Below are 144,179 nucleotides of genomic sequence, written 5' to 3'. Positions count from 1 at the left end.
TTACTGTACTGTGAAATGAAGTGATAAATGTTTGTCAACCAGTAAAATGTGACATTTAGTATTGGATATACCCACTTGAAATAGGTTTTGCATCAGCTTTATTCATTTCTTGCCAAACTGGCACATATTTTTGACTAAGTTCTGATTATGAAAGGAGACATATAATATTAAGCTTTATAAGGTATTGGTAAGCAGACAGCTTAAGCCTTGAAAGGCCTTGTGTGGTCCAGTAACTGAGGTGGCACGCCACTGAGAAGTCATATTTTCCATCTGCCTGATAACCAGTGTCAAAAAGAATGTAATTTTTTTTCTTGAATGTTCTCCTTTCTGTGATTCAAAATAAAAATTTTGAGGGAGAACCTCTGGTTCAAGTAATTCAAAAAAGGGTGATATGGAATGGGGAAAGGATTGGGTATTTTTTTACCCCTTTTAGATGTTAACTAAGTTGGAAATTAAAATCAGAGTGGGATATCATCACTTGATGTAATAACATATTAAGAATAAGCTTCTATTGCATGATTTCCTAGACAATGACTTACTAAAGTACTCCTCTGAGGTTACACTGAAGAGAAACTCTAGCCTTCCTTTCAGAGCTGTGAAAGCTTAATTAGTAGTTTGTGAAAGAAAATCAGAGCACTGGAAGTCCAAACCAAACAAGAGCATCACTTATATTTTCTCCAGAGGGAGATTTCCTCCCACCAAATGTTTTCTTAAAAATAAGATTTAAATGTTGCAAAATTCCTGTTCACATGACACAGAAGAGAGCTCACCTCTTGGCCTGCTCCAAATAGCCAAGTACTTCAGTAAAAAATATGCTAGAAATGCAAAGAAGGAAAAACTCCAAATAACTTTGGCTTTTTCTTAATATTTAAATTCTTGCTATAGTTCCCTATAAAACTCTTGCCATACGCAGTGACAATTTGAAAATTTGTTTCACTGTCCATGATGGATGACCATGTTTTATTTTTGTCATATTATTGTCTTTTTAGAAATAGTTTTACTATAGATTGAGTCCTTTTTACATGTAATTACTATTTGAGAAACAAAAATAAAGCCATTCAATCCTTACAAGTTTTAAAATTAAGGCAGTATCAAATAAGGTGTTCTGACTAACGGACCCAACCTTAAGGAAATAATCACACATATTTACTAAATATTTAAACTGAAGATTGGAAATCAACCTTACTCTTGTGTCTGAATCTCTTGTTACATCATGACTGCTCATTGAATATTTGATCATTGAATTCAAAAAGAGTATTACGTTAGGCACTATTACATTGAAGGTATTGTAATTTTAGGGGATTTTTCATGAGGAAGCTGAGCTGCGTATTCAAATCTTACCCATCTCTCTTTTTGAAGACTGATTGTTAGGTTGACACAACGAACACTTTCAAATATCTTCTTTAAAAGGATTAATTTCACTATTAAAGGGATTAAAATGTGACATGCTAAGAATTTTTTTTGTCTTATGCAAAGGAAAACAGATGAGGTAGTAAGAGGTAGATGAGATATCTGGGGAGTTGATTCAATTTTTTGTTGCTCATCCATATTTAATGCCATTTCATTCTATAGTCTGATATCATTGTTTTAATATCTGCAAAGATGTGTTTGAAAGGACATTTATAGTGTTTGCCACAACTATGGCAGAGATCCATTTCAATTTATGTTTTGTTTTTTTCTCAGGTCCTATGCAGTGCAAATCAGCTTGATATAAGTCTCCTTACTCAATGCACGTGCACTATTCAAATTCACATCTTTTTATGAAAGTAAACTGAAGTAAACTTAGAGATTGTCAGGGCTGAAATCATTAAAATATAATTTTCCTTATTGCTTTGTACATATTTTAATTTAATCTTTCAATTCTAGCCTTTAACATGTAATATGACATCTGATCCTCACAGGATAATGCCTAAATGAGGAAATATATTGGAGACTCAGTTGAATCCTTAAGGGGAGACTACTCGGCTCTTAATATGTGAGGATCCTCATCGTGGTGGGAGTGAGAGCAGGCAAGTCTTTTGCTACTCCTAAAATAACTGCTAAGCTGACATGGAAATATAAGAGCAATTATGTTGTCTTTTACAAGATTTTCCTTTCTTTGCATCTCAGGAGAAATCTTGAATGGGCAACAGCAGCCAGCTTCCAGTTTCTTTTCAGACCTGTCCAACAATTCAAAGAAGCCAAACACAGCAGGGGGAATCTGTTTCAATACATTTAGTTCTTCTGAGTGGAAACAATAAGAATAAATAATGATCATCATGTAATATAATGTAGCAAAATGATTACTTCACACTAAAAAGTAATTTTTTAGAATCTTTTGTAATTTGCTTTAAGAAAATATTGCTTAACTCTCCTTTTCTTTTTTTTTTTTTTTTGAAAGTACACTAAGTACATAGCTGTATATTTTATGGACAGCATTTTCAATCTTTTCCAGGTGAATCTAGGCATGCATGCTTTCTCAGTCCTCTAATAATCTGTGACCTTTCCTTTTCCTCATGCCAAAGCTTAGTTTTTCTAGGCCACTTAACCTGGAAAAATAAAATCCTATACTGGGCTGCCTCCACTGGGCCAAAACATTATAGCTACAATATAGTTCTGTATTTTTTCAGTCCTGTACCTTGTAAAAGATGTGGAAAAACATGTTTACATCACTGTCTTGACATCATTTCGCAAATGCTGTTTTGAATTTTCTCGTTTCCCCTTCAGTCTTGTAAGTCTGAAAATCTCCTCCATTCTTTTTACTCTGGTCTACTCTTGCTTTTAGGTACAGAATGAGTCTTTCTGCCAAAGGAGTATGCAGCGTGTTTTCAGGTGTCTGGCCAAAGAAAGTGCTCATTGATCCAGGCTTAAAAGAAGTGGCAATGCAGCATCTCAGAGGTGTAGTTGTCATGCCAGTAAATGGAAGAATTCTTAAAGCATTTGGTTTCAGTTCCTTTTCCTAGGAGTAAGGCTTCAGCGCCTTCTTCTTGTAGCAGACTCTGATATTTTCTGTGTGTAAATTAAAAAGAGATGAGGAAATTGCACAGCAAATAATCACAGAATCAGACAATGCAAACATGTTTGTGCATTGCAAGTGTCTGAAGACTGTATTTAGAGGATTTAATCCCATGGCAAAAGTTTGACCTCATCTATCACATCTTGACCAAGCAGAAAATCAGAGCCCTGGCAAAGAAGTGAAATGGCTTCACATGTAAAATTTAATTTTTAAAAAAAAAAAAAAAAGTGAGTCTGAGAAAGCAGGGTCTGGCAGCACTCCTGGCTTTCCCCTTCTGGGAAAAAAGGTCAGCATGCAGTCAGCACATACAGCTCCACGCAGCACACAGAAGTCCTTGGTCAATCATTTTAGAGAAAGTCACTGAAATCAATAGTTAAAGTCCTGTTGCTTTCAGTAGGGCAGGATTCTACCTAGCAAGTCTGAAACTAGAGAACACAAATGACTCCCTTCAGCAAGAGTATGTGAGCTAGTAAGGCTGACAACAGAGGCAGCAGAGTAACATTCTCATTGCAAAGGAGACAAGAGAGCTTCCATTTTTCCAGTTTCATGACCATTCACATATGACTGAACTGTATGGTTGTGCTCTGTATTTTGATGTGTGCTGACACACTCTAAAAATACGCATAATCCAATCATTCCAGCCAAAGATGGCTTCAGCAACTCAGATCACTGCTTTCTTTTCTGCGTGTTCCTCACACCAACTGCAGACAGTAAAACAGAGATTCAACATTCTGTAAAATCCTTGTTGTGACATTGCCTTACTGCTGTAGGCAGTTAGCAGTCCTTAAATGTAATTAGATATTATTCTTCCTTTGGGTTTTCAGCATGAATTTTGTTACCTCTTAAAAAAAAGAATCACTTTCAGTCCCGTATCCATGCAAACCTTGGGCACAGTCTTTTCTCTTCTTTGGCCATGTCTCCTGCAGAGCTCTTGCAATGTTAACTCATACCTTTTTGATAAAAAACTATTAAAGATGTTATATTGCTCCCCCTCAGGAGCAGGTACTTTTTCAAATAATTTATTGGCAATATTTGCCAACTTGTTGAATACTTTACGCTGAAGTCCTGATGTCTGTGGTATACTTCACCCTGCTGCAATGCAACTTACATCAAACTGCTCAGGGTCTACTGTAGATACCAATGCTCTCACCTGACCACTCCTCACGAGGTAAACTGTTCTCCCCTGCAGGTAGAAATATTACTACTCCACTTCTGGATCTTAGCTGATCTCTTTGGAATACTTCTACTAAATTCCTCTACCCTATTGCATTAGAACTCACTGCTCTTTAACAAGCATGTTCTGCTGCTTGTGCTTTTCTACTCCTTTTATATTTTGCATTTTTATGTTTGTTAAATTCATAGTGTCACTTTCAAGCACACGATTATACATATATTCATCCATTCTCCATATGTTTTATAACATGAAGGAGAGTATAATCTAGAGAATAATGTAAACCTGACCTTTTCATGGTAAGTTTTCTAGTATGGTAACCAGCTAAGGTGAATGAGAACCTGCATAAGGGTTTGTAAATAAAGGAGAGTAGTGGAAAGAAGCATGAGATGTGTAGCTGTCACGTAGTCTATGGTTGGCAATGTTTGTGTTAGTGACTGGCCATATGGTTCTGTGAAGGCATATTATTGTTCCTCTGTTTTGGCAGAGAGGTTATGGGATTGTGAAGAGAAGGAGAGTAAGAGGCAGAAAAAGTCTACAAAGAAATTTCCTGCTGAACAGCAATGAATTTAGCAGAAACTATCAGATAAAGATCATGGCTGAAATATTGAATCTGCTGTTTGCATCCATAGTTATCATGCTGGCAGATGCAATGATAAAGATTATATGGCAGTGAAAAGAAAAAGCCACCTAAATATGTCTACTTTTCTAAGGACTGAAATAAAGCTGTGGTCTTTAAATATTTTTAAATTGGTAAAAAAAGTTATAGAAATCCGAACAAAGGAACATATAGAAAAGCTAAATGTTACTTTAATGTGTTCTCTGAAACTGTTTTAATAGTGATGATGTAGTAATTTTTTTTCCTATTTAAGTAAAATTGTTTGTACACTACTGGAAGTCAAGTGTATGCCAAACCATGTGATAATTAGTATATTCTCTTCTGTAGTGTACCAGCTAATTTGGGGGTTTTATCTTTATTAGCACTTATAAAGGAGCTAGTGAAATGTTTATGTCTCTGAGATGGACTTCCCTGGTTGTGGTTAATAGTTTGTGTTAAAATTCCTCCAGAACTTAGGCATCAAGTTTAGGGTAGTCATCAAGTTTTCATTTATACTGGTTGGGGAGAAATTTCTACCTGCTAATAGTTTAGTATACAAGTTGTCTGATCAAATACGCATTTCTTTCTTATGGTGTGAAGAGTTGCATACTAAACTTAAGCAAGAGTGCTGTCTAGATTTTTATTGACTATATAGAAAAACTTTATCACCTAGCTCTGATTTAAATTTCTGTATTGTACATAGGTAACATTAAGTAAGATTTAAATAACTAATTTCCAGATTGATAGAGTTACATAAAATTAATTACAGCTGGTATATTATCCAGATAGATGGATAAAACTGGTCAAAAAGCTTCACATTTTCCAATCTAAATGATTATCTGTGATCAATTTCCCAACTCTTATTTCTGCTGCTCCTCTGGAAAATATGCAAACAAAATACTAAAATAATCCAAAATCAAGACTATGTGTCTTATATTCCTTCCAGAAACATTTTTGCAGAGCAAGTGTTAATGACATCTCCAACTGCATGAGTCCGTCTACATTATTATTATTATTAATTTTTTTAAATGTGGCATTTAATGAAACAAGACTCCTGAAAAGGTCTGTATGGGTTTTTTTCCTGCTAGAAACATAATCAGCAGAGCAAAGTTTCTTGCTGTGAAGTCTACACAATAATGTTTACTGCAGCTTTGATTTCTGGATGAAGTACACAATAAGCAATATACCCTCAAAATGCTCAAGATAAAATAAAACATGACTTGTTAACTAATATGATAGAGAATTTCCTATTGACCTGTATTACTTTATCTTTAAAGATCATTACCCAATGGAGCAGTCTTTTTATCTAACACATTAGTAGCCATTTGTTTGCTAAATGAGTTTGGAGATCTACTTAGACATAATTTAAATACCTTTAAAACTCCATTGGATATGTTTATCGTCAAAATTTAAATAATATTCTCTTAGTTCTTCTCCACTGCTTTAGAAATTGCAAATGCACAAATGTCTGGCCAGTACCTGTGGTTGTCAGCCTTCTAAGGCAAAAATTTGACACCAACATGGTCCATTGACCACATTATACACCAGTAAGTCTCCACTGAAATGGCTACAAAAAAAGAAATTAGGAGAGGTAAGTAGCAAGGACCATTCTGTGTTGTGTTGGAGTTCATAGACCCAAAAAGTATCAAGAAATCACAGGATTTTTTAAGACTTCTGTCATATCTACATAAAAGCTGAAATTTCTAAGACAAAATACCATCATCAAAGGGAAATAAAGATTTTATCTCATGCTTAACCTTATTAAATAATAGTCTTAGAACTTTTTATAGTGAAGAGTTGTTCAGTACAGATGTTTAACCAAAGTTTTTACAACACACTTCACAGCTCAGGAACTGTTGACAACTCTGTTGGAAACTAGAGAAATTGCGCTCTTTTGAGGAATAGAAACAGGCTTGGTTTGGTTTGGTTTGTTTTTAATTAATAAAAGCCATCATCACCAAAAATAAAAGTCTGGGAAACTGAAACACAAGCAAACCCTCAAAAATGTAAACAAAATTACCTATCATGTCTACTTGCATTAAATGATATATAAGTCAGAAGTTAGATAAGTTTTATATCTTGGGTATCTTTCGGATAAGCCTTACAATTCATAACAATCTACATTTGCAGGTACAAGGAAAGATGCAAATAAAATGGGTTGCTAAAATACATAAATTAACATCATGTAAAAAGTAAAATAAACAACAGTGTGTAATAATTCCAACAAAATACCATTGCTGGAAATTGTCCATCTAAACTCAATTTTCTAGGAAAAATATTAAAGGTTTTCCTTCTTTTCAAACACCTCATTCTTTTCAAGATTACTGAATTTCTATATATTAAAATAATCCAATTATTCTTTAATATAAGCACTGATAAATGTTATTCTACACTTCATATTTGCAGTAAAGACAAGCTGATTCACTGAACATTCAAGAAGTGAATAGTTAGTCGTTTTGTATATTATTAAATATTTCTACAATAAAAAAGAGTTTATACCTGATTAAAATAGAGACATATTTGCCACAGGAAAAAATTAATTTAAAGGACTTTGCTTTTTGATCACTTTAATAACTAGTTTCTGTTTTCCAAAATATTATTTTTTTGTCTAGAATAAAGGTAAAAGCATATTTCTAAGGGTTAATATTTTATTTCTGGAAAGTACTAAGAAATAAAAGAATTTCGCTAATCAGATCAGAAATTCTTTAACTCTCTGACTAAAATTAGGGAAAATGCATTTTCTAGAAAACCTTTGTAGTGTTGGTTCACTCAGCTATAAAATAAGTCAAAACTAGGAAGATAATTTATCATTTCAAATACATTCCTGTTCTCTGAATAAAAAAATCATTTGCAGAAAGATGCTCTATACCTAAGTAATTTCTACCTGTCTCTTTCACTCTCTCTCTTCATACATATATATATATGTGTGTATATATATATATGTATATGCACAAACACATGTATGCAGTTAAGGTACTGTGAGATAAAAACTTCTGGTTTTCAGGAAATATCTTTTTCTTTTTCTTCTGATCAGTAGTTGTTATAAATTAGAACTATTTACCATCTCTGCAGTATTTGTTGTGAAGTGTATATTCTGAATATATCTGTATGTGCTGAAACCAGGGACAGCTGAAGAATGAGATGAGTATCTACTAACCAAGTCCAGTAAAGTCAGATCATTTGTGTAATAGCTCCTGCTAGTGTGTAAAAAAAAGACAAAATTCACCTCCATTCTACCCTATTTGCATAGTTCGTCACTAACCACACTTTCAACCAACTTGACCTTTCCCTTGCTTTTATAAGGAATTACACAGACAAATGTCACCAAAGAAAAATACACTTTTAGTCAAAATATAACAGATAGCATGCCATGCACTTCTGTAAATGCCTAGCACATATGACTACCTGAAGAATTTTTAAAATTAATGTCTTGCCATGAAGAGAACAGTGTTGGTTGAATTAATCACTGGGAAATGCTCCTACTCCACATTGCCTCTCTCACCTGGACAGTTACAATTGCAGCACGTAGCTCCCCCTCTGCCTGTGTCAGTTCCAAAATCTCCTCACCCTGGCATGAAACATAAATCACATATTGAAATGAGCAGACCTTTCTGACTCTATTCTAGTCATTTATAGTTACACTAGGCTGCATTATACCATGTGCCCTTTATGTGGCCCATGGGACGATTTCTCTGCCAAGAATTCTACCTTTCAGACCAATAAAATGCAGGGCAGTATAGCAGCCTGGACCGAAAAGAAGGGTTTCATTATTTTTTTATTTTATTAAACAGTTTATCACAGCATACTGAGGCATTTATTCTTCTGCCTAAGGATACACAGTCTACTTGAGTTAAAATGTTTGTCTAGAGATGTTATATATGCTAATATACACTGATGTGATTTCATATACTTTTCTAGAAATCAGAAGCTCAAGATCAGCAGTGAACTGAGAGAAAGCATATGCATATTCTTGAAGGAAATTAGTAGATGAATATGTCTACTGAAAAATGACTGAAAGTGTTACAGAAAATGACTCAAACATAAATGTGAAAAACGCATTTGTCAGACATAGACATTTGCAACTCCCTGTAAAACTGGATGAAAATGCCTGACTTAGGAGAAAAAAAGTAGAAGCAGGATATTGTTCTTAATTGACTTATTGTGGCAAAGTTTTAAAGTTAACATTCATGTGATATTGTGATCTGCTGAGGTTTTGTGTTGATATAAGCCAGATGGACTGAATTAATTGATAGGTAAATAGATAGGACGTGTTTGACCAAGTAATATTAATGCACTCTGAACTTAAAATAAGAAATAAAAGGAAACTAAATTAAAAGCAGATCCAAGGGAAACTGATGAGAATATTCCCATTAGCTTTAAGGGGATTAACTTTATCAAATACCTGTTAACTTCATTATATTAAATGTGAAATATCGTATCTGTTATGTATAAAGGTAAAACAATATTAGGACACTTTTAAATTATACCATACTAGGTCATGGTACTGCTGTGGTTCCCACCAGTTAACCATTAACTTCAACGGGAGCTGAGTGAGTACATAATATGTGTCATGCAGAGAAAGCTTTAAAAAAAGCAATGTAACAGAAAGAAAATAGAAGATCACTAAACTATGAGAACTGTGCTATATTTACTTGAATCTGTTACTCTTACATAACTAAAACAAAACTCTCACACACTAGTGATTTAGTTATCAGGAGGGTTTGATTCAGTTTCTTGTTGTTTCAGTTTTGTTTTGGGTTTTTCAATTTCATAGAAGGATGAATATGACATAACATCAAGCAGGTAGCTTTTCATTAATTAAAGTACTTAACAGTCTCTTTGTCTCCGTTTCCTTCTTCCCTTCATCCTCCTATCTTCTTATAAACTTTGCTATTGCAATTTAATATTTCTGTGCCTAAAAAGTGACTTTGAATTGACTTTGCTTCCAGCATTTTACTGGATGTGGCTGAAATGGAGTCAACTTTTTTCTTAGCATCCCAATGGGGGCTTCTCTGGGATGGTGCTGTGTTTTGAATCGGTGCCCAAAATGGCATTGATAACACAGCAATATTTTGACTATCACAGAAACACAGACTGGCTGAGGTTGGCAGGGATCTCTGAAGGTCATCCAGTCCAACCACCTACTCAAGAAGGACCACCTACAGCCAGCTGCCCACGACCATGTCCAAACATCTTCTGAATATCTCCACGGTTGGAAACTCCACAATGTCCTTGGGCAACCTGTAACAGTCCCCCATCACTCACAAGTAACAAAGTGTTTACTTCATCAGTGGAAACCTGTTTTCCAGTTTGTGACCACTGCCTCTTGCCCTGTCACTGGGCACCACTGAAAAGAGCCTGGTAAGATCCCTCTGAGCCTTCTCTGCCCAAGCTGAACAATCCCAGCTCTCTCAGACTTTGCTTATAGCAGAAATGTTCCAGTCCCTCAGTCATCATAGTGACCTTTTACTGGACTCTCTACAGTGTGCCCATGTCTATATTGTCCTGGGGGCCCCAGAACTTGACACAGTGCTCCAGGTGTGGCCTTACCTGTGCTGAGAAGGTACTCTTGATTGAGTAGTGTTATTGCTGACCAGTGCTTGCATAGGCTCATGACTTCCTTATTTTCTCACTGCCCTCTCAAAAAATAGATTGGGGTGGGAAAGAAGTTGCGAGGGAACACAGCCAGGATAGAGGATACAAATTGTCTAAAGGGTTATTCCATATCATATGGCATCATGTTCAGGGCTAAAAAATTAGGTGGGAGTGGGGGATATCTTCCAAAATAGCAGTTGCTGTGAGAGTGACTGGGTATCAGTCTGTGGGAGGTGGTGAGTGATTGTCTCTGCCTCACTTGTGTTTTATAATCTCTTTGCTTCACCTATTAAACTGTCTTTATCTCAACCCAAGAGTTTACTCACTTTTGCTCTTGTGATTCTCACCGAAAGAATACAGCAGGTAGCTGTATTCTTTCAGTGAGTTCTTCAGCCTACATTGGGAAGGGCCTTAGCTGCTACCATGTCATATCTAGAATGGCAATTAATATTAATTTTTATTACTGTAATTAGTACTTCCTTTGGAGGAAGCAGTTTCAAACTTAATGTTTTACCAGGCAAAGAGTTAAATTAATCATGCTTTCTGTCTTTCCTGTTTAAATTAGAGTAAAACTAGTCAAGTGGGACCCCTCAGAAAGGGATACTAAAGGGCCTCTAATGTTTATTGCTCCCATTGAAATGAACTGAATTAAAGCATCCTAATGTTTATTGCTCCCTTTGAAATGAACACAATTAACAGAGACACCTGATGGTGTTATCATGCCATGTTCACCTAGCCCAGACATGTTACCTAGTGCTAAACTGAATAATTTTGAACAGAAGCACACATTTCTTGCTGAAACTAATGCAAAAATCCTCTTACTTGCCTTTCCTATATCCAGACAAATAATTTAACCATATTCCATACATGTGCATGCTTTTCATCTTCAGAATCTAACACACACTTTGTTGTATTATTGTTCTAATGAGAATGAATTAAAACCCAGCAGAGACATGACCCAGAGCCTTTCACTTCCTCTTAACTGTCAGTTTGACTTTCTGTAACACTGTGATCAACTGAATCCTAAGTGGGAGTTGACACTGGCTCAACTTTCTGCAAATGCAGGTAAAATGAAATGTGAACTGCCTGAAATTCAAGGATGATGTTACCTGGTTCTGCACCATTACACATAATAGGTATCTTCAGCTTTGTATAGCTGCAATTTCATTTCTTTAATAGTGTGGACTTAGATAAGAATCATGTTGTGGACCTTATTTTTTTGTTGTTTTGGGTGAGGGTTTTTTCTCCTCTCCTTTCTGGTATCACCACTAACTTCTCACACAACACAAAGTTCATTTCTGAAAAAAATCCTGTCATTGGTCTTTAATGGCAGGTTAATGGGCTGTGAAATTTCAAATTTTCAAGACTGACGTTGTTATGAGAAGTGTTCCTTATATCTTTTTTGAGGATAGTAAAGATCTCTTCCTTTAAAATACCTTAATACTTAGCACAGGAGAGGAATTGTATCACAAATCATATCTAACAATGAGATTTTCCTTACTTTCTTCTGATATCAACAGCATTTTGGAAGAACTGCTGTCTCAGGTAGGATTTGCTATTCCTCTGTGAATCAATAAAACTTTCTGCAATAGACTAGAGGATGTGCCTGCTGTGAACTTACTGAGATGAAAGGATTCACATACAACAAATCATCTGGAAGTTGATATTATAAGCCACTGTCATCTGCTGCATGATTTCTTTCATTATTTGACATACTTCCTCCATATTTGCCATTCTGGCCTGGACTTTTCATTATGCATCTTCCAGATGCATGATACGTGTGTTTATGGGTAGTACATATACACATACACATTACATACATACATATATACACAAACATATATGCACATACATACATGGAATGCATGGAATGCCCATAGAAATATAAAGAGAAATTATAGGAGAGAAAATAAGAAAGGCTGTGTATTAGCAAGGCATTTCCCCTGATTTTAAAGACATACAGATCATGGTCATTTATAACGATGTGACACTGCGTGCAGAGAACTTCAGTAGCATTTTACTGAATCATAGAATGACTTCACCAAAATAAATTATCTATAGACTTTGTAGAATTTTAATGTCATTTCTTTAGGAAATATTAAAACAGCAGTTTAGGAAAAAAGTACAGAAATAGTTTGCATATCTAATTAATATCTACGTGTTCAATTCTTAATCTTGGGAAATATTGTTTACATTTTCTTCTGAAACTTGTCAAGGTAACATTATTCTGTCTCTTCAGTGTTATTTTTTACCAGTGTAATATCAAGGCAATCTATTCAAATTAGATTAATTTCTAAACATATGCATGTCAGTATAGCTTTCCAAAACACATTTCACTCAGACTAAATTTCACTTTTTTCTTTTACATAATATCTCTGTTTCAAATGGGTCTGAAAGACTTCAAAGAAAACATGACAATATTTGAAACCAAAGCAACAACTGTAAAAATTAAAAAAATGAAAATAATATTTATCAAGGGCCCCCCTCACCACCCCCTATGCCTTCCTGAACCAAAACCAGAAGGTCACTATTTCAGGGGAATAATAAAAATGCTCTTGAAAGAGAGAATTCCTTTTAAAGGTTATTGGACTATTAAATATCACCAGTTCATTCCCCAAACCTGTTCAACACAGTCAGTGATGCTGGGCATGTCCAAAAGGCAAGGCTCTTGCCTTTCCCTACACAGTTCACTCTTCTGTTCATACAGAGCACGTCCCTACCTACTTCCCTGTCCCCATACTCTAAAGAGCCTGCAATGCTTAGCTGGGAATGCAGTATTTCTCAAATTCTCCAGTAGACATTTAGTCCAGTTCCAAGTCTGACTGTATGTGTCCAGATTCAAGATTCAAGCCGTGCAGACAGTTACAGTGTCACTGCCAGTGGTTATGCTTTAAGGGACATAGAAATGCTATGCTAGCACCAGTCAGAGAGGATAAGCTCAGAATGATAAAACAAATTCAGAATCTTTTGCCCTGGTTTTCTAATTTTGAATCTTTAAGGTACACTCAGGTCTTCTGGTCTTCAGGCTCTACTCTGCAGCCTCAAGGTCAGGAAGATTTTTTAAGGAGTTCTGACCTAAGCAGTTGTCTACAAGAGGAAATTGTTATACCAAATGCCAAAAAACTTATGACACAGTGAGAATTGCCAGCTTACCTTTGAATTATAAGTAGTTTTCACACTATTTGTAAATAAATTTCAAGCAACCATTTCTAGTTTTTTCTGATCAGATACTGTTTCTTGTAAAGGTGTGATATATGAATAGAAATTATTTAGCAAAATAATTAAAGGACAAATATTCATTGTCTTTAGAGAAAAATAACCTGAGTTCTATTTCAACTTCAAATATATTCATCACTTTTTGAAGTGCTAATTAGACATACATATCATATTTTATTTTGCAAAACTGTTTACTAAAAATAGCATATGTTTATTAGTGGTATCCTTATTCAGCACTCATATTACAAGTATTGTTAGGGTATGGTAAAATTTTGAAGACCGTTTATTCTTTAATATGCTTATACATTATTTACCTTTACATTTTGGAAATGTTAGAACTTCACCAAGTTACACATGAGAGATGAGATAGGCTCTCTAGGCTTGCTTAGAAGTCATGAATTCACTGTTATTCACCTTCATTAGGTGCAGGATGGAAAAAACCCTGAAATGTGTCAATATTTATACATCTATATTTAGATATTCTCGCATTTCCTGTATGAGAAATCTATTCAAGAGACAGAAATGAAAGTGTTGACATTATTCTGTTGGAAAGTTTTCTGCTGACATTAATTAAGATTTCTTAAACTCATGAACTTTGATAGCATTAAGTACTTAATTTGATATTTTCACTGAAGAGGTTTTAGAGTAGGCAAATATGGAGACTGCTTTTACTTCAGTTTTTTGACATCTATCACTAAGAGTAAGATTTCCTAAGAAAGAACTGTCTTCTTTACTAGCATCCCTTTTTCAGCAAATATTCTTATAGTTCTTCAGATGTACTAAGTTTCTAATTATGATTCTCCTTGTAGGCCATTAAATATTCTTCCCTAAATAATCATATTCACGAGTACACTTGTCCTCTGGAAATCCTGTTCATAACATTTGCCCAAACTAATTTTAGAAGTCTAATTTAATAGGTGATTCAGAATCAAGATTAACTAAAGTGTTCTGAATTCTCTCTAGACAGCTCTTTCTCTTCAGTGATTATAGGTTTATAAGCATATGTATAATAAGGATATATAATAAGCAGACAGCCATCTGTGTGGAACATATACATACTCCCCAATATGATGAAGAACATATTACTGTTATAGTTCCCTTAAAGTTGTCAACTCAGATATTGGACAATGCTATTCTAATGTTACAGCCCATGTGAAGTGGCTATAACATGAACAAGAAATAGATATGTGTTTGTGGACAGTCATTAGGGGTGACTGACTTAGGTTATCAGCAGTGCTCACTGCTATTTTGCATAATTTATTCTTAAAAATGTAATGTGAATATATTAGATAACACTTAGAAAGTTAAGGGTTCTGAGGATCAAAAATCTAGTGAGGAAATATAACGGGAGTGTTTCACATTTGACAGAATTTTAAAAGATTAAGGTGATGCCAAAATCTTTTAATTAGCAAGTTGTTAGCTGGATAAAGAAAGAGAAAAAAATTAAATGTGGTGAGAAAGGGAGTTAGGATTTAACACACAGAAATAAATATGTCATTTTGGTTAACTAGAGCAGAGAGTTAAGGAAATGCAATCTGTGATTGTGAAAGAAGTGTAAAGAACAGCATACACAAGAAGATGATGGAAAAATTTAAAATTGGTCTACAAAGCTGACAGAGGAAGATTAAATGTATCAGTACAACAGAGAACTTCTAATGTTAGTCTAGTGGGAAATGGGGCTAAAAGACAAGTAAGCAAAGGTATGGAGAGTTGAGGGGCTAGTGACCTTGGCAAACCAAGACACAACAGCAAACACGGAGATAACAGAAACACACAGAAAAATCTAGACTTTTTGAAGATCCATTGCTGAAGACAAAGAAAAGGATGGTGAACACCTCAGGTGTCTGATAATATTAAGTTTCTGACATCAAGGAGATAATATTTTGGACAAAAAAGAAGTTAGGTGACACAGAACTGAAGGAGGCGTATGCCAAGATTTGTGCAACAAGATCAGGAAAAGAAATCTGGAAAGAAAGTACAGAATTCTAGAGAATAATGCATAAAGGAGGGGAGAACTATGAGCATGGAAGCCAGTTATGTTGGTTATGTTAAAGAATATGCGTGTTTTCCCACATTTGAACTCATGTTCATGAGTAATTTAGAGAGTAGGAAACTTAACTGAGAATCTAGTCACCAAGGAAAACATGGAGTTGAAGACTGCATGGAATGTTTGTGCTGCTAAAATAAATAAAGGATTCCAGAGAGAGATTAAGAAACACAGGTGTGGACCAATGGAGCAAAAAGTGGAAGAGTGAGAGGTGAAGAAATGGGACAATTAACTGGGAAAGATGCAGGTAGTGAGGGGGAGATGTAAAAACCATTAGTTTTATGGCAAGTATTATAAGAATAGAAAGGTTCAATGATACAGGTATTTACAAATTAATATTTGAGTTAATTTAAAATTTAAACATTAATTTTTTTTTACAAATTAATTATTAAGTTCAGATATAAGTAGACAGTGCTGAGAAAGAAAGACAGAGGGAAAGAAGTAGGGCAACCTTTCTGATGAACCAAGGGAGAAGGAGAGTGGGAAAGAGAAATTAAAAATGTAAAAGTATACATGCAGGTTTTGAATTCATGAAGAAATGGAAGGCAGAGAGAAGCCAATCACTTTAATAAGGATGAAGTTAAATGTCTAATCCAAATGACCCATGAATCCATTCACTTAATGGAAAAATGTGTCCACAATGTCTTCATTGAAGCACGTCATGAATAATCAGCATACTATCTACATGTTTCCATTAGTAAAGACTGATGTTCTACAGTGTGCTGGTGGTGTGGATCACGGATATCTTGAACAAGTAATCGTTACCACAAAAGTCGCAGCTATCAGTAAAAGAAAAATGACAGTGCTTCTTTTCTTTCCTGTATTGGTGCTAATTGTAATAATCAGTGAAAAAATTAACAGACAGTAAAGGACTTTCAGAGAAACATTCAGCTATGTTTATTTGGAGCCCTGTGTTTTCTCTTGTTTGCTCTCTAAAATTGGATGGATTGCAAGAGTAACAGGGAAACATTGGAGGAGTGATTTTATTAATCTAGTCATCTCCTCAGAGGATCAGATTAGGATGATTAATTTAGTCAGTGCAGAGAAAGTCACAACCACTGTTTTCAAAAAACATCTACAAACATAAAGTGTTGGATAGCTTATGCATTAAAAAAATGGGACTACTGATTTTACGATATATTCTATTCTGCTACAAAGTTCCATGTTTTTCACACCTATTAAGATTTACTTTATTGAATTCAGAGCACTTGATGGCCTATGGCAATTGCATTTGTTCTCTATCTCTTTAGAATTTTATAATTCTATGGAAATTAGGGGGACTTTTATAAATAACTAATAAATGGTAAGGTGGTTTCTTTTACTCAAACTGTATACTTCTAACCAGCAAGGAAATTAATGGGACTTTTTTTTAAGTCTTCTTGGGGAAGCAAATTTAAATTGGGTTAGTTCTGCAGAACTCACAACCCATCCTTAGGCCCAGGTCAGGAACCAGTGCATGGTCTCACTCTGAGGACATATGTGGGACATATATGAATCAGTGTAATTCTGGGAATATCTGTTCAGCCACATTCTCTTCCTACAGTTGAAGCATCATCAGAGGAAACCATCTATATCAAAGGAATTGCAACCAAATTGTAATAGCATATGATCTATTTCTCCCACCTCAAGCCCTGAATAACAGATGGTCCATAATATTTAGGAAATCTCCAGTGCAGTTGGGCTCCAGTAGCACACTGGGTGTCTTCATAAATGCTCTACACTTGTTTAATCCTTCATGGAAAGCAAAGTCCATGGCTCAGTTCAACTCAAGCAGTAATATTTTATTGGCATGACAAAATCTGCAAAAGTATCAGTGAAAGAGCCAACACCTTCAAGGGTCTGCACAAGGTAAAATAGACCTGTACCTAGTGTTCCAGCTCCTTTCTGTAAGTCCTAGAAGGGCAGTAGTTACTTAGCCCAGTTTAGTGGTAATAATTTGAAAATTACTTCCTTAGGAGGATGTAGCATCTCATTCTTATAAGCTACCAGATCCCAAATATAGTTCAATGGTTCTTTCTGTATACCCCAGTATCCTTAATTTTATATTCTCTATTAAAACAAAACTATACAGGGATCTTAATTATATAGAGCTTTTTCCTCATACGTATAGAGTATTTATTCATTCAACTGACAAGCAAGGATCATTAAGGAGTGAAAACCTGTTATTTATCTTGTTTTCTTCTAGTACATTAGGACAATGGAGCTACAAGAATTTGTACTAATCAAAGAACTTGGCCCATATTTTCTAAAAAGTGAAATAAAGGCCTTTCCCAGCACTGTGGATCTCAGTCTATAAAAAAAATCATAGTTAACAACCGTGAGATGTGAAAATATACCTCAGTCTTTTTGCTTGCCGTTTTTGTTTTTTCTTTTGTAGCAGAGTATTCACATATTTTGCCATAACTAAAAAAATCTACTAAAAAGAAAAGCAGAAAAAGCTATCCATAATAAAATAATCGTAGTAGTTCATGGTTGCCAAAATTATTCATATAAAAGACCAAATTTAAATATGAATGTGGGAAGTTTTCTCTAAAATGGAAAAATTTAATTATTCCAGATCTCTCCATCTTTCTTGTAAGTCACCCTTTTGAGACTCCTGGCCATTCTCAGTCTCCCGATCTTTTTCTAATGAGTCAATATCTTCTGTGAACTAGTGAGGTTTTAACAACTCCAACAGGTTCGGAACAAGCTATTCCACCTGTCTCATGGATTATACCTTTGTTAAATCATCAGAAGTTACATTCACATTTTTCACCTCTGGTTCATGTCTGATTGTTTGCCCTCTCTTCCAGCTCTTCCCCACTCAGGATCATTTAGTTCATTAGTCTTGCCTAAAGTGGAAGTACTTGCACCTGCCTTCAGTGGAGTGAAACCTGTGTGCCACAGTCACTTTGAGTTTGAAATCTGTTCCCCAATCTGCTTACAGCCAGACAGAGCCTGGTGCTCTCCACAGATGTCATTATCAAGCTCTTGATTCCATTTTCCAGGCTGTTAGTGGAAATACTGTGTTATTCAGGACCTACTGGACCTAAACAGATACATTTGCTACATCCTTCTGTTTTAAGAATGTGTCCTTGATAATCATGCTCTTAATACAGGTTTCTATTCAGTTTTCTATTTCTGTTGTCTAATCCATGTTTTCACGGTAAGTTTGTAAGTGGTCTTGTACAGCAAAGTCTTACCGAAGTCAATACATGTATATATGTGTGTGAAAATACATATATATATACATATATATTTACTGCTTCTCCTCTATCTACATGGCCTATTACCCTCTTCTGCAAGGAAAGTAGAGAGTCTTGAACATGATTTATACTTGAAAACTTGATTTTGAATGTTCTTGCTGTGTTTTCATCTAGGCACTTTTCCCTCTCCCTGTTTTCTGAAGAATTAAAATAAAGCTACCTAGGTCTTTAGTATCTTGGCCTTTCCTTGTCTCCATTTTCAAGACTGTATTTTGCCTTTTCTTTTCTTCTAGAACCTCATTGTTTGTCCATGAACTCTCAGACTGAATTTCATTGATATTAAAAAAAATGTGTTATGTTTTCAGTTGCTCCCCATATCATCACTTTTTTTCAGAAATATGTATAAGTGTGTGGAATTCCCCTCTTGTTTTGTTGTTGGTTTTTTTTTTTCTCTCTTTGGTGTCTACAGTATATTCATTCCATACAGATCAACTTCTGACTATAGCACTGTAAACAAAAATTAGGGCCACTCCTCACTACATCAAAGTTGATTCCAGTTCCACAGGACAAGACGATTGGCAAAGCTAGGATGCATACTTTAAAAATTACTCATATAGAGTCTAAAGAGAAATACTTTAATGCTACAGAAATTAAAAAAATAATAATTGCTATAGCCTGTAAAATGGTGCTTTATTAATGGCACTGGCAAATCTTCTATGAAGACTATAAAAACTTTCTAATTCTTATATACTTTATAAGTTTGCTAAAATTCAACTGTTTAAGATTAAATTTGGACAGACCTTCAAGCCTTAAATTTTGTGGTTTTTTTTTTTTCATTTTGCCCAAACCAGTCACAGTAGTCCCAGTTTTAACCTCGGAAAGTAAAATTTATTTAATCATGTGAAAATATTATAGTAACTTTTTCTTACAATAACACAATCAATTGTGAAATTTTTATGATCATGGATATATTTTTTGCCATCCATCTGAAAATATCTCCTATTTACAAATTGCTATTGTAGCATTCTCATATGATCTCTAGAAATTTCTTTGGGTTTTGGTTTTCCATTGAACTTTTTCAAACATTTCTTCTTCACTGTAACATGCACAGTACCTTAAGGACCAGTCTTTCAATCCCTGTAGGTGAGTATTTATGTCCTGTTACACCTCCTACAAATGCTTATCTGACTTGATAATTCTTTAATATCAGAGACATGTTGGAAAAGCCCCTTTTTATTCAAGGCTTCAAATAGAAAGCAGTTTTTTCCTTGCATTTTTGTTGAACATTTGAGTTGGTGCTAGGTACTGAAACAATTTTTGTTTAGCAATTCATTTTAATTGCTGTACCTTTTCTATGTATTTATACAGTGGTTCCTTAAATTCACTTCTGTTTAATCATGCTTAAAGAATTTTGTACATATTCCTTTTAGATAACATCACATTTTCAATTCATCGTACTGAAGGCATCTTCTTTAGGATGAGAAGACTCACAAGTAATAGAAGTGCTATATTTCGCTGCATCTATTCAATGACTATGAGAGAAGTCAAGGAGGTTGAATTCAGACATAAAAAAGCATAGCTCAGATATCTGTGACTAGGTGTCTCACTCCCTGAGGGGCTAGCTAGGAAAAAAAAATAAAATATGAAGATCATATTTTAATCTGATGGAGAAAGGCATATAGAAATGAGATAGTAAAAATATTTATTTGGTCTATTTAACATAAATTAAAACTTCCCTTACCATTGGCAGGCCTTACTGCCATGAAAAAAGCTTCACTTAATGTAGGGGTCAGAGAAGGAACCAGTATCAAACAGCTTTAATGATGAGACCCTTATTTTTTTTTATGTGCCACAGATTGGAGGGGTTTTGTTAGATTTCTAATAAAGCCATCATATTTATTATTAAAATTTTAAAAGCGTGTTAAGGTTAGGCAATGCTTTGAAGGAACATTAATAGTTGGGAATTCTTTGCCAGCACTTTAGAGTGCAGCCAAATGTGTTAGTGATAAAATATAGTCAGGACCCAAATGAATAAATGAATAATTGCTTTAGCAGAATAAAAGTAGTTTCTGACTCTGCAGACATTGGCTTTGATAAATACAGCTGCCACCTAGGATAAAGCTGATATTGCCTTTCAGTGTGTGCCCTTATTAAATAGAGATCTTGCTATAGGTCTTACTATAGCATGTGGGACAGAATCACTCAGGGTGCACTGGTTTTCTTTTCTTTAGAGTTGTGAGTTGGAAGCTATTTTTTTCGCAGTGACCTACTGATTTCAAATGGCTATTTGACTTATTGTTCATTAACATTTCATATCTTCATTGATAAGGGAGATAAATACCTCCCTGGGCTGGTAATTGCCTATGGAGTTTAATGCCTTCAGATGAAAGAATCCAATACACTACTGATTGAGCAGATTAGAAGCTCTTTTAAGGATTTGGGATTAGTAGGGCTCCATAAATGATCTGAACCTAAGGTCAGTTCTACAAAGGGGCTTCATGCAAGTCTTTGCAATGTAAGCCTCTGGGTTTCTGGTACTGAAGGTGGCATCCAGACTCTGCATTAGATGCTTTTGTTACTCGTGTGATGCCTGAAGAAAGTTGGTACCTTACACTAGAAATCCTAAGAACCAGAACAGTGAGGAGTTCACTAAGACCTCCTGAAAGCTGGCAAGTGCAAAAGGCTGGAAATGAGTGCTTGGTTGCACTACTCAAGGCAAAGCAGAATCTTCCTTGATGGCTCTGTTGGCCATAGCCCAAAACCTTCCCAAGCAGAATTCCTTCCTCACTACTTTTACGATTGGGAAAGTAGGGTATGACTGGTACTTTGGTACAATTGACAACTGAATAGCACCAACAAATACCCTGAACATGGGAGGTCTGAGTTTGATATCTACCTCTGCCTATGAATTTCCAAACATGCTTTCCCCATCTTCCTGTAAAGTGTTCTAGTTCCCAAGCCATTAGCCTCAAATGGTTTATGAAGGCATCACATTCTGTGTACTGTGTCCTCCTCGTACGGAGCAGAAAGACTGCAGAAGAAAAGTAAGCCACGGGAGTGGCCAGTGAACATCTCGCAGGACTGAGACAGTTGGACAATAGCTGAGCTATGACTACCTGCCAGAGTAGGTGATACAACCAGCAAATTTGGCAAACACATTAAATGTTTGGGTGTTATGGGAGAAGGTTTCAAGGACATCAGCTAACACAATAGTTCTCTCAACAAAATAGAGTGCTATCTCTTGTTTAGCAAAGAGATAGCCAACTAGTCTGCTGTGCTATTTATATACCTGTTTTCCACCTTTTTCACTCCCTTCAACACCTTACTGTTTCATTAAGCCAGTTGATTCATCATTTGAGAGTGGAAAAGTACAGCTCACTGAGCACCCAGACAGTTTAATTTAATTTTCTCAGGTTTTTAGATGGGGGCTCAATTTGTTGTGACCCCTAGAAATTGAACCCAGCCCTTGCTGTTGCTAATCAAATCCTGGCAGTCTGTTACATCAGGGAGAAGAGTTTCAAATTGTAGTAGCATTAGTTTGTAGAAAAGTTTATTTTGTTAGACCTGACATGATAATGAACCTTCTCTTTATCCATTTCAGCAGATAGAAAATTTGGTATTGGATATAAAGAGTTGTATAGTGAGGAAGGAAAAATGAGTCTACTTCCTTATTTAATTATAGCACAGTAATCTCAGTTCAAGAAGGACAAAGTATGGAAGAGCTGACTTTCAGACATTAGGGCTTTGCCTGCACTTTCTAACTTTTGTTTGTTTTATTTTTTTATGTATTGATATTTCACAAAGTCAGACACTATTTATGACATAGATGATAGTTTACTGTATAAGATTTTTTAAAATATTAGTTATTCATTTTAATGATGTAAAATGTGTAATATAACACTCATTAGTCTTCAAGCAGAAGTCTGGCAAAGTAAAAATTTTGCAGTGCCTTTCCAAATTGTTTTCTGTTCTTTCACCTTTTCTGAACTGGCAAAATGTACTTTAAGGGTTTCATTTTTCTCTGAACTATGAATCTGCTGCCCAAGGCAAGAACGAACAAATGTATGGTCAAATCCAGTATAGTAAGTCTTATTTTCTTTGATAATGGCAACTTTGATCTGCCCAAGAAACCTATTCGGGGAAATGTTCCATGAGATTCCCGCTGGTGCTTTAATTGATTAAACAAAAAACAGAAACAGAAAAATGCTTTGCACTGTCAAGATGCTCAAGAAATGGTGATAATGTGTGCTTGCAGCCCAGAAGGTGAACCATATCCTGGGCTGCCCCAAAAGAAGTGTGGCCAGCAGGTCAAAGGAAGGTGATTCTGCCCTTCTACTCTGTTCTCATGAGACCCCACCTGGAGAGCTTCATGCATGTCTGGGGTTCTCAGCACAAGAAGGACACAGATTTGTTCGAGACAGTCCAGAGAAGGGACACAAAGGTGGCAGCACCTCTCCTATGAACACAGGCTAAGAGTTGGGATCATTCAACCTGGATAAGAAAGGTTCCAGGGAGACCTTATAGTAACCTTTCAGTACCTAAATGGGACCTACAAGGTAGCTGGAGAGAGACTTGTGACAAGAGCCTGTAGTGATGGGACAAGAGGGATTCAGCTTTAAACTGAAAGAGAGTAGGTTTAGAACCTACTTTCTTTCAGTTTAGAGCAGTTCTGCTCATATATTTGTTCCCCTCACAAAAATTTCTGATAATGTAATAACTTAAAATTAAATGCAAACAATACAAATATATTCATCTACTAACAAAACATGGTTACCTCAATAAATTATCATGTGTTATAAAAAACTTTGGTTTATTAACAAATTAGCAATGCAAATACAGAATATGTCACCTTCCAAGCACATTTGAAAGGGATCATTTCCTAAGACTACTAGACATTAGTGAGAGACTTCTCTGACATTGATCCCTGATTTCATTTTTTAAAAGATGTGGTTTGGTGTATTGTTTTAAAAAATACCAATGATGAGGAAAATATCAGCAAGAAAAACCTTTATTGTTCCTAAAATTTTGTCTTTTTTTAATGACCAAAGACCATTTTTATGAGATCCATTAGCACTGAAGGCATTCTGCATACCTTTCAGAATTATACATCTGAAACCTCCAGCAGAGCAAGAACAGAATTTTAAGTTCTGAACGAAAAAACTTTCATGAATAACTATGTTTTCATTGCTTCTAATATTAAACAGAAAAAAAAACCCAGTAAACTAGTTTTGGATTAGAAAAAATATTCTACTAAACCAAAAGAAAAATGTTAATAGTAAGCAATATATTTGTTTATTTAAAATAGATAATTTTGAGCTTTTAGCTTATATGAGGGTTTTTTTCAATGTAGCAAAAGCTAAAGTAACTTAATCAAATTTTTTAACTGAAAAATTAAAGCTATTTCAGAATGCTTTAAATTAGTTTTCAGGAAGATCTTTAAAGAGCCTCAAGTGAAACAATTTTGCAACTGACAAGAAATTATTAAATATTTGAATTCCAAAAGAGGAGAAAAAAAAGAGGAATATTTACAACAGCACTTTAGAATAAAATCCAATTTTGTTGTTGTTGTTCTAAAAATGATCACACATCATCTCTTTAAAAGATTAGTGCTTTACTAATTTCTGATATAGTTCTTGTAATTATTCCATTCAGCAACATAGAAATAGTGGTGCATGTCACTCGAGATTTATCAAATGATGTGAAATGCTCAGTGACCAGTAGTGGACTTTCCTCTGTATTTACTTAATATATAACGGTTTGCTACCTGTTTACACTCTGCAAATGCACTGCAACTGCATCTCTTGAATTAATTCCTGATTAAGAAGAGAAATTAAAGGTAGATCTAGACTGTATGTGTAACCAACTGTAGCTACAGGACTGTTCCCATAATTAATGCCTCCAGATGAGGCTATCTTGCCTGAGATTTCAAAAACCTCCACAGAGTCCAAGTGTGATTAGATTGCAGAGATGAGTCAGGCTGCATGTGTTGATACTTCAGATGGATTACTGGATTTATCGGACCAGTTTAGAATAAATTGCCTGTGTAAGATCTCTGTTGTGCCTTAACGGACTTAGGCTAACATCTCAGTTTCCAACAGTGGAAACTAAGGGGCGCATTCAAAAAACCAGGTGCCAGTCCACTGGGAAGTGGCCTAAGTTGGAAATGGTCAAAAACACACACACGTGCGCACATGACTGCAACTGTCATTTCCCAGCTGAAACTGATAGCTTGCTGTGTGAGCGTTTCTCTCCTACATCGCACTCCTGGTGATGTCTGTGTTTGATTTCCTTCCAGTAAGGCAGAAGGTGAGAGACATTCACATCAGCAGGCTTCAGTGCTCACTGTAGTCTGGTGGTATCCAGCTATTTGCGGCTTCCTCTGCTTTTCCTCTCTTCCAGTTCAATGGTTAGCAACTCAGCTTGTAACATCCCTCATCTGAGAACAAACCATCTCACTTTACACTGGTGTGAATCACGTGAGAAACCTCAAACCAAACCCCACCAAGGGAGATGGTGACTTACTTTCTCCAGTGACAGGAAAGCTCACAATGGCTAGGGTCCCAGATAAACACATCATCTATTTGCTTTAGTTGGATGCTATGACAGATCTATAACAAATCTTCAGCTTGTGCTGAGAATTCCTAGCATCTTTTTAGAAGAAGAACAGAGAAAAAGGTTTCTGCTGCAGAAAAACTGCAAGTATCCTTTTTTCTACTGCAGTTTTAAAACCTCATGTCTACTTTGTAAATAAATTCTGACAAGACAGTATCTGTTATCATTTTGTTTTCCAGTCAGAAAACTGGTCTCACGTGTTAATCACATGTGTAGGACATTACATATTTATTCACTCATTTTTTGTATTTAATTTTTTTCTGATCATCTGGAAAATATATTAAAGCCATTCTATGACACCACAGTGATATATATCGTTTGTGCAACTTCATTTTTCAATCAATGACAATTAAGACTAGAACTCTGACCCTGTTTAAAATGCATAGAAATTGTGAACACCTTGTTTCTAGATTGATGCTGCACTTTAGTGTCCATGCAACATATATTCAGCAAAGTGTTTTAGTTTTCAGATCAAATTGTCTGGCTGAGATTGGAGCTCAATTGCCCTTGTGTCAAAAGACAAACATAGTACAATTTTTCACACTTCTCTAAAAGAGACTTTATGTGAATAGCAAATCAACTGCACAAAGACAATGAGCAACAGAAATTACTAGAAATTTTTAATCCAGAAATTAATTACAGCTCAGACCTTATAATGTAGAGAAACAGTTACTACTGCCATAAAGGAATGAAAAAATAATTTAACTTGCACTGGTAGAATGACTTTTTATGTTCAGAATTCCTTTATTTCTGTGTGGAATTTCAGTACAACATTTTCAACTAATAGAGTAGCCCAGCATGTATCAGCACAGGGATGCATATACCAAAAGACAGTATGCATAGACGACCAGTAATTTGATGTTAATCCTTTTGCAATCTCAAATCTGTCCTGATGCTTACACTTTTTAAACATCTCTATTTGCTAGAAAGACCTAGAAGAGTGTCTTCAGTTTTGTTTTATATTTAGTTTTTTATATAAATTTATTTGTGAAATAGCATCATGATATTGGACTGATGCTTGCACTAAAATATATATTCCACAACTCATGGACTTAAATGCTACTAGAATTACATTTAAAGAAATACTTGGGTTTTATTACACAGAAAGGACTCTGTTCCTTTCTTTCACTGACTGTGAAAATAGAAAATGTTCAGTTATTATCAGAGAACAATAACAAATAATGATTTATTAATTTGGAAATCAAAGTTATTTTAAAGGAAAAACTCAGGTCAAATCAGTCCAAATTTTCAAAGCTTCACTGACTGCAAGAATCTTGCCAGACCTCTACTAGCTATGACTCCTGAAGGAAATACACATTTTTTGAATGGATGCAGTATGAGGATGCAGCACAGAGTAATATTTACTTCTTAACTTTCCTCCCAATTTTGAGAATGACATTAATGTGATTCAAGGTTGTCTTAAACTGAGCTGTCAGATGGCTTCTTGTATTGACTTCTTAAAAGCTAAATCTGGTGGGACACAGCACTGTTTCAAACCATTCTTGCCTAACTATTATCCGCTTGGTACTTTGTCATTGGTTGGCCTTGACATTTTCATCAGGCTTCAGTAAGAAGTCTTTCAGACTACAGTTTGTATTTCTAAGATGATTTCTTAGAAGATAATACAAATCAACTATTTTGTCTTTCATGCATTCTGAAGCTGTTCTGTGAAGCAGTTTTTTTGGTATAAAAGAAATGTAGGAGGAACGGGAAGCTCCATTTGGATTGCCAGTAAAGACTCCATATGTTTTCTTGGTCCTGCAGGGGATTGACAAGATTATTTAAGAACAGATTGGTCAAACCAACGAACCATCTTCTCAGTATCCATAATATTTCTGACAGTAGCCAATAGTAGATGCTCAGGAAAGAATATTCAAAAAATTCAGGGATTTTAGTGAATGTCCTCCAGAATATTCTGCCAGCAAATCACTACTTAGAAATTTCCTCAGCTAGAGGGGAGATATTCTTCACCTCGTGAAAATATAATATAACAATCTTCCTCTCAGGCAGGGTAAATGAGGTTCCTGTTAATAAATCCCTCAGGATGAATTAGAGTGAAACAATACTGCATAACTGGGGTATATAAGAGGCAGATTTATTCTAAAAATATTTAATTGCAGCAATACCAATATTTGATTGAATCTTTACTATAGAAATATAAAAATATCACAAAGAAAATTTATAAGAAAAAGAGAGAAGGAACCAACAAGAGTAGATGCTGGAAAGATGTCACCACCCATGGATCCAGTGATGAGACTTGACTGTTGGAATTTTGATGTTAGTGGTCGGAGTAATGGTCTCAGTCTTCATCCATTGAGGGTGGGGACCCATGAAACAAGGAGTTTGTTGGGTTATATACCCTCCAGTTAACATGCAAATGCCTAGATGCCTCCCCAGGGAGGGAATTCTTATGTCTGATATAACTCTATGAGGTATCCACAGTTTTCTGATGGAGTGTTCCCAAAAAGAGTTGGGGAGTTCTTTGGGGTCTTTGGTGTTCCATAGCTCCCTCTAGGGACATGACCGTGCTTCTTGCAGCTGTGTCTTATGGTGAAAAGGGGGAAGTTGGCATCAAAAAGCATTACTCCGTTTCCATAGGATCTGCTTCTCACTAGTGGTTCCTTTAAGCTGGTTTGAAACAGCTTGTTTAAGACATCACATTCTCAAATGTCCTGGATGTAATCAACCATTGAGCAACCTAGACAATGGTTAGGTTGCCACACGTAACTTTGTTTTCTGAGGACCTTGGTTTTGAACACATAAAAGGCTTTTGTATCCGCACACCTTGTGGCAAGGAATTTTTAAGCTGAACTGCATTGTGTGTGAGGGATGAGGTATAACATCTTATTTATTTTAGACCTGGTAACCCTACTTTGTCTGGAAGGTCAGTCATCACTGCAAATATCTCTATTATATCATTCTTCTAGTTCTCTAAGATGAGTAGTCTGCATCTATTTTATCCTTTCTCTTAAGGAAACTGCTCAGTGAATTTGATTTCTTTAGTCACCTTCCATTGATTCCTCTTCATTTCTTCCATATTCCTCAGCTATAAGGGATTGGAACTACACAGTGTGTAGGATATGGGAAAACTATGGATTTATGCAATTAGATTAAATATTAAATTTAGATTAAAAATAAATATTTTATGCTTTGTTCCTTACTCCTTTTCCAGTAATTCCTAAAAATTTTTCTCTTCTGACTGCTTCTGAACAATGAGCTAGCATTTTTATAGAACAGGCTAGTTCTGAAGTTCAGGGGATATGCAGAATTTATGACTGTTTATTCCCATGTTCATTAACTTAAATGTGTTTGTACTTAATTTTATTTGATGTTTCCTGCTTACCTTCTATTACTTCTATGCTGATACCAATGATGCTTCCTTGTTCAGTCTAGTTACTTGACTTAGCTGTGCAAGGTAGTTATGCAGTTGCTAAAGAGAATGATAGTCTAAAATGAAGAATGCTGTAAAATAAAGTTGGCATCTCAGAAACATGTCTGATTTTATTAAATACACATATCTGACCTGTTGATTCTTTTACCACTCTTCCGGCTTCCTGCTTCTATTTCTTTTAAATGTCCAGAAATATCACAAGTACAAAATAAAGATATAAAAATGATATTCTGTGTTTCAAATGAATATAAGACTGGGAAGTCAGTATACTTCATAACACTACCAGTCTTGGACATTTATTCTGAAGTTTCACAGATTTACTAAGAATTTACATCTAGGTTAACTTTTCCTGCATGTGATATCTCATTTCTGTGGTTCCAAGATTATGAAATGTCAAATGCAAATGTAAAGTGGATCCACGCTGTACAAAATAGTCCCTTACTGATATTGAGCTGACTGTTCCCTTTAAATGTTAATGAAACTGCTGTAATTACCGAAATACCAAAACAGCCTAAGAGCTGGAGATCACAGCTGTAGCCCATTACTCATAAATTACTGGCACAGGCACGATCTTGGCAGAAAGAGTTGTACAAGAACTTGTTCATCATGCTTCCTTTTTAAGTAAAGGATGGAGATCAAGTACAAAGAACACAGCCACAAAACTGAGGGACTTTGTTCTACTAAAGAAGTATAAATCTTATCCCCAACCATGTTCTCTATCTTCCTGTTTGTGTGTCCTCCTCCCTGCTTCCTTTTTTAGAAAGACATGGAATCCAGATTATATTCTAAAAACTACTGAACATACGGTAAAACAGTAAAATAGAGTGAGCCTCTCTAGAATTTTTTTTAAATAAATATCCATTTATTGCATTTTAATCCGAAATTTATAATTATGCTTGCTTTTTCTCTTTTTTTCCTTTTTTCTTTCTTTTCTTTTAACAAGAAAACTGACTATATACAAAAGTAGACAGACAGGATGGGAGGAAAGTGAATTAAGTAAGGGGGAGAAGGGCAGCACTGTCGCATTTTTTGTGGGATATTTTTTCAGCCAGCTAGCCTGTGGCACAGATGCAGTGAAAAGGAAAATAGAGTACTTGAATGAGGAAGTAACCTCAAGACAAAAATGTCTAAGGGCTATGCAAGCATAACTAGGCAGTAAAGAACCAGTGATATCTATACTATAGAAGGCTGGTGACACCTTGATTCTTTGATCTGTGAACTGTGTGACAGGCTTGCAAACGGATAGTTTATTATCTGGGAGGTGAATAGCAAAGTCCTGCAGCGTTTCACAGGGTTAATATGTATAAAAGAGCCATTTAGGAATAGAGCGTGGGAGGAGTTTCCTTCAGCATGCAAGGAAGTCGTACGTGCGTCTGTGTCTATATGTGTGTCTATGCGTGTGCTTGTGTGGAGCACTGCGCAGTACCCAGCTGGTCACATCAGCTGCAACTGGAAAGATGCGCACCGAAACTGACCATGGAATTGCCAAATATTTTTTAATTCACCTTCTGATGACATTCAAGGTGGCCCAAGCCCGATCGGGACCTTGCTCTTATTTTCGCGGAGAATCGCAATTGTTACACTCCATTTAAATTCAGGAATAAGCATCTCATGACGCCATGCCCCACTGCATCGGAACTGTATGAGCAAGGCGGTCTTCCACAGAGAGGGAGAGACAGAGGGGAGAGACTTACCAGGCTGAGAAGAAAAAGAGACATTATCTGGTTTTGATGTCTGTGGGTTGATTTTTTTTTTTTTTTGGTAAGAAATCTGCAGCTTGAAGGTATTGGAGTGATATTTCTGTAAGCCTTGTTTCAACAGCAATAAATTCATCTGTATCAACAACAGAGCCAGATAATTCTGCTCTTGTTCTTGCAGGGATCTGTTGTTTCATGGATGACATAGGAATTTCCAAAGAGCAACAATCTTCTGTGTTACCTGACATTATATGAACTTAGTCATCCAAGGCAGATAACTCATCTTTGAAAGGAGCTTGCATCTCACCTAAGCGTATTTAAGTGGGTAGTCTTTCTTCAGGTGCACACACACTCGATTTCTTTTCTTTTAGTCATTTTTGAAAATATGTTTGGCATGCAATGTACTATTGATGTGTGGTTACTTTTTGTGGTTTTGGTTTGTTTGGGTTTTTTTAAGAGGTCTCTTTTTTTTGCACACAAGTAAATCTGAAACTGCAAAACAGTAATTATTGATTCTGGGATAAAAAAGTCCTTTGAAAGCATATTGGTATGTCATGAGTACAGGAGACTGCCGGCATTTTTTCATCATCATTGCTCCACTTCTGTGTAACTGTGGAACAGTCACAAGCCAGTCATAGTATTTGGAAATAAAAGCGGTAAGAACATTGCTCGATAAATGAACATTAGCATGATAAAGCATTAAGGATTTGGGGTTTTTAAAATATATATCATTTCTGAGGCAAAAAATGAAGAGTTCATTATTTTCAACAGTTACAACTGGATACAAATATGTTTTGTAAAGAACAATACATTTACAATGGAGATTGGGGAAAAAAGATCTTATACTTTCGGTGTATGAAAATAAAACTATGAAATACTCAAGCTTACATTATTGAAACTAGTTTAGTGATTAAAAACTGAAATGAGAAAAAAATTACAACAATGACTTGCTTGCCTGATATGGTAATTGGGTAATAAGATATATTTTACTGCAAATCAATTTCCTCCTTCCACTTTAGAAGTACAATATAGCTCTGGCAAAGTAGCATCTTTACGGTCCTAAGGATTGACATCACAAAGCTGTAGTCTTCTTTTGAAATCTATGGAACTGTGATAAATCTTCATGGCTCTGTATTCTAAAAGAAAAAAGGATTAAAGAAAGATTTTCAAGAGTGGTTTATTATCTCCTCTACACTATTTGGAGATGAAAGGATTGCATTATGGTGGACTAGCAGTTATCAGTTTTTCGTGGAATTAGTAATTAAATAGAATTTATAGTAATAGGAAAATAGTGTTACGGTATAAAGATTTAAACAATGAAAACCACTAGGGCTTAAAGATAGAATTTTAGGCTATGAGTACAATATGTATGTATAGAAAATCTTCCTTTAAGATATATTTTTTTTCGTAATTGTATTCTTCATCATCAACAGAGAGAACAATAGAAAAATGACCATCCTAATAGAATTATTTTTGTTTCTTGATGAATAATGTCAAATGAGTTATAAAAGACAGTAACTGTCATGCACAGATGCACACTGTGGTTTACCTGGCTGAGTTGCCATTCTCTAAGAAGGGGTCTGTGATTAGTATTGCTTTCCTTATAGCTCCAGTAGTCTTTGTTTAGAATCTCACTTAGTAAATTTTTGAAAAGTTATCTTTGGGAACAACAGTAGAAAGTAAGACCCAGCTAGGGACAGAGGCTGCTTGATGCAAAACAGTAGGTGTGCTTTGGTTTGCAAGGACTGGCGGACAAAAATCTGTGTGGTTTCTTTGATAAAATTGAGCAGGTCAGGAGTTCTTGCTTGTTCTCTCTTGCTTGTTTTTCAAGTTGCCTGGGAAATGTTTTGCACATGCAGGTTTTTGGGAACATTCTACGAGGTGATAGAAACTACACGACTTTTGAGCATGTGAATGTTGATTCCCATCATGGTATCTGGCAATGAGTTGCCCCACTTATTTGATTTCCAAGGTGCAGTTCAGCAATGTATGAGGGTTTTTTGTGTTCTTGGATCTCTAGGCTGAACACAATTTTCTTTCTCCAGGTTTACTGAAAGTAAAAATTCACAATGAGGAAATATGCTCATCATCACTATAAATATTTTAAATCTAGCTTTTCTTCATATTCTAATGTTGTTTACCTTTGTAAAAGGCTGTGTTTAATGTGTTCTTAGAGTAAAAATTTAATTAAATGCTTTGATTAAACTACTGATGTAGGAGGTTTTTATTTTGTTTTGTTTTTCTTTGTTTTATTGCTGGTTTTTTTCCAGAATTCATAATTTAACCTTATTCTTCTCGTTTTGACAAAGAGTGGATGTCAGCATCTATCATCCTCCCTCAGTGTATCCAAGACTAAAATTTCAAGCAGATACAATGAATTGTTAACAATAACCCCAAATTTTTTTTCCATAGCAGAATACACAAGCTCCATTACCTAGGGATACTTTATACCGTCAAAAGTAGGCTAAAGTTAATCTGAGTTTAGCAGGACTCGATAAAGCCACATCAGAGTTGGATGACAAATTCCTTTTATAAAGTCACTGAAAGTTAACATGAATTTTTATGAGGTTCTGTTGCTCCTACAGAAAAATAAACTTACAAATATGAAGAAGAATTTAATTACCACATGTAAATATGCATGGAGGTATAATGATTACAATGCATTGATTATACTATGTTTAGTTTAACAGTTTATTATTAATGTTACTTATAAAGAAACTTGAAAATTAAAGTACATGGCACTAAGAACACAGTTGTCGAATATTCAACTATAACAATTTTAAGATATTTTAACTAATTTTATAAACTTGCTGTCTCTTTCAGATAGGGGTCTTGTATCTGAGGGTCCTGTAACAAATCATCCTCTCACATAAGGCTATCCTTCAGTGTTATTTTCCTTCCTAAATTGGTGACATTAGCCTAAAAAAAAAAGATTTACAGGGAGTTCAAAGGATTCCAAATAGGTGTGAAGAAAATGTCTGAAGAGACTTCAAGGTCTCTGTCAGGCCATGGAAATGAACAGATATTCCTTGATCTAAAAGTAAAGTCCAAACCATCCTCATACACTCAGTATTAAGCTCTGGTTCTTTATTATGCTTGTGAACTATCCACACATAAGAGAAGGCTAAGGTTTTTATCCAGATAGTCAATTTGTTCCAGTCCACATCTTTATTTCAGCTGAAGAAACCTATTAATAGCTCAAACAGGAACTTTTCCAGTTGAAAACACATGTAACATTTTAGTAATCTAGATTTATGTCAGGTAGGTCATGAACCTTTATTGTATTCCCGTGGTAAATAACATAAACAAGCAGAAAAGCTGTTGACCACTTGTAGTGAACTGGCTCCCCTATTTCAGTTTCAAGACAGTTTAAATGAAGCAAAAAGAAAAAGCTTGCATAGAGCTGTAGAAGCCACAATAAATTGATTTTTTCCACTGCTTTTGTTACCTCATGGAATATCTACAATATGAGAGCCAAACTTAATTCCAGTTGAGATGTTTCCTTCTATTTTAAGGAGAAATTATACACTTACCACAAAATATCTCACACATATCTAAATTCTAAACAATTAACTGGGAAAACACTTTGGTTAAGTGACAAAATAAATATTTTTCTACTTCAATTTGTTGTTCATTTGTTTGCTGTAGGATTTTGCTGTCCTCCAGCTCACTGAGTGGGCAGTTTATATAGAGCATTCTTGAACAGATTGCACTTTGCAAAGGATTATCTGTTTCATACCTGAAAGTACCACACAAAGTCTTATAATTAAGAGCACAATTTGTGAAGCTAGGCCAGCAAAAAGCTTCTAAATCCCTGGCATCTTCAAGCTTGTGTGTCATACTTCCTCCAGTATCGTGGGCAATATCTCCAATCCAACTTTCCTTCTTGGACTTTCCTATATTATTTGAGGCTATCTCAGGTGTCTAGATCTTGTTTTGCAGTACAGTTATATTCTCAGGTCATATCTATATTGCAGTCAGAAATTTGACACCTCCATATATAAGCACACCTGTCATAGCATTTCTGTAGCTGACTCAAATGCCATGAGAAATGCTGCAGCATTTCAGAAGGGACTGTGCTCGTTCTTTCGAGCCACATGGTATTGAAAAGATCAGCCCCACCTTTTTTACCTACTATTTATATTTAATTTAGAATTCCTGAATTTATGCATATTTTGAACATATATGCATAGTCACATTTGCACTTTCATTATGGCTTTAACCTGAGTTAAACAATCAGTAGAAATATGCACCTCCAACTGTCAGTTCATCCTAACCTGAAATATAGGAGACAAAGTATGAAACACCATCTGCAAGAACTTTTTTCCTCCAGTGACTGTAAGGTGAAGATGATTAGCACAGATGATTAGCTTAGACCAGCTGTCTTACTTCCAGTTGGATGAAGTTAGATAAGGTGAATTTCATCCTGAATGATTAATTTACTTCTTTGCTGAACTGAGTCTTGAAGTTGATAAAGCTATTTAGAAAAACTCTGATTTCCACTGGACAAACAGGGATAGTTTTGCCTCTGTTTACAAATGCACAGAGATATGATAGAGCAAAGTGACTGTAAAATCATGGTCTCAAAAATACTCTTTTTTGGTTTTCCCTTAAGTGTTGCAACAGTGAATATGCTGTTTGTTGTGAATCCCAGTCAATGAGTCTGGCTCTCCTCCATTTAATACTGAGGAAACTCCAGACCCCAAGTCAGGACTGCAAATTCCAAGTCCAGAGAAGGCACTTGGCTTTCAGGCACCACAGCGCTGAGCAACACAATTTCACACACCTTTTCTGAAGCCAAGCCCTGCAGCAATCACACCTTTCCCCCAAGTTGCAGTTGATGTGGGATTGGATCCATCCTTGGTACACTTGATTTACTATACTTCACGAATGAGGATACCAAGTCATCACTGCTCCTAGTTTTACATTGTTTAAATGAAGATCCAGACACTGATTTCCTCTTGGCAGCAAAATCCTTCGGAAGAGCCTTCTGGATCCTGAAGCAGTTCGTCCAAGTGCTCCAACAACTGCATGTGAACATTCCTCCCACCTCTCAATGTCAGCTCTTTGGACTGCAGGTTGACTTTTAAGGAGAGACGGTTGGCACTCAGGCAAAAAGGCATCAAGTACAGATGCAGAGTGCAGAAAGACATCAAGGTTGTACAAAGAAATGTATTTGTCTGAACATATACCACCACTCCCAAGCATACATACACATGATCCAAAAACTGAACAAAAATTTGATACAACAGAGGGTTTTGTTGTAGGGTTAGCTTTTTTATTTTCCATTTTCTTTCCCCCATCCCTCCCCTCTGGGATAGTATTGCTGGTATAGGAGGGCATATCTTTTATTCTCTTTCTTTGGAGAGAAATTCCCAAAAAAATGAAAATTTTGGAGTTTTTCTAGTGTGAGATTTTATTTTATGCATTCCCATTTAAAAAATATCTGTTTATTTTTATTGTGAAAATATTACTCTGCCTTAGTAAGTCAGGTATGATAGTCATCCCCAGTTCTAAAAATTGCTTTTCACTATTTACAAAGGCTATTTTAAAAAGTGACTTGTAATTGGATTAGTGAAGAAGTTTAAGACACTAAACAAATATGTTATGTGGGAACAGAAATATTTAATCTGGAATGATTTACAGGAGACCCACATTTAATTTTTCTTCCAATGCAGTATTCCATAGTCCTAACCTTTGTACTCACGTATGTCAAAATAACAGAAGATAGTCTTTCAAATTAATAGAAAAGAACAAAAATCCAAAATCCATCTCTGAATATTCTTACATGTGCTTGCAGGCATCTTATTTGCATGCATGTTAATGCATATGTTATGTGTGTGTGTGGCAATGACTATAAATGTTTCCAGTGATGAAAATTTACAAGGAATGTGACTCATATACATGAAATGTTGATTATGTGTATCTTTGTTAGCGTCCATTTGTATAAACCTCAATGTATGAATCAAAGCTCTTTAATCTGCAAAGTTATTCCATACAACACGGATCTGTTGCCATAGCATTTATCATGCCAAGTCTAGCCCTAGTTCATTGCTGAATTAAATAATACATCTCCAAGCAGCTATATATACAGCACAAATTTTGTAATATATTCCTTGGCAGAGAATCCATGTCAATATAGCAGCCATTCTCACCCCACGAATCATGGAATATTTTTTTTAATGTCTACAGTTGTGTCTGGGATGCAGAGAGTAGTATACCTTTTGCCTCATGTATACATATTTTTTTAATTTTTGACTCCTTTTAGCTTAATTTAAAGCTTAATTGAAATGGCTTTTTCTATTGCTTCCTCATATTTTTAGTAACTAAATAATAGGCATCATTTTCCTCATTCATTTTCCTCATTCTCTTACAAAATGTCTGTTCTCTTTGAGACAAAATCTGAACAATATTTTTATAGAACCATCAAATGTTAAAGGAGGGTCAGCTCTGGGAAGTCCGGATTCAAGCTGTCATTCTGCTCAGATTTCTTATATGGACTTTGGCATGGCCATAGAGTATTTACGCATCTGTGCATGGCATTCACCTCCTGTAACTGGGCAGAGATGCAACACCACTGGTGAGAATAGAGTTAAAATCAATCCTTCCCTAGAATTCAGGCATGAAAAGGGATAGAAGAAACCGAAGCACGGTGCAGAAACAGTCAGGATGGTACTAACACAGTATCTAGGTTTTAATGGTGTATCCCTTCATGTACATTTTAAGAGAAGACTGCAAATGCTATGAAGTTTTGTATTAGAATTCAGTTCTGCAAAGTTTTGAGTCATGTTCTGTGTCATGTAAAAAAACTGGTAGTAAATTTATGTGAAGAATGACTAACATCTAGTGAGGGTTAGGCATGCTATAGGTCTGAACTATTCCATAGAATCATAGAATCAAGTAGGTTGGAAAAAACCTCCAAGATCATTGACTCCAACCTTTGACCAAACACCACCATGTCAACTAAATCATAGCACTAAGTTCCATGTGCAGTTGTTTCTTGAACAACTCCAGGAATGGTGACTCGACTACTTCCCTGGGCAGCCCATTCCAATTCTTAAACATTCTTTCATTGAAGGATGATGTTTGCTGATGTGCAGTTGAACCTCCCCTGGCACAGCTTGATGCTATTTCCTCTTGTCCTGTCACTAGTTGCCTGGCAGAAAAGACTGGCCCCTACCTTACTACAACCTCCTTCCTGGTAGTTTTAGACAGTAATAAGGCCTCTCCTGAGCCTCCTTTTCTCCAGGCTGAACAACCCCAGCTCCCTTAGCAGCTCCTTGCATTACCTACTCTCTAGATTCTTCACCAGCTTCGCTGGCCTTCTCTAGAGCTGCTCTAACCCCTCAATGTCCTTCCTGTAGTGAAGGGGGCAGAAATGGATATATTACTCAAGATGCAGCCTCACCAGTGGTGAGTACAGAGGGACAATCAGTTCCCCTGGTCCTGCTGTCCACAATATTTTTGATACAGGTCAATATGTCATTGGCTGTCTTGGCTACCTGGGCATGCTGCTGGCTCAGTCAGCACTTCCAGGTGTTTTTCTGCCAAGCAGCTTTCCAGCCATTCTTCCTCAAGACCTGTGTTACTGCATGTTGTGACCAAAGTGCAGGATCCAGCATTTCACCTTATTGAACTCGATACCATTGGCCTTGGCCCATCGATCCAGTTTGTCCAGATTCCTCTGCAGAGTTTTCCTACCCTCCAGAGAATGACTCTCCCATCCAACTTAGTGTTGCCTGCAAACTTACTGAGTACTTACTTGTACTGATTAAAGCAGAAACATACAGTGTCTGAAGCAGAAAGTGGTTCTTGGGCTTGCAGGAATGCTTCTTGCTTTCGCCTCATAAATTCTGCCACTCTGCCATGACAGGCATCTGAATAATTTCTCAGACAGCTCTAATTTTTATTACTTGTATCCGTCATTATCAACAGAAATGTAGTAAGAGACCTGTACTGGTTTTGTAACAGGTTATGAGACAGATGACACAATTTTGTTTTAAACGGGGAGTTTATCTCAATAGCTGTTTCTCCATATGAGACAAGTAACTTGCCGGAAGATGTGGTTGGGAAGGACAAGAATGCACAAAAAAATGTCTTTAAATAGCACTGCAAAAAGTACTCCTTGGACATAATAAAGGTTCATTACATAGATTAAAGGGTTGTATTATCTAGCAGCAACACGTGCTTTGTCAGAGGTTTAGAAAACTTTTTTTTGCTTGAGTCTCGTCGAATAAGATTTATGAGAGGGGAATAGCATCTTCTGATTATAGCAGATGAGACAGCAACAGATATCAGCCTAGGACATTAATTCTGACAGGTGTAGTGGCTGAGCGATACTTGGAACTGTTGCACTAAACTAGGTCGTGTTCCCAGATGTAGCCTTGTCTGACTTCAGTCAATGTATTCCAAAAAAATACACATGAATGTGCACATGTAACATGAATGTTGTGGGCAACCACAGAGTAATGGTTTTAAAGTGGACAAGAGGTAGTATAGACTTTATAGTCTACTAACTCAGTATGTTCTCCTATAAGCTGGAGCAGAGGTGCTGGAAGTCAGGAAAGTAGCAGGAATCATGAAGCAGCAATACTATTGACTTCTTACCTAATTTGTATTTTAGGGATTCATCTATATAAAGAGATTATTCTTACTACCCATAATTTCATCAGAATTACCTCAAATTCTGTTTAAATTCTCCTCTTAAAATGTGAAACTGTTGATGTATCTGTATAATTTGCTAAGAAATTTGCCTGCCTTCTTTGAAGAAACACAATCATTTGTCAAAACTTAATTCTGTATTGCTTTTATTTATCCTAGCTATTGTCTATAAATCACAGAACACTGATTTATATGAGACCAAGCTCACAGTGATATAGCCCAATAACATTAAATTAAAAAAAGGAACAGAGCATGAAAGAAATACAGTTAATTGCATCAGATTATGTCATTAGGCAAAAAAGTGCAGGTTCAAACATCTCTTTGAGCCCAGAAGAGAAGACATGAAAATACTGGCAAACTGAGAAAAATATGACAGAAATAAGATCTAAAATGATGCTGATGACACAGCTTTTTAATGAAGTTCTCTATTTCACAATGTAGATTAATTTGTATTTCTTCCTGGAGGTTCATTATAAACTTGTGTAATTCCTTCTTCCAACCTCATCCTGTCATTTAAAGACCATCTTTCCAGTAGTCCAAAGAGAACAGTCATGAAGATATAATGACAGGAACAAAGTAGTATATCTGAAATATCTGGTGCCAGTCATTTGCATTACAGCCGCACAGCGTTTAGAACACTGTAAGCATTTATTTGCAAACATTTTTGTGTGATAAATATAAACAAGAGAAATAAAGTTATTACTTAAATAAACCCTCTTGTTTTTGTTTTTTTTAACAACAAGTGAGGGGAAAAGTTGTGGTATATGTTTAAAATAAAACATTTTAATAAAACTCATCAAAGCTTCGGAGAGAATGAGAGAAAAACGTTTTGACATTAACTCTAAACTCAGAGAAAATTCTTGGTTATGACTTCTGCTTCACCTTTCAAATCACAAGGAATTAAACTTCTGTTCTTAAATACAAAATCAAAATTGAAAACATCCAATAATTGGTTCCTTAAGCTTACTAGGAAGGAGTGGGAACTGTACTGATATGTATGCTAGTTTTATTTTGACTTTTGCATATTTGGTGAATTTTGTAACATGGTAAAATAAAAAAAAAAGAGGCAATATTTTTCTCCAATAAATCTTCATTGTAACTAGCTACATAAAACAGGTGAGAAGATGGTCTTTTTGCTTACAAATGTGTTGGCAATGATGAGTAGACTCTGAATTTTCCTTATAAAGCATCATAAAGGTTTGGAATATAATGACTTTCTCTGTACTACCATAGATGAACCACAAGCTCATTTTGCCAGCCCATAAAAAATCAATATATAGCATTTGTAAGATTACCACAATTTTTAATCTATCAGTTTAAAAAAAAATCAGACTTGCATAAGCTCAGTGTTCTGCAAATAGGATTCCTATTATATAATCAGTTTTAACTCATATCACAGTTTTGATTTTGTCTTTTAAACACATCTGTATTCTTCTTATATTTTTGTCTTGAAATAGTGAGTGTTCATCATATAGCCATGGAAACAAGAATATTGTGGTCTAGAGTCTTTAATAGTAATCTTTATTAAGTTGAATTAAATTAATAGTTGTTTAACTTAAAAGATCCAAAAGCACTAAAATTCCATATACTCTGAGTCAGGAATTAATTTTTTATATTTTAAAGTGGAAGGTTTCTGAAGTGTCCTTTATGTATGTATTGAGGTTGGACATGGGGATTATACTCATATGATTTACATCTCAAGCTAAAATCAAACCCATCAATGTGAAGGTGTCAATGAGGAAATGAGCAATTAAAGTTTTAGACACATGAGGGGCTAATGGTCCAAGGTTCAGTAGCCAAGCAACAGCCATGCAGAGCAAACAACATGCCCTGTGACATTTTGTGTCCATAGGAGACATGGGCAAATGAGTCAGAATATATTTGCAGCAGGAATTATTAATTTATACCTAATGTATCAACACCACAGTTAGATTCCATCAAAAACAGTGGACAGGGTATCACATCAGATACCCATCAATGTGAGTCATAGGGGACTTTCCTTATATGGGTGTAGGATCTAGTTTGAGATGAAGTATCAACCAGAGCAGTTTTACTTATTTATCTCAAGGATAATTTCAAAATTTAAATCAATAAATAATTAAAAACCTACTTGTTTTAGTAAATGCTAAATCTTAAGTCAGTGTTTCTCACTGAGGTCCTGAGCTATTTGTCCCTTGAAAAAGAAGAGACAACTCAAGATGCAGCAATATGCTATCTATTGATAATATAGCAGTATAATTATTTGTCTTGGAAGGCAGGGATTAAGAATGAGGGAGGTAAAAAAGTATGTCAGGGTTGGCACATATAGGGAAAAATGGATTTTGAATTTTGAGCATGTGTCATTAGTGGGATTATTAAGATATTCCTGCATAACATTTTGCAATCCTTCTGCATTTACTCTGTATTTCTAAAAAGTCAAAATTACATGGTTAAATGATAATATTTGCAATTTTTTTTATTCAGCATATTTTTATAATAGACTTGTGTATGCAGACAATAGTAATGAATAGTTTCTTTTTATTTTAAAAGAAAAAATTGAACTAGACCTTGAAGGATATAGTCTTCTTTTTCTCCTTTTTTCTTTTCCTCATAGGAAAAATAAAGACCTATACTCACTTTCAAAATACATAAGAAAAATGTTATAACAGGCATTTAACTCAACCATTCTGAAGACCATTTTCCTGACATAAATGTTTCATATGCAGATAATCTTCTATTCCTACAGACTACACATAATGACTAAAATCAATTGCAGTGATTTAAACCAGCATCTGCGTTTCTCTCATCTCATAATACGTAGAGAAATACATTCTCATGTTTTGATTTACTAATCCATAGTACCTGGTTTGAATGATCCTAACAAAGTTAATAAACTGTAAAACTAAAAGTATGTTATCAAACTTTTCATCATACACAGAAAACTATTTTATTGACTTTATCAAACTATTATTTAGAGTCAAGTGTCTATTTTTAAGATATATTTTATACTTAAAAAAATCCCTGAAATACCCTAAATTATTCTTCAGAGACTGATCTTCCAGTAAGCCTCTATTCTTGGCCTAGCATGAGTGAAAAAGGTTAATTTAGAATTTCACCTTACATGGGAAGTCCTGCAGTCCCTCCTAAAACAGATGACCCCAGTCACCACTAAGCTCCCTTTACTGCCCATGATTCTGAGGCAGCACCTCTCTTTTTTTCTGCACTTTAGTTTACTACTTAGTTTTTAGTTCATTGTGTTCTTTCTTTCCTTCTCTCTCTCTCATTCACTTTCTTCTGTTTTTTCACTTTCTCTCTTACTGTCTGCCTGTTTGACCACCCATTCTGTCTCTCTCTCCCTCTCTTTTGATTTAGTCTGTTTAATCATAGCAGATTATTTATTGAAATTAGTTCCTGGTACTGATTAGTTCTAAGATACAAGGTTCTCTTTTCATATACTTAGAGGACTAAAATTACTGAAAACTTGTTACTTAGTCTGCTGAAATCTATTCTGCCATACTAAATGGAGAAGAAACTCTCCCAATATGCAACAGACACAGATTTCTGAAAGCTCTTCAACAAACAGCTTCTTCCCAGCCTGTTGGAAACAACTGAATCTCCTCAATCATAGACTCATAGAATGGTTTAGTTTGAACTGGTCATTTAAGATCACCTAGTTCCAACTCATCTGTCATGGACAGGTACACCCTCAACTAGACCACGTTGCTCAAAGCCCCATCAAATCTTGCCTTGAACACTTCCAGAGACAGGGCACCCGCAACTTCTCTGGGCAACCTCTTCCAGAGTCTCACCACCCTCACAGTAAAGAATTCCTTCCTATTATCTAGTCTAAACCTACTTTTTTTCAGTAGTTTAAAGTTCAAAGCTGTTTGGAGCTGTTCTTCCTTGTCCTATTTGCTACATGCCCTTGTAAAAGTCCCTCTACAGCTTTCTTGTAAGCCCCCTTTAGGTACTTGCTTTACCTTACCCTTTAGGAAGGCTGCAATAAGTCTAATATGTCAGTAGGGACATTATCAGATCAGCCAAGCAGCTGTAGAGATTTCCTCTTGATTGAACTATTTATTTTGTGCTCTAGTTTTCAAAAAACTAGTCAGTTTAAGCTCTGTCCTAACTCTAAGAAAACAGAATGCAAGGAATGTGTTACATCAAAGTTTGCATATAGTCTGCCTGTTCAGGTGGAAGAAACCTTTCAACAAAATAAGGCATCAAAGAAATTTACTAAGATATCTATTGCCAAACTAAATTTATATCAATGCCCACTTTGTAAGTGTAAGTCTTACTCAGTCTGATATCAGTTCTCAAGTGAGTTCTTCTACAGTATTTAATATCCTGGTCTTGCATAGCTTTACATTTATTGCTATGATAGTGTAGAAACCTGAGCCGTTATCCAGGGGACAATTAGTATAAACAGCAGCAACTAATCCATCATTTCTAACCTAACTCTCAGCAACTCCTGGCACCAATTCAATTACCTGTGGAACCAACATTTGAATCACAGTCAGGGTAACAGATAAGGATCGGTTCATTTAAAAGAAATAGGAGAGAGAAACACTAACACTCTCAATCAGCGCTGTGGAGTACATGTGCTTCAGTCATATGAGGGGGTAAAAGCAACACTGCCACAGAAATCCGTTATCTACACATCCAACCATGGAAACCATAAGCAAATCTGATCCTTATTGCAGCATCTCAACACCTGTTGTACATTTTCCTACACTGAGAGAGGTTAATTGGTTTATTCAATGTATTGAAGACAAATTAACTTTTTTTGGCTCTTTGAAGGAGTACAACAGTCTTTACTTGGTTGCCATATCTCCCTGACAACAGTAGGTTGAGAATCTGAGGAGGATCCTGTTGCAGTCATCTATAGATCTTTGCCAAGGACCCAGCCTGGTACTTTCTGATGTACCTTGCTACTTTTCATTTATCTTTATTAGGAATGGATCCTGGCAAATCTATGGACGATGAGTAAAAATTAGCTTCTCCAACAAAAGCCAGAGCAAGAAATGTGAACAAGTGGCTTTTCCAGTTAAAAGTGAGCATTGGAAAGGGAGAAAGACATGCTTAGAAGATGTGAGCTCTTCTCTGATGAGGATTCCACACACTCCCTCTCAAAGATTCTGGGCTGAATTATTTTGTGAGTGGAGCAATGACTCTTTATTTTCACACAGATGCTTATGCAATTATTTGGTTGATAGATGTTCTTCTTGCATACTTGGGAATATTTCATCTTCCTTTGGACATTAGACCAGAAATGTGCTTTTCTATTTATCATTATTATCCCTGGAATTTTGAGAATGTTGGAAAGAAATTCAGAAAATACCACCACAACAGTATGAGTTTAATATTCTCAGTGCTTAGATCTGATGAAGCTGTTATTAGAAAAGCAGTCCTCCAGGTGAATTTTGCTCACCTGCTTCTTCAGAACAATGACCAGGCAGCTTCCATTGAGAAAAAATGCTTTGGAGCCATTGATACTACTTATTTGCGAAAAACATTCACAAAAAACTAACACTAAAAAAAACCCTTGCAGTGATAGGGAGTTAATAGGTCTTTGAGATATGAGATACCCTGCATTACCCATCACCTCTGCAACCCCCACCAGCAGTTTTTGACCATGGGAATCAGTGATAGTTAGTCTGGATTACCTATGGTTGTCATTTCATTTAGTTACTTTCTGAAGCAAGCTGTCTGTGATTCCTTTTCCCTCCTGTGACAAAATTTCTGAAAAGGATTCTCACAGTTTTTCACCATTCACACAACCTTTTTTTCCCCGAAGAAAACATTTCCATTCCAACAGTGTTACTGTTGGCCCACACAAACCCTCTTTTGCTGTGGTAATGGCTGTTACGCAGACCTGAAAATTTCAGCTGCTCAAAAATCTTCTAATATTACCCTGAATTTCTATATCAACCTTTTATGTTGACCAGTTTTTGAATCCTCTCATTCAATATTTTGGTGCTCAAGACAGCTATAGTCCTGAGCTAACCATGTAACAGTCCTTTCACTCAAGATGATAGAACAGAAAAACATTCTGACCTCATAAGTAGCTTAAGCCACCAGAGAGCACATAGATTTTGGTGTGTAACTGCTTTTAATAGTACCATTCTTGTAAATAGCAATATGACTATATCTTGATTACTGTGATATCATTGTAATACACCTGAAAAAGTTTTCCGTCATACAGATATTTAGAAATCCACTGTTGAGTTGGAAGTCGTCTCTTATTCCAAGTGTTTGGATTAAAACTTTACAAATCAGTCACAATTCTATAAATGGTCTAGACTCTAGTTGCACCATTTTTGGTTCATAACTTACCTGCTAAAATTATACTTAGTTTGTGGGTGAGTATTATGGGAAAACAGTTTCAGTCTAGGAAAAAAAATCCCATATATATAAAATGGTAAATATTTTGGGTAGTGGATACAGCTGAAGTTGATACAACTAAGTCTAATGGTTACTCATTTGCACTGAGACTACTTCAAATCTACAGAACTTCAAAGTTAAAAGACCATTTTCCCCCCCATTTTGCTGTAACTACTTATCATTACTTGGTCCAAATATTTAAATGATTTCAAATCTTATGACACTGATTTTTTCTTTCCAAACTGTAAGCACAGCTATAGATTGGTAAACTGTTCAGGCTTGATTTCTGACCCAAAACCATTATCTTCAATGGCCTTTGGATCAGATCCTTAGAGATCTTCTTTTCAGTACCCTCTTACCAGTAATCTGTACTACATAATTAAGTGCAGTCTCAAAACTGGCCCCCATGTCCTCTGCTCATTATTCCTTTCAAAATTAATGTGTTTCCTTGCACAGCTACATTTTCTCTTTATCCCATTTTCTATCTAGTACCTTGTCTTATCTGTGGCTCCTTACCTAGTTAGTAATCTCTGATGTGGCACCTTGCCAAAATACAAGTGTACTGTATCTAAAAAATTTTACTTCTCTGTCATGTTAGTGTTATTTTCGAAGAGTTCTAACAGGTTATTTAAGTATGGCCTTTCTTGGCTGAAGAAATTCTGGCCATATTTAATGAACTATACTTTAACTGGTATTCTCCTACTAACCTCCATCAAGATCTTTTTTTCTCTAAAGCTCGTGTTAAAATATGTGACCTACACTTTCTTGATTTATCTCTTAAGATTCTGTCTTCTAATAATGTACTTATATTTGTCATTTCTCAGTCTTCAAAAATCTCTTTCATACCTAGTGAACCATTAAAACAGCATTTAAAGGGTTACCAGCATCATACTTTCTTCTTTCATGAAAGGCATTTTAATGTGATACATCCAAATGTGTGCATACCTTTAGTTCCTGTTGATTGTCTTACTACAGAAGAACTTGTAAAAATACTGTGTTAATAACTACACAAACATAAGTGTAGAATGAATATTTACAAATTATCTAAATGATCAAGGAAGGTTTAGGAGGAGGGCGAAAGGCCATCCAAGTCTCAAGATACATCTGTCACAGATGAGCAACAGATTTGGGGATTCTCCATTGCACGGCAATTATTTCTAACCAGGTATAACCCTCCCATTTACATATATTTTTTAAATCATTGTCACTACCTGCTTTAGTTTACCCCCTAAATAAATAAACTTTGCTTCAATAACTCTGACTTTTTCATAGATAAACCCCCAAATCTATAACTGAGTAAATATTCCGTCATTTCTTTCTCCCCATAATTTTCACTGGCAATATTTTAAAAGTTTGGACTCTTTTATATTTCTACTAGACAGGCTGCAGTAGACAGACAAAAATTCAATGCTCATTTGATTTTTTTTTTTCTTATAAAAGGAAATGTGGACTGGATAAAAGTTGGCATGAGATATTTTTACCTCTCTCATTGAACATTTTTGAGATTTCATTTTTCTGGTATACTGGCAATTATTCTCAAGCCTTATTTCAGTGACTGTTTGAGCATAGCCACAGCAGAAGAAAGTGAAAAAATCATAGGGAAAAAACTATTTTTCCAGGTCAGTACAGGTTTCACCATTGGGCTGTTCCAACAGCAATTTTTATTTCTACCTTTTTTTTTTTAAGACAAATTCCATTCCAGAGCTCACAAAACTTTAACTTTCTAAAATGTTATCTTAAAAGTAGTATAAACCTTTCTTCCTATGTTTTCTCCAAATTATTAAGAAATTGTCTGAGAAACAGAAAATATTTCTGTGGTTGAAGCAAGAAAGAAAATTCAGAAAATAATTAAATTAACTCCTTATAGAAGTTATTATGGCAAAAATCAGAAGTTTTATAGATCTTTCCACCTTTAAATAAGTTGGGGAAAACGTCATATCATCAAAGGATGATAAAATTCTACAAACTTATGAGGAAATTGGATGGGGCACATCTAATTCTACCTAGCGAAATCTGTGACCAAGCAGTGCCTGAGTATATTCAGAGTCTCCACCATCTTTAAACCTGAAATTGGTGCAGTAAGATAAAAAAAGCTAGAGTATTGGATCTGATAACTTGTTTCACTAGATGTGTTTCGAATAGGAGAAGCACTGGTAAAATCCAATCTGGCAGCTATTAAAGCCAAAGACAATAGCTAAGAAGGATTTGGGAAAACCATGGATACACGCAGTATGAAACTAGGTGGTGGGGCTGTAAAAAGGAGCAAGTGTTGAACAAAAATTATAAAACCATAAAACAGTAGTATAGAGTTTCCAGCACAGAGAATACTCAAGGATGTTTGTATAACAGGATTCTTCAAAACTGCTCTCAAAAAAGCAACAGAATCTTTATGACTCAACTGTGAGGAAATGCAAAAAGTGTTGTTAAAAAGACAAATTCTTGACAGATTATACACTAAAAGATGAGAAGGCCTTGATCAGAAAGACAGAGAAATCACAAAACAGGAAAAAAAAAATCAAGAGACTGGAAAGTCTCCTTGAACATAGACTAGATATGCACATGTGCTGTGCCCAGCTCAAAATGGAGCATTCCACAGGTCTTGACCATTATAATTTTGTTCACACTCTGTTCATGAACACTGCAGTTACTGAAACTCATATACAGGAAGGAAAATGCAATAGAACTGCCTTATTATGGTCATGAAAAGAGCTAGAATGTAGACCAATTGCAGTGCAACAGATGTTTGATTTGCATTTTTAAAGACAAACAACATAGTATCATAAGCAGGCAAAGCCATCCTGTGATTATCTCCTCAGATCAATATTTCTCATGCAGTGGAAGCAAGGTCCCTGAAGGAATCACAGTGTAGTAGCTGTTAACAACCGTTGACTATTTAAGAGAAACAGTCATCTGGAAATAATCAGCTGTAAAAGAGAGAGTAGAGAAGTCCGGCTGGTGACAGGTAGTCTTAAAAGTGGTTCCCTGGTATTATCAGAGAGGAAAGGAAATGTGACTATCTGTCCTCTTAGCAAGATATCTCGCAAAGACGATGTGAAGTAGATACTTCATTGTTTCAGTGAACAGTTTTTGACAGTCAGGATATTCCAGTTCAGCATCTTGATTTTTTTGTATGAGCTTAAAGGTATAGTAGTCATTTGATTAACTACAGACATCTCTGCCTTTGCTGCTGTCAACTGTATTTTGTATGCTCTGATATCCAGTTTTTAATGTATAAATAAGTAGACTTTGAACATCATTTGCACCCTCTGTAATGTCACTGTGCATCTTTTCTCTCTCTTCTTGGAGTTCAATAATTCAGTGTTTGACATTACAGAGATTCAGGTAAAAGCTATAAATAGTGGAAGGGTTTAGACATATTTTAGTGCTATTCTTTTCTCTGTTGTACATCTTTCAGCCTCTACTATTTAAACAGTGAGCTGTTCCCACCCTGAGAAGTGGGAAATTGTTACAAGGATGCTGTTTTTTCTAACATTTGTGGAAATCTTCTGTGGAGAAAAGAGGAAAAAATCCATTTTGTCAATGTTTCTCCACAGTTGCAACATTACTATAGTTTGTTTCATTGCCAACTGAGTTCTTGAGCTTCTCTGGTATATTTAGATGTTCTCAACTCCCTAATTTTTGAGTATGTCCAGTTTTTAAACTATTTTCCATTAGATAAGTAGTATGAATCAACCATACAGCACATTAAATAGAACAGGACAAAATAAAAGAAGATGGTTAGTAGTCTATCCTGAAAAGAAAATGTTCCTGCAAAGAAAATATACCTACAAGATTATCCCATTGTCCGTGCAAATGTAATGCCACCATCATCATCACCTAGGTATTCAGCCCAACTCAGCCTTACATGATTTCCTTAAGTCCTTCTAAATCTTTCTGGTCAAGTCAATTTTCATGGTAATAAAAATCTTTCTTTAAAGTCAGTACTTTAAGTGGTTACACCATTTATTCCATAATAAATTGTTTCTTGGAAAATGCTATTTACAAGCTGAGTTTCTATGCTCTGGGCAGACTGCCACCTCATTTTGGCTTGTTTCATAGGACTCTGCATGGAAATATGTCTATAAATTGGTATAAATCTCCTGTAAGAGTCTCCTACAGCTCTCCACCCAGAAATACAATCTATTTGCCCTCTTCAGCTTCTGAGAAACAGCACACCACTCAAATACTCGTAGAAAGTGTCCTTCATTCAGCAGAGATAATTAGTTTCAGTTACTTAAACTGAGCAACTATTTCCCTTCAAAGAGGATATTATATTTGCCTAATTGCATTTAAGTGCTAAACACTGTAAAGGATAATGTTTCCCAAGTATGGCATTTCTTTGGGTCTTTGCTAGTAGCGGGCTAGCTGCCTGTTACAAGGGTCAAATAGAAAGCTACAGTTTGAGTAAATGATTAAAATTCACAGATCACTGAGCACAGACCTATTTTTTTCCCAAATGACTGTTGGTTAATCTTTCCCATACAATTCATATCCTTATCACATGCACTAAATAAGCCTGAAAGGTAAATTGTTGGCTTTCTGTTATGTTATGAAACAATCAAGACTGAGTTGAGCTAAATGAGTAAGATACTAGTTTGTAGATTTCTATGAAAGACCTACTGAAACATCAACCCTACCAGGCTTTTTTTTCCCCTTGCATTTTCCTATCTTAGTTATAGAGCCCTTTCCACTAGGTTGTTCCAGCAAAACATTCACAGTGCAGATGCTGTGGTTTCATTCCAGTCAGAATACAGATGTGCTACACAACTTTGCCTTTAATTTTTGGCTAAACAAACAGGCAAACAAACAGTAGACGAAACTAATGGAGAGCCTAATTATAGCTATCCATTAAGCCCTAAATTTGCTTCCTTTCCATTATGCCCTAAATTTGCTTCCTTTCCAAATAGCAGGCACTGTCTTTAAATCCAAAAGGACTGATGGCAAGATACCAAGTTTAAAATTCTCCTACTGTCATAGGCTGTTTTACTAATTATCCAGATTCCAAGGCAATCATACAACTGAAATCATTCACCTCACGCCTGGAAACATAAGTCTTGTTCTTTTGATGAATATTTATAAGACAGAGTAAAGCAGTCTACTTTCTTTTCCCCTCAGGCAAGAAAATTTGGAGTTCATCAATATGTATTACCAAGGACTTTTATAAAAGGCACTTCAAAGGAAATTCATCAGGCATTCCTTTTGTCTTGATTTCTGTTAGACTGATACTTCCTTTTGACAAGTATCAATAAATTATCCTCTGATGGCTAGAAACTTGATGTCTTATTCAGAAACTTCCTCACACAGCAAAGTCTCGTCCTTAAGTTTCCAATGAAATTTTTAGCATCTAGCTTTTAATTTAAGGATAAAGGAAGACAGTGGAAGAAAATTAAGCACAAAATAATCAATGTATTTAGAAGTGGTTCTATGATATATTTTGCTTTCACAGATGACAGGAATTTGCCAGTTAAGAATTTCCATGACCTACATTCCTTTTTACTTTTTCTATTTGACTTTTGACCATATTTGGAATTCCTTAAAAGAAAAATTGAGGCTTAGTCCCCAGTGCTTAGACTGAACAATAAGCAAATTAAAACCAGATTAGTGCAGATATGTGGTGTTGAATGACAGAATGTCTCTGTCCCAGTTGGTTATTACTTTTCCTCCTTTGGACGTTGACACAAGGGCTCATATTTCTGGGAAAGGAGAGTGGGATCTTAAAGTGTAATAGAAAAAAAAAGAAAGTTTTTCTGATTAACATGCAATATAAATACTTTAATGTTGCATATTGTTCCCAATGAAAAGTAAATATCACCTTTATGATTATGTATTTATTTCTTTACTTTGCTAAATATGCATGCACAAGAAAATCTACCATGGAACGTACAAAAATGTATAAATTAGTACGTGATGATAAGGTAAGTACCAGTTTGTGCAGCAACGGGGAAAATAATGGGGATAAAAATCACAGTTTAACATTTTCCTCTTTTATTTTTTTTTTAAATAAATGGGATTATTGTAAGAATATTTTATGGATGTGTGCATGTGAATTGCAGTGTTAGCTTTAAAAGTAAGGCTGGTCTTTCCAAAAGTAAAAGTGAACTCTCCAGTCATGTTGTACTGTAAGGAGCCCAGATACCATGGTCAGGTTAGTCTCAGTTCCTTGGCAACAGAAACATCCTGAAGGGTTGGCCATTTGGGGTTTTAAAGTAAGGTACACGTAGCAAGTGTCCACTTCTTCTACCATGCCTTATGCTATACTAGTATCATTAACAAAACTATTTTGAACTATAATTTCTTGTCAGAACACAATCCACAACTGAGAGTCTAATTTCTGTGTGCACTGGGGGAAATGAGGGACAATGGTCTTTGTTCTTCTAAAACACATATTTTGTGATGAGTATTTCAAAAGGTTCTGTCTTTTTTTGAATATTTCTGGAGGAATCTGTCAAAAAATAACTCTCCTCTATGGTTTTTAGTTAGAAAAGTATAGTAAAATGAACTTGAGTACTGACAAAGATTAATTTATCATTTAGATTGAACTTATTGGATCAAGATGCAAACTGCACAGAGGCTTTCTGAACTCCTCCCCAAAACCATACCTGAAAAACCAGCCAATTTTCCCTTGACAATAAAGACTTACAATACAAAGGAGGTATACACAGCAAAAGATGAGGAAGGAAAAGCACAGAGTAGTTGTATGTGGAGATGTCCTGAAAATGAACTGACAGACTTTTCATTACTGGATTTGAGTTCTCTTTAAAATTTTCTTTTAATCTTCTCAGAGTACAGAGAGACCTTTTAGATCTACAGTAGGTAGGTAATAAGAACCGTAACCGAATACGGAAAAATAAAGTATCAGAATGTATTTGCTGTCATGAGTGATATTATATGAGGTAGAAGTAATTTCTGTGTACCTAGAAAGTAAAGTAACTTGATAGAAGAAGGTGAACTCTAATGTCTGATACTTATCAATTGCTTAGCACTTAAACCAAAATAAAAAGTAACCGGCCATGGCACATGAGCAAGGTTTACTATCCCAAATTGGCAAACTGTTGTGCTTTGAGCTCAGCTAAATTGTTTACCAAGGGAAATAGGGGAAAATTAACTTTCTCAATCTTTCTCTGAAAGAAAAAAAAAACATATTTTCCTCATAAATACATTCTTTGTGCCACATGAAGTGTTTAATGTTCAGACTTGAAAACCTGGTTATTGTGAATCTAATTAGAATAACTCACTGTCTACATTATTGTGCTTAATGTGTTGCTCTGAATAAATATTTAATATGCTACCTCAGGTGTTCCTGTCTTGGGATTTTGATATCTGTTCCCTAATTACAGCAGACCAGTCGTAATACTGAAGCTTATGTCATGGCCAGTAAAATTTCTAAGGAGAAGTTGAACATGCATTTTAAAATATTCATTCAAGGTTAAACTGTCAACACTTGTGAAAATGCAGGATGAAAGCAGGTTACTATTGCCTCATGCTACTTCTGTTAAAAAAGTTCATATTAATATATGGAAGAAACTGCCCTAGAGTTCAGTTTATGACAGGTAACATTTCTTGCAAGCCTTGATTTAGAAAAAGAAAAAAACCCCAAAACAAAAACAAGTAATGCAAGACGGGGTAATGACATATGTCTGTCAGCCTCCAGACATATTATCTCCATGAACTTATGATTCTCCTGGCCTCATGCTTTCAATTCCATACAAAGTTTTAAGGTCAGCAACAAGAAACAGCATCCTTTATTGACCCTTGAAAAAAACACATCTGAAGTCCTACATCCTGGAGCTCTCTTTCTCATGTAATTCTGTTTTACCTACTCTCTTTGACATCATGACTTTTACAATCAATTTGACATATCCATCTACAGACATCAATGCAGAAAATTTCTGTTTCCTCACGGTTCTTTGTCTACCACATAGGACGTGCTTCAGTGCCTGACTGCAGGAGTTGTACCGCTCCAGCCCGAGTAAAATTTTAAACCTATCTTGGCTGTGTCAGATATCTCTTTCTAATGAAATATTATGGACTTTAAATCCTGTGTCAGAGACCCATCTCTGAACCTTATGGGGTGGGGATTGAGCGTTAAATTCTCTTCGTATTTTCCTTTGATGTGTTTACATCTTTCTGTGTGAGTGTATTGCAACTTCTAGGCTTTGACTCAACTTCGTCATCCACCACACATATATCTGAGCTCTGGTAGATAAACACAAAAAACATGGATGCAATGATGCTCAAGAAAGCTATCTTTGTAGCCTTTTGTGAGTTTGAGCTGAGTGTTTCATAAAGATGTTTGCAACAGAAAGAAAAGGACTAAGAAGGAAGTAGCATCTATGACTAAATCAGTCCCAAGTTAAAGATGAAAACTTGTCTTATTTATTTAATTTATAAAAGTCTTGTCCTGATATTTAGGACTTTCTTCAGAGTTCACATCAGCTGGTATAAATAACTTCTTCACCAAAAAAAGGGTTGCACAAGACCTGGCCACAAGCCTTAAAACCACTTGCACATGAAAATTTTTAGAAGATATATCCATAGTGCATACAGTTACAGATTTCTTGATTTTTACACTTGACATTATACATTTAAAAGTGTGCAAGGACATGAAGGATTCTGGGGCAAACACCTTTTTGAAACTGTTATCAACATGCCTTTTTAAGATCTGCAGATAGAAAAAGCAAATACGAGTCCTGAATTCAAGTTTTACAATTAAAAAATATTTCCTAATTAGTCGTGCCCAAGCTGAATATCAAAGAAAACAAAATTAAAAATACCAGAATTTGGAAAATAATTAGGGTATAATTCTACCTTACCATCCCATAAGCTTTGTATTTTCTCTTCCTTTTTAGTTTATAGTTCAGAGCCTCTGCATCAACAGCTTGCACATCTGGAAATTAAAGAGTTGGAGGAGACAAAAATTAGTGACTGATTTCAAGAAGCATTTCCTTCCAATGGAACAGTTAAAAGTTCAAGAAATCAAAACAGAAAAAAAAAAAAATAAAAATCAAGGAGTTCGAACTACCTGGTCTAGGTAACTTATGCTGAATATGAGGGTACTTTTCCTTTGTATCAGATTTTAAAAGCTCAAGAGTGGCTGAACTGTTTTGTTTGCCAAATGAGATATTGTTTTCAGATTAAGTCAAGGGTTTTTTTATATTTGTGAAAATAATGAAATGAAAACAGATGAACTTGTGAGAGTGAGTGGCTGTAACCATTTATGACAGAGGGAGAAAGATGTTAACTTCCTCTCTTGGAAGTTATGTCTTGAAAGCTTTTTATTACTTAAATTTTATTTAATATTAATAAAATTACTTTTATTACTTAAATTTTATAGTAATTTCTGCAAAATATATGAAAGTCTTCTTCCATCAGATTATAAAAGTTTGGTCAGCTCTCTAAACCATCGGTTTGTGATGTCTATCCTCCATCAGGACTGCACTCTTTCAGTCACTAGTAATATGACGACTTAGTATTTAATTGCTAATAAATACTACTAATGGAGAGCTATTCCCTTCCCCTTTGCAAGACAGAGATACCTGCTGTGTTCTCTTTCACACAAGGATGAGTTATCTCCTCAGAAGGGGAAGAAATGCTCTCCTCTCAGAGGTCTTTCTGCTCAATGACAAAGGATTATGCATGTCAGGTTTTAGGCATGTAATTCTAAGTAATGACTGATAAATATTCAAAATACACATGCACTAAGGTAAAGAAGCAACAAAAGGGAAGGTTCAAAGAGGATGGAACCATGGTCCTTTCAGTGCTGCCCAAGTGACAGGACAAGAGGCAACAGGTACAAACTGAAACAAATTCCCTTTGAACATCAGAAAAAAAACTTTTTTAGTGTGAGGGTGACAAAACACTGGTAATGGTTTCCCAGAGAGGTTTCATCTTAAGAGATATTAAAGAAAAATGTCTAGCCACAGTCCTGGGCAACTGGGTCTAGGTGGACTCTGCTGGAGCAGCAGAGTTCAACCAGGTGATTTCCCTCCCAGCCTCAATCATTCTCTGTTTCTGTGAGTCTGTGAAGAAAAAACATATAAGAGAACAAAGAAACAAGGACAGCTTTAGAGTGGAAGGTTTTCTGTTCTGTTGTTAAATGTTTGTGAACCTGACATGGAAGGTTTTGTGTCAAATGTGTGTCAAGATCAAGAAGCACTTTTACTATATTTGATACTTCAGAGTAATTTTGTGAATAATTTTAACTTATGGGTTTGTGTATGCAAATGAAGTATCCATGTGGAAAAGGAATTGGCCTGCTCAACAGAAATAAATTATACAAGATTTCAAAAAGAGAAGAAACCCATTCTATAGGGTATTAGATGCTTTTTTTTCTAGGATCTACATATCTCAGGGAATAAGCTCCAAAACCATATTCTACTGTGCACTGTTTCAATAAATTTATTTTTTATATTACAGTTATAGGTATTGTTAGAAATCCCTAATAGCTCCTTAAGCAATGATCATCATGTGCTTTTACTTCCTCGGCAGTAGTTTCCTCTTTTAGTTGAGTTTTAGGTGCTTGGATTGCTTTTCACTCTTTTAATTCCTCCGCCCCTCCCCAGTTCACATAGACACATGTCTAGGGCATAACATCAGAAGAATAACAGTCAATGGAATATGCCTTTCATGTGCAACAAATTATGAGGTTCATGATGACCGCTTGGTTATTTAGGGACCTTATTCTGCTATATAAAGCCAGGAAAGTTTTTTTTGCCAAAGAGCTACCCTCTTTGCCCTAGCTACTGCATCAATAAAGCAGATTTGTGCATCCTGAACCTTCCTTTTTTCGTTCCAATTGGGGCTGTAGATATTTTAAATCCTGAACTGCCATGTGAGTTAGGGAGCCAAAGAGAGCAAAGATATATCAGTCATTTGTCAGGCTGCTGAAAAGACAAGTTATAGTATTCTTTACTTGTGGCAGCCGAGCTCAGCCAAGGGAAGAAATAACCCGCTCATTTTTGGAGTCTGTTAGGATTGGACAAAATTTCCCAAGGAAACAGAGATATGAGGTTTCGTTATCAGCAGTTACTGCTGCATATTTGGTGTTTGAACTTAACTCTTTAAAGGAAATCTAAGCTTATGGTCTGATATAGGATAATATAGAAAAGAGCATGTGAATAAACATTAGAAATAGAACAACACACAATTTAGCATGAGTCACCAAAACTATATGCTACTGTAATTACAGAAAGTCAAATAGGAAAATTAAAGATAAAAATATTCAGAAAACAGAAATAAACCACATTTGTCCCAAATAAGATGTTATAAATCCAGATTAATTGCAAACAAGCTTTTCAATGTCCGACAACACTCCACAGTGTTCTTCACACTGGTATGATCTTACCATGCTTGGGGTGGTCATGCTGGTACATGTGTAGTTGTATTAACTGCAAATGGGTTATATGCCATCTACAAACTGAACACAAATACAATCCACAGCAAACATTTAACTGTTCAGCAGTATACATTAAATAGGCTGATCATCTGACTACCTCCAACAGGGCAAATATCTCAAGAATCTGCCTTGGTATTGCATTTGACATTAGTACAAGGCTTGCTGATGCTCAGAGTAAGAACCTCAGCTCAATGAATGCCTCAACATAAAATAACCACTTCATAAACAATATCAATGAATCATACCATTATTAGCAGCACAGGACAAAGTGTATTATACTGCTATGCAAGCAGTGCAACATTTCTGAAAATCTGCAGAAAAGCCAAAGAAATCCTTGTTCCCTTCATGTCCATAGCCTAGTTACACTTGGTACTTAAGCAAAAAATCTTTCATGTATTTGAGCATTAAGCACCCTCCTACACCTTTTTTCTTAAAATTACTGGAAAAAAAAAAAAAAAGATAACCAGAAAGAATTCTATCTTTTTATATATAGACTAGTAAGTTTCCCAGCACAGGAAGATGGAGGTTGAATGCTCTGTGATCATCGTAGAATTACTGGTGTAAAGAGATAACATTACTGACTGTCAAGCTTTTGGGTTTTGGCTGTGACGTTTCATGTCTGTGAAAAAGACAGATGGGAGAAAGCAAGCTCCCCCATGCCCACTCTACTCCCCTCCCCATCCCCCCCCAAAAAAAGAAAAAAAGTGAACTTTTTTTAAGAGCTTTCTCCTGAGGTCATGAAGTGATGTACTATTTTAAAATTTCATTCACTGAGGATTTTTGCACTCTTAATCACATAGTCATGGCTTGTAGTATATCACCTGTCTCTGATCTGCAAATCAAAGATATGAAGCCTGTTTTATACTTGCACTTATAACCTCTTGCTTTTTTGCATATTCTGACTAGATCTACTCTTTAAAAGACTCTGGATAAGTGTTTTTAAGCAGATTACCATTGTCCAAATTTTTTAGGGAACTTCAGAATCAATTTCTTAGAATGTGCAGAAACTCTCCTTTCTCTTCTTTCATCTTACCTTCTACATATACATAACTTTTTGTGTTCATCTTGGATAGTTTTGGGCCTATTAGGTTTTCCTTTGCAGAGAAGTAATAGAGTAAAATTTATCCTGTCACAGAGTAAAATTTATTTACTTCTCAACACTTTTATCTGTTGAATCTATAATAATTAATAGTGCAGTATAAAAAAATAGATCCATTTACATGCTTGAAACTAAGAGGAAAGTAAAGTTACTGTTACCCTAAATTGTGTGGTCTTTTACTCTAGGGGAGGGTGTTGTGGTGATTTTTTTTAATTTTAACATTTCTTTATCATAGATATATCAAGTAGACACAAGGACCACTGAGCTATCTTGAAAATACAGTTAAGCTTTCTGAAAAGAAAACTGCTATGTGATACACCTGGTGTATTAATTATAGACTAGCCCAATGATTGATTACACTGTGGAGTGGGAATTGCTCTCAACACTTTCCTCTTTGAGAATAAACCACAAAGTTATCATAAGAGCACCTGCATCCTCATACAGGCATACAATGATACCATCACTGGTTTTAATCTTCCTGTAATTTTGGGAACGTGCTGTATGCTCTCCAAGGTGCAAGAAGTACATGTTGTACCCATTAACCTTTCCACACAAAGAGTGTTCATTGCATGCAGCAGTCTGACAGAGGCCCAGTCAGCTACTGGATACAACCAAGCAACAAAATGCACGTGTTTTGTACAGAATATGTTATCATCTAGCAACTTGAAAGTCATCTTCCACATGGAGAGAACTTAAAGTGAACAAATTAAAGCTCATGTAGTAAATAAATCATCATGGTAATGTCTATTTGTGTTTGCTAAAGGAATGTGAGAAGCAGGGAGAGTAAAACGTGAGGATTTTAAGGGTTGTCTCAGTGACAAACTCTATGAAGTAGGTAGATAAAAAGAAAATATCTTGTAGTGGTGAATTTTTCATTAGAAGTCAATAGATTCTGTAAAGCTGTCAAATGTTAACTAACTTACCTTCTGCTCTTTGCAAAAAGGTTAATGGATACAGCACATTTGCTACTGTGACACTGAAAACAAAGCATGACAAATGGTATGCTCTTGTATTTGTTTTGCACTCTTTTTTAAATTCTTAATTATTATTTTATTTTAGGCCTGCTATACGTAGAAGTGGCTAGAGTGTGAATAGATACTAGGGCTGCTTGAAAAGCCTTACCATGAAGCCATCACAAAGGTCAAGGAGACAGATTTTCCCAAGACTAGGTGTGCGTGTAATACCGAAGGCTCTTGTCCTCTTTCAGTTCGGTCCTTCTGAACTTGTACAGATCCTGTTGTTTCTCTTCTGCCTTGTCCAATTATACTGGGGGCTTCAGGTCAGAGACTCTCCCCAATAGTTTCATGCAGCAGGTAGTAAAATGAAGTTTTGATTTTTGTTGAGGTTTGTAGGCACAACTGTAATACAAACAATAATAATATCATGAGTGTTGTGAGAAAAGCATGTATGCATGTTTAGTGTATATAATTTTGATGTTGACAGGAAAAAGAAAATTAAAGACTTCAGCAGACATTCTTTTCCTTAATTATGTCAATTCCATTCAGTGTGTTAATCCTTTATCTGAAGTCAGGCTCAAATTTTGCTACCACACATTATGGAACCTTTTTCTGAACTCCTAAGATAGTATGCAATACAATCTTGGTCAGAAAAGAGTAGGACTTTTAACATACGGCTGCCAAATCTGTTTTTTCTACACTCTATCACTGCTATATATTTCTCCATGAATGTCACTGGACCTAGGACTTCTAAGTGAATAAATTTAAGGACTGGATATTATCTGGCATTTTTATGAGATGCATGATCTCATTTAAGAATAGGACGAATTGTTCCTACAACACATACCCAATGTGAAAGCAATGAGATTGCAATCAGACAAAGAAAAAAGTCCAAAGTGTCCAAGGAAACTGGACCAGCTAATGAGACTACTAGAAAGCTTCATAAAATTTTGTGAAAAATCACTGAAGATTGGTAGGTGGGGTCACTTGGGCATTTCTCCCTTGCCTAAATCCATGAAGAAGTACTATTAATTACAGAATTTCTCTTTCATCTGTTGCCTATTTGGGGAGTTATACACTCCGGTCAGATTGAAATATTTGGAGGTTTTTTAGGAATAGTTTGAGATAAAATTAATGACCTGTGACTTTCAGGAAATAAGACTAAATGATCTTTTTTGTCCTGAAAATAGTAAGGCTAATTGTCTTTTGCATCTTTTAAGCCTATGATTTAGGATGTAAGAAAAATCTCAAGTCAGACTCTTAATTCAAAAACAGAGAAATTGACACAGAAAAGTGAGGCTCAACCATGCAAAATCTGCTTTGGGTTGGATTTTTTTCCCCCTTTTCAAAGTACAAGAACCTTAATCAGGCACTAGGTGGCTGTTTGCATAAACCTTAGAAATCTTTACAATCAGGTTTGATTTAAAAAGATAAATCCTTGAGGCTATGCAAACTTCAAAAATATCTTACAGATAGTATCTAATGATACAATGTTCCATTAATTTAGTTGCAAGTATACATAACAGTTTTTAATAAAAACCAAGTGGGTTTAAAAATTGTGGAAAATTGAGATGGGAACCTGAATGTCATTAAATACTTTTAAGTGCTGTAAGGAATCTGAGTTTACTAAGCCATTAACAATTTTGGTTTCTGTGGGGAACAAAAGGACATTTTATATGTTCAACTAGTGAAATATACTGTAAAGTTTAAAGAAAAACAATACCAAAAGAAACTCAATGCTTTCAAGAGTTAAAATGCAGCTTTGAATCCACCTGTATATGGAGAAGATTTTAAAAAGCTTTGGCAATGCAATTGTATGTAGGAATTTCTTATTTTCTTAATTCAAGAAATAGGATTTTCTGAGACTCTGTTATTATGCTCAGTCCATTCTCTGAAGAATCCACTGATTATAGGTAGAAATAATCAAACAAAACAACCTGAGAATATTGGAGAAATTAAATAGGATCATATACTTTCAGTGGAATTTTCTAGCAGTCTTCTCCTAGGATGAAAATTGAGAGAAGATTCCTATGCTGGGCAGAAATAAAGCTGAGGGTGGAAGTCCAAGAACTAGGAAGGCAGAAAAATTGTGATGGAAAGCTTTAAAGTACTACACTGCTTGGCCATCCCTAGCAAAAACATTATTGAATTACTACTACAGAAAGGACCATTGTAATAGGTTTATGCAACACTAGCATAGGAATTATTTTCCAGAGAATCTCTAAAGTCTACCAATTCCAGACTGCTATTTCACATTGAGGAAATGAACTGCAACAAACAACTTTCAACAAGCATGCATGTGACAGCATGGAGCCCATACCACCAAGGGACAAATGTGATAGTATTTTTTTTTTTTCACTAAGATGAGAGAAATGGAGAACCCAAGCAACTGCCATAAAAGGTACATGCAAAATAGAGGTTGTAGATACTTATTTGATTGTTCATCTTTACCCAGCAGCTTTAGACACACTTAAACAGTGTTTTTCACTTGCTAAATGTAGCCTGTACATGCATTTCAGATCCCTTGGTATCCATTTTAAACAATAATGTTCATTTATAATGTGAAAGTCAGAAATTCCTCTACAGTGTACTTATGCATCCTGGGATAAGAAATAAAGAGCATTGTAGCTTTTAGAGCTAAGATAATGTCCATTTTCTCCTACTCTCCAAATTAAATAGGTTCCTATAGACATCTATTGTTCAAACATTGTAAGATTCACTCATATTGAAACTTCTTTGGCATTTCTGTGACTCCTCTCCCAGGCAACTATAAGTAAAACAAGAGGGCACAATCTTAAGCTCTGCTGGGGGAGGTTTAGGTTGGATATTAGGAAGAAATTCTTTACAGAGAGGGTAATCAGGCATTGGAATGGGCTACCCAGGGAAGTGGTGGATTCTCCATCCCTGGAGGTTTTTAAGATGAGACTGGATGTGGCACTTAGTGCCATGGTCTGGTTACCACGGCGGTAGCGGATCCAGGGTTGGACTTGATGATCTCAGAAGTCTTTCCAACCCAGCTGATTCTATGAGTCTATGATTCTATGATTCTTCCTTCTTGGTTCAACCTTCTTCCTTCCAAGTGTGTTTTCCTTGTGTCTCGCCACTGCAGCTCTGCTTTCTGAGAAATGCAGTTAGATTTTCCTCTCTTTGCCCCCTACACCCTTCCCACCTTAACCTGGCCACTCTGACAATTACCCAATCTATATGGTTGACATCTAATAATCTTCTAAGACTTCAATACAAACTGTAGCAAATAGTCTTTTTGAGTATCTGTACTCCAGGACTTTTTGTGTCTGCAGTGAGACTAAAAACAATAGTAAGTTGTTTTCTTCTTACATGATATAGTTTTTGTGCATTAGGTGCTTGCAAGTTCTTGAACAATTCTCATTAAAGGCCAGCAAATAAAAGATCAGTGGAAAGAAGTTTTGCAGAAACAGGCATTATTCCAGAAACTAGTTTGAGGCTTAGAGATATAGAGATAACATATAAAAGCTGTGACCTTCATTCTTCATCTCCTTACAATTCGATATTTATTCCTTCAATTAAAGCCTTCTGGCTAAAAAAGCTAGCAATATCAACAACAAAAAGAAAACTGGAAGAGGTGTTTTTTTTTTTAGACAACCCGTAGAACAGGTCTCAGAGTTAAATTTAGGATAACAGATTTTTTTCTTCAAAAGTAAAATTTGTTTTGTTTGATTTACCCTCAAAAGCTTTCAGCATGTACCAGCTCATGAAACCAGTTCATTAAACAGTTAAAAGCATATTAGAAAACAGTGTGACCTAAAGAATAGGAACACAAAGAGATATAACTTACAACTATTGTCCATACCTGTCTGTAGCTTGCTTCTGTCCTGTGCCTTCTAACAGACATCAAATACAGTTTCAGAAACGAATAGTCAAGTGCTTCAAATGAAGTAAATGTTACAGAAGGAGTAAGACAAGAACAAAGAGAAAACATGGGAATCCACACAGAAAAAAAAGATAGGAATGTGCCTTCATTTCAAATCAAGGTTTCCTTGTGTCTAATTTCCCTCAGTAACATTCTGTAGTTGGGGTATTTTATTATCATCATTATAATTATTACTATTGTTTCTCCTTCTAAACTGAGATTCAATCTGAAAATAGCACAAGAGAGACTTCATGTACACAGCCAAGAGAAACTGAAGGCTTGCCTCACACTAGAATATAAATCAGCATGATAAGAACTTTTTCTTTTTTATTATTTTACCTTAAGACCTTAAAACTATACATCATTTGGATAAATCAAGTAAGGCTATTATGACATTTGAGCATCATTCAAATGTATATCATTGTTCTACATCTCTACCCACTGAGTTTTTCACTTGTGCAACTTTCGGACTTATTTATAAAAGTAGTATTGACTTGAAATTGGATAATAGCTTTTTACTGCTTTTATTGAGTTGGGGAGGTTTTGTTGTTTGCTTGTTTGTTGTTTGGTTTTGCTTTTGGTTTGGTTTTTTGCTTAAGTCAGGAACAAAATCTTTTCTTTTTTTGTGTAAATGGTGAGTATAATTATCTTATGACACCAACTCCCTTTGATGAACCCTGTCCTTGATGTTATGGTAGCATGGCCTTTCTCATCTGAACAAGTAGATGAGGAAATACAGATTATGGAAGAGACTTTGTCTCAATTATGAATCAATAGTGTAGTAGATTATCTCAAGTAAATATTTCCTTTATTTTTGTACATCTCTTCTCTCTTTTTAATTTGATACCTTTGTTTCTCACTATTGCCTGTAAACTTTGCTATCAGTATGAGTAATTTCATATAAGCCCTTTTTTGATAACTGGTTAACATATTAATTTCTATCATGACTGTAGATCTAGCAACAGCAGTAATTCCTTAAAGAAAAAAAAAAAGAAAAAATAAAAAAAAAAAACTTTTTTTTGCCTAATCCAACATACTGAGTGGAAAAAATTGATTCAGTTAATATAATTGATCTATTAAACAACAAATGTACACGAATAAAACATATCCATTTTCCTGCTTGTAGACACTGATGTTTCATTGACACGGAAACTGTTGTTTTCAACAGTCTCATGACATTGTTTACAGGTGTTGCATAATGTTATTAACAAGAACAGTGTTGTTTATATATGCAGAATCACTGTGTGTAAAATAGTCACATATCTATGTGTGCTTGCTCATGCAGTATGAGCCTACTTACTGCAGGCTACAGTATTTGATCAATAGCTATCAACATTCAGCTGGCAATTTGATTTAGAAAATATAGCCTGAAAATAGCTCCATTTCACATATATTACTTTTGTGACTGCTGCTGTGATTGCTCAGCCAGAGTCCAGCTGCGGAAATGTTAAAACTATTCATCAGACATGAATATTCATCAGAGTGGTATTCTTATTTTCCTACACATCACTGGGATGGCAGACACAACTGCTGGGTGAGAGGTGTGAATTAACCCTCCAACTGTCTTAAAAAGTAAAATCTCCCACGCACACTCTCAGGCACAGCAGGAAGCCCAGGGAATCATGCCTGTGCAATTGAAAGGCAATACCTTCTGGGTCGTCCTAATGCAGCTATATTCAGTGTCCTTTTTGTCATATAAATAGATCCGTCTGAAAGAACATGGCAATCCAAAATAATTACAAAATCACAATTCACACTCCCCCAATGCCTGAGCTCAGTTTAAAATCATGAAGGTTTTTTTAAAGGAATCATTTATACTTGCTTTTATAGACTCAAGTCTTTAGGGACTAAATGACAAATTAAAACATGTTGGTTTTAAATAGATGCTGAGACTGACAAGTAATCAGAGGATCTGGAGCTTCAAAAAAAGCCAGTAACACACAAAGACTTGTAAAACTAAGCTAAAATGGTGAAAATGCTTTGCTAGAAATATTCACTTGTTTCAGCTGGATCGGGTCCAACCACAAATAAAGGCATATTATCTCAAAAACTAATTCTGTAACCCTTACTAATTTCATGCCATATATCCCATTGAGTTCAAAAGATTACATAGGGTGATAACTGTGTATCTTCCATACCGCATTAAAACACAGAGTGAAGCTTTCTACTTCCAGCAGTGCAATTCCTGACACTGAATCACATATGACATTCTCGAGGTCAAGTCCTGGCACCAGACCCACAGTTGGCATAAGCCAGTACAACTGTATTGATTTTGGTGGAGCTACAGTATTTGACATCGACTAAAGATAAGGTCCATTAACTTTCTATTGTCTCTCGAGCATCTGCCCATAGCTTTGTCCTGATACATATTCATGTGGTAATGGTGTTAATACAAAAGTCATTAGACTACAATAAAAATATTTCAAAGCTTGTCGGTCAATATGCAACAACAATAAGATCCACTCTGTGGTATAAGTACTGTGCACAGCCTGTATGCCATTCCTGTCCTAGGTTTTTCTTCTATGCATGTTTAGTTCAGGACTTTTCTTTAGGACAGAATTCAACTCCTATTGAACGTTTGTCTGAGGAGAAAAACAAACAAACAAGAAAGCAGACAAACAAACCATGCCTAAAGCATTTTCCTAGTGTCACATGGAATTAACACAAAAAAAGGTACTGCTTTAAAAACAATGTGCTTAAGGTAGTTCTTTGTCACTTACAGTTTTTGATTCAGATACGTGAATCTAATATTGAAGGAAAAAAACTTGTACCTGGTTCTATTAGCATGATTTTCAGATGTCAACAAGTTGAGCGAGAGTGTTGATCTACTGGAGGGTAGGAGCACTCTACAGAGCGATCTGGACAGCCAATGGTATGAGATTCAATAAGGCGAAGTGCCCAGTCCTGCGCTTTGGTCACAACAACTCCATGTAGCACTACAGGGTAGTGCTACGTTCTTGGGGTAGAATGGCTGGAAAATTCTCTGGTGGAAAAGGACTTGAGGGTGTTGGTCAACAACCTGCTGAACATGAGCCAGCAGTGTGCCCAGGTGGTCAAGAAGGCCAATGACATCCTGGACTGTATCAGCAATAGTGTGACCAGCGGGACCAGGGCAGTGATCATCCCCCCATATTTGGCATTGGTGAGGCTGCATCTCGAATCCTGTGTTCTGGTTTGGGCCCTTCACTGCAAGAAGGACATTGAGGTGCTGGAGCATGTCCAATTAAGGGCAACAGAGCTGGGGAAGAGTTTGGAGCACAAATCTTATGAGGAGTGGTTGAGGGAGCTAGGGTTGTGTAGGTTGGAGAAAACGAAGCTCAGAGCTTCTCGCTCTCTACAGCTACCTGAAAGGAGGTTGTAGCCAGGTGGTGATCAGACTCTTTTCCCAAACAAATGACAGGACAAGAGGAAACAGCAGGGAATATGTATCAAACAAGCTAAAAACTATGCACTATTGATAGCACTGTAGTTCAGGGAGAACCAGTAAGATTTTTGAAACTATAGAAGCACCATTTCCAAAAGAATTTTACTTACAGGGGATCATAAATAGTATTGAAAGCCAAAGGGACTTAGACTAGATTGCTTTCAGTGGGAGTTAGTCATTCTGAAAATCTCATTAGAGTACCTGTCTACAGCTTTACACTTCTAACCTAAATTTTTTTAATATTTGGTTGCTAAGTTTCTTTTCAAAATGAATGCTTATGCTCTAGAACTGCATAGACTTAGATTGTTAAAAATATTTATTATCTTCCATTGATTTCAGAGGAAATGAGGTACCTAGATGTTGTTCAAAATTCTAACCACTATCAAGCTAATAACACCAAGATTATGGGTTTGATCCCTGTATGGACCATTCACTTGAGTTGGACTTGATGACCCTTGTGGATCCCCTCCAATTCAGAATATCCCGTGAAATTTCCTGTGAAAGTTAAATTTGAAAAATATGGTTAGGTAACAAAAAGGATTTGTAACAACTGAGATTATATATCATGTTTCCCTGACCATTGTTCTTTTCACTTTGAAATGAATGCTGTATTGTGTTCAAAATTAAGCCACTGTTTCCTGTATTTGTGTACCAAAGAGACATACTGCACTAATTGGGAAGAAGAGAAATCAATGTTCAGACGTGCATGGAAGCTCAGAGTAGTGGGTTCTGCCGTCTGCATAATGGCTCAGAATTCCATTGCAAATCCAATATGCAGTGACTATAACAGCTCAGAATCAGCATGCAGTGCCACTGCATGACACGCTGAGCAGCTCAGAGCAATAGGCTGTGCAATTGCATTCCTGGAGTCCACACACACATAGACGTTTCTCTCAATTTTTATTTAGAGTAGAAGAAAAAAAATGAGGAAATAAAAACGGATGAGGGTTCAATGTTCAAACATAATTCCAGGTCAGGGTTCATCTTTTTATATGACCTGATCACTCAAGAGCTGCATTAGTTTATACAGAGTTTGGGATTGCTTGTTTATGCTGTTTCTGGGAGGATTTATTTTTAATATAGGGTTTCTGCAAAATGCTCTGTGGTCTCCTCAGTTTCTTTTGGAAAATAATAACTAGATTGAATGGAGCACTTTAGAAGATATTTCATTTCTTGGCTTTTAAAATCAATATTTTCCACACTGTCATGAATATTTTTTGTAGAAGCTTGGCAGCTATTTTTGTTCATTGTAATTGTGGCTATAGGTGAAGATGGAGTACCTTTCTCTCATTATTAAGAGCTTAGTAGCCCTGAGCTAAAGGCTGCAATTCTTCATGTCACCACTGTGGTGGCAAATAAGATTTTCCATTTAGTTTCTAGTAAACTCATTTGTCAAGGAGACTGTATTTCAAGTTTATATAGATTTAAGACAAACCAAACTTGATAGTTAAATACTTTTTTGTTATAAATTGAATCAATCCATTAGCAAAGAATTAAACTAATTAACATTTCTGATAGGTTTTGTGTTAAGATTTGTGAAATTAATATAAAAGTTAAACCATATTTTCATTAACAACAATTTCAGCATGCCACCAGCACACTGTCATATACTAGGTGTCACCCAATATTATGGATATGGTTTTCTCCACAGAATTTTCCTCCTTGATTTATACTTTATGTTTTTAATTTGTGTGTGTCTGGGCATGTGGGCACGCATGCAACAATCAGGAGTGTGGATCATATGAAATCTGTCACAGATGTTTAAAAAATTTTAAGAGGAGAATTCTGTTGAAAAGAGAGATCTGTTTTCATGGTTTCCTTGAGGGATTTTTTTCTTCTTTTTTTTCCCCCCTTCATTACCCTATATTTTTCCAGTGGTGGTTGAGAAGAAAAGGGTCATGTTAGCAGATAAGAAAAGCTTACTCCCTCTTCATAGGACATGCCTTGTGTGCTTGGTGACTAACCCCCATCAATGGATTTTTTGCTCTAAGGGACTCTGGATGAAGGTTCTAATCAATGCAAGCTTAGAAATCACTTTTGTACACACTATCTTAGCCAGTACCATTTTCCACCTGTTTTAGATTGTCCCAACTGAAACTCATAACTGCAGGTCTTAGCTGCAGCTTTGTGATTCGATGCAATTTAAAATTCAGTGAAAGCCTGAAAGTGCAAATTACTCACAAAATGAAATTAGCATAGCCTGTATATCATCTTGCACACTGTGCTCTGTACTTTCTTCCCCCTTCTCTCACATCTATCTATTTCTGTTCATTTAGGGTTCTAGGGAAGCACTTGAAAATTTGAGATCGGGCAGTACTTTCCACATCACAATTCAAACACTTAGGGACTCCCAGAGGCTACTATGAGAATTAGGATTTCTGAACACCCAAAACTTTGATTAGGCATGTTAGAAAGGGATATGACATTATACAACCGTCTTTATTCTACAATGCTTCTGTTGAGTGCAAACAATGAAAAAAGCTTCAAATTTTTTATAGTGGAGTTTATGGTTCTGAATAAAACTGGGTCACGTTCCATCATGATAAAGGCTACAGTAGGAATCATTTATCATGTCATAGCAGAGTGAAGCAGTCCATGACTTTTGATGTTCTTTTGAACACTTTCTGGATGTGTTTTGTAGACAAATTTTCACCCATTTCCATTTTATACTTCCTTTTCCTGATCAAAGTGCTTTCAGTCTTTCAATATAATTATTGATTCAAATTAAGGAAAAAATGAAACTTATCGAAACTTTTCAGATTGTGTATATCTTGTTGATTCCTCATTATCTTGACCACAGAAAGAATAAGAAAGTAAAACTCTAAGAGTTAATGTTTTCATTTTATGTTTTATTTAATTCTTCACATTCTTTCAAAAAATGTTCATATGATAGACTGAGTATACTTTAATTGTTGTTTCTTCTTGGGAATTGAAATATTAATGACTAGACTTTTGAAAATCCACTTTGTCACTGTACAAGCATTTACAAAATTATTAGATTTCTATAGTAGAAAGGTACTGGATTTCCATCATTATTAAAAATGCTATTTTATTGAAAGCAGTAGTGTGAAAAAATGAATTTTAGATGAAGAAATTATTTTGTTTTCAGGGTTTAATTGAATTTTAATTCAAAAATTGTATCTATGTTGCTGCTGTAAAGCTTTTTGATCTGACAGAGTTAACATTTCTTTTCCCATTGCATAACGAACAAAACAACAAGAACAAACCAAAGTTTTACACATTCGCATTCCTTTAGCAATCCATTTCTGAAACATTTTTAAAATGTCAGAAAATTCCCTAGATATTTTCTTGTAGCAAAAATTGATGCTATTTTACAGTAGCAGTAAAATATCTCCTTTTTCAACTATTTCATTTATAGTTTTCTATCCAATTATTTACAAACTCAAATACTTTAAAGCCAAGAATAATCTCTTAAGGGCTTCAAAAATCTTACCTGAACTCATTTTTTATTATAAAAATGTATGGAGAAATGTGTTCCAGTCACCACACAATAATGTGAACATTGATTTATCAGTAGCTGTGTCTTATTTATACACATTTTAATTACTATTTTGATTCAGCTACTCAGGTTAAATTCCTAGGTATTCACAGGTATTCACAGTGGCCACCTATACTCCATGGGAAATTTCACAGATTTAATTGGTATTGTACATGTTGAAGAATCATTATTACTATTTTTATCAATACTAGAAATAGACTAATAGGGCTTTAGAAAGTACCTTTTGATAGACAAAAAGAATATGTACTCCCTTTCCAAAACTTTTAACCAAAAGAGGAACTAATCCCATCATATTCATATTCCTATGGGCCACTCATTTAAGAGTTGAATTGGATGATCCTTGTGGGTCCCTTCCAACTCAGAATATTCTGTGAATTTCTGCGAACTTCCACTAAATTATTAATTTTTTTTGACTGCAATTCTCCTGACCATGAGATTGTCTCAGTTGGTTAGAGCATGGTGTTAATAACACCAGGGTTGTGTGTTTGATCCCTATATGGGCCACTCACTTAAGACTTGGACTTGATGATCCTGTGTGGGTCCCTTCCAATTCAGAATGTGATTTTCATTCCTGTTTCTTTCATGACTTAAAAATCTCCCTGAGAATCAAATGCTTATTCCCGGCTAGTCAACTGAACACTAGATTTTTCCAGTGCTCACTGAGTGCATCTTTCTTTCCTGAGCCTGGTGATGCTCAGGTATGGAGCATTCATGCAGCTGGTAGGAAGTCAGACTTTGCCACCTTTATGGCTTTGCTTAGCAGGCTGCTGAGATGTGGTGCCTCTTATATTCTCACAAATGCATCGTTCTCTGCAGATAAGGAATCAACTGTTTTTACTACTGGACATGGATAAAGCAGTGTTTACCTGAAAGCACAAATTTCAAAGAAGAAGTAAATTTACAGTAGAAAAAGTAGCTATATACGTTCCTAAGATTGTGTTTAGCGACAAGAATATTCTGCACCAGCTTTAGTATCTTGGTTAGTTTCTAATTCTCTTCAGGTTAAAAACTTGACTGGCTCCTTATCAAGCTGTGGTTTCATCACCAAAGAGGCTGCCTCCACATCTAACAATGCTAGCAACTCTTTCTTGTGTCCAAGCATCCTGTTGCAGCTCCATCAGGTTTGTGGGCTCAAGCATTGGTACAACCATACTGTAGACAAGATCACAAGTGCTGCCTAGCAGTCTTTGTTGGCAGTCAAATAAGGTATTTTCTGAGAGAAGTGTAGATCTTCCCTGCTGACAATTAAGGAGAGGGATCTTTATAAGATATATGATTTTTGAAGCACATTCATTGATTCAACAAAATCCTTCTGCACAGTCATATGCTTATAAATGTATGAATTTGTAGAAAAAAATGCAAGCATTGGCTAAGTATTGTCCCATTTATTTCAGCTGACGTGACACGACACGTACACCTGAAATTAGATGAGTGTTGAAGCTAGCTTAAATTTTTTCTCATCTTCTGAAGTTTCCTCATGATCCAATATTGACATAAAATACATGTTTTGATTTAAATGAGAATTTAAATTCTGAGTATTCCACTCTGAATGATCCAGAACGCTAGATCACCATGAGCTACAAATCTTTGCAAAGACAAAAAATATATTGTTATAGCCATTTTAAAATAATTATGTCATCACAGTATTCTGCATATTCTAATAGTCTCTTTTTTGTAAGTGATATTAAATTTAAAACAGCTCTGGGAGCTTTCTTGATGAATTCTCAATGGTAGGTTCCATTAAGCAAAGATTGGTTTGCTTCTCTGAAAATGAACAACAAAGTGTTCGAAGTGTTTTATACATATACTTCGTTGGAAAAATGTTATTATTATAATGTGTTATTTGTATTTTTACTATTTTGAAAGGGTAGATCAGTTATCTAGTCCACATACTGAATAATTCAAATAAGTGTTCTCTATTAAATATTTAATCTATTCAAAATTATACAGTCCCAATATATATCAGTTAAATGCATACATTTATGTAAGCCCACTTTTATTAAACCAAATTAAATATTGAATCAAATTTAATAATTAAACTAAATTACTTAATGGATCAATTTAACATATAACTTCAATTTATGCCACCATACTCAAATAACAGAGGAATAAATATTGAATGGGTTAAAAGTAATCATATTTATCTGCTGCTGGAGATATTTCTTCTAAACTAAAGAACTGTGAGGTAGGTGCAGGTGAATATGAACAGACATGTACTTCTTTCTGCCACTGATCTTCTTAAAGAAGAAAACAGACAATGTCTGCCATGATAGGGGCCACTACAGGCAGAAAAAGACAGTAAAAAGAAAATGTAGTCTATATACACTTGGATTTTAGGAATCTATTCTTGAATTATCTAAACTTAATTTACTAACAAAGAACTTTTTAGGGGTATTCTTTTTCTTTTCCAAGCTCCTCTTCCCTTTTTTATTTCCAGCCTGAGCTATGCACCATTTTACATAAACCAAAATATTATTGATAATATTCTTTTATTATTCCTTTGGATTTGGTTAAAGGCAGAAGAGTAAATCTTACATATTTACTATCAGAGATGCTAGGAGTTCATTCACACCTGGACATCATTTAGCAAAAATGATCTCATAAGCTGTGATGTCCTGCAGACTACTCAGCTAGACCCAGGGAAAAAACATTATCATTTGAATTGAGCACCCAAAAGCCTAGTAGTTTGGTGTATGACACTACTTTCAAACTAACTGCATCTTCTTTATGAAATATTTCTCCACAGTCCATTTCAAATTGTAGTTCAGCAAGGAAATGACCTTTTATTATTTACCTGCTGTGACAATTATATGTATATGACAAGTATATGAGTCTAATAGCTTCACTCATTTCACAGATATACCGGATCAGTCAAAGCCAGAGATGAACAGCCACATAGGATGGATTCAGATCACCAGTACTTGGACTTTGATAGATAAAGACATACTGGTTTGTCATCATTTAGCCAACCTTGTAAAATAACTTATTCAAACTAAATATATCCTACATAAAAATGACAGGTAATAAACAGCATCAGTTACAAGAAAGATGGACAAAACAGAGCTAAAATTCCATTGCCTCAGCAATGGGAGCATTAAAAAAAATTGACATTGGTATCATACCTCTGGAGCAAACAGATAGGAGAGAAGAAAATGAAGGGAACAAAACTTCCTTGCTTAATCAGTAACTGCTAAAACAAAGTAATATATGGAAATCAATGCAGAAAGAAACAATTGGCTTTGGCATGACTGAGTTTAATGACCAAACAGAATAAACTTCTCTAAAGGCAGGAAGTTCATGCAAATACTTTTATGATCCAGATTCTTGTGAGAGCTATGCACAGAAAACCTCTCTGTGCTACATATTTCCTGAATCTGATGTTCTGCAACTTTTCTGCAGCAAGAAAATCAGAGAAGAAAGTGCTTGAGAGAAGACCAGTAGCCTAACGATTGACCATATTTCTTTAAAATATGTAGTAATGCCACCTAAAGGTGTTTGTTCTGATGCCTTAAGCCCCTATTAGCTTCTATTTTTCTAATTTTTGTAAGCCTTATAAGTTTTATAAGTAGTAGATTTTAAAAGCAGCAGCCCTCACTCCCTTTCCCTGTAGTACAAGTCGTTTACACATTCCTTAACCCTCTTACCCCATTCTATGCTCCCCATATCAAATCTACACCTGAATTCAGTGGCAATGTTTAGCCTCTTGTCAAGGCAAGGCCTATACTGTTTAGAGAACACCCATATCAGGGCCTGAATAACAAAACAGAATCAAGAACTAGGTGACTATGTACCCTTTGCGCTCTGAAGATGATGAAGATGGTGAAGTAGGTGGTCCCTAAAAGCCCCCAGACTCAATCTAAGGGGGTGGACCCGGGGCAGTCCAGAGCAAAGGCTACAGGGTGGACACACTTGGGATTGGACAGATAATATTATAAAATGTAACATCTCGGGCACAGAGGGGTGCACGTCTTGTAACATCTATTGCCTTGGCACAATTAAACCCTTCCCTTATCTCCCCCCTAATTAACTGCTCCTGAGTTATTTTTTAGCACCAACATTCCATGGCGTCATTCTAGTTTTGTAGTAAGAAAGCAAATGACCATTTGCAACTGTGGTGTTGTCTGATGCCTTCAGTCTGACTATGTTTTTGCAGTGCCAAAAGACAACTTTATTCAATGGGATTGAATATTCTGAAAAAAAAAAATAAAATCTAGGAAACAAAGTTGTTTCAATTATTATTATAGTTTAACATGTTTGTACCTTCTGGTATTTTTTGTTTCATTAGACAGACTACAAGATTCTTAAATTAATTTGAGAAATTTAACTTAAATGAAAAAATGAGGATATGCTTCCTTGATCTCAGTGCGGGCCCTGGCTGCATCTCAGCTGCACACTGAGGAGATATGGGACCCTTCAACTCAGAGTTTGTCTAAAGAAAAACAGAGTGAGCAGCTCACTAGTGACTCGCTTTAAGGGATATTTACTTCATGGAAGAGGGGATAACATACTGTGGGAAGTAAAAAAGGAACTGTGCACAGCAATTTTTTGAAAAGAATGTAATACAACTTCTTCTAACTTCTTCATTTTCTGAAAGTAACATATCAGAAACACACATCTGCAGGCTTCAGCAAATATTTGCATTTAATATCTGAAGTCCATAAGTGAAACTAAATCAGCAGAATTCGATGGTGCTCTACCCTCAGTGCATCTTCATCTCTCTCCTCTTAAGCTGTACAAACCAGGAGGAAGAGACAACCATCATCATTATTCTTTTGTAAACAGAATTATGGTGCAGTAATGCCTGTATTGATGTTTCTCATTTTGGATTTTGAAAACAAACAAATTTTCTCTACATATTTTATTAATGATGCAACAGGACAAGAAACCACCATTTTTTGGACTGGCATATTGGATTTTTTTTCATATTTTTGCACACTAACAAAACAAATATGTAACTTGTTTATCTAAGTCACAGTCTCATGAGATTTTGAACACATTTTCTTTATGATGTGAGTGCCTCCACCTCACAGAACTGAGCTTTTGGAGAGTACAAACTGAGAAGAGGCAGGATTCCTTTTCTGCATGTAACTTGCAGGTATTCAAAGAGCTCCCCATTTGCCTTTTTAAACAAGTCTTACAATTAAACACTGTGTAGAAGCAGCATTATTTTGACAGATGTTTGGATCTGAAAATTAGAACAAATCCAAATGCTAGGAAGAGGCATAAAAAACCCGAGAGTAGCCCTTAAATTCCAGTCACTCACATCTTTTTCATTCTGCCATAGCAACGCTTTGCTTTCAAACAGGGCAAAATTTGAAAGCATTTACATTACATTTTCCTTATTGTTATATCTTCATTAATGACTTGGATGCAGGACTTGAAGGAATACTTTAGTAAGTTTGATGACAACTTTAAATTGGGAGGAGCTGTTGACTCCTTCGAAGGCAGGGAGGCCCTGCAAAGAGACCTCAACAAATTAGAGGGCTGGCCAATCACCAACCATGGGAATTTTAAAAGGGAAAGCATTGTATTCTGCACCCAGGATGGGACAACCATGGGTGTACATACAGACTGGGGAATGAGATGCTGGAAAGCAGTGCTGTGGAAAGAGAGTAGGGGTCTTGGTCAATGGCAAGTTGAATATGAGTCAGCAGTGCCCTGGTAGCCAGGATGGCCAACCGTGTCCTGGGGGTGTTGCCTAAAGATCGGGAGAAAAAAACTCACAAGGTAAATTTAGTATAGATAAGATAGAGAGCAGGTCTTAAATGAAGGCCACCTGGCGCAAGGAGTACAAAGATGTGCCCCCTTGTCCTGTGGTTCTACAATTTTATAGTATTATCCACCCAATCTGAGTACTATCCATCCCCCCAGATCCTCCCCAAATCTGCCCCCTGGTATGCCTCCCCTGAATTGAGTTGGAGGTCCTAAGAGCCTTTCTTCCTTATCTTCCTCTTCTTCATGGCACGTACTGTCTTTGGACCTTCTCCAAGGTTCCAGTCTTGAAGGTTGCTTTGACTATGGTGGTATTTTTTTGTTCAGGCCTGAGGTGCAACTGTTCTTAAACAGAAGGTGTTTACTCTAGTCCTACCTTGAAAGGAGCCTAAACAAGCCTAAAGAATTTAGAAAATTTGATATGAAATAGGGGAATAGAATTTGGTGAGTGTTAACTACTATTCTAAAGTGTGACAGACTATACAGCTATACTAAAAGTCCATATTTAATACACAACTATATTAGAATCTACAAAAAGCTAAAAATCCTAACAATCCTTAGACATCAGGGACATCAGGCAAAGCATCACCAGCCAGTTGAGGGAGGGGATTGTCCCACTCTGCTCTGCACTGATGTGGCCTCACTTGGAATATTGTGTGCAATTTTGGGCACTACAATATAAAAAAGATATTCAGCTATTAGAAAGCATCCAAAGAAGGGTCATGAGGAGGGTGAAGGACCTTGAGGAGAAACCATATGAGGAGTGGCTCAGGTCACTTCGTCTGTTCAGCCTGGAGAAGAGGAGACTGAGGGGAGACCTCATTGCAGTCTTCAACATCTTCACAAGGAGAAGTGGAGAGGCAGGTACCAATCTCTTCACTCTTGTGATCAGTGACAAGACTCAAGGAAATGGTATGAAGCTGAGTCAGAGGAGGTTTAGGTTGGATACCAGGAAAAAGCTTTTCACCAAGAGCATGGTAAAGCACTGGAACAGGCTCCCTAGGGAAGTGGTCACAGCACCAAACCTGTCAGAGTTCAAGAAGCATTTGGACAATGCTCTCAGGCACATGGTGTGATTCTTGGGGTGTCCTGCATAGGGACAGGAGTTGGACTCAATCCCAGTGTATTCCTTCCAATTCAGCATATTCTATGTTTCTGTATTATATCATGTCAGTTTTGCTCAGAGGTACGATGACACTAAGACTGTGACTCTTTCAGTCCCTTCCCTTCCTTGAGAACCTCTCCTGCTCTGGAATCTAGTCTGGAAGACATAGAGATTTATAAAAGGATTCAGGCATCTCATCTTGAGTACCTTGATCTCGGTAGTTTACTCTGGAATGTAATAAAACTCAGGCTCCTTTTTCTTCCTTCACGTGGGGTCACATAGTGTGTGTTACAGTCCAGTCCTTGTAGAACTGAGAGATCAGAATGTGTAGCTCAAATCAGAGGAATTAAAATTAGTAATATACCAGGGTCAGTTCACTGGTGGGCACAGATAAATATGTGTGCAGTCTTTTAGTGAAATGGATGAGGGAGCAGGAAATGAAAATATTTTAATATAAAATTGTATTTCAATATATTGTGTTTTCACAGAAATAGGAACATAAAAAAGAGGAAATGCTAAAACAAACAAAAAACAGCTCCTCTTCCTACCTTTAATTGCCTAACTTTAGGAGAATTGTCAAGTCAACCAAGAAGCTGGGGTGTCAAAATGAGTTAGTGGGATCCTGAAGACCTGCACTAGTTGCTGAACCCACAGTATTACATCATTGTAAGCACAGGTGCTAAGCTTCATTAGAACAGCTCATTTTTATTTACTCATATTTATTCTCTCTTCTTTCCACTAAAGCCAGCATTTTATCAATCCTCTTGTCTGGATGACTGTTTTCAAGCCAAGTAGAGAATTACTGCATTTAATTTTGCAGAAGCAATTGGAATGATGATTATCAAAGGTTATCTGGGAAAGGAAACATTATGAAATAGATTTCTACCAACTCCTACACTTTTTTACAGGTGCAGAGGGATGTGACTAGTTCCCTAACGCAGACCTCAGTGCTGCTCTGAGCTGTCACCAATTCCTTCCATCTCTGAGACTTCTTGAGTGTGTGAGATGCCTAAGAAGAGGTTGACTGGAAGGAAGGTAAAGAGAACAGCTTCATCTTTTATATTTGCATCTGTCAAAATGCTGAGGAGAGAAGCATACTCAGTTGAAGAGAGATGAGCTAATCTCCCAATATATTCTTTTTATCTTTTGGATGGCTATGAGTATATGACTCATATATAACTATTTTAATGCAGACAGCAATCAGATATTGGCCAGCTTTATTCAGGCTGCTATTCATTTCTTAACTTCTCTAGGTTTAAGCCAAGTCAAGAAGTCAGATTTAGAGCCTGATTAAGGCATCTACCTACAGATTAATACAACTGCTAACTGTAATGCAAGGTATCTCACAATATAGTTAATAAAGTCAGTGCAGAAAGCAGAGATGAGAGAGCAATTCAGCTCACCTTAAAGTAAAACTAAACACCTCCTTTATGAGATTTAGCTGCCTAAAAATAAGATTATGGAGTCACTTTATATGCTTTGAGTTTCCCCAACCTACACAGATTCCAGCTTCCAACTGAGACTTTTTGAGTGTAAACCCCTGTGCCACTATGGACATTCACTTGTCTATGAATCATATTCATCAGTCTGTGCAGACACAGTGTGTAAAACTAGGCATCTGAAAAGCTACTAAACTTTTGTGTTTAGATGGTTCCTGCCCAGTTAGCTGAAAAACTCCCTAAGTTTAGTAGGTGCTAAATCTCTGTAGGTTATAATGGGAATTTTATAAGCATGACCTTATTTTAGCTGGATACTATAATGGTATTCGGTATCATTTGAGAAGCCCTAGAACATCTTAAACACAAGTAAAATCTGGAGATGTGACAAAGACTTGTCAAAGATGTGCTCTTTTCAGGTCAAGCAGAAAGTCTCAAATGTCTAAGTGGACAGTAAAGGCCTACATGCAGACAACCAAATCAAGCTCTCACTCATGGGTACACATCTGCATATGGTCTCCTTTTGTTCAAATGCCTTAGGGTAGAGTCCACTGTCTGGCTCCATTGAATAGAAAGATTTTCAGATTGAAGATCCCATTACCTAGCCTTCAAAGTTTAGTCCATTTCCTATGTGATAGACTATGTCCTAAAATCTGCATTAATTTAAGTACCATTTTGTCATTTATGACATCCAAATGTCTCTCCATTACAAAGAAACTCTGTCAGTCTCACTATTATCATTGATTCTTGTTAGACAGTCAGTTCCTTTGAAGAGGTCCTAGAAAGGAGACAATTCTGACTGCGTGTTTCCTGCCTCAACTAAAGAGTAGTGTTTTGTTGGTTTCCCTTGCTGTCCTACTGTGATATCACAATGTAATCTTCAACCAAGTGAAGACAGAATTTTTGAAAAATCATCACTGTCCTCATAAACAGCTACTGATTGTTCATCTTCCTGAACATGTTAGCTCTTTCACAGTTTCAGTGACAATAATAATACTGTAAGGTCGTCAACTTACTTAAGAACTTGAAACTTATTAAATAATATTTTCCCTGTAATTATCGCCCTTTTTGTTTTATGATGGGAAGGAGAAAATGTGTCTTTCAAAGCTCAAACTGCAAATTATATTTCTGCTGCTACATACCTAGAGAGAGGATACCTACTGTACTTATAGTTTCAAAAGTGTAAAACCTACAATAGTTGAGCTATTAATGTAAATTTGATATTCCAGCCTAGTGAGAGAAATTTTTGCAGTACGAAAAGGCCTCAAACTGGGGTAACATGCCTGTAGCCCACAGAGGCACCATAATCATTTTTGGCTTCATTAAACATTTTTGATATGTGTGGGCAAACAAATTAAATTATGACACATAATGCATATATTTGCAACTCCATAAAGTTTATTGTTTCATTAGCAGATGATTCAAAGGGTTATTTCACAAATCCAGCCAAAATACAGAGAAGAAAGTAATCCAACAAAGTCTCAAAAAGGCTGCTTCTCAGACAAAAAGCAAAAGAAGGTTGTGACACATATAAGCAACTCTTGGGAAATACTTCCAAAGACAATCTACTCACATGCTAATTTTTTTTTTCAAAACACAGGTGTTGCTGAGGGGAATCTGTGAAGAGGTGGACTGATAGGAGTTATATTTTGAGATGAGTGTGTTTATTCCCAACAAACACAGAATAAGTGCAAATGCATGTGGAGAGTCCTGTCTCCCTGAGGATGCACTTCCACGGCTGAGGGTCAGACAAGACATGCTGCTGTGCCTTGCTGCCAGCCAGACCAGGGTCAGGGTCCCCAGGAGCTTTCTGCAGCAATGCCACCCACACCACCTTCAGTTTGACGCTTTCTCCAGTTAAAATGGAGGAGAAAACAACTCTGATCAAACTTAAATTAAAGATCCTTCATAGGATCAGACAGACTCACAAGTTCCCCTTGTTGTCTACAGATAATTACTTGTTCTGTTGCTCTGATTTTCATTTTCCTTCTCTCTCAGAGAAATAATCAGATTCTCTCACTGGACACAGGTGTTAGCTAAATACTGATTTAATTTTCACAAGATTGGCTACTGTTCTTTCTTCCTCTGCTGCTCTGTTATACACTGTGGGAAGGAGGAAAAGAAAAGTTAAACCTACTGTTCTCAGTCTGAAGGAGGGGGCCGTACCCTGATGCCCTCTCCAGAAAATAATCTGAGAACAAGTAATCCTAGAAAATAAAGCTACTGTCATGCAACCTCCATGTAATTCACAGAGAGGGCCTCAGGTTGCTGCTGGAGTGATGAGGCCAGGTATAAGGGTCAAGCTTAGTCCCACCTTTAAACTGGGATACTGCTATGTCTTAGTCACACATTATAAGATTGGGCCTCTGACAAATGCAGGAGTAGGCTTTTTAATTAAAAAAAAAAAAAACCAGACAGAAACTGAGCTACAAGTAACTACATTTAAAATTATATTGGGTACCATATAATATTCAGTAATTAAAACATTCATCCAGGTTAGATGCCAGGCACCCACGAAAGCTGTTCTATCACTCCTCTCTGAAACTGGACAGAGGAGAGAAAATATAACGAAGGGTTCACGGGTTGAGATAAGGTCTGGGAGCAATCATTCACCAAATACCGTGATGGGCAAAACAGATTCAAATTGGGGATATTAATTGAATCTATTACTAAAAAATCAGAGCAGGATAATGAGAAATAAAATTAATCCTAAAAACCCCTTCCTCCCACCCCTCTCTCCTTCCCAAGCTCTAACTCTTCCTCCCCAAGTGGTGCAGGGAGATGGGGAGTGGGGGTTATGATCAGATCATCACAGGTTGTTTCTGACGCTTCTCAGGGAGAGAAGTCCTTCCCCCACTCCAGCATGGGGTCCCTCTCACATGCAGCAGTGCCTCTGCTGGAAATGGAGAAAGCTTCCAGCAGCTTCTCACAGAAGCTGCCACTGTACCCCCGCCCATAACCTGGCCATACAAACCAATACACCAGGGAGCTAAATATATGAATTACATTTCCTCCCCATCTTTAGAAGTTCAGATGCACAGCTCTTCAGCATGAAACACTGAAATGTACTTCACAGAGAATGACCTGGAAATTTCTATTTTAGTTGAGTGTGAAATACTCACTTTTCATCATACAGAATCTTGAATCACAAAAACAAATGTAATGGCTCTTTATGCAGAGGATAAGGCAGAGACCAATATCTTCTGTGGGCAACAAATACCTTGTCATGTGTCTCCATTTGTAAATGTTACTTCATTAATGCCTTTGTCTCCAAGACAGAAAGTCATCTTGTTTAACTTTACCCTTCTAAAAATTGTTTACTCTGTGTAGTCAATCAGAGGCAATGGCATTTACAAAGAGTGATCAATCTACTTACTAATTCTGTAGGTGTCTGTTCTTCCTTTTGACTACATAGTTCAACACCATCCTTGGACTGGCCATGCAGAGATGGGATTCAGTGGCTTAAAAAAAAGCATGTGATTCCACTTGTGACTCCTAAAGCATTGCAGGAACTTGCGCCCAGTTGAAAGATACTACACAAGATGTAAGAGAGATAGCAGAGAGAGGGAGATCAGGTGAGATGCTCCACCTGAAACTAGATGCCCAGCTGAGCAACTTAGACCCATTTCTAATTTCTAGACACCTAAAGATGGTTGAATCAAACCCAGCTCTAAAGATCTAAATTATTTTCACAATACTATACCAACAAGAAGTTAACTTAACCTGTCTACAGTAGCATCAGCAAGGCAAGAGGTCTAAATAAAAACTGTGTTCTCATCCAAGAACAGAGTTTAATGAAAATTTTCTTCAAAGATGTAAGTTCAAAGATGCTGTATCATTCCGGCTACTCACATTGTTTTTGTAGCCTGACTTGCCCCTCAATGCCTCCCATTCATGGCGGAAGCAGGCAGGATTGTACTCTTAACTTTCCATGTGGTATGTTCTGTCCAAGTCTAATACCACAAGCACTGCAAACAGTCATGCAGAAATTCAGGAGTTAGTTAGGCCCACTGACTTTCTGGTTTTGGGTTACCTAATGGTGTTTCTAACATTTCCAGATGTATGCTTTGTATGAGGAGTAGTGTTTTTTCTGTGGTGGCATTGGTTAATTATCTAAAATAAAATAAATTTCTTTTATTTTCTAAGAATGACTAGTGCACTAGAAGAGCTTCTGCTACATAAGACCTGCTACTGAACCTCAACAGGCAATTTAGAGATAACTAAAACCAGCCAGAAATAATTCTACAGGTCTTAAATGTGATTCTGAATATTGAACTGCTTTCCTTCAACATGATCACTTCAGCCTCTTATCCATGCTACTATTCATACTTTGACATTTAGGCACGTGCTTTATTTTTCTTTTTAACAGGAAATTGATGAATCCATCTACCTGTTGTTGGATTTGTTGCCCACCAATTCTGAACAGTAAATTTCATTGCCTACCCACTAAAAATTCAAATAATAAGATGCATCATATGCTTTTTATAAAACTAAGGAAAATTTTTTGCAGGTATTCTTCAAAAGTCAAATCAACAAAACTGCAGCATAGCAATAAAATAGCATATCTATAGTTTGCAATGTAGAAGGAAAACAGCCTCCCAAAGATATGTAGCATAATAAAAATTACAAAGTAATAAATATATAAAGACTATAAAAAATAGTGAAATGTTAGTGTGATGTTACATAACAGTTCGTAGTAAGTAAAATCAAAAATGACCACAGTAATAGAAATCACATTTTTAGAGTTTTCTATGAGATTAATGCATAACCATATTCTTCAGTCTTTTCTCATCTTAGGACTCATGAATTCCAGTTGGGAGTACACCTTAATCAAGACTAAACAATACTGCCATAATATTTTAGAATTATCACAGACAAATCCTATAGACATAATTGGTCTTTGTAAGGCAAGAGGAGAGGCATTCAAAGTCCTTATCAGAACTGCTTTTCTACAATTCTCTGAATTCAGATATTAAAAAGACTAACTTTTGCCAATTAACTGGAAATACAGTGATTTCCAATATTCTGATATGAATCTTACGTTAGGTAGGACTTTTTCTAAGACAGTCAAGAGTTTGCACACTTCATTTCCCAAAAGATAGTGGGTTTGCACAAGAGATATGATGAGCTATGGCAACATAAAAATATACGAAACTAGAAACTTGGAGTATGTCACAGCCTTTTGTAATGTATGCATTTCAGACGTCCTTATCACATTTACATGAGCTAGAAATGAGATACTGAAGACAAGGTTTTTTAAACATTTATTTATTTTTATTCTAAGCTTCTTCAGTTAAGTTACCTCTTACAGATAGCGAATTTTGAATATACCCTTAAGAAGGAAGCTAACAAAATGTGTAATTATATATTGTAAATTGACTTGTGATGGCAAATTTAAAGAATATGAATCTTCTGGTTATAATTTTACCTGAGTAATTTATCTGGTAGTCCAGTGCTCACTTTCAATGGTAGAGATCACCAGTGAGACACTGAAGATTATTATGTGGACTGCTTTGCCATGAGATGCTCCTGTAATAAAATAAAACAATTTTAAGAGGAATAATGTTGATTTAGAATCCAACTGAGGCAAGCATCCCCAGATCTCACATATTGCAGGCCCCCAAATGTATCAGGGTGTCCTTTGCAAACAACGTGTTAGCATGTTTGGCATACTTGTGAATTTACGGCCTATTAAATCAAGCTGTAAAGCCTGTGCCTGTTCTCAGCAGCAGATTTGACAATGAATGCAATGTATCTGAAAGGGAAAAGAATGAATTCCCTTTACCCTGGCTGTTGAAGCTGCATAAGAACACTGGGTGTTTGCATGGGCGTGGCTGAAGGATCAGGAAGCAAAGCCTTGCATAGAAATGAATGTTTTGAATTACCAAAATATTCCCTTTGCTTTCAGTAAGGAGTTCACTACCTTGCAAAAGAAGGGGAGGGCAGCATTTAACTGTCAAAACCTCACCTTTTAAGTTTAACGTACCTGTTAGATGACTGAATTAGCTGACCTTCAAATCTTTCCCTATACATAGATATTTGAGTCACCTTGGATCTATCCTGTAGATACTTATGATAACAACCATAAAATCTCACACAGGAAGAAACAACATCTTAGATTTCCACCCATTATTCTTCATTCACATCTGTCATCCTCAGTCTCTCAGCTTTTAGGATATCACTATCCATCTATGCACTTCTCAGGATACTTTTTTTGGGTGATGAATTAAGCTCTCTGACCAGAAAGGTACAGTGTCATGTTGCTGTTTAAAATAAAGATTGTCTTGATGAGGTGTAGTTTGTCTCAGAGACAGAAAAAAATCACTGTTCAATTTCATAGAAGGGCACTATGCCAGTGGGAATATCTTTAGGGAAGGTGAAAGTATGTGTCTTTCAGCTCTTTAAATCCAAGCCACTAGTTATTGCTGCTGGATTGGTTAAACAGGTCATGAAACCAAGTGTCCTTGCCTGTAACAGGCAGGCATGGTAAATGTTTTACAGGTTCATGCACCTTCACTTGTTATAAACTTTTATTTCCTTATCTTTGACAATTACACAAAGTTTTGGTTTACTAAATAACAAGAAAAAAACCTGCAAGAAACATCTTCAATTTCTTTTTTCTTTAACTGTCTCAAAAATCCCAAAAATAGTTTTTGCATTTGAATCAAGTTTCTTGACAGACATATGGTCATAACAGAGAAATCATTCTAGTCAGTAAAGCCCTAAGCTAAGCCAAAAATAATTTGATCATTTGTAAATCATTGTCACTCAAGTGTTTTCTCAATATGGCTTAATTATAATTCAACACAATGTTAAGCTTCTGGGAAAAGACCTCCATTAAAAGGTACTTCCTGGGAAAAGTGGGAAATCGAGAGCTCTCAGCTAGCATTGCACTTTATTATTCACATATAATTCTTCTGCACCACTGAACATCTGCTAATAAATTTGATTCAAGTTTCCATGATAGCTTTTGCCCTCGTCATTCAATCTCTGCATGAGCTTGTATCTGATGAGAATTGATGTTATTTATTATTGCTGAGAATTCTTATCCTATTAAAAATTTATCCCATAAAGTCATCAGGTAAATTAAAGTGTTTATAAAGAGCCCCCATCCCCAATTCTAAAAATAAAATAATAATCTTGATTTAGAACAGAATTTCTGTGTATCCCTGAAGCTAACTGACAGATGGTCACCTTGGCTGTATGCTGCAGTAATGCAACCTTATATTTATTAAGTGTTTCTGATGCAGAAGGTGATCAAGAGCATCAGAAGCTATTACTTCTAACTCCAAGTTTTGTCAATCTCCTTTTCCTTTGTGCCTCCACATTTATAGATAAGCTAAATCCAGATCAAATATAAAAGTTCTTTTGAACAAGTACAGATCTGTCATATTGATTTGGTGTATGACTTTGTTCCACATGCTATAGCTATTTTCCATATGGTTGGACCACGGAATTGTGGGTTCAGGTTTCCTAAGTTCATTCTGAGATCTTCCTCTGAATCACTGTTTGGCCTTTAAAGGAGTCACTAGGCTTATCAAAAATGCTTACCAATGTTTCTATTTAAGCCAAGCATTTATTATTGAAGAATAATAATCATAGAGCCTTAATCATAGAATCATAGAATATGCAGAGTTTGAAGGCACCCACATGGATTATTGAGTCCAACTCCAGGCCCTGTGCAGGACACCCTAAGAATCACCAGGTGCTTGAGAGTGTTGTCTAAATGCTTCTTGTACTCTGTCAGGTTTGGTGCTATGACCACTTCCCTGAAGAGCCTGTTCCAGTGCCCAACCATCCTCTGTTTGTCCTCAGGTGACAAACATTCTCCTGATATCTAACCTAAACCTCTCCCAACTTCATGCCATTTTCTTGAGTCCTGTCACTAGTTATGAGAGCAAAGAGATCAGTACTTTCCCCTCTGCTTCCCCTAAAGAGGAAGTTGTAAACTGCAAAGCGGCCTCCCCTCAGTCTCCTTTTTTCAAGGCTGAACAAACCAAGTGACCTCAGCTGCTCCTCATAAGCGTTTCCCTCCAGACCCTTCTTGCATTCTTCTTCTCATAAATGCAGTAAAACTAACTCATTTTGTATAGTTATGTGACACAAAACTTTTGAATCTCTCAGAAAGGCTTAGTAGAAAGGTCTGAATATAAAATCAGACATCCAGGATTGTACACGATAAAAGGGACTATTACTAAACCTAAACTAAACAACTAAAGTAGTCAACTAACAGCAAATGCTAAATTTGTCCCCAAGTATTTATTGTACAGAACACCAGCATACATAGGAAAGGGTAGACAGTGTCAACTGTGTTCTGCTCACCCAAAAGTGTATCAGGAACGGTTAGGCACGGATACTACAGGGCTAGCTGAAGTGGTCATGCACTGACCAGTGACTCAGCCAGAATGAAAATTCCAAGCCAAGAAGAGAGGGGATGTTTTCATCCTCTTTGCAGCTTCTCTTCCCTTTCCCAAGGTAAACAAAATTGTGTAAGAATCACAAACAGCCCTTTCCTTTCATCCTGATCAATTTATTTTATGGATACTCTAGCTTTCATTATAAGACCATTCAACAACCTGGAATATATTACCTAAAATAATCACGTAACATTGCTGGAGCTACAGTACTTACTGTGTCATGGGGAAGGAAAGGTTAATTATTGACCTGCACCATTGTCACAAATTTTGCTATCTGAAGCAGTGCTGAAAAGGTAGTGCATGAATTGCAGTATGATTTAGCATATTTCATTTCGGGCTTTATTAAGTTTCTTTTTCTATTTTCATTTTCAGTTGCTTAGGCTTTCTTTTGCACACCTCTTTTATTCTCTTTTTAGATTATTTTGCAACACAGACACTTTTGAAACACACAAAAGAAAAAAGTCCATTGCACTGGTAATTACTCTATCCCCTACTGTCTCTGAGACAGGTCATTTAGCCATCCTGTCTGGTATACATCTCTACACATGCAATTTTATTTTTTTTTAGCAGCAAGTTGCAATAGTTACTATATTATATCCCTCCTTGGGATTACACTGCTACAGCAATATTATTAAGTTCATTTGGTTGGTTGACTTGACCCTAAAATTGTTTTACTCTTCAAAATTACTGCTAGGAGAAAAGATCTGCAAACATTTGAGGTTTTGTTTATTGCTGCAGTTTAATTATGTATTTGAAATCAAAGCACATTCTACTTAATAATAAGTAGCCAGATCAGAAATTAAGAATCTATCTAATGTGAATCTATATGTACTTTGTGTCCACAGCAACCCCACTGATCCTAGAATCAGCTTTTATGAATAGATTGTAGGCATCATATGACCTTTTGTATAATGTGAGTATTGTTGCAGATATTGCATAAGAGGTCTGGATATAGTCTTTTTATGAAATTTCTTCATTTGCAGTTTAAACTAATTGTTTTATTTTTTGTACCATACTATGCCTTTCTGGTACATAAATACCTCACACTGGTTTGATAACCTGTAAATTAAGCATCAATGTAATTAACCAGTCCACATTCAGTGCTGGCTCCATTAGGTTTTACAATTAGAGAATATCCACAGATCTTATTCACACAAATTTTTTTCCAGATCTGGAGCAATTCATAAGCTGCATATGAATTCATAAGGTTTCATAGTAGGACTTCACCAAATGAAACTGCATCCAGGAGGACAGATCTCTAGTGGGTTTGATTTCCTACTGCCTTACTCCTATAGGTAATTACACTGATGCAAAGCACAAACATTAATAAATCAAAATAATAGCATTTTATACCCACTTTGGACTTGGCTACATCTTTATCTATACAAAATAATGAGTATTCAGATTCTTTATTCTTTCTTTGATATAGGTAAAAGAATACAGTGAGAAGACTGATCTTCTTAACAGTAGCTTTATAACATCTTTACACTTAGTGATGCACTCAGTTTATTGGAAAATTAAATTCTGCTGTATTGCATCAAAATGGAAGAAAGGCTGAGGGTCTGCAAATAATTACACCAACATGAAAAAAAAAATTCATATATTTAGGATCAGAAGGTTTTCCTCCAAAATATCTATGGTGATGTTCACAGCCAGTTTCTGGCTATCCTACACTATTTCTGTGGCACAGGGCATTGAATTGATGGAATACAATTTGTCCTGACTAGTGCAAAGAGTTAAATGCTTTCTAGAATGACCCTTTTCTCAAATGCAGACTGTTTATTTAAATTTGTCAAAAAGTGATAATGGAGGACTTGTGAAGGAACAGTCCCTTTTATTTACATGTCTGGTATTCTGGAAATCTGTTACTAGTAACTACAAGCAATTATGATAAAAATGCCATTTAGGAAAGTTTCTAGCAGTAATGATAATGAAGCAATGAAATAGCTTGTCTGGGGACATTGTGGATTCTCCACCACTGGAGGTCTTTAAGAATAGGTTAGGCAAACATCTGTCTGGAATATCAGCACAGACACATCTTTAGCAGGGAAGTAAAATCATAACAAAGTGCCTTTGCTTAAGGTCACAGCCTGCCCCAAAACAAGCAAAAATAGAGGTTGTAATACCACTGTACAAAATGAGACCAGCTACATGAACTCTCTACAGGTCACTGACAATATCTCCACATGCAACAATTTTTCTCTGACATGTAGAAATGGTTAAGCAATGACAGTAGTTTCATGGGTATGCACTTTATGCAGTGTGTGAAGGTTTTTTTTGCAACATACTGTAGTCCTTGATCTGCACAGGGATCTGGGGAGCCACAGTACTGCCACTCAGGCAACAAAGGAGGATGGTTGTGCTCTTACTTCTCTGCCTCTCTTTTGAAGAGCATCCCAGCTTGCTGCCCTGACTGTCACACTGAGTACTGCTTCCAGGTTTTAGTCCTAAAAATGATCATTTTTATAAAATATGCAAGAGCACGTTTACAACGGCAGTAATCCAGCAAAGTATTCATATGAATAATTAAAGTGAAAATACAGTTGTCAGAAGCATGAGCAAAGTATATGTTGTTCACTATTACCTATGCATTTTCTGTTCACCTACTGGGCTACTCTAATTTGACAAACCACAGTGGGATCTTGACTCTATCCACCTCTAGGATCAACCCAGAAGAGCCTCCTGGTGCACACTGTGGGCAGACATCATAACAAAGCACACTGTGGGCAGATATCGGTAGCAAAGAGAGACTAGGAGTGCTTTCTGAAAGGCTGAGTGTGGTGGTAGTGTGCAGGAGGGGATGTCCTTTTCAACTGCAGACTACAGCCATAAATTTTCTTCTGGACACAAGTTGAATCTTTTGGGTTTTTTTCCTGCTCAACATAAGCCTAGAGAAGGCAACTCAGGGTGGGCAAATTAGGCTCTGGATGGGGAGGAATCCCCCTCTACTGCCCGCAGAAGATGCCTAAGCCTCATTAAACCCGAAGTGCTGTGTAGTTTTACAAAGAGTTTAGATTTTTTAATAGTCTCTGCTTCACATTTCTGCTCTTGCACCACCATTCCTTTCCTAAGCCATCTTGTATTCACATAGGCGCAGGGGGTACCAGGTTAAAAGGACAATGCAACTTAAAAACTTTTTTGTCTAGAGATGGTCAGTTTTAGCAGATCATTATCTGACCACCAAAGATCATAACAAATATTTACTTCATCAAAAGTGGAAATACCTGTAAAGACCCACTGGCAAAAAGGGGGAGAATGAACTAAAACACCTTTAAAATGTGTGAAGTTACAGCATTTTCCTTCTTGGATCCATTCCAAAAATTCCAGTTACTGTCTCTTATGCCCCATATATCTGTTTTCTTCATGCTTTTTAGTCCCTAATGAAATTGCCTCGGTCAAATGCCTGTAATTCAGACTCTTTGCATCAGACCAAGAAGCTTAATTCTCATAAACCAGTGAATCTCAGTTGCACTGAAATTTCACTGAAGACATTGCAGTTGTAAAAATGATGTGAGAGAAGAATTAAGCTCTTTCCTAAAGTACTGATTTATTTACTGTGTACAAATTTTAAGGTATTTATTATTTATAAATACGGACATGCAAAATATCCTCTTTCTGTCTGTTTTTGCAGAAATTGGGATGATGTTCTTATTTGCTTGTTCAAATATAATCTGTGATTGCTTTCAAGAAATAATACAAAGATAACTTAGACATTTTTTCTCTGTTTATTTAACATGAAGAGGCTCATCCCCTTTGACTCATGCTTTGCAAACATTTTCCCTAATCTTATCAGATACTGTTGATTTAATTGAGAAAAGTCACTCTAAACTAATGACATTTGCATCTTTTGTAAAAAAACCCAAAATAATGTAATTAAGACTATGTAAAGCAAAGAAAAAACAACAACAAAATAATCACAAAAGCAAAACCAGCAGAAAAATTTTTGAACACCCAAGCAGAACAAAGGCACATGCAAGTCTACAATTAAAAAATGCCACAGTTAACATATAGGTAGGTGACCTGTAGATGATCTAATTTTAAAGAAATTACGTTATGGTAGCTTGATGGGGGGGATTGTGGAAATAAAGGAAAGAGGGAATGAAAGAAAGGTGTTCTAACTCCCAAAGGTTTATTCATAATGAAATAATTTTACACCACTCTTATCTCAAACATTAAAAATGGGTCATGGGCTTAGTGGAATATCACTGAAGAGGATGTAAAATGTGCTAAAATCTATTTCTGTATCATTAATGATACAAATAAGGGAAAAAAAATCACCTTCATATGAAGGTGTTTGCAGCACATTATGATATAAACCAGGGAAAAACTGAGGAGTCAATGGGGGTCATTCCATTGCCTGTGCTGTCCACAGGCAATGGATCAAGCCTCTAAAGTTGAAGCCGCTGACAGCTCTCTGACTTTACTCATCAGCAAAGTTACATCTTTTGAATCGTCAGAGTTAATGCCAACAGTGATTGCTGCTGTGCTGTCACCTGTACAAGCCAGTAGCTCTTCTTGGAGGGAGAAGAAAGAACTCCTACTTAGATTAGATTAAAGTTACCGTGCAAAGGAATTGGTATGAACAGCTTCAAGATACACAAACCTTTATCTGCCTTTGTAAACTACAGGACTTTTGAATGGCATTAGATTGTTGAATAGTGAGACAGAACACAGACCTACTGGTTTTCTTTTCATGCAAAGGCCTAAGAAAAAGCTTTTCCTATCCAAACAGAACCACAAGAAAAGATGCAGAGTAGTTTTTGTGTCATCTATATATAAGATTTGTCCTCCAATCTTCAATATGTTATGAGAAAGGAAATGTGACCTTTTTCTGAGCACAGAGTGAAGATGACAACATGATTTCTCTCAGTTAGAAAACATTTTTTGTTATAATATGGAACTAATGCCAACAGTCTAGGCAGCTTATCCCCACTGAAATCCAGGGTACAGTTGTCATCAAGGGAATGAAGGAAAAGAAAAGCACGAAAATATTCTCTGACCTAAAGTAGAATGATAGAAAACAAGGAAGCTCCTTTAATCATCTTATTGTATTTACTCTTTGCAAATTATTTCCCCAGAACCATGTCTGTTGTTGCTAAAAATGGTAACTATGCACAAGAATAGGTAGAAGGAATAATTTAGCTATGTTTAAAAGAAAAATCAGTGAAATTTTCAACTTCGAAATTTTCAACTTCAAAATTTCACTTTCAGTTCAATTCCATTTCTAAGAATATCTTATATCCCAAAAAACTTATTTTTTTATTAGTATGACTCGAACAGTAAACATATTTTGTTTACCTGAGTAGAGCAAGAGTTGAAGTCCCAGCATGCAAAAATCCTACTCTTTTTATTCATTTTTTGTTGTTATGATGTCCTTATCTCTGTTAAGGACAAAGTCTTAGTCCTTGTGTACCCATGAAAGGGTTAAGGAGACATCAGTGTTTCTACAGTGTGCACATACTGTAGTCCTTTGAGGGTCAGACACCCTTTCATGCCCTAGTACATACTGTAGAGCAGATATACAGCAAAAGGGCAGACATATATACACAGAGAGCAATATGCCCTTAGTCATTTTACTAAGTTGGTTGTTGACAGCAGCAACAGGGACCTAGAAGAAAAACTGCCACATCAAGTGATCATTTTCAGAAACATTTCAGTGTGCAGTGATGACTAGTTCTCTGTCTGGATTCTGCCTGATTGCATGTACAGGGTCAGGTAGTCACCATATGTTCTGCTAACAAACACTGTGCAATCACTCAGGTAGATTACAGAAGAAAAGATAAATGGGAGTTTTTATAGAGAGAGAAGAATCATCAACAAATTCTCCTAAAGAAAAAAGAAAATATTTCCTTATTTTCTTCACTTATTTATTTCTTCTATCCTGCTTTTAGCCATATTTCTTACCCTTGAAAGAAATGCTTTCTCAAATTACTATTCTGAAATGCCAGTAAAAATTGTAGATTTTTCAAACATTAAAAGCTATTACTTTGATTAGGATGTTGCTTTTAGTTATATTCTACTTAGAATGGCAGTTCTGAGAAGCCTTGACTGGCAACACAGAGAAAGCTTCCCCATCTAAAAACTGTATTATATTATTCATCTTTACAGAATATTGTAAACTTCATTAAAGCACCAGATTTTGCTGTTGCCTAGATTGCAGAGGACCATCGTGATTCAATTGTTTTATCTTACAATCACAGAATGGGTAAGGTTGGAAGGGACCACAGTGGGTCATCTCATCCAATGTCCCTGCTCAAGCAGGGTCATCCTGGAGCACATTACACATGCAATTTGGCATGTTCTCAGAGAAGCAATTAGCCCACTCAAGGGCATTATTAGAAACATGAAAACAGAGTCATGCATCATCCCAAGTGGCACATGTTTACCAGTCTTTAAATAGCTTTGCCTGGGAGTAAAGGTTAGACAGTTTCCCTTTTGATTTCTGTTATCATCCAGTTGTGCTGCTCTGTCTGATCAAACAGTGTATATCTTTTTAATTTCAAGATTTAATTTCATAATCCCCTGATATTTCTTCAAAAATCTCAGGTAGGCTGCTTCAAAAACTTGTTTTCACAGAAAGTCATGTCTGTCCTCTTCTGTTCTTTCTGCATCTATTATTATTGAGTCTATGTTCTAAAACGTAGTCCGTTATTGATGAACTCACTTTCCTATGATGCACTGTTTATCCATGCTATACTGATATTGGTTATGTATCTATGGAATCTTCTAACTTTGTTTAATTTACCTGTTTGGGATTTTACATTTGTACTGAATCCTGACCTGGAAACAGAACTGAAACTGGTATCATTACATTTCAGAATACTTAGACCAAAAAGTGCACTAGTGCAGGTGCATGTTAGGCAGCATCTGCATTAACAAATAGCGTAGCACAGCATGTTATGGACTAATCTGTGGAATGAGATAGTTGTTGACAAAAACCCAACATCCATACTACGTATGCTCTATGGCAGGGGGATTACTTCAGATGAGGTCTCATATGGCTAGTATCAGGTGAATGTCCATTTGTGGTTGGAGTGTGTTAACCTGATCCATACCTTCTTCACATCTTTCAGTTTAGCTTCATATGAAAATAAAAAAAAAAAAAAAAAACCAAAACATAAGAGTTCATGCCCACTGAGATCACCCCACAATAAATGGAACTGACTGGAGAACATCCAAATCTTTTAAATGCTGTCAAAGAACTAGAGTGTCATAGAGTGTCATAAGGTACTTCTTATTTTAGCATTTTTGTTAATTTTAATAGTGGAAGTGAAAATTATTTTAAGACTATTTCATGTGCTACTTCAGAACAACCACATGTATGGTTGTTCTGCAAATGTTTGCAAAGGCACTACCAATTTGTTTCGAAATAATTTTAATGTTGCACAGTCAGGCAAGTTGTTGTAAAACCCAGAGAGAGTCCTGTAACAGTCAATTAAAGATTTTTTTAAAATTCTGCCTGCAGCAAAATCATTTTTCTGGCCATTTGAATCTTATTACATCTCATGCATCTAAGTATCTCAAAGGGAAACACTAAAAATAAAGATGATATCAGATTAGTATTAAGAATCAGCAGTGGTCTTTAAGGTCAAGAAGAGTATCATCAGAGATATGAGCAATGAGTATTTTTTTTTTTCAAGGTTTGCGTCTACATGAATTACCCCATAGAGCTCTGAGCATATTTTTAAACAATTCAGGCCCTCATTCAACAAAAATTTACAGACATATTTCACTCTACATTTCTGAATATTCCCATAAGGCTGCTTCAGATGATTCACATCACAACTATTTAATATATATTTTTCAAGATAGCTCAATAGATTATTTCTTTTAAAATATACCATAATCAAAGCAAAGTAGTTTTTAATTGTAGCTGAATAAAGGGTCCCTAATATAGCTAATATCCAGCATTCATCACAAAACAAGTATGTGACTGACTACACTGAAAAGCAGACTGCAGCTGTAAACTGTATGCAGAATATTGGGGGACTTCAGATAGTGTAAAGAAAGAGAGTAGGATACAACTCCTGATGACTGTCTCCACCACTTACAGAACCCCCACCAAAAACACTACAGTGAGCTGGTAATTAAATAGGGTAAGTCTGATAATAACTAAAATAAGAACCAGCGAAATACTTTGAATTTTATGATAAAATAATGTAAATAATAAAATGGGCCTAATTTCCAGAAAGTGTTTCAGAGACCTTCTGTTTTAATTTGGTATACATCATAGTGAATACTGAGAATCCTTTACTGAATAAAGATGGAAACTTCAACCTTATACCATTTCATTCGCATGGGGGTTATAAATTGTGCTGCTATAAAAGCTGATGATTCACAATAACCCTGTGACAAGTTTCATCAGAACAATCATAAGTAATCATGTGTTGTGAATAATGCAGCCACAGGTTGATTTGGTGCAAATCCGTGAGTACATTTCCACATGCTTGGACACAAGGAGTCGATGCTTTACGAATCTGTACAGCAGAGTGTCTTGATTTTCTACAAGTTAACCTTATTCAGACAGTACTATTCAATGTACTTGTCAACCCAGCAATAACATCAGAACATTTAACACCAGTATAAGACTTAAAAATCCTTTTATGACACAAAACTATACAACTTACTGTCTTAATAGGAGTATTTCTTTATTACCACAGCTGAGAGCAAGCTTGCACACACTGATTGTTTTAATCAGGTCAGAGCACGGTAGTTTGTGTAAAAAAATGATGGGTTTGCATGTGCATAAATATACACATATGTGTGTTCATCTGTATTTTATGTATACATATAGTTACATTTAGAGTAAGATTAGTATGAGTACCGTAAACAGTCACTGAGAACAGAGCAAAGCAATGTGTAAAATTTAGGAAAAAAGTGATTTAGAGATTTTTATATGTGGAATTGTTGGCTTTTCATTAAGCCTTTCTTATGATATTTACTGACAAGAAAAAAATCCTTGAGGTAAGATATATATTAAGAAAGAAGGTAAATCATGCAGAATAGAGATTAATTACAAACAAATAATCTCTAAGAGGACAGTCATGCCCCTCAAATATCTGAACAATGGGTTTAAACAATCGGCTAAGGCCAAATGTCTCCAATGTTTGAAAATATAAGAAAACAGCTAAGCACTCCTTCTCTGTCGCAGAGCTGGGGTTATAAGTTAAGTTTAACTCTAGGCTTGTCATACAATTGTAGAATCATTTAGGCAGGAAAACACTTTTATGATCATCAAGTTCAACTGTTAACTCAGCGCTGCCAAGTCCATAACTAAACCATTTCCCTAAGCACTAAAAAAAACATACCTTTGTCTGCTTGAGGTTTTATGATCAAGAGGGCTCAATCTAGAAGAGGACACTGGTTTATCATCAACCAGTTTCCTGGTTTAGGAAAAAAAAAAATTAGTTGGTAGAGACTGATGAGGTAGGTCTGCTGGATATGCTCAGTTAAATTCAAGTCTCGGCATGATACTAGTCCAGGATTTGAGCTCAGATTTTCAGAGGCTTTGGATGAGATTTAATTCCTGAAGTGGGGCAGGCACCAGAAGAGCTAGTGAGCTGCATTTAAATCTAGGCCAAATATGATATGATGAGTCAGGGTTAGCGTGATCAACAGCAACAGCCTCTGCATTGAGGACTGAGGCCAGCAGGAATGGTTGTACTGTGTTTAAAGCCAGCTAGGATGGGATTTGACCAAGACTGTAATATTTTTAATACTGTGTGAAATTTACACTGAAGTGTCTTAATCTGTTAAGGGTAAAATTTAATGATTGTAAGGCCTATAGACAGGTTTCTGTAAGTATTAGTCATAGTTTAAATAAGACCTTGGAGAGTTCCAAAATTAGAAATTGAATATTAAAAATACATGAAATCAATTCTTTCCTGTTCTTGTCACAGGGATTATGAAAAAGATGAGATTAAAATCTAATGTTTATTTTCTTATTGTTGTCTGTTTTTCTGTAGGGTTTTCCATTTTGGCTAGGAATGGACCAAAGGTTTTTCAAGGTATAATTCTTCCCCTCTCAAACACACACACACACACATATACACAAAATAATAATTAAAAAAAATCCTAAGACATCACATCCTAAAAGAAAAGAGAATGAGGAGGTCAGAAAGCAAATCACTTGCAGAGCTGTAAACAGAACTAATTTTCAACACTCCCAATTTGGTGTCATGGTCTTCACTTTCTGTTTCTCTTTTATCAGTCCTAGAGGCAAAGGAAGAAATATTACATAAAGGACCATAGTTGCATCTTACCCCCTTGGAAAGTGTAATAATTTAGTTTGCAAATTTTAATTATGTCCCATTTTTTCACATTTGTTCAGCATTCTTGCCTAAAAAAACTTGATTATTTTTAGTACAATAGAAGTTCCATAAGCTTTCTATAACTTTTTTTTCACTGTATATAACAGATCCTTTAAATATTAGATGTATATTTCATCTGGGTAAGTCTATTACCACCAACAAGGTATTAGCATACTTTGTACAATTCATTCCTAAGGCCCAATTCACAGAAATGAGGCCTATTTGCAAGGTGCAAAGTCTGACAAGAAAACTATTATGATTATTGTTGGTTGTTCTTTGACATATTACTGTTATTAAGACATAGCTGGGTAATACTTTTCAAACATAGATCTGGGGTTCAATTTCTTATAACTTTGCCAAATTTAAACCCATTATGCTGAAATTTGCTGTGGCAGAGCTGTGGCTTGTGGCAGAGCTGTGGCTCATTGCAGACAAGAAAATTCCTCAAATATGAGCAACTAAAGGATGACAACTTATCTCCCTACCTCTGCTATCACTTACTCCATCATTTCAAATTTGATTAATGAATTTTCAATATTTTTTAATTTTTCAGTCCATGCACTATTCCACAGTATTACAAGAACATGTGAACCTGCAGCTGTCTAGGAAGTCCTAAAATAGCATACTAATGATTACCTCAAGAACAAGTTCATACGTCTGCACAGATAGAATCTGAGTAAAGGCCACTGATTAATGTACGGTACTCTGAGCACCAGATAAGGAAGAAGTCCCATGGAAAAAGTAGCATGTGATCACTTTAATTACAGTGATAGGAAGTTAACAGACCTTAAGTAAAGTTGCAAAGGCAGGCAGCTTTCCTCAATATTGAAGAGTTCACCTTTGCAAACTTGCCACAAGCTTTTCTCAGTATGAATTCCAGGACAATATATTATCCCTAAATTATTTTACATATAAAACTTGCGATTTGGAAAAAATGTATCTCTCTAAGCATCAGTTCATAAATACTTTTTGTGCTATATCAGTTAAAAAGAGTATCCATTTAATTGATTAGTGTTCTACTATTTTGTTCCTTATGTTCTCATCTAGATTCTACAAAAAAGCTTAATCAAACTGGATGTTCCACGAATTTAAGATCTGTTATCCATGTGCATGCTACGTTGGTGCATCCCAGCTGAGAGAGTGGAAGAAAAGGTAGGAGAGTGAAATGGAGAAAGTTATTAACTTAATATCAGTCAAGTTATTTGATTTGACTTTCCTCCCATCTTCACTGTGCTCCAGGGATTATGGGTGAAACAATATATGGTCCCCACTTGCTTTTCATCTTTCTTCCCACAGTAGCTTCTAAAAAGAGTAACAAGAGGAACAAATCATAATCAGAGAGCTCAATTTTAAGAAAAATAGGGTCTTTCTCTACAGCGTAGGTCTTTCTTGTAAAGCAGTTCCCTCCAGGTGTGATGGTCCCTGCAAAGAGAAATGCCGTATATGGATGAAGAACTCCAGGAGATGGAGGGGAAATCTGTTGCTGTGAGTAGCATTTTTGCTGCTTTTTCCCCTTGAACAACACAAAATCAGTGAGTCATCATTACAAAGCAGTGTTTTCCTCTTGCACTCTGACAAAAAGGTGCAGAGATGCCTTGGCAGGGTTCCCTGCTGAGTTCTTCTTCTGTCATGGTTGACTTTACTTCCTGTCATTCTACACTAGAAAGATTTCTTAAACAGACAAGGACAACATCTTAGTGAAACGTTCATGATCAGTCATGAGTAATTTCAGAAAATATCTCCAATATAGTATTTGAATAGACATAAATAAGAAACAGTTATGACTGAATTTCAGTCTGAGGTCTCCTCATACTCCTCAGTGTCAGTTTCAGCAGCAGAAAAATGAGATTATGCTGAATTACAGCATAGCCATTCAGGATTTCCCAGGCATCAGATCATTCTGTCAAAGTGCAGAACAATGAACCTTCATAACTAATCCAAGCTCACTCCACCAACTGTCAAATACAAACTTTCAGCATATGATTCCATCACTAAAAACTAGTCTAACACTACTGTTTGTAACAGCCCCCTGCAACCTGGCACCCTCTGATATAATCCCACTACTAGTGCCCACAGAAAAGAAGAGTACATCATATAACTGTTTGTGTATGGACTGTGATAAATAATGGGCATTTACTTTTGTGCAAGGCTCAGGATGCCAAATGGATTTTGATTTGAGTTTTTAGAGTAAGATATCACAGTCCAATTGGAAGCAAATAACTTTTTCAGCGTGTCTGAATATAAGACTGTACATGTTGCAATTACTTTGTGTTGAACAAAAGCAGACATGAATATTTTTATGAGAATAAGTCAGTACTATTATTGTCTGACATATAACTGTACACTTTGGAAATATAAAAAAATTATAGATTTTTAATGAGACAGTAAAGAACTGAAATGCAATTTAAAAAAAAAATCAAAGGCAAAGAGACTGAAGAAAAAACAAGAAGGTATGAAAAATTATACTTTAGAATGAAACAAAACAAAAAATGGAGCAAAAAATATGAAAGGAGTGTGCTCATTATAAGGTCAGCAACACCCAAAATAAAAGCTAGATCTAGAAATACGGAGAAAATTCAGGAGGAGATAGTCTTTCAGGCAAGTACATTTGTGTATCTTATGGCATATATAAAAACTAGTGACAGATTTGGATAACTGACCAGCCAGGTCAGTTTGGATAACAGACCACTTTATCATCTTGATAGAAATACTGCCTCTGGCTAACACAGTATGATAATAAGGACTTTGAATTGTAAAGCAAGAAATGGATAAAAATTAGACCAGAATTTCTAGAAATTCTGAACATGCTTCTAGGTAGATTCAAATGGGGAGAAGAGCTGTTCTGATTTCATCTTATAGAATTTTACAAAACTCTGGCCTTTCTTCAGGAAGAACAATATTTTCCATATAGTCATTTATCTTTTTGATATTGTTTCGTATTCATGGTAGATCAGTCAAATGTTTTAAACATAAGAAAAAAAATGAAATAAATAGTAATATATAAAATAGTAGTAGCACTAATATAACATAGAAATTAAGTTATTTCATAATTAAGAAGACACTATCCATGGTTATGACAGGTGAACTAGCTCCTGTGGATGCACAGATGCACTTATATCTGTTTTAGGGAAAGTATCAGAAAAACACAACAGATGTAAAGAAAATAAGATGACTGTGTAAAGGAATATCTATGTACTGCTGTGTTTTTAACCAACAAGTAAGATATATGTAGCAAAGGAGAGCATTTTGATCTGTTCAGATTATTGTTCCTCTTGCCAGAGACATTTTCTATCATAAGCAACATCTTTAGAGAGTTGATGGGATTTTTACCTCCATATAGAGTTTTCTCTTTCCCATCTATAAAAAAAGCACATTAAAAATAAAATAAAAAACATCAGTTCTGAAGTTGCACACTAAATAACAGGCTAAATGGCTTTAATTTAGGTGACAAATTGGTATAATAATGCAATGTCACCCTCTGAGACTGCCTCACCGAACAACTGACCTCTTGAAAAAGGAGAAGTTATAATCACTTTTTTCTTTGGAAATATCTCAAAACTTGTGTTGAACTTTATTCCTTTTTCTTCTTTGCTCTTAGTATGTTGGTAGAGCAACAATGAACCCTATATCATCTCTCTCACTACTAAGAAATCTTTAACATTGTTTACATCAGTGAAAAAAAGGCTGAATGTGTGAATTTGCTGATGCTTCTGAATCTTAAATGTTTTTTAATATTGTCATGCCAATCAGAAGCAAATGGACTCTGGTGCCCTCCATTCCAATAACTGTTACCTGAATTTTACTGTTGGTACTCATTTTAATTGCAATTACTTTTTTTTTAAAATCAGTGAATGAGATATACATGAATTAAAAAAAAATATAATGGCTGATCAAATGAACGTGGCTTAACCCAGAACACCTTTCCAAGAGGACTGGGCCAACCACCTCTTTTGTGGTATTTTAAGCAGGCTGTTCTTGCTTTTGGCTGCAGTGGACAAGGTATAATGAGAATAAAGAGTATCCTATAAAAACGGAAGCAAGATCACATCTGAATTACAAGCTAGTATGTCAAAAGCTAATATCAGGGGCTACTACTTTTCTTTTAAAGGAGTTGAATTTAGGCATTGGCTGGAAATAAAGACATGCATATTTCTTTCAAAATTGCAATTACAATTGCAATTAAAATGTCATTACATTTTATCCCACTTTCAATTCTCTGCCATTAAGTTTAGGTAAAAGGTTTTGAATCTCTATTCTTACACTGCTACTCTCTACCACTGAAATGGTCGTGTTTTTTAGTAAATATGGATGCACAGGAAATCAGGAAAAGCTAAAAATAATTTGTCCGGCACTTCAGTACCCTCTGACATACCCATGAAGAAATTCTCTTTGGAGATGAACACGGATGATATCGCTATTAATTTTCAAAGGAATTTGACATAACATTGATGTATGTAAATGCTTTTTCATGTCCTTCCTTTCTAGATAGTGTTTTTATCATGAGCCCATGAGGAAAAAGTTTCACCACCAGAGTTGACAGAGTTGCCAGGAAACCTTGAATCCCGTGTAGGTGTCTCTCAGCCTCACTTAATCCACAGGAGCTCTGAGATGCCTTATGCTCTCTGACTTGTTCAGAAATTGGTTTTAAACAGGGAATTTATTGAGATCTGCCTCATTTAGTATCTACAAAGAACTTAGTATCTTGGAAAGAACTAAATGCCATACTATTCTGATTAACTTTGTGCATCACTCTGCTTTTCTTTTTTTTTTTTTTTACACATGAGGATGTGATCTGGTCCATGAAGATTAGCAAAGTTTGCAAGAATAAATCCCAGCTTACCCTATTCTGTTACAAAATCTATGCACATAAACCAGTAGAGGTTGGTCCTCCACATTTTACCCCCTACTGACTGTATCAATATAGAGTTCACCCCCAGTGTGTAAAAGAAAAATTATGCTATCATTGCAAAAGGCAAATTTTTAAGAGGTAAAGACATGTTATTTGCAGACTTTCTGAAACCTTACTTGAGTGCTATGTGGTTTACAGGTTTTTGGGTTTGGGCTGGTTTGGGTGTTTTTTTCATTTTCTCTTATGACTTTGAACTAAGAAAGAAAAATCTTCTAAGTAAATGGCAAGAAAAATTGCTTAAGGTACTGTTTTTCATTGACAAAAATATTTTTTTTGTAAATCTATGTTAGGTGTCTTCCTTGCGAAGAGTGTGTACAAGTCTGCTTTTATAATATAATGTCTTTGGCAAAATCACTAGTTTTCAAGAAAAAAAAAATAGGATTAGTTTACCTTTAATGTCGGCACTGGAAAAAAAATTAAGAAGTGGGTAGAGATTACCACTTTTAATATGTTTTCCCTTTGGTGTCAATTATTTCAAATCCATGTTTCAGATATTTCTCTAAAAGTGTGGTAGTCATTTAGACCATGAATACCCTTAAAGAGATCAAAGACTACCAGAAGATTGATACATGCTGCAAAAATATATTCTTTTGCTTTCACTTAGTCTTCACAGACTCTTAAAGCAAAAGTGTCAGCAGAGCCCACTACTGGCATAAAAAGTGAATGCTTTTATGTCTTTAACTCTTTGGATTTTAGATTTGAGCAGAATCACTGCAATGTAGAATAAACTACCTACAGGTAAGAAGCCTGACAATATAGATATCCATCCTATTTTTAGACAAAAAAATGTAAACTTAATAATATACTGAAATTATATTTGGCTCACCAGTGGGGATAAAAGAAGTTGTTTAAGCTCTGGGCTCTGATGAGATCTGAGATTTGGTTCTGAGCTTTCAGAAAACCCAAGTCCTTGGAGATTAGTCTTCTTATGACAAAAATCCCTCCTGTCTTAGTGCAGAATAAGCACAGCAATGGTCAAAACTCCAGCAAGTATCATTGTCATCAACATTAGCAGTTTTCAGACTGATATATTTTAATTGTGATGCTCAGCATTCTCTGATTCTGAAGTCTACTAATTGTGTGTTTCAATGCTTCAAAAGCAGTAGTCACTTTTAAAGACCTAGTTGCATTTTCTATGCATCAGCTGCATGCTGACTGCCTGCAGCTGATTCTGCACGTGAGTAAAAGTTGTGTCACTATCGAGGACTTTACAGCTCAGTGCATAGATGAAATAGTTTAGGTACATAATATGCAAAATCATGATACATCTCTAGGCTACAGAAATGTTTCAGACAGAGAAGCAGAAAAGAAAGGTAGTATGGTTGAAATGTCCTCATACAGGATTAAACAGATGAGAAGAGGTTGCTTGACAGAGGAAGAAAGAGAACAAATCCAGTAAGCCTCAGATGTACTGCACAGGGAAAAGATACTACTAAGTGCTGCAAAAGTAAGAATGTGCAGATCTTAAGAGATCTTTAAATCCTTGTAATCCTGTTTTCTGAGAAAATTTTAAATAGGAGTTATAAACAGCAAAAATTACTGTAAAATATTTCATTTAATAGCTTAAAATATATTTTATAGATCAGTGGTAGGTAAGTTTAAGGTTTTCTTTCTTTTTAATCTATCACTGCAGTAGTTGAATGGAACAGATGATAATCTTACCCTGAAACTACCTATTACTTCCAAACGGAATAATGCAATATATTCTATTTCCTTCTTTCACAAACACCTTTGATACATGTGATTTTTGCTGCAGTTACTGCAAGATTCGAGAATCTGTATAGTGAGAACATCCTTCATTTCTGATACACTGGACCAGCTGCTGTGTATTGCTGCACCCAGTCTCACAAAATCCTCTTAACCCAGCATTTATGGAAACCTGATCATACACAGAATTGTTGTTCCACAAGAAATCCCAGCATTTTAAAACATTATCGGATTTAGGAGAGGAAGTTTGTAGAATCACAGAAGATAAGTGATATACTATACTGATAGTCATATGGCTGTGGAACCAACCAAGGATCACTGGTAACAACAGACAAGGATTGTTGGTAACAACACGCCATGAGAAAGAACAAGATGTGGCTTGTTCGTGTGACACAAGCACAGGAATGAGGCTGAGAAGTGGGCAAGGACTGTAGCAGTAATCAAGATCACCAAAGACCCCTGATACATTTCCAGAAAGGTCTGAAAAAACGGACTGGGTATGATAATTAATTCGCACAGGAAGTGAGAGCAGGGAAAATCTGTCTGTAAAAAGGTACCCCCAACAAGCCCATGTGCACACCCCAGGACCCTGGACATCCTATCAACTGGATCTGCACTGGAGCCAAGACTCTTTTTCTCCCTTTCTCTCTTTCTTTCTTTCTTTCTCTTCTTTAATGCATCTCTTTCTTTCTCTCTTCCTTTTCATCTTACCCCTTTATCCAAAACCCACTGCTGTGTGCTGAAATAGTAGGACTAGCATACCTATTTCTATGCCAAGTGTGTAATTTACTAATAAAATTTTTGAGATTTTGTGGACCCTCTGACTTTTATCTTTCCTTTCAACCACAAGCATTTACAAATCTTGGGCCCGTTTCCCTTAAGAGTGGAACATTACAACATTTAACTGTTAAATTTCCCAGAATCTCTAGCTATTCAAGGAAAGAGGACAAATAGCATTTTCATACTCCTTAGTCAATCATGTGAAAACACAGGTAGGCTCTGAGTTGACAATGGGATATTCCACACCAAATAATATCGTGCTTTAGAGATACGAATGGGGAATGAGAGAATGGGATAGGGGGTAGAAGGGGTGGAGGAGGTTCTTTTGCAAGGTAGTAGTTGCTTGAAGGCTGGATGGGCATCAGTCTGCTTGTGGTAGGCGGAAAGTAATTGCCTTTGCATCATGTACTTTTTGTGCTCTGTTTTTTTTCTTTCTTCCCTTCACTTATTAAACTGTCTTTATATTTACCCATGAGTTTTTTGCTTTGGCTCTCCCAATAATTCCTGCAACAAAGGAAAGTGAGTTAGCAGCTGTGTGGGTGCTTATCTGCTGGTCAGTGTCAACCCACACCAATAAGCTAGCATGGTGAAGCTTTTCAGAGGTCCAGTTAACTGAGATTTCCATGATCTAAAGCAAAAAGCTTTATGTTGTGTGTGGCTTGCTATATAACACCAAAGTGCCAAAGACTACAACGCACCTACTACTCAATCTGACCCAATTCTAGTGCCTTCCTGGCTGTGCCAAAATTTTTCCAAGCTGAAAGCTAATGCCCAACAAGAACTAAAATAAACTTGACTTCCAGTGTCTGAGATTTATGCACAGGTAATTTAAGGAAGTATTTTCCCCAAAGTAAATTTTCCATAGACACTTGTTCTTTTAAGAACCTTCCTCAACCAACTCAATTGGAAATATCTGAAATCTTGCTTCTATAGCAATGCAGTTGTTCAGATCCTGCTTCTGTTCTTATCTTGAAGCTTTTTACTGTCACCTTGTGAAAAGACACTCACTAGAGAGTCAGGATATGAGAGCTTTCCAGAGACTGCAAAAGCAACAGGATTAAACCATGATTAACTTCTGTAGGGGACAGGTCAAACCTTGCATAAAGACTAAGAAATGGACCTGTGTTTGTTCTATAAATCTAACATGCTATAACTCAGCCTTCTTATTGCCATGGACAGAATACTAATTCATATGCCTTATTCTCAGTGAGCTAAAATATTTATGAATCACAAGTTCGTATGAACATTCAAACACACTAATACAGATAAAAAGACTACAGCTGCAAGCAGCTACATTATCATCTACCTGTCAACTTCTGAGCAGTCTGTTTCATTAGTTACATATTTTTATATTTTGTCCTTGTACTGAATGTTCAAAGATATTTTCTCTATTTAAATCTGCACTTGAAAAATGATCTGAAAATGATCAGTTGGAAAGATTACCACCATAACCTGTTATTCCTTAGTCAAATGTATAGACTCAGGTAAATTACTTGCCTCCTTGGATTTGTCACTGTGCCTGACAACTTGCTCATATATCTAGTTGTGATTGTGCATTGATTTAAATGATGAAAAAACTATATAAATCTAAGATAAGCATGGAAAATTTTACTGTTTCAACACCCTTCTTTGTAATAAATTGTTGTATATCTTATACTTGTTGGATCTGAAATTCTAATGATCAGGACAGGTCAATAGTGCAAAACATGAGTCTAAACGACATGTCTGTTCTCTGAGTACTGAACAAGATGAAATCTTGAAAAGCATCATGCAGCAGAAGGTAGAGGAATTATTTGTACTAATATTTGCTGTTGGAGCTTATGTTGCCTTTTCCTTTGCCTAAAATGAACATGTTCATTTCTTAATGCCTATGCAGAATACAGAATACAGAATACAGAATACAGAATACAGAATACAGAATACCCACTCCTCAGCATGGCTACTAGGACTAGCTTCTGAACACCACAATAAAACACGTATAAAGAAAAGAGAAGGTCAGATGGGTGGATAGTTTAAACAAACTGTATAGGTGTGTTGGACAGTGGCTTTATTTTCTTTCTTTAATTTTTTTTTTTTAATTTTAGAGACAGATTTTTTTAGTGTAATACAATAAATTAAGACAAGAAAATTTACATTTTCCTGACTCTGTAGATGTTCCTCAGTGCTGTTATGTCATTCCTATCTTGTTTCTATTCTCTGCAAAACCATAGCTTACCAATTACAAGTCTGATTGAACTGAAGCTAATGAGCTTCCAACTGACTCTCACATAGTTGGGAAGACTCACTTGAAGCACTGTTTTTGTTGCAGGCAACATGGCAAAAAAAGATAAAACTATCAAATTGATCTTCACTGTTGACATTTTACTTGTGAGATGATTTAAAATATCTATCTAATATTATAAATAGATTGTTAATCTGGAATAATTTAGACTTATATGAATCTAGAAAACAGTTTGCCATCAATGACAGCTATGTTCCCAACATTGCTGGTCTGGCAGCTTGTGGCAGCGCATACCATTGCAGTAGACAAGCATAATTATTTAATACATTATTCATTCTTTCTGTGAATCAAAACCAAAAACCTTATCTCTCATTCTCCAAAACACAAGGGACTTTACAAGATGCTTGTTTAGCAAGTAATATTAGCACTTTCTGTTTGCCAGTCCTTGGAAAGGAATATGTCCAGTCACTTGTACCCACAAAGCACATGTTAAGAAAAACGTTAAGAGATCACTTCAGGTACCGTATTCAGTCAGCCCTTGATATGTTTAAACTGAAATAGAGTAGGTTTGCATTAGATATTAGGAAGAAATTCTTTACTGTGAGGGTGGTGATGCCCTGGAACAGGTTGCCCAGAGAAGTGGCAGCCGCATCCCTAGAAATGTTCAAGGCCAGGCTGGATGGGGTTTTGAGCAACCTGGTCTAGTGGAAGGTGTCCCTGCCCATGGCAAGGGGGCTAGAAGCAGATGATCTTTAAGATCCCTTCCAACCCAAACCATTCTATGATTCCGTGATTCTATGATAATAAGGTGCTATAGTGGTGCTCTTTTTTCCTTTTAACAAGTTGAAATGAACCTAAGAAATTATTTGTTGTAGTCACCAAACCGCTGGGAGGTGACAATAAAACCTGTCGTCTGAGCAGATGATATACCATGCTTGACAGAGGGATGAAAGTTTCCTATAGTGTTGTTTCCAAGCACAGGGACCACATAATACTATATTTGTCTCTAAAAAAAAATAATAATAATAAAAAATTAATCATTTTAGATTTATTTTTGCTGCTATTGAAAATACTAGGGACAACACTGAGTGAGTGACCATCTTACACACCTTCAGCATCTAGCTACTATTTTTCTTTCTTTAGATGTAGCAATGGTAAACTTTGCTTCCAAATCTGAAACCTATAAAAAAACAGCAGCCCTGAAAATTCTTTCTTGAGTCCCCAGGCTACACTATCTGATACTAAAGCTGCTTGAAATTGTTTGCCAGAGATGAGAGCTGTAGTTGTGTTGATGATCCCTGCCTTCGAAAGCTTTTCAAGATAACAGTCAAGTTCAACTTTTTCTAAGTCTGTCTGAACTTTGGGTATAATCTCTTTAAAGCTCCAACTAAGCTCACCAAGCTTTGCTGGGTTTTCCTTCCCACAACATTTTTTTCCTCACATGTGAAAATCTTCAACAGCCTACCAAGGAGGCTGTGAAGAGCCCTTTTTACTTCAAGTTCTCCTCTGATAGAAAAAAGAGACAGAGAGCTCCACAAACCATTTAAAGAAAAAAAAAAGTATGCAAGCTTGAAAAATGTTTTGAACATTTCCCACTGCAAGCTTCAGCTATGCCACCTTGGCAGATTTTGCTCAGTTTTGCCATGCATAGGTCTGAATGGATTGATCCATGAGGGCATTAGTATTCCACTTAAACAAGTAAATTCAAACCTAGATCACTGTTTTGTATTGTCTCTGACATCTAGGTCCAGTAGTATGGTTTTAACTCACCTTCATGTTTTAAAATGTAAGTTGAGGTGAAAGAAAGATCTATGTCTTCTCTGTATTGTCATGGTTTTAAAGCATGTTTCTATCCAGAAAAAAAATCTAGCACACATTTGGATACAATATCTGAACAGTGGTAGATAACTCCATTTGGGAGTTATGCCAACCGGTGCTGTAGGCTATGCTTCAGACCCAGCATAGATTTCCCAAGAACCTCAAAAGTGTGAAGCCTAGTATCAATGTATTCTGGAGCCATCACTATTACTTCTCTACTCTGAACTAAGGATAAAGGTATTAATTCAATTTTAAAAGTGGTAAGGTACCAGCAACTGCTGAGGCTCAGGAGAGAGGTCTTACAGTTCATATTAACTGGCCAGGAAAAATATGGAAATTTGGCTTTTTCATGCTTCTGTCCAAGCCATAATGGCAATAAGAGCCTGATTTGTTTCCTAATTGAATTAATGCTTGGAAACTGAAAGAGAAGTCATGTGTAAATGGTACAGGTGACTTCAAGACGTCTTTCTGTGTAACTGGAGTAGAAGAAACAGGTAAAGTTGGAAAGTGGTCAGGTATTGAACATGCCTTTGGTATAGAATGAAGTTGAATTGTCATATGTGTTTACAATATGGATACTGCTATGGGGTTTTTAAGGGTTTTTTCAGTTATATTTTTCAGTATCCTTGAAGAATTGATGAAAAATGGATGAATGCATTTGGACTTTCTCAGCTACAAGCCCAGTTTTACACTGTTCAGTAGAATTACCAGGTGTATGTCATGAGTTCCATATGGAAAGCAGATTTTCAGTGTTGAAAGCATGACTGAATGTTTAAGTTCTTTCAGTCATGAAACACCTTATACATTTACACTAGAAAAAACATTGCTTCTATTTTTAAAGAACTAACTAGGGCAAAATCTGAATCCTCTTTTAATTTCCATCCCTCTAATTCTCCATACTTTTATACTTTTTGACATGTGGATAAAATAGAAAAATATAAAGACAAAGACAATGAGGAGAAACATCCCTTTGTATCATAAGGAATTCTTGAGCAAGGTATGCACCACACACATGTTACTAGCTGTGCCCATAATTGATAAACCAGTCTTAATGCAGTCAATTTTAATTGATATGAAACTCTTTAATAGAACCATTCCATGCCAGATAATATTTGTTTCATTGGACTCAAATAATAAATGGAGGAATGGCAATTCTCTTTTCTCCATCACTTTATGTTTCTGTATAAATCTCTTCTACTGAAAATCTCTGCTACTCATTGTTTACAAATCTTATAAATACATCCTCAGATAGTGTTCAAACATATATAGCTCTTTTAATTCATAAAGAAATTATGCTTTAAATATACTTTTTTTTCCTGTGGAGTATAACCCTAACATGGCTCAAACTCACCATTTCATTTGCAGGAGGCCTCAATGCCAGAAAAATAGTACTATTATCTAGAAGATATATACAATATTGCAATGTATGTTTGTCTCCCAACTCTTAAGAAAAATTGAACAAACAAAAAGAGCTGTCCTAAGCAAATATTTCTAATGCAATGATAATAGCATTCAGATTTACTCTAGACAACATGGATCATAAAACTGTACTAAAATATTTGCTTTTTAGTAAAAGATTTTTCATTTGTAATGATACATCATCCTTATACTTGTTTTTTTCATATTAATGTTATGTAATTTTTGAAATGTAAGGAGAGTTTATGATATTCATAAGTGTTCTAGAGGCAAAACAAATGATGCTAAAAAATGCTTTATATGAATTTAAAAAGGATAATAAATTAAAAGTAGCCTTACTTTCCAAGGACCTTCACCTTTACCTTAAAAAGGTAATGTCAAAGAAAATTACTAAAATTCAACAAGGAATTTGAGGGATGCACCCAGTCAGAACAAAAAAAAAAAAAAAAACCACAGAAAGGGTTTCTGAAGATTTTAACCCACAATGGTTTAAAATTTTATCTTTTTTTCTGGTTTTCTTTTTAGCCATTAACTGTTCACTACGGCCAGAACCTGAAACAGATTGAGACAAAATGCTAGTTCACTGCTGTGCTGAGAGATAGCCCACTGATTTATGGATATAAGCTGTGAAACTTGACTTTTGAACATGAGAGGAAGACAGCACATATCTATTTTCTTCTGAGGACCTGTGTTCAACCAAAAAGGATTGTAATTATACTTATGTCAACAGAATTATAGAACAAACCACTATGCTAGAGACATAGCTTACTTTGGAAATGTTGTTCTTTTGTGGAGTGAGCTAACATAAATTTATTGGGAAATCAATAAACAACCATTAGACACACAAGAAGAATATTTTGATAATAAAACCATATTTATACAGGTGTTTTTACTAATATGTCTATACCAGAAACTAGTAACAGGAAAAAACATATTAAGCGATTCTAATATATTAACATATACTAGAAAATCTCTGCTCTAGACCAAGCCTGATGGGACATATTTCATTTTAAACTTTTCTACAAAAGTAAAAAAAAACTGTAGTGAGGATAATTTGGGATATCCAAAGAAGCTTACACTGTAACTTGGGAGATAACTCACATTTACAGAAACATGACTGTGCTAATTCATTATATGACTTCCCTAATTATTTTTACATCTACTGGCAAAAAAGAGGTTTTAATTTTTTGTTTGTTTGTTTAATTTCATCAACCTTAAGATATTTTTTTTAGTCATAAGAAAGATAATATGACAAATGTTTCCTTTACAGAAGAAGACCTTAATTTTTTAAGCAGGGAGTTTTTTATATTGGTTAGAACATCTATATATGTTAGTGAAATTTATTTTACAACAGCATTTTTCTTTTTTTTTGCATGAGGTAGCATAGGTGTTGTTTCCTTATTAACATGCTTTTGGTTTGTATTTTTTTAGAAACAAGCAGACAATAATGATTAAATTAGAAATACTGACAGAAATAATGAAGTGAAGAAAAGTGAAGAAAAAGTGCAACCTGGTATATTGCTAATCTCTTAAAAATAGATAATTTTATTTAAGAAAACAAACAAGCAAACAAACAAAGCATCTAGTTGCATTTCAAATTCTAAATATATCACATGATCTGGCCTGAAGGAGACTTTACAATCCAGAAAGGACTATTTCAGACTCATTTATTGATGCGGGAATCCTGAAACACGTACATTTGTACATAGATACATATATATAAAAATATTACTTTCTTTTCCAAAATTCTACTTCAGAAAGACTTATAGGTGTGAGATTTTCCATGAATACCAAAGGGGAACATTAAATTAATAAAGTGGAAATGCAAATCTGATTAACAGAATTATCTTTTGTATTACACATTTATATTTTGAAACAACTTGCTACTAGATCAGTAACCCAGCAAAATTCGGGAATAATTTGAATCTTATGTAAATAATAAGAATATCTTCTTCTAAGACACAGTGCTAAAAGGTAGTTGAGAAAAGCCTCTATCAATACTATAATGCAATCTATCTCCCATCTTCAACTTTAAACTGAGACAAATCATATGGAATCTTCCCTAGATTGTATTAGCAAGAGTAGGAAGACTTCTAAAGGCAATGCGCTCAAGGAAGAGAAGAAGATCATACTATAAAAGATTGAACTAAAAAACATCCCTGAAACACACCACACAATTTGCTCAGAGATTGTGGTTAAGGGCTGAGAAGTGCTGGGTGACTGTGGTGGTAATGTGATTATTGATAAAAGTGACTGATGCAAAAGGAACTCTAAAAATGATACTGCATAGATTTTCAGATAGTCAAATCTGTTCATATTTTCCTTTGAAACATTATTTCAGAGTTCACAGTAGTGTTTAAATGTTTCCCATTCTAGGCTTTAAGTTTTCATGCAGGGGCAAAAGCATATTCAGTATATTCAGTAGCATTCCAAATTATATTGCTAGCAGAAAACACTTCAGTGAAAAAAACTGTATGCCAAAACAGATTATCATGCTGTGGAAACCAGGAAAAAGCTACAAGTTCTGACTGGACCACATCTAGTCATGCCTAACCACAAAATCAACAAAGAAGTAGCAGGACCAATCATATGGAAGAAAAATATCTGGACTTGTTCTAAGATGCATGACTCAAACACAAAGGCTAGTTGAATCCAATAACGACCACTGGAGCTAGAACCAGAGAAAAAAAGAACAATCTTAGGCTTCTCTCCAGAAAATGTCATAAAACAGCCAAAATACATTAATTTTTAATGCTACAGGAATGGCTAATCTGAAATTAAAGATTTACGAAAATTAGGACTGCCTAAACAGAAGAATATGGAGTACGAAAGCCTTGACAAAATAATGCAAGGTCAGAGACTAGTGGTTCTATTAGCACAACAAAAGAGTAAGTATCAAAGCAATCTCTGGAACAATTGCAGGAACTAAGTCGCTAAGTGTCAAAAAGGAACAGCCTTGCAAGGCAGAGAAAAAGAGATGAGGTTTATGCAGAAAGGAAAAACCAAAATTTCCCTATCACACTGCTGATCAGCAGCATAGCTGATACATGCTCAGCAACATAAGGGAATTCATTCCTGAAAATAAATTTTCTATTAGTGCTGAATACATGATGTAAAGGAAAGAAAAAATAAAAAGGACTTCAAAGGCAAATGCCATTCCACAGACCAAATCCATATCTGTCTGTGTATGATATTGATGAAAGCTAAATGGAAATGGGGTGATTTGATATGTCGCTGTTGGGATTAGTTCTGATGGCAACACTATGCTGTCCTGTAACATTAACTGTGTTGCAGCATGATCCAGCTTCCATGTGGTCTACAAGGATCTTGCCTTTCACTGAAATGGGAAAGGCATCATCTTCTTAATCAGAAAGGAAAGGTGGGGAGAGATACCAGACTAAATGGTGAAGGGCATTCATTGCCACTGCTTTCAGCCTAGACCAGTACACAGAGAAGTTGAATTGCCACAGTATCAATTTGAGATGGAAATTGTGACTCAGTCACAGACTGTAACTATCTCCCAGCTTCTTCAAAAAGAACAAGCCTCAGTCTGCACCCAAATCACTGTATCCCCCTTGCCATATTTTATGTCATGAAGCACTCTAAAGGTGGAAAGACACTTTGTGTATTCCCCACCCCTGCACTCCCCAGTCACCAGAGTGAAGGAATATGTCTCTGTGGAGCCATATCTCTTCTAAATACAGTTGGTTGTGGCATGCCATGTCAAAAGGGTATCAGCACAGATCCCAGCAGGTTGAATAAGTCATGGCCTGACCACAAGTCTTACTCTTTTCTCTGTATGCATGTGATAGAGAAATAGCTCTAAGGAAAATATGACAGAAGCAAATCAGTATAATAAAAGCAGTGGCTACCTTCTTAACTAACGTGACCCAGATTCTTTCAAGAAAATAATGATTCACAATAGCTATACCTTTAATTCTTTGATGCTGTTTTCCTGCTGAAAAGGGTTTCAAAGCATTTCATCTGCCTAGTGAAAAAGAGAGGCTGCTGACCTTTCCATTTACAATAACCATTGAGAGCGATTCACCTCAGCTAAGCTTGGCCCCATACAGAATAGTCCTCTAACTCAGCATATTCATTTTGTATCCTTCTTAGAAAATACTGCCTGTATTGAACATTTATTTCAGGATGTGCTGTGTCATTTCTTCATATTGAAGAACTACATGTATATGTTGTTGGCATAAATCATTCTCCTTATGTCTTTGTGTCCTTTATGAAAAATCCTAATTATAAGATGCTGTCTTAATCCCTTTTTTCTTCCTGAGGCTTAGTGTGTTTTGATTATAATGAAATCCATGTTAATTGACCACTCAAAGACTGGGTCTATACTTCAGTCACAAACTTACACATCTCAGCTATTTTTAAAATAGTTGGTCTGGTGTAGTAGCAGTTTAATCAAGACAGTATGGAGCTTAGTGCAGGATAAGCATTTCTCCTCTGTACAGATAGTACAATTGTTATTCTTACAGCGAAATAACATCTTGAAGCTGTCCTTTAAGGTATGCTATTGTAATTGGAACTCAGAACTTTTTAAGGACATAGTAAGAATAATATAATACAAAAAGTGTGAAAAATATTTCTCAAATGATGTATAGGTTCAGGATGTCACTAAACCTCATAAAATAAAAACTGCAAGATGCAGTTTTTGGAAAGCTGCTAGGAATCTCAATTTATGGCTAATATTTAAACTATCCATTTTAGTGATAGTACAGGACAACACAATTATAGAAGAAAAGAGCAAAATTATGTGTGGAGGTTTTCTAGTCCATTCCCCCAACTTTAGCAACTATAGTATTTTAGAATGGCAATATTAAAATCCTCAAGATACTTTCTAGTTGTCCCCTCTCTTATGTAGAGGCAATGATGTTCAGCACGAGATCTATTTTCTGTAGTCTAGAAGAAAAGGAAAAATAGCACTTGTCAGATTCCATAAAAACTGTGCTTTAAAACATCTGTCCGGTGTAAATACACGTGAAATAACATTTGAATCATTTTCAAATATCTGAGACAGAAATTCTTCAACACATCAAGGTTCTATAAAATACCAAAAATATCCATTGAGATTAAATCTCATTTGTTAGTACCCAGAAGGTCAAACTTCACCCAGCTTCATTTAGCCAAGCCATTGATCTATCTTTCCATTTATTAAATAAAAAGAAAGCTTTCACATTCACTGTATTTTACTGGAGTCTGGTGTATGCATTTACTCAAAATACAGCTATCTCTATGACTATGAGAAGTGGAGAGCTCCAAAGTATATATTAATTGGTATTGGAGTTCAAAGCATTTTAATCAATTTACTAAAGATAGGCCTTACTGTCTCTGGATCTGGTCTAAAGATTAAATACTAGCAATGTGATTTTGCTCTGAAGAGGCTTCTGATGTCCTTTTAAAGCATATGGTCATTTCACATTAGATATTTGTTTCACTGTAATTATTTTTTTTCTTTAATTTGAATAAAGTTTATTAAAAAAAAAGATTGGAATGAATGATGACACTTTCCATAGCCATTTATTTGCCTACAGCACCACTTTTTAGAATTTTCATAACGCAGAAAATGTGATTAGAATAATTTACTGCTCTTTGTGAATAATAAATTATAGAATAATTTATTATTCACACATCTCTTACAGAATAAGCTTATTTGGTTGTATTGCATTTCATGATATTATGAAGGTATTAGAACTTTTATGGGTTAAAAGTAAGGGTTCCTGAAGTTTGCTTCAGTACATTTGGTCACATTTAGTACAAGTTTAGTTTAGTACACAGCTATGTTTAGTACATGTTTGATTAACTTGGATCTGGATCCTGCTGGATTCCTGGCAATAGTTCCGATGTCTTCTTGGAGAATCTGTTATATGTCTTGTTTATACTTCCTCAGGTTTTATGTTAATTTTCTTCATTTGCTAATATTTAGTCTTGCATAAGTTGCCTTATAGCAAAGGGAAACTTTATTCTCTTTTGGCACTTAATATTAAGCCCTACATTCCTAAAATCCATTAAGAACCCAATTTTACTGCCCAAATTGCATATTCTACCAGAAAACCAGCCCTTCTCTGTTTGTAAACAGCAGGTCTAGCAGGGCCCCACCCCTGGGAAACTTGCTTACCAGCTGTCTAAGGTTATCTTCCATACACTCCGGGAACCTCCTAGACAGCCTCCTGTCTGCTGTGTTGTTTCCTGCAGACATCTGGCAGGTTAAGTCTCCCACAAGAACAAGGGCTGGTGATCTCCCCTAAAACACATTTTTCTTTTGTATGAAATTCTTTTACACTCTTTGCCATGACAAAACTCCCCCAAAAAATATTATTACTTTTTAAACTGTGATTCCCAGAGCAATTACTTTGTGGTACGACATATGATTCAGATATGCTCAGCCATCACAGTTGCAGCAGCCACCAGAGCTCGACTGCGTGACAGGGAGGATACTGCATGAGTCCATGTAGCCCCTCTAACACCACATTTTGGAGCTTACCTGCTTCATGATAGACAGTCAAGCAGGTGCCAAAAAGGGACTGGATCTCTAACAATCATACCTGGGAAAGAAGTGCTGCCCCTCATGCATAATTTTTTAACTAACTAAATAATCCAAGATAAACCTCAAGTTATAGTTTGGTTGATCTCAAGAGCAGCAGCCCATCACTGAACAAAAAGCTTCAGAAGTAACCGGCAGACTGTGGGTAGATTTGACATTAAAGTTTCATTATACTTGTCATCCAGGATAAAACAGAGAATCTATCTATCAATAATATTTTTTTTTCTTAACTCCTTTTTTTTTTCCTTTGGAAAATAATTATTGAGGTATTAATATTCCAAGTCTTTAAGCTCCTAAGAATATTTGAGATGAAATGGTCACAAGGCAAATACCAAAACAGTTGTACTCACCTACAGAAGCACACACATATATGTGCTCTGCTTCCATTTCCCCTGTCCTTTATCATTTGAGATAAACGAGCTTCATTTCTCATGGAAAAAAACCAGACCTTCTACTTCTTCACACCATTTTCCACTTCAGGGTTTTCTTTTCATTTTGTATTGCTGCTCACTAACTTAGCAGGATAATTGCCCTTCAGTGCTATATGCACATACTATCCTTTCATTAAGGAGCTGCAGTTGAAGATTAGAACGAGAAAAAACCCACATGACTATGGAATGAATTATCTGGTATTATACCATTAGTATTTCTCCAATGACATTTGCAGATGAACTTTTTAAGTGAAAATTACATGTTAATTAAAAATGTGGTTTATTCTAATAATAATTTTTAAATGTGATCACATTTTTCCATACCATTTCCGATATTGCACTTTTTTCAGTCACTTTTATTAGATTTTATAGTTTTTGTTTTCATCCTTTTTTAATCTCTTTATTGATTTTACACGATTAAATAGATTTGCTTTTAGTGTTCAATCTTGATGACTTATTCAAAATTACATTTTTGTACTGTTTTCACAATGTTGCAAACCAGCTGGCTCCAGCCAAGTCTTTTTCAATTAGCATCAGGGTCAGCTTTTCCTTCCCTACATAGCTTGATCACACAGCTGATATAAAAGCACAGAGAGAGTGGGGAAGGAGGGATAGGAGAGGTAAACTCTTTTACAGTGAGTAATTCTGATCACACAGCATTTTGACCTATTTTTATTTAACTTGATAGGAATTTTGCTACTGATTTCAGTTCCTGTTGGTCCAGAGTCTATTACAGAGATTTTTGGTGGGATTTTTTTTTAAAAGCCCACATTATATTATTTAGAATGGAAATCAATCTACCAAGAGAAGTCACTTTTGGAGTAAATAAAATAGTGAGCTGTGGAAATGCACATATTTAACCTTTGAAATATCTTTGAAAACCATTATGCTATTCTCACCAGTATCACCTTCAAAGGGCTTACTGTAATAGGAGTGCTTTCTATTTCTTTTATTTTATTGGAAATTGAAGAAATCAGTGCCATTAAAAGGACACTTTAGTTTTGATAGTAAAGGAACTATGGGATTTCTGCCCATTTGATAAGAGGTTAAATATAAAATGTATACTAAGCCTCAGATTACCACCAGAGAATCATTTCCATATGTGACACGGGAATTCTTCAAGTTCTTTTATCCAATATTCTAAATGCTTGTGATTAGTTCATATAAAAATCATGAACTGTTTTTCCCTGTATACATCAGTACAGAATTCAAAGGCACTTAGTCACTAATTCTGCTGCTAAAAAACAAAGCAAAAATGCCCTAAGTATATGGCATAACAATTTATGTGAACTAGCTGTAGGTGATCTGATTATTGTCTGCACTGTGTATAATACTACAATTGTACAGTATGTGTAATGTTTATCCATGCATGTTCATATGTAGTTTGTCTATGCAGTAGCCATGCACACAGCAGTTTCCACTTAGGAATTCACCACCCTGAAAGGACCAAGCACAATTGCAACATCTATTTCAAATCAAACAGCCTCACAAACATTAGGCCCTTGGGCTGCACTGCTCAGCAGAGCAGGTGTATAGTCTCACCTTCAGACAGGAAACGTAAAGATGATCCTGCTCCTCAAAGGGTTTTTCATTTTCCCCCCAAATATTGATACACTTTAGGGTTTAACCAAAACAAAACATGTACACCAATGAGGTTACACAGCTTCTACAAAAAGCCTGATCTCGTCACTATGTGTATCATCATACTCTACCATTCCCTATTGGGAGGATGTAGGAAAGATAGAGCCAAACTCTTTCCAGCAATTCACAGTGAAAGGATCAGAAGCAATAGATACTTGATATAAGGAAAAGAATTTACAATGAGGGTGGTCAAACCATGGACCAGAGAGAGGTCTGGATGTTGCAACTTATTGATGTAAAATAACGTAATGATAAAAAGCTGATGCAAATGATAAAGCATTTCTGAAGTTCTTACCATGGTGTGTAAGAATTGCTGCAAAGAATAATTTTGGAAGTATCTCTGCAGATGTCTTATATTTTCAAAAATAACTAGGTCCTTAAATTCCTCAGGGATCTAATTCCACCTCCCTTTTACTTCCAGAAGTTCCTTCACTTCCAGGAGTTCTCTGCCAAATTCAGGATAATGCGTCAAGATCGAAGTACATAACAAACAGCTTGGATTGCACAAGCATTGCCTCTCTTGTTGTCTGATGGAATAACAAGAGCATGTCTCTGAGAAATGAGCCATTTCCTTTTGCCCATTTGAACTGAAAAGACACTATGTTGAACTGCACACTGAATCTTCTAATATGCATATCATACATTCAAATAAATTAACCACACACATCTAGATAGATCTAGATTTAGGAGACAGAAAAAATGGGAAGGAAGCATAGTTCAGCTCAAGACTTGTGGGCACACTTCTTCTTTGTGACTCTCCTTCAAGGGAATTCTCAGGGCTCACTCCTGTAGAGCGCTGAGTTACCTCACCTACCACTAACATCAAAGGGATTCAAGGGCACTCAGTGCCTCATGGAGTAGAGTTTAAACATGTCGACATGTTTAAACTCCAGACACTTATTTTTTAATAAATAAAATAACATTCCCTTCCATGCTCTTCCCGTTCACTAGCACTTTTCTCCTTTCAGGCCTGATTTAGAAAAGTGCTAAGTAAAGCAAACACTTACTCCTTTCCTTTTCCATCACCAATTACCACTGACAGACATAGAGCCAAATGGCACAGAGGATTTCTTTGATACATGGGTGGTCGTCAGGGTACAGTTCTGAAACACAGTGCTAAATTCATCACAGCAGTCACAGAAGAAAAGCAGAGGGAGGGCAGAGTTATTTTCTAACATTTTTCTAACATTTTTCAGACTTAGAAGTATGTTTCTGTTCAAGAACTCAACTCCTGCTTTATAAAATGTGGCATCTATCTCTACCAGCAGAATAATGGCCTTAACTTATGCATACTAGTTACTGAACTTCTATGATGGGATGAAAGCAACATCAGAACTGAATTACTCAACCCCCACCACCACCCAAGCTGGTTGAAATGTCATAGCAAGATTCAATCCAACAAGAAAAGACGTTTGTGAGATTTGCAGCTCAGGTCTCCTGGCAAGGAATAGCCTCCTTTCCAAGGAACAATATAGACAGAGGTTCTTCCAGAGACAGTATAGACCCTTTCTTTCTGTGGTACTTTAATTTGGATGAAAAGCTCTTGTTTGACAATACAGGACAAAAAGGGATAGTTAGAGCACACCTTACCACTGCAGTGAAGCCTAGCACACCATGTGTCACTTTGTAGTCCATGTACCAAGTCGGATGAGTAAGTCAAAAGGAAGCACCTAAAATGAGAGCACTGAAAGTGAGCTTCATCTCACCTAATGTGAGACAGACAATGCTGAGGTTGCTGTTATAATTCTCTCTACAGTCATCAGGAAGAAATAGGAACTTTTAAGAGTTATTTTTCAGCTGTACCATTTAAAAGGTTTCTTTTAGGATGGGATGAGTTACTTTTTTCCATGGATTATGAAAGTGGCTTTGACAAACAATTAATTAATGAGCCCAAGAGTCCTCTGTTGCAGCCCTATGACTTCTCTCCTCTGCATATTGAACAGTGGATTCAATTGCACACTCTGTTATCTGTGTTCCAGTCCAATAGCGAGATAATTTGGGCCAGGAAATGGCTTCTATGGTGAGTCTGTGCGGAAAAAAAAGGACAGTGGAACACATATGTGTATGTTCTCCTGTTAATAAATACTAATGCTGAGCACCTAGGGAACAGGGCAGTGGTAACCAGTAAATAAAACCAATTTTAGTTTCTGAAATGTTCTTTATTATAAGAGAGAAAAGTTTGTTATTTCAATAAAGATGTCAGCTACTTTGATGGTATTACTTTTTAATAACAACATGTTGCTGGGTACAGCATTACATTAAAATCTATGGTCGTACTAGAATTAGGTAATTGCAAGGGCCTGAGTCAATGGAGAAAACAGAGTGTTCTTATATTGAAAAAGTTCCCCACCACATCACTTGTGCATTAGCAACAGGGTCGGAGGTGGAGGAGCTCATTGCTTGCAGAAGGCTGGAAACAGTTACAACATTCCCACTGCCAGAATACTTTATTAATATTCCTTGTCTTACAGCCTGGCAAGTGAAAAACTAGAGACCTGTCATCAATTAGAATGGTGATGATGAGCCAGCCTAAAATAGGCCAATGAACAGGCTAAGTGCCCCTGTGGTTTGTCAATTACCTGAATCATTTGCAGTAGTTTTAGTGTCATCTGCAATGAATACAAATAGAAAGCACATGATGTCTGGAATGCAGCATGTTTAAGATCAGCTTTGGTGTTAACAGAGGAGGGGAAACAACCGACATGTTTTAACAGAAATATTGCAGAAGAGGAGCTCTCATTCACATCTCTCTCCCCACCTTCACACATGTTAAATAGACTCCATTCTCTCTGGCGGTACTGTGCTTTTTATATAGGGTGAAACTTGGTGGAGAAAAGTGTGGTTCTGCTGACCTTGCAGTCTGTATTACAGTGTCACTGACCAAGGTCACCGACCAAGGTCACTGGTCCTTGTCAGTGACTCACCAAGAATGACCAGGGAAATGGGCCAGCAGGACTGAAGGTGAAGGTCACTTCAGGGGACCTCAGCTCACAAAGGCTTTTCTGTTCCCAAAAAAATTCCATTGTAGACATAAGATGACAACAAGTAGAAGAAAAGTAAGGCAATACAGAAAAGTAAGATAAGGCAATACAGTACTCCTGAATTCAGCAAAATTATAAAGAATAATTAAACAAAAATGAAAAAAAGATCAAATAAAAGAGGTTGATCTTTTATTGTGTGTTTGTTCAAAAGCTTCTTAGAAACTTCTGTGGTAAATTCCATGAGAAATATTTTACACTGTCTCAGAAAAGATTATACTCTTGTAACAATGAAATTTTATTCTTTATAGAGAAAACAGCTGGACTACCACTCATTTAGTAAATATGTAGACTGATTGCCTTTTTGTTGTTTTATACTTCTACTTTTCTTTATGTTCTTCCACCCTTCTCCTTTTCTTTATATCCTTCCCTCCCACCTCTCCTTTAATGGCTTCAGAAAACATTATGAAGTTGCAATGATTTGACATTCATAATTATGTATCTAGCCATATTGACATTTTTTCTTATTTAAAAGAATGCATGACTAGCTATTGGCATCTCTTCTAGTTGTCTGCTGTTCTTAGAAGATATTTTGAAATATGTATTTTATGTGGTTTGATAAGCTTCTGAATTTTCAGTAAAATCACTGAACACAATAAATATTTAGAGTACTACAAAGGGACTTGCAAGTCTAGAATCTCCTCCCTTTCTCTTGGTTTTCGTATAACCCTGGAGCCTAATCTACTGCAAACATCTAATCTTCATTAAGAAATTAACAATGTAGATGCCTAGAGTCCGGTCACTTAACATGGCTGGCTTCAACATTGCCTAAGCAGTTAGATTGGGATAGAAGAAATGGTTACCTAATTTTCTTCTACACACCCAGTATATGCATAGTATGCTCCAGCAAAGCTGGCCTCCTTACAAAAAGTAGATAATTTAGAAGAATTAACACAGAAGCTCAACTCACCTACAGGAAAAGCACAAACTTCATTAGTCTCTCAAGGGCACGTATCACAAACAACAGGCTAGGAGGTCTTGATCACTAAAATGAAGCAACTATTAGACCTAAAATGGGAGCAGAGATCATTGTTTTGAAAGGACCACTTTAAGACAGTGCTAAAACATCAATTGACTTTATTCTGTCTACCAATAACAGTGACTACATCTTCTATAAAGAAAAAAATTTTAAAATACTTAAGATCTTCCAAATTTCTTACAACTTTAGAATGTACAAAACATTCAAAAGAAGTCTTCAGTCATTGGAAACTATTCCCTAAAAAAAATCTCAGAATCCTTAATTCCTGTATAGACATAATATAGAAACGTGGTGTAGAATTTTGGTTACTTAATTACTTAGTGCACATACTGTCACCATGCTACTAACATTAAATGGGCTGATTCACTTCACAGGATATCCAGTATTGTTACTAAATTCCACAGTGACTGTTTTATTATGCTAATTGATAATCTAGTGTGCTCCAAAGATTAAAGAAAAATGAAATTAAAGCTACAAAATCAAAGGGTAACAACTTTATAATGCCTCTTTAATTTAGTGAGATACAATTAAAGTCACACAGAGATAGAATTGGCTATGAATACCAAAATGAATGCAATCAACAGAGTAAATGTTACAGAGCAGGGCTGCATAAGAGTAAAAAGAAATGGCAATAAACTTCAGTGCCACTGAGCTGTGCCACTGGGCAGGCACACCGAACATCCCAAGTCTTAGAGTTCTTGAGGATATCCAGCCACAAAGAAAGCTGTGATGAATGTTTATGAAATCACGAGTAGATAATATTGGAAGGGTCTGATTTTATAGGCATGCAAAAAGCACTAGAAATGCAATGTGGACTCTAATTACAGTGGAAGCTTGACAGTGCACAGGAAAAATGCTCCATTGATTGGAATAATTTGAGTTGAACATACTGCAATTTGCAAAACATTCAGTGCTTGCAACCTACATTTAAAAAATGGTTTCATTTAGGCTGCAGTCTGTGGAGAAACTGGCTTAATATCATGTTATGTTTTTGAAGTTGGTAGAGACCTTGTAGTATAACCTTCCAATTCATACTATTGTAGGCCAGTAATTCAATAGTTCTTCTATACCGGGCTACTTATTAAAATAGCATCTTTTCATACACCAGATCCCCTGACATCTTCTTACTGGTTGCATTCTGTCTCCAGAATCTCTGTCTCTATTTAAGCGCATATCATAAATTCAAATTAATTTTGTGGACTGCTGGGATCAATAATGCTGTATAAGGCCTTTTCAGTGGAGAATGCTATTGACAATCCAACTCGGATGTTAGAAATTTGAAGGTGTTACCTTCTCCTGGCCTTGTGGTTATGGTGATAAATGAACCAGGCATGGTCTATGTCATATATGATATTTATATTTATCACAAAAATCATTAGCCTTTTATTACCCCTAGAAGTAACATGTATGGATCCAGAAAAAAGTACCTCTTGGAGTATCTTCAATAAGCTTATTCTATGAAGAGAAAGTAGGAGTCTAGTTCTTCTGGCTGTCAGCACAACATATTTTTGAAATTATGAATTCCCAGCCAAAGAACAAGTTGTAAAGTTGCCTGTATCTAGCAGCCTGGAGTTTAGACGAGTATAATAATCAGGTTTTACACAGTCACATTTTCACAACCTGATTATTTTTAAATTGCATAGTAAAAAATTAATAAACTTGTACAGATTTCTACATATACTAAGCATCAAAACAACCTCTCTAAATGAATGAAAAAATAGTAGTTTCTAGAAGATGATTTGTTCCATCAAAGAAAGGCTATCTCCTCAGCTTTACTGTTGAGTACAATGTTATATGGCATGAAATATCACTTTAGTCAGTTTAGGTCAGCTGTCCTGGCTGTGTTCCCTGTCACCTCCTTATGCAGCCCCAGCCTACTAACCGGCTGTCAGAGGGGTGCAGAGAGGAAACCTTGATGCTGCAAAATTACTGTTGAGCAGTAGCCAAAACATTGATGTGCTATCAGAACTGTTTTAGACACAGGTCCATAGAGGTTCCTGTGAAGAAGGTTAACTCCATCCAAGACAGATCCAGTACAAAGTCACTACCCAAAACGAACCAGAAAATTTTTACCTGTGAAAGAAACTCTTCCAACTGCCAAAACTCCCAGATTATGGGAAAAACATTTAAATATGTGATTTGTTTATGAAAAGAAGATATTTAGAAAAGTGATACTCTTATTGCCGGGATCAAACTTTTCCTAAAACAAGAGAATGCAAAGATATAAGGATCAGTCATCTGAAATAATACTTTCTTATTAGTCTTCCAAATTTCAGTTCAAATCAGCACTAAAATTTCAAGATTAGCTGAAAGACCTGGGAAAGTGTGTTCCATAAATTACAGGTTTTCAGAAATAGCCAAATGGCTACTTAAAGTATAGAGAGTAAATTTGTAAAGCCCAGGACTGTTAAATGGTACTGATTAATTGAATGATGTAGAATAATATAGACATAAACAATAACTTTCTGATCTACAAAGCAACCTGAAATCTAGCCAATTTAAATAATTATGTGCAGACCAAATAAGGGATGTATACTTCAGCTCAGAATAATGCATCCATTAGATAATAAAATAAAATTTCACATCCTTTGTGGGTAACATCAAAGTCAGGAAAGGAAAAAAATGTTCATTTTCCTAAGCACATGCGCCATTCTGTTTACAGCAAGAGAGAAATTAGACTCAGAAAGATTTTACTTAAAGTTATGAAGTTCTGACTCCAGTATGCACAAGTACAGAACTGCCCAGGGTTCAGCTATGGATTTCTTGGCCAGAAGTGTGGTACATAGAAAATCAAGAGTAACAGGGGCTAACAAATAATTTTGTCTGGTAGATAAAGAATCCAAGAGTATCTTATGCTCATCAGAGATTCTTTATTAGTCCAATAAGCCAGTAAAGCTCATTTGGGAGCCCTTTGTGAACCGATAACATCTTCACAATATGAGGGAGAAAACTAATATATGAGTTTCTGTTTTAATCTCTGGGTGGCTAAAATGTCTTTAAAAAACTAATGCATTAGGAAAGCAAAAGGAACATCTATCTAGACAGGGGTAAAACGCAGAAGAGCCAAGATACAAGCCTGTATAATAAATATGGCTAAGCCCTGCATGAAATCCTGGATGAGCACTGCTAACTCAACAGTTGTCCAAGTGTGAGTTCCACTTCAGCAGGAGGAACATTTCATATGCAGTTGCCAGTGGAGGAGATGACAAGTCCCAGGGCTTGCACCAGCACACTGGTCAAGGCAGCACCTTCATAAACATCATGGGAAACCTTTGAAAGAAGATCTGTTACAAGCTGACAGTTTGAAGTCTCAGATACTTAAAGGAATCTCAAAAACAGGAAAACGGCAAAAACTTTTCCAATTATAAGAAAGTCAGTTGGATGTAATAACACACAGGAATGCAATGAAGATTAAAATTTATTTCCCTGACATAAGAGCAAAATGGAGAAAGAGCTATTTATTTTTTCTCTACTTCTTTTACTGGGATACCTGAAAGTAAGTTTTAAGGTTTTTCCTTGGAAAAATAAGTTGCAGAAAATCCCATCTTCACTGATAAGTCTGTGAAGACAGAATCATTCTAACATGAACTGGGATGCAAATTCATCTGCTGTGGGCTTCATCACAGTGTGATGATCAAACAGACATTAAGGTTTGGCAGAAAACCAAGAGATAAGAAGAAGCAGCAGAAACAAGCATGCAGCTAAGCAGAGAGACAGAGACCTCTAAGAGAGAGAGAGAGAGAGAGAGAGAAATAAGCTCTACGGACAGAGTTTTGGGGTAAGAACTGAATCAAAAATCGCCCAAAACCCCTCTGAGACCTCCTAGGGAGGAGGGGTGGTGGACTCCCACTTGAGGGGAGACTTGGAATGCAGCGGTACCAGAGAAAAGAGGAGCTGAGAAGCTCAGAGACATCCGTTTATTACAAGAAGGACACTATATACTGCTACTACACCCCAACGCTTGATTCTTCTTCCACAGCATTGGGTACATAAAAGAAACATACTTTGTTGTCCAGTTCTAATTGGAGTATTGCAGGTGTCCATATGAGATGAGAAAACTTGTTTACCTCTCTGGACTCCTCCTTAACCTTGGCGGTGATCCTCCTTTGTTCTAGCTTCAGAGGCTGAAGCCATGTTAACTATGGAGAAGTTTTTACAATCTGCATGCAGCCATGAAAAGGCAGGGCCTCCAGAAATGCAGAAGAAATTGCTCACTCAATCTCTCTGCTCCATCCACAAGAGAGACCTTCGCTTAGAGTCGAAGGGTCAAGAGGGGTGAGAGGAGACCCTCTCCCCCTTGTGTGTAATGGAAAGAGATTCAGCTACAGCTGCTGCATGGAAGAAGAGAGGCTGCTGCCCTGAACGTGGAAAGGATCTTTCCCTTCTTCCCTTCTGGACTTTATTGGAGGGAGAAGAGATTTGATCCATTGTAAACATTGCTTTATCATAGGAAAGATAATTCGAATTATATATATAATGTATTATAATATTTATTTGTGTAGTGATTGTAATATAATTCCCTTCCCCCCCATATTGAGTTCTGTGTAGGTGTCTGGAAAACCCCTCTCCCACTGGGGTGAGATGTGGGAGGGGGGCTTGGACTCAGGAATTGGATTTCTGGGGTCTCAAACTACCACAGCTGCACTGTGTCAAGACTTGACAATAACTTAAGAAGTGCAGTGCAGGATAATTTTACTGATGTAGTGCAATCTTATCCAGCACAACCACAATATGTTAAAAATTATATTGGTGTATAAAGCCTTTTTATGTCATTATAAAGATAGAAAGGAGTGTCTAACAGCATACTGATGTAAATTTTTCTCTTTTTTTAGGAATTAAAATCTGAAAATTTCAATTTTACCCTACATGTTTCCTTCACTCTGAGTTGAGGTCAATTTTGGGACCCTTCAGAGATCTGAGCTAAATGACAGAGATTCTTATCCAGATCTGGACTGAATAGCCAGGGCCAATATGTGATCATACACCTGGAGGCTCAGTGGTATGGACAACATTGTTAAGCTTTGGTACCAAAGAAGCAGCCAAATAACTCTGCAGAACATGTAAAGCCTTTCCATGCTCTGCACCAAGTGATCTTGTCTTCACCACGCAAAACTAAAGATGGCAAATTTAATGGTGAATTAGCACAGAGCAATGCAGGACTATGAAAACGTAACTAACTTTTGTCCAGAGTGTCTTTCAGCCAAGTTACTTTAATAGAAAGGGTTAACATGGCGCTACATATGAATGGTGTAGACAGCAGATATCCCTTGTCAGATTGTATGAAAGCTTCTTCTTTCACTTCATGCATGGTGCATAGATCACTACCTCCTGAGATGAGATGTAGAAACTCCCAGTAACGTATCTCTTCCTTCCTGTAACTGACATGGATGATAATGCAAATGTGTGATATATGTCCTGGCAGGTAACGGGAGACACAGAAAAATGAGGGCTGCTTTTAGGAAACTCTTAGGCACATGTCTAATACCTTTGACCTTTGCTGTTGGGACCAGTCATGTCCTGGTCTGTCTCTATAGTATTTACATGTTTTAGATACACTACAGAGAACACAAGCTCTAAAATTAAAATTTGGTGTATACAGTATAGTCAGGCTGCCTTTATATACTCAAAACTGGGTTGTATTGTAAATATTTTTTAAGTTTATTCCATTGTCATTCATTATTGAACTCTGATGGATTTTAAGGACAAGTGAGAGGAAAGTTTGTAAAGATGTTAAATTTTGGCATACTATAATCACTTATGTATTTGATTTTTTTCATATTTTTTTCAGAATTTTAGATAGACACATTCACTCAGTGCATTATACTCAATGAATTAGCTAGAAGAAAAAAAAAAGTAATTTCATGCAAGAAGAATATTAACAGTGTATGGTCAATATTTCTGAGAATTTATGACTGACACATTCATTTGAGGTTGTTAAGGAACTTTCGGTCTGACTAATAAGTCCTTAGAGAGTCATAAAGTAAGCCTGATGGATTGATTACAGTAGATAATTCCTTGTTTCCCAAACATTTTGCTAAAAATTCCTTGTGCTCTTCCTACTCAGTTGTTTATAAAATACATTATATTGTTTTAATCTCTGTAAATAAGTTAAATTAACATACCTTTATATATGTGTTACATTTTCACAAAATATTGTTGAGAGTAAGTCTCCCATATATACAATTTCCTTTACTGTAATTTTTTACAGAAGTACAAGTGTTGATTTAACGGACCATAAAAAGAGAACTTTTATTCACATCATCTGGCTTATATGCTATGCTCTGAGTGGCAAATGTTTTTGCTTGAAACAGCATTGGTTCATCTAGACCATCCCCTGCCTGTGTTACTACAGTTTATATTGCACCATTTAATTGAAAACTAAGTAGCCAAATGAATACTATTTTGGAGCATCCAGCATTCCTCCCAAAAGAACAGTGATAAAATACATTTTAGGAACTCCTACAAGCTGACAACAGACATTTAGAAACCACATTTCAAAGAAGAGGGAACTGAAAGGATTTCAATCATGTTATAAACTACAAAACTCATGTTTGCAGTAAGTTCTGATGTCCACATCTCCTTCTTTCCCTGTATCTCTCTCCAACCCCTTCCTGCATCACAAATCATTTATTTCATCAAAGTTTTAATGCCAATTTCAGTATATTGGATTACAGGTGGGATACCTTCATTGCTACAACTGCTAGTGTGAACATCATTATGTTTATGTCTAAGTGTTTTTACAAGCCCAATTTTCAATTTGGTGTATTCCAAAAATGTTTAATTCATGTAGTTAACATAAAAAGGATGCAAACTTATGTATACTACCTCACATATTTCTAAAAATGTATTCTCTGATCTGTTTTTCACTTAGATAGGTATCAGTATCTTGAAATATGAAAATTAGTAAATAAATTAAACTATTTCTTTTCTTTTTTATATTACATTTTTTTCATTAACATAAATTATTTTGGGACCATACTGAACACTCCTATGTCAGAGAAACTTTAATTTTTAGTTCATTCATAAAACATTACCCAGATAGTTTAGTTATTTCTTCATTTTCCTTTTGATTTAAACATCATCTAAAAGAATATCTGTCTACATCCTTGAATACCAGACATAAGCTTTAAAGCACAATAAAACAAAGTTATGTAATCAGTACAAATAGCAGTGGCACCCTTTCTCCAAGTGTGATCACACCTCAGGCAAATCAGGAACTGGTAGACTCAACATGGGTTATAATTCTACTCCACACTGCGTTCTACTCTAAATAACACTCCAGCTCCCAAAAGACAAGTTTTGCAGTAAGCTCCATAACGAATGATTGGAGACCAGAGGAGAGAAAGAATGCTTTCTCATGAAAGGAATTTGAAATTCATCCTTTTTCATAGCCAGTAAAAAATGCATACAAGAGTCATGTTTCAACCCCCACCTTGGGCTGAGCATCACAACCCTGGTGCAACAAAAAGTGATAACATAGAAGAGTAATATAATGTGATCTTCAATAAATCATTAGCCTATAATACTACTTTTCTTAAGGATCTGAGCAAATAGTTTGATGCTAGAGTAGTCATTAAATAATTTCATATCAGGAAAAGAAAATATGCTGCTGATACATATGTACCTATATATAGGACACAACATAAAGAATACAGACTGAAAAGAATGTTGGTATTTGCAAGGAAGTGACTCAGTGGAACATAAAGTCATGGAAAATGAAACATGAGAGATGACTCCAGTATAATAGAAATGGATAATGTACATTTGATGTGGTTCCTCATTTCAGACAAGTTGTGACTGGTAAAGTGAAAATCTACGAAAAAATCACAGTAAAACTGGACATGTCAAGGATCAATACCTCTGAAAGAAGTCCAATGACATAGGAAAGTCAACTAGGAAAGATGAAATCACAATACAGTAGTGATTCCAAGTCCACATCTGTCACTGTTAACGTCTATGCTCAACATCCTATCACATCAGAGCACCTATCTTTGAGTTACTGTTCTAGACCTAGAAGAAATTGGATGAAACTATTTTGTACTATATTTATTATCTACTCTATCGTATCTTCATATATCCATTAAGATTATGCTGTCTGAACCACAAAGAGAGCCAGATTTTCTCCCTGCCCCACTCTCATGTATATATATAGGCTTTCATGACATGTTTCAGTCAAAACAGTCACTGACAACCATTTGTCTACCTCATGAACTACCACAAGGCAGTCAGGACCTTCCAGTGAAAAATCTTATAAGAAAACTGTCTATTTATCTACTGATAAAACCTACTTAAATGTTTATATATGTGTTGATAGATGGAATAGATGACTAAATGTTGTTCTGATCAATGAAGAGATCTCCATTCATCTACTCAATGACCATTTGAGACTAGTCAGAGATTCTGCTGATCCATCAGTGTAAATTCAAGTCAGTTGCTTGCATGGAGACTTTTGCTGCTGCCTGAGATCTCACAGGTTACCCTGTTAGACAGCCAGTTGTTTCTATACTAACTTGAGTATCCCCTGAAGATACTGTGCAGCATCTGGCAGCTCTGAGCAGAAGTCCTCCTTCTTTGTGGAGTCTCAGATGGCATAGACACAAGTGCACAGGTGAATACTCCAAGTTTCACTGAACATATGGGTAGTGACCATAAAGAAATCTAGAAAACTATCTCATGTGCAGACACTTGAATGTTGAAGTTAGTAGGTTAGGTGATTAAAAGCTCATCTTCACTCACATAAAGTTGCTCAGAGATGCAATGGCAGCTGAGTGAACCTGAATAACCAGTCAGAGGTACAAGCCCCTGATCTATTGCCTCATAAGGCATCGCAGGAGAGTGTCAGCCCCATGAGGAGGGAAGGAGACCAGAGAGCTGGACAGGTTCCCTAGACAACCTTACAGATACTGTAGATACTATCTACAGGGTAGATACTGCCTTTAGAAGTATGAGATTTCTTATGGCATGCAGGGGAAAAGCATCTTGGGATTGCACATGAATTATAGGATGTTTAAGGGAGGAACCAAAGGCAGGGAAAGAATGGAATAAGATGGACTGGGGAGGAACAAGGGTGAGAAAATAGAGGGTTAAAGTGATAAACCAGGCAAAGAAGCACATAAACAGTTTGGTTAGTACACATATCGGGTCATGCCCTGCATCTGATCTGCAGTCTGTCCTGTCTTCTCATTAAACTGCATTTCTAACTATTTTCTTGAATGAGGGTACTCTCTATTTTGTGCCAGCAATTGGTGCAGGGACAGTGGGTCATAATGTGGTCAGGATGCCAGAAACTGGAGAGACCACAATGTGTACACCTTGAGTGAGTGTATATGTTGATGTGTCATCACTAGCAAGGATAAAGCTGAACTAGCTGTTGAGTAAGATAGAAGCTTGGTAATCAGAGCAGCTGTAAATCCGGGTGAGAAATTGGAGAGACTAAAGAGCCTGAGCACTTCCAACTGAAGGGACCAGTAGGTCCAGTTCAGCATCTGCAAAGGATGTAAGGTCTGACAGTTGACTACTGGTAGCCAGAAAGCCCTTTTGCATGTGTGTGTCTGTACATGAAACAGCTGGGATACCAAGGGATCCAGTTGCCAGCCACTGGTTAAATTTGTAGCATAAGGCCAGCTGCTGGGAGGATCCATAGTGCATGTGTCTGTGCATATGTGTGTAAGCCTGAACTGGAGCTGTGGGTCTTGGGGATTCAGGTATCTACATGCCAGGACCTTGAATGAGAAAGCAAGGATACAGGGCCAGCTACTGGAAAGATCTGGGAGTATAAGGTCAGCAAAGGAACGCATGTATACGTATATACATGTTTATATTTCCCACTATCGGACCTTCATCTGGAACAGCAAGCAAGGGCAACACGATCAGACTATTTGAATTTAGATCCTCAGTCATTGCTGGAAGAGTGATTTTATTCTTGATCTCAGTAGGTGGTGTTCAGAGCTGAAACTGACTGCAACTCCTTTCAGTAAAAGCCATTTTCTTTCCTTAAAATTGACAAACATAGTTTCTGTTAACCAAGTGAGTTTCTGTATCATTGAAGGACTCTGAAAACATAATGTCCTCTATGTCTTCAAAGTCGTGGATGTTTCCTAGCTTAGCTACATTCTTCTACATGAATCTTATAAAATTTCTTAGATGAAAGCTTTCAATACACCTACAACAATGTCCCTTTGACCCTTGACAGGTAAAGTTCACATAGCTTCCCAATGATAGCCATATTTTCAGGCACTCTTGGATGGTCCTTGCAACTGCAGGAAAAAGATCAGAAGTCTTGCTTTCTGTTTATAATTCAGGTACTATCTTGTTCACATGCGTGTTAATCCCACAGTTAACTTACATTTCTCAAACTTCTCCTTAAAAACTTATATTTGTACCAACTTGCTCACATGCTACTTTTACAAAAGTTTCTTCATATAAACAGTTCCAAAAAACTTGGAGTAGGAAAGGGAGACCTAGCTAGGGACCCTCTGCCCCCTACAAGATACCAGTGTGATACATTGTCCACCTTAAGCAGTCAGTCTCTAGCTTCCAGAAAATATCTCCTTTTCTGTTAAATCCCTTGAGTTATGGGACTGACCCTTTCTTTACATTTAAGAGTGGTCAAAATAATAATTGAAAGTTCTACCACTTTGTAACTTTGATTATTCATATAAATCCAAAAGAAAACAGATACATAACACTATGGAACTCTTTCTTAACATATTTGAGTTATTTAATTTTCCTGTATCCTACCTAAAGCAAAGGCTATAACACTGACCTTATGAGCTTTCTGTCCGTATCTTTTATCTGACAGTTCAAGCTTCACCATTCAACATTATGGTACCAGATACCAAGAATTTCATATAGGGTAGTAAAGGATATTCAACTTCCTCACAATAGAAATACACTATCTTCCATCTCCTACAGCAGACGGAAGCTTTCTTACTAGAAGATTTCAGTTGAATGATCAGTCTTTCTGATAATCTGAGGCAAGAGTTTTGAAAATAAAAGCCTAAAGTAAGCCACATAAATCCATATTTAGGTCTCTACTTGATTTCTTTCAGATTGTTTCAGAATCAAAGATGGCATTGGCTGGAGAGCCAGAGAGCATCCAGCACTACTGAAAGCCAGGCAGGTGTCTGAATAGGACCTTATATTTATCTGTTCCTGAAATTTTATTTTTGAAGGGTTTGGCTCACCATTCAAGTTGTTTCTTTGTGAGGAAAAAAAAAACAACAAACAAACAAACAAGAAGATCTCTTAATTTCTGAAAGTTTTTGGCTAGCCTTTCTGGTGCGTGACTCATTGCTGGCTGGGAAGGGAATGAGCTTGTGTAATGAATAATAAACTCTGCTAAAGCTCAGATCTGTTATGCAAATAAACATATTAAGTGAATGCATTTTCCGTGCAGCACAGCTTCTGCCAGGAGATTTGTTGAAAACATTGTTTTGCCATTGACAAAGGCAATGTGCCAAATTCAAGCCTGGTGTGAGTGGGCGCAAGTCTACTGGTTTCAGTGGCACTGTGCCCACTCACACCAGGTCTGTAATTGGCCTATTGTGCTTCAAAGACTTTTATTATGCAAGATGTGCCAAAGTGCAGATAAACAAATTCTCTAACTATAGAAGAGCTTTTTCAGGGTCAACACTAATTTTCAGTTCACTTAACAAGCATAAACTCCGTCTGGTTGAGTTCACTCTGTGACTGTACCAAATTTCTAACCTACAGAATGAAAATTCTTGGGTACCCTCAATTCCCTCTCTGCAGAACTGTTAAAATGAGCCAGCCTTGAAGGCACCAGCTTCAGAAATTGTATCTCAGGAAAGGATGAATTCAATAAAAATTGCCCTGACCTTACTGTTCTGACTTCATCCCAGGTAAAAATCTCTTTCAAATTTCAGAAATATTTTATTTACTCTTTCTCTCCACAAGTTATGTCGAATGTCAAACAAAAAAAGCTAAGCATACAAAAGAGTATAAATTGGATTGTTTTTGTGAGATCTTTAACCTTGGTTTATAGTTACAAATTATGTAAATAACTATCTCAATTTTGTGTGATCTGCACACAGATTGTCATACCTCAGAATCTTTTAAAGTATACTCATGCAATTTCAGAGAGAAGATGTTTCTGAACTCAAAATTTCTTTTATTTCAAATACACTAAGCACTAAGGACTATCTGATAACAGTCACATAAAGACATGATAACAAACATCAAATTTGGCAAAGAGTTACTAAGGTGAGCAATACAATATTTGTCCTGAGATAGTCCTAACAACTCAGTGATGTTCTGTGATCATTAGAGCAATCTGGGTAGCTAAATGATTAAAATTAAGAGTGACTAAGAGATTTAGATTCCAGAGAGAGAGAACCAAAGATTAATGTGAGAATTAACAGAGCTGTATGCAGTCTAAGAAAGAAATCAGATATGATACAATTTCTTATTCAAGCTGACTTTAACATTTCTGGAACATAAACATGAACATGACTGCATAAGATCAGGTCACCTATTGCCTGGGGAAAACAGATCAAATTTTATTGCCTTGATTTTAAAAGATTTAAATTCTGATCTGTCTTCATTCAGGCATAAGAAATCCTGGGGCATTTATTCTCACATACAAATTACTGACTTTCATTAACATTTTCATCATAATTTGAGTTTGCTTTCCTATTGCAGCTACCTTTTTTTACATTAGAAGTGCATCTGTTATATATATGAGCAGTTTCTATGGCACAAACCTTAAAAATCAGGTTCTTGCTGTACAAGTACATCATAACAGCAAATAGTGCAATTAAATCAAAGCTGCAATAATCTGCAGCTCCACTGACAGATATCTACACATAACTTCAATGTGACTTATGTGCAAAGATAATGAATTCTATAATGCAAATTTACACATGGGGGTCAAATAAGGAACTTCTCTGTATTTGACAGTACACTGGATATTAGGTATTTGTCACAAAATAAATAATTCATCTCGCATAGCTACTTGCTATGTAAATGATAGTCTATGTATATTAAAGCATTTAGCATTTAGAATAAAATGGACAGCTGGGGCCAAATGACTATCTCTCAGGACACATTACCATTAGAGCTCCCCTGTGAGTTTTTAACTCTTTTCATTTCTGAGTGCTGTCATGAGAATATTAATTGAATAAGGCACAGAATTCATTCTAATGCAGGTAGAGCCACACACACAAAAATTAGTGGAAAATAATGTAAAGGAGTACATTAATTTCAGATTCTACTTTTTACCACTTTTAATGTTTCTCAAATCCCTGGTGTAATTTGGATCTGATTCAATTTAGGAAAAAACAAAGGTTAAATATTTTCAAAATATCAAGCAGATGACAATCAAAAAATAATTTAAATATGTTTAACACTAGCTGGGATTTGGGTAGAATTTGAAGCCCAAAACTACCTCTAAATTCCACATGAATTTAGGACTATCATTGAACACATCCTCTCATTCCAGTCCTCTGATAGATTCTTCTCCTATTGACTCAGACCCAAAGTGAACTGAGATTCCTTTCCTGTTTACTCAATCCAAAGTGAACTTTAAACAGAAGACTCACACACCAAAGAGTGTCCACGCAAGTGGACGGGTTAAGGGTAATCCTCCATACCCTATGGAGAGGGTAAATTGGAGTCCTATTCAGTATTGCACAAATCTCCTGTAAAGAAAAAAGAGATAGAGCCTGTTTTAACTTTCTGTGCCCTGTTAGAAACACCACAAAAATCAAATTGTCTCTCAGACCTGTAGCTGTGAATCCAAGGAAACTCCACTGAACTCACTACAGTTGCTTGAGACTTATATCCTGGTTTAATCTCAGCATCTCCACTCCACTGGAACTGCTTGGATATACACGGGACTTACAGCATTCTGTGGTTACTTTAAACATGATATAAACCAGACTGGACCTGATTTACTGATTTAGCTGTTACATACATTTCAATTATCTTTTCCTCAATGGTTTTTAAGATGATTATATGATAACCCTGCCAACAACCTACCTTTCTCTAGGGCTAATTTAGTGGTTATAGATCAGATTATATAGAAATATGATCTAATGTACAGAGAAGTCATTTAAAAAATAATCATGGCATCTGTGATCATCACTGCTGTATCAGTGCATAATCTAAGCTACAGTCAAATAGATTATAAACCTGAATAGTATAGAAAGACAGATAAAATATTATGATGTTTTAATCGTTCAATAAATGTGTCTATTCCCAAATTGAACTCCTAAACCCCAAGCCAGTACAAACTGCTACTTTTTAATACTGCATACCAACATTTATTTCAACTTCTGTTTATTTTATCATGATATCAGTTATCATAAAATGAGTTCCCTGTTGAATTCAGCTTTGAATTAAAGTAATGAAATTGTAAGAGTTAGACCTGTACGTGGCCTGGATTTTCAGTATCCTGGTTCAATACAAAATATGTTAACATAACCAACGTTTGATCTCAACACATTCACATCCAATTCTGTAGAAGAAAAGAAAGTTGAAGATATTATTAGCTTTGCAAAGATATTTTTTTTGTTTTTCTAAATGAGAAATTGCAGGTTCTGCTATAAATACAAAGAAAAATCAATACCCTTCAAAGTCCTGGCCATTCGAGCTTCTTCGCATAGATCGAAGACACCGAGGCAGCAATACTCTCATTGATAAATACATCTAGTATAGTGTAAACTTTGACAAAATGGAGTTTGGACCTCAGGTAACACCCAGGGAAAATGCTGGGCAGCATAAGGCTCGGTCCAGGAATCTAGTTTTATTCAGGTCAGGCAAAAACCAAGTGAGCTGTTTCTGGGGCGCTCTTCATTCTGCAGCCAACACAGGTGGATGCCCTTAGCTACTGACTGTTTTGCTTTATTCAGGACTGTAAATAGTTTGCCACATTTTAAGGCAGAAAGGAAAGCTATGAGTGTCTGTGAGGGTGAAAAGTATGAAGATTCTCTTTGGGTCTGGTTGGGGCCATCTAAACATAAATTTACTTGATCATTTCAATATTATAGACTTCTTCATTGCTTTAAAAATGTCTGTCTACAACGTGATAATGCCTCCACAGTCAGCAGTGTAAAAAGAAGACCTTAAACCTTTTCTGCAATAACTCTAGTCCTGGTGGATTCAAACTCTCATTGGTTTTGCTCTCAAAGTCACATTTGTAATATGGTGACAGCTGGCTCAGTGCTTTTTCATGTCATTAAAATCCAATATCTTAAAAGAGTATGTTTTGCAAAGCCAAGACACCATTTCAAGCACAGCAAAAAAAAAATAGTGTACTAAAATCTCATTTGGAGGGCTTTTCTCTCTGAAATAATGTTTATTTCACAGCAGTAACTGAAGGACACTAGTATGTGGCATGAAGTGGGTATGTTGTTACTTTGTGCAAGATAGTTTGAACCTCCGGCTGTGGAAGTTGGTAAAGAAGGTAAGAATATTTTTTAGCACAGTGAAGGTGAAGTTTTGTTTAAATTGATGGAGCACAAAGGGGATTGAGAATCCCCCTTTGAGACCACCAGCTGTAGCATACATATGTGGTACCCATTCCAGTGGCATGTGCATCACATGCAATGACTCTCCTTGCAGTTGAGGGCTGGTTTTGGCTCTCTTGGTGGCATGAGAACTGAGACAGTTGTCAAGAATGCCTTGTCCACTGGGTTAGTGGGAGATTGGTCTAATGATGATATTTCTCTCTCTCCTGTGCTTCTTCATTAGCAGAATTCACAACTTGTTTGCAGACAGAAAGCTCATGAGCTACTATCTCCCCTGCATCTCCCTCTGAGATTGCCCTTTCTCTGTGTGCTCGTCATATCCTCAAGGTCAAAAAGTGTGAAAGAAACATAATGTTTTTCCAGCTGTTTTTTCCAAAAAGTTTATTCTCTGAAGATGCCATTGTTAAAGACTGCACAATAATAGTAGTTACATGCACAGGATGAGTATTTCATGCACCATACTGAGTTTTCAAATCTTTATTTCAACTTTGGACAGAGATATTGCTTTGAGAAGGATAATTCTGAAATTAATAAATTGAAACTGATTTTTATCAATCAAAAAATTCCACTTTTATTAAATTATTCCTGCAATATTATTTTGAATTTTCTCATAATACAGTGGAATAATAATACATGTAATAATAGAACAGAAGCTTAATCATCTCAAAGGAGAAAATAAGCAATCTTGCTTTAAGAAAGTCAAAACGCAGGTTTTGTTTTTTCCAAAGTAAAATAGCAATGGGATGTGCATACACCTACTAACCATCTCAATTTCAGAGAAACGGTATTTGCAAGTGGAAATTTCTTCCATCTTTTCTCCTGACCACTGGTTAAACAGATATCACTTTCACAGCACAGGGGAAGGAAACCAAAAAGCACAAAATTAATATGTGATTTGCATTTGTTTTACTTGTGTACATTTTACCTATTCCTGGTCCCAAGGCCATTGAATTTAATAGAGGGGTTCCCTTGAACTCTTTGCACACCTTTAATTTTTGAGCAAATGTTGAGACAAGCACAAAACAGTCTATGTGTTTATGTGCTTCCCCATATCACACTCCTTCTGTGAACCTGCATGCTAATCGACAAGTCAGCCATTCTGAGGTCTCTGCTGAAGAACAATTAGTGTATTGTGATGTGCAAAACTTTGACAAAAATATTCCCTAACCCATTTTTGCCTATACAAGGAATTTGAGTTGCTGACCCCAAGAGCGTGTAGCATCAATCTGCTTCTTGTATAATATACTCTTTTCCTTTCCTTCTTGTTTTGATTACTTCTGAAGTCTAGTTTGTTATTGTTCATTATTTATAATTGTTTTATTATTTGTTATTCATTTCTTAGTTTGCTCTTGTTATTTGTCTTTCTTCTTTGCTATTGCTTTATTTGTTTGCATTCTGTTTCTGCAATATTTTTCCTTTTGCTATTATTTTTCTTTATTAGTTGGAGTGAAATTTTATCTCTGCTTATCATATAGCTTGTTTTTATTTCATTATTTCCTGTGTTTGTGTTACACAGCCACCACTGCTCAGCCTTACAAAGTCTTCTAAAGGCAACTCTTATCAATACAGCACCACTGAACCTCACAGATAATGCTTTATTAAATGTTACGCTGAAGCTGAAATCTTACACACTAGGTATCATAAAATCATTACCAGCTTGAATATTTTTGAGGATCAAGATGATAATGATAAGAGCAATGTCCCAACAGGGGACTTGCCACTTATTACTTAATCCACAAGCCCCCTACAGGTGTGTTTTGGTGTCATTGAATGCCCACCCAAGGGTTGTATGAAAGCCCAAAGCTAAGACACATCAATGGTTCTGTAAAGGTCTTGTAACACAGTCTAAGCTGTATAGGTTTTTTTAAGGGACTTTATGTTATTAATAAAAAGTTAATGGGAAGTAAAAGCATTACGTGAAAAATGTGTGCATAAAAGCCTTACTTTCTTTATGACTCTCTCATGTAAAACTGCCCAGGAAGTAATATCCCATACTGTTTTCTCTTTTTAAAAAGTATATGTGAGTTATCTCTCATCTCTTCTTTATCTTTGGAATATTTAGATACATAATATAAAAAGGATTTGTAAAACAAATAGTTGTCCCCACACTCTGGATTTCTTCAATCAGAGCAAATGCAATGTTATTCATTTAATAATCTGAACTATATTTCAGATATGAAAGGCTAAAGTAAGTTAATATTTTCCTTAGCAAAGCTATCAAGCAGACAAACACCATAAAAATATTATATGGTCTTTTCTTCTCCTTGTGTTAGTGTAGGTCTTTGATTCTCAGATCCAGTTTTAGAGCCTTAAAGGACTGAAAAGGTCTACAATTTCTTTAATTATATTGGGCATTTTCATGAACTGTGTAATGTCTCTACTGAGATGTCAAGATTTTCAGGAAGATTATGTCTCCCTTTTGAATTATTAATAATGTTTTGAAGGTCTGTGTTCTACTACAAGTCTGCATTTCCCTCCAAAGTTCTTAGGGATTATTTACTTGAACAGCTGGGGGATGGTTTTTCCTATTTTGTATTTTCTTCTTTTTTTTCTCACCATTTGGACCCTAGCATAAACGGTGTCCAAGTCCAGCCCTCTCTAATCAGATTAGTGTTACTGGAACAAGGACTCAGTATGTTATATCTGCGGTTCAGGGAATAGAGAGATCCCCACTGTGAATCTAATGTTTATTAAATAGTGGGGGAATAGTAGGGATCTTGGTTGTCTGTCATTCTTACCATGGACATGCAAATGACAAAGCCCTCAAGTCAACACTGCATTACATCACCTAAAGAAGCAGAGGTTGAATCCTAGCACTGACTGAATTCCCACAAATAACAGTAGGACCAGGCATTTAGCCACGACCATATGGAAGGTGTTACATTCCAGGGACTGAAATTGCTCAGATGATGTACCTTGGCACCAGGTAACTGCATTACACCATTCTGTAAACTGGATTTAGAATCATAAAGGCCTTACTTCAGATACTTCGGATGCTGTGAATTAGTGTGTCTGATAGGACCAAATCTCTAAATTTGAGGTATCTTTCCCCTCCAATACAAATAAACCTTAGAGTCTGCAGCAAGAAGCTTCATCAAGTCAGGTGTTTTACAGAACCTTCCCTCTAGCTCAGTTTGCCTAAATGAGGTAAAAATTCTCTTTACGGTACCCACAGGCAAATACATCAAGTACACATTATAAAATAATGGTGCTTAATAATTTCACTGACACTGAAGCAAAGAGAACTATATTGACAACACAGACTAATAGGGAGATCTCACTAGTTTCAGATTACACTTCTGTGACTGTTTCTCTATGTAATTGCTTTTATTTTTCACTCTCTTTAATGTTAAATTCTGCAGGCTTTGCAAATGGTCAAATATTACCCACCCCCATTGCTGTAAAACCAATGCAAAAAGGATTCTATTATTTTTAGGAAAATAATTTAATTTTAAAAATTATATACTCACATACATCATATGCCACAGAAAATTGAGAGAGGAAGTAGTAGATACACAAACCCTTCTCTTTCCTTCCAGTAGCATGAGGTAAATTGCACAATAAATCAATTTTTATGGGTGCTGTTGACTTGCAACATTTGCTTCTTTTAAAAATTAATATCTGAAATAATGAACATCCTCAAAAACTCTCTAAACAGCCAGCTTGATTAATTCCCTGAAATGAAAAGCTGTTGACAAGTGCAATATTCTCAGCTGAACTTTTCTGTAGCCTGATCAGACTACAATCTAAACCAATTCCAGTAACACAAGTTTGCTTGCTTTGGTTTTAATTTGTGGAAAACAAACAAACTTAAGTCCCATATTGTGCTTTGCCTAGACATGCATACACACAGATCTATAAAATATTCCGTCCTGTAAAATAAAATGAAATTTAATTTTTGTGCAAATATTATTGTGAAGGCATAATAGCACTGCACAGTGCAACTGGTATCACTTCATATTAATATTGCATTATTGTCAAACTGATAAGAAATTCCTAGGTATAAGGAAATGTGCACTGCATCTTGAGCATTTTCTAGAGAGAGGTCCTCATGTCAAGGTGATGTAATCAGAAATACCTCCTTCAAATGAAACATAGATACACAGCTTCACATGAGTGTTTCCATTTACCCCCCTCTCTGGGTCTCACTATTCACAGTCCTTTAACATAGGAGTTAATCAGGAAAAAGTGATAACCACTTCTCTTTCTTTATTCTTAGAGCTGGAATTAAATAATGCTGTTGTCTACAATAGGAAATATTTGCGATATATTTTTGGTTAGGATAAAAAAAAATAAGAAATCAACAATGGGTTGGTTAAGTATGAGGGCATTTGTTTAAATTTTAAAATGTCATCATCATGGCTGGGCTTCGCGAATGAAGATTTGGGAAGAGCTCTACCCACATTTGTTACAAGCACGCTGGTGGCTAAAAAGGCCAATACAAGATCGACAAGTCTGGTTGCAAAAGGCACAGCAGAAGGACTCTTTAGGTGGTATATTCTGCAAGACACAATTCTTTCTGCGCTGTCTTTTCTCCTCAAGTGTGATCCCGTGTGCGTTTTTGCTGGTTTAAAGGTAAACCGGCAGGGGAAATGAACCCAACTCAAAAGAGAGATTATAAGTCAGAATAACAATTTAATAAAATAATACAATAAGCATGATTATACAGACAAACAATTGCTTTTAACCCACAAAACCCAAATGTATAACCCAGCACCCTGGGGCATGAACAGAGTGGTGTTCGTTGGGTCCCCTGAGTCCAACGTAAAAGGAGAGGGGAAAATCTGTTGGTGAGAGTGCTGTTGCAGTCTGGTCAGGAGTGGTGGTTGCAGTCTGGTTGAAAAGTGGTGGTTGCAGTCCAGTCAAGAGTGGTGGTCTGCAGTTTGGTTGAGAGTGGTGATCTGCAGTCTTCCTCTGGGTCCCACAAGTGGTTAAAGAAGTCTCAAGATTATATATTCTCTAGTTCAGGCAGGAATGCCCACTACCTCCCTCAGGGCGGGAGTTCCACAATGGGTATGAGGACAGGAGCATCTTCTTATCTCGAAGGCCCCTTAACACCCAGTTTATAGCCTGAGGAGTCAGGCCTCCTCTGGGAAGATGGTGTAAATGGTCTATAGAACACACAGTTTTGGGTTACACCCATACAGTGATGAACTGGTCCCAACTGTTCTAACTAGGACAGTGTTCTCAAAGGAAGCAGCGGTGTTATAGATAGTGTGTCTCCAGACCTCCCGACTGGAGGCCAGAGTAGACCGGTTATGGTGGTCAATATGGCTGAGGCTGAGATGTTGTTTCAGGGAGTCCTTGTATCTTCTCTTCGGGGCTCCTCTCTTGCGGCAGCCGGTGGCAAGTTCTCCATAGAGCATGATCTTAGGGAAGCGGTGGTCCTCCATCCTGGAGATGTGTCCTGCCTAACGCAGCTGTGTTCTCAGCAACATGGCCTCAACACTTGTAACTGTTGCTTGTTCTAGAACAGATGTATTAGTCACATAATCTGACCAGTGGATGTTTAGGATTGTGGGGAGACAGTGTTGATGGAAGCATTCTAGGAGTCGCAGGTGGTGGCAGTAAATGACCCATGATTCGGATCCATATAAGAGAGTAGACAGCATAGTGGCTCTGTAATCACTGATCTTTGTACTTTTTCTTCAATAATCAAGACAGATGCCTGAAGTCATGAAGGCTGCTTTAGATATTCAGATGATCCAGGTGACTCCATCTTGCATCACACAGAATGGACATAGAATCTTCATGTTCAATGAATAAATGTCATAGTTGTTCATCCATATACAATCTCTGCTACCTAAAGATCCTTTAACATCAGTATTTGTGAGAAACTTCTGCATGAAAAATAACCAAAACATATTTTCCATCTGAATGTAATCAATTTGATGTTCCTTCTTATTTTTCGTGACATAAAGGTCTCTCCCTACACACTTATGGAAGTTTTTTCTCCTTTATTGAAGAGTATTCTCTGCTGATTAACAATTTCATTGTAACTGTGAGAGGAAACTGTGGAGGCGTGTCCTGTTCAGATATTGAAGTAAATAAAACTATATATGAATGTGTGAAGACTGAAGGAAACCTTAGCAAAAATTTCAGTTGGCAGATGGGGACATCATCTATGTTGCTGTTGAAGACTTCCAAGAAAATAAATATTACTTTATTGATAATCATGTTAGATAACTTCTCTATCAGAGCTCTTGCAACTGTTAAGTGTCTGGGGGGTTTATAGATTAACAAGATGTCAAGGCTGGTCTTTACTGTAGTCTTACAAAATAAAGGGAAACACTCAAGGGAGTCTGCTTCAACTGAATTCATTAAATTTCTCAAATATGCAGTGGAATCACAGAGAGTTATTTAATAAAACCACACAATCTGTTTGTCAGATATGTCAA

The 144,179-nt window shown here is 36.1% G+C and overlaps 1 long non-coding RNA gene across 1 annotated transcript; it reads right to left on the bottom strand.

Moving 5' to 3' along the window:
* Window positions 1–59,053: 59,053 nt before the first annotated feature.
* LOC113942896 lies at window positions 59,054–122,301 on the bottom strand. The gene is made up of 3 exons (XR_003526102.1): window positions 122,222–122,301; window positions 119,864–119,943; window positions 59,054–59,383 (listed from the first exon to the last, which is right to left on the bottom strand). It is a non-coding gene; the product is annotated as an uncharacterized LOC113942896 (long non-coding RNA).
* Between the last annotated feature and the right edge of the window lie 21,878 nt (window positions 122,302–144,179).

Source organism: Corapipo altera, unplaced genomic scaffold (genome assembly GCF_003945725.1).
Source record: "Corapipo altera isolate COAL_440 unplaced genomic scaffold, ASM394572v1 2b, whole genome shotgun sequence".
Taxonomy (NCBI): Eukaryota; Metazoa; Chordata; class Aves; order Passeriformes; family Pipridae; genus Corapipo; species Corapipo altera.
Note: the sequence above shows the minus strand (reverse complement) of the source record. Positions and strands in the feature narration are given on the sequence as shown.